At 37.6% G+C, this 105,206-nt stretch overlaps 13 protein-coding genes and 1 pseudogene across 19 annotated transcripts; 8 read left to right on the top strand and 6 right to left on the bottom strand.

Moving 5' to 3' along the window:
• Window positions 1–6,299: 6,299 nt before the first annotated feature.
• On the top strand, window positions 6,300–6,737 carry LOC148927483 (uncharacterized). Its single transcript, XM_089056611.1, has 2 exons — window positions 6,300–6,456; window positions 6,541–6,737. The coding sequence occupies exons 1-2, from the start codon at window positions 6,300–6,302 to the stop codon at window positions 6,735–6,737; spliced, it is 354 nt and encodes a 117-aa protein (XP_088912737.1).
• A 20,993-nt stretch (window positions 6,738–27,730) lies between these two features.
• Window positions 27,731–31,320, top strand: LOC125193962 (protein FAR1-RELATED SEQUENCE 5-like). Of its 2 annotated transcripts, none has more exons than XM_048091933.2 (2): window positions 27,731–27,890; window positions 28,539–31,320. In XM_048091933.2, exon 2 carries the CDS (start codon window positions 28,564–28,566, stop codon window positions 31,177–31,179), a length of 2,616 nt encoding a protein of 871 aa, XP_047947890.1. In that variant the 5' UTR covers window positions 27,731–27,890; window positions 28,539–28,563; the 3' UTR covers window positions 31,180–31,320. The 2 variants fall into 2 exon arrangements, with proteins under 2 accessions (XP_047947890.1, XP_088912481.1); XM_089056355.1 differs by having other exon boundaries at window positions 27,732–27,960.
• A 50-nt stretch (window positions 31,321–31,370) lies between these two features.
• Window positions 31,371–34,525, bottom strand: LOC125193963 (uncharacterized). Its single transcript, XM_048091934.2, is given in 10 exon segments — window positions 31,371–31,789; window positions 31,872–31,982; window positions 32,079–32,138; window positions 32,248–32,350; window positions 32,559–32,630; window positions 32,717–32,739; window positions 32,742–32,783; window positions 32,858–33,226; window positions 33,309–33,947; window positions 34,299–34,525. Coding segments are annotated over 10 exon segments (1,716 nt in total). The 5' UTR covers window positions 34,368–34,525; the 3' UTR covers window positions 31,371–31,561.
• A 1,336-nt stretch (window positions 34,526–35,861) lies between these two features.
• EMB1688 (Minichromosome maintenance (MCM2/3/5) family protein) lies at window positions 35,862–38,083 on the bottom strand. The gene is made up of 5 exons (XM_048091913.2): window positions 37,341–38,083; window positions 36,901–37,122; window positions 36,600–36,794; window positions 36,315–36,508; window positions 35,862–36,227 (listed from the first exon to the last, which is right to left on the bottom strand). The coding sequence occupies exons 1-5, from the start codon at window positions 37,968–37,970 to the stop codon at window positions 36,041–36,043; spliced, it is 1,428 nt and encodes a 475-aa protein (XP_047947870.1). The 5' UTR covers window positions 37,971–38,083; the 3' UTR covers window positions 35,862–36,040.
• A 3,581-nt stretch (window positions 38,084–41,664) lies between these two features.
• Window positions 41,665–44,587, bottom strand: LOC125193952 (serine/threonine protein phosphatase 2A 59 kDa regulatory subunit B' eta isoform-like). 2 transcript variants are annotated; one of them, XM_048091911.2, is made up of 3 exons: window positions 44,354–44,587; window positions 42,612–44,020; window positions 41,665–42,320 (listed from the first exon to the last, which is right to left on the bottom strand). In XM_048091911.2, the coding sequence occupies exons 2-3, from the start codon at window positions 43,794–43,796 to the stop codon at window positions 42,012–42,014; spliced, it is 1,494 nt and encodes a 497-aa protein (XP_047947868.1). In that variant the 5' UTR covers window positions 43,797–44,020; window positions 44,354–44,587; the 3' UTR covers window positions 41,665–42,011. The 2 variants fall into 2 exon arrangements, with proteins under 2 accessions (XP_047947868.1, XP_047947869.1); XM_048091912.2 differs by having other exon boundaries at window positions 42,612–43,988.
• Window positions 44,588–46,420: 1,833 nt separating this feature from the next.
• Window positions 46,421–50,166, bottom strand: LOC125194612 (serine/threonine protein phosphatase 2A 57 kDa regulatory subunit B' theta isoform-like). Of its 2 annotated transcripts, none has more exons than XM_048092862.2 (3): window positions 49,877–50,166; window positions 48,210–49,643; window positions 46,421–47,187 (listed from the first exon to the last, which is right to left on the bottom strand). In XM_048092862.2, exons 2-3 carry the CDS (start codon window positions 49,413–49,415, stop codon window positions 46,831–46,833), a joined length of 1,563 nt encoding a protein of 520 aa, XP_047948819.1. In that variant the 5' UTR covers window positions 49,416–49,643; window positions 49,877–50,166; the 3' UTR covers window positions 46,421–46,830. The 2 variants fall into 2 exon arrangements, with proteins under 2 accessions (XP_047948819.1, XP_047948818.1); XM_048092861.2 differs by having other exon boundaries at window positions 48,210–49,530.
• Window positions 50,167–52,975: 2,809 nt separating this feature from the next.
• On the bottom strand, window positions 52,976–59,149 carry AUG6 (HAUS augmin-like complex subunit). The gene is made up of 13 exons (XM_048094856.2): window positions 58,822–59,149; window positions 58,646–58,702; window positions 58,467–58,561; window positions 57,830–57,980; window positions 57,193–57,318; window positions 56,928–57,084; window positions 56,257–56,317; window positions 55,917–56,178; window positions 55,542–55,667; window positions 55,206–55,361; window positions 54,860–55,109; window positions 54,303–54,779; window positions 52,976–53,691 (listed from the first exon to the last, which is right to left on the bottom strand). Exons 1-13 carry the CDS (start codon window positions 59,035–59,037, stop codon window positions 53,651–53,653), a joined length of 2,175 nt encoding a protein of 724 aa, XP_047950813.1. The 5' UTR covers window positions 59,038–59,149; the 3' UTR covers window positions 52,976–53,650.
• Window positions 59,150–64,297: 5,148 nt separating this feature from the next.
• Window positions 64,298–66,500, top strand: PUX1 (plant UBX domain-containing protein 1). Its single transcript, XM_048090480.2, has 7 exons — window positions 64,298–64,451; window positions 64,996–65,092; window positions 65,188–65,256; window positions 65,386–65,453; window positions 65,545–65,677; window positions 65,765–65,869; window positions 66,036–66,500. Exons 1-7 carry the CDS (start codon window positions 64,377–64,379, stop codon window positions 66,236–66,238), a joined length of 750 nt encoding a protein of 249 aa, XP_047946437.1. The 5' UTR covers window positions 64,298–64,376; the 3' UTR covers window positions 66,239–66,500.
• Window positions 66,501–67,238: 738 nt separating this feature from the next.
• Window positions 67,239–70,612, top strand: LOC125195985 (glucose-6-phosphate 1-dehydrogenase, cytoplasmic isoform). 3 transcript variants are annotated; one of them, XM_048094303.2, is made up of 16 exons: window positions 67,344–67,361; window positions 67,456–67,579; window positions 67,682–67,877; window positions 68,083–68,168; window positions 68,308–68,362; window positions 68,449–68,635; window positions 68,747–68,904; window positions 68,983–69,051; window positions 69,125–69,183; window positions 69,269–69,305; window positions 69,382–69,453; window positions 69,525–69,672; window positions 69,744–69,839; window positions 69,927–70,113; window positions 70,216–70,261; window positions 70,339–70,612. In XM_048094303.2, the coding sequence occupies exons 3-16, from the start codon at window positions 67,701–67,703 to the stop codon at window positions 70,504–70,506; spliced, it is 1,545 nt and encodes a 514-aa protein (XP_047950260.1). In that variant the 5' UTR covers window positions 67,344–67,361; window positions 67,456–67,579; window positions 67,682–67,700; the 3' UTR covers window positions 70,507–70,612. The 3 variants fall into 3 exon arrangements, with proteins under 3 accessions (XP_047950261.1, XP_047950260.1, XP_088913184.1); XM_048094304.2 differs by lacking the exon at window positions 67,456–67,579 and having other exon boundaries at window positions 67,239–67,361; XM_089057058.1 differs by lacking the exon at window positions 67,344–67,361 and having other exon boundaries at window positions 67,378–67,579; window positions 67,677–67,877.
• A 47-nt stretch (window positions 70,613–70,659) lies between these two features.
• On the bottom strand, window positions 70,660–73,451 carry LOC125192446 (F-box protein At3g27290-like). 2 transcript variants are annotated; one of them, XM_048090017.2, is made up of 3 exons: window positions 73,330–73,451; window positions 72,161–73,049; window positions 70,660–71,586 (listed from the first exon to the last, which is right to left on the bottom strand). In XM_048090017.2, exons 2-3 carry the CDS (start codon window positions 73,034–73,036, stop codon window positions 71,035–71,037), a joined length of 1,428 nt encoding a protein of 475 aa, XP_047945974.1. In that variant the 5' UTR covers window positions 73,037–73,049; window positions 73,330–73,451; the 3' UTR covers window positions 70,660–71,034. The 2 variants fall into 2 exon arrangements, with proteins under 2 accessions (XP_047945974.1, XP_047945976.1); XM_048090019.2 differs by having other exon boundaries at window positions 72,161–73,045; window positions 73,330–73,441.
• A 2,345-nt stretch (window positions 73,452–75,796) lies between these two features.
• LOC125194853 (uncharacterized) lies at window positions 75,797–76,171 on the top strand. The gene has a single exon (XM_048093070.1). The coding sequence runs from the start codon at window positions 75,797–75,799 to the stop codon at window positions 76,169–76,171; it is 375 nt and encodes a 124-aa protein (XP_047949027.1).
• Window positions 76,172–76,506: 335 nt separating this feature from the next.
• On the top strand, window positions 76,507–78,774 carry LOC125191848 (glyceraldehyde-3-phosphate dehydrogenase, cytosolic). The gene is made up of 11 exons (XM_048089268.2): window positions 76,507–76,650; window positions 76,766–76,866; window positions 77,077–77,192; window positions 77,280–77,379; window positions 77,449–77,595; window positions 77,669–77,729; window positions 77,794–77,891; window positions 77,984–78,126; window positions 78,201–78,284; window positions 78,366–78,455; window positions 78,540–78,774. The coding sequence occupies exons 1-11, from the start codon at window positions 76,623–76,625 to the stop codon at window positions 78,583–78,585; spliced, it is 1,014 nt and encodes a 337-aa protein (XP_047945225.1). The 5' UTR covers window positions 76,507–76,622; the 3' UTR covers window positions 78,586–78,774.
• Window positions 78,775–90,474: 11,700 nt separating this feature from the next.
• On the top strand, window positions 90,475–93,263 carry LOC125196705 (uncharacterized). Its single transcript, XM_048095316.2, has 2 exons — window positions 90,475–91,302; window positions 91,893–93,263. Exons 1-2 carry the CDS (start codon window positions 90,604–90,606, stop codon window positions 93,084–93,086), a joined length of 1,893 nt encoding a protein of 630 aa, XP_047951273.1. The 5' UTR covers window positions 90,475–90,603; the 3' UTR covers window positions 93,087–93,263.
• A 1,361-nt stretch (window positions 93,264–94,624) lies between these two features.
• On the top strand, window positions 94,625–96,466 carry LOC148927482 (uncharacterized; annotated as a pseudogene).
• Window positions 96,467–105,206: the final 8,740 nt, after the last annotated feature.

The raw sequence follows: 105,206 nt of genomic DNA, 5'->3' as shown, positions 1-105,206 counted from the left end.
AGGAGGTGGGCAAGTGGAATCCTCCTTCAAGAGGGGATTCGCTCTGGTAAATTGGTTGTGATCTCTCTCTTGTTTTTCTTTTCTGTTTAGTGTCAAACATAGGCTTGGGCTTTTGTTTCTAGCAGACAGTCTTTGGCAAAGACTTAGGACTTTCTGTGCTTTCTTTTCTGTGTTTCTTCCGCTGGTTCCTGTTCTCTGTGATCTTGTGATCTCATTTTACTTGACCACCAAGCACTTTGTGCTGCCCAAGTGACCCCCTGCGCTCTCCAGTAGTGAGTGATTACGAGCTGGGATAGCCTTGGCCAGCTTTGCTCATGACAGTCAAGGATTTGAGGTCATATCTGTTGTGTGAAAGCTGTGTGTCTGGTCTTGTGTTGCTTGTGCATGTCTCTGTGTTCTCAGGTGTGTAAGGCTTTGTGTTTCTGTCTTGCTTCCTGTGTTCTTGCAAAAATTCTTGCTAAAATGGCTCAGCCTGTTGGTTTGGTTCCTTATAATGGTAAAAATGATTTTGCTATTTGGAAACAGAAAATGAAATATGTTTTGATTCAGCAAAAAGTTTTCAAAGTTGTTGATAGTACTTTACCTGAGGATACTGCTCAGGACAAAAAAGATTAAATGAATGAGTTGGCTAGGGCTACTATTGTGTTAAATCTGTATGATTTTGTGATTAGGAAAGTTGATCATGAGGAATCTGCTGCTGAAATGTGGAAATTGCTTGATACTCTGTATACTGAAACCTCTATGTCTTCAAGAATGTACTTGCTTGAAAAGTTGTTTAAATTTAAGCTTGATCTTGCAAAAGATATTGATGACAATGTGGATAGGTTTCAGAAGCTTGTTCAGGACATTAAGAGATCAAGTGATAAAACTATAGATGAATACACTAGCATAGCCCTCATGAATGTCATATCTGATTCCTATAGTGATGTTAAGGCTGCCATAAAGTATGGTAGGGATTCTGCTCCTCCTTATCATTAGTTCCCTGAAATCTAAAGAACTTGAACTTAAGGAGAGAGCTGCTGATAAGAATACTTATAACAAGGTGTTAATTGTCAGAGGAAGATCTAAATCTAGAGGGGGCAATGAGCCCAGTAGTGGTTCTGGTAATACCTCTAACTCTAGGAAAAAGTTTAGGTCTATGTCTAGAAGTAAGGATCCTAAAACCTATAGGAAGTGTTTCAACTATGGAGATATTGGGCATTATAAGAAAGATTGCACTAAGCCTAAGAAGAATAAGTTTCCCAACAATAATACCCAGGTTGAAACCCTTGTTAATGTTGCTACTTATGATAATGTGAATGATTCTGTGTTCATGGTGCATGATCTGCAATTTGTGAATGTTTCTCCTGCCTACCCTTTTACATCTAATGATTGGCTATGCGATTTTGGATGTACTTATCATGTGAGTCCTTTCAGGGAAGTTTTTTCTGAGCTGAAACCTGTAACTAAAACTTTTGTGTCAATGGCTGATGACAAGAAGTGTGAAATTCTTGGGATTGGCACTGTGTGTTTGAAGTTTGAAAATGGTTATGTGCTCAACTTGAAGGATGTGAGATATGTTCCTGATCTTTGCTATATTTGATGTCCTGTACTGCTCTTGAAAATGAGGGTATGGGGGGGGAAGTGGGGGGAAGGCTGTATGAAAATTTGTAAAGGATCTATGTGTCTGTTCAAGGCTAAAAAGAAGTGTGGTTTATATGTCTGTACTGCTGTGCCTCTTACATGTGAAAAAGTTGTTGCCAATGTTGTTAAATCTGATAGAACTATATTGTGGCATAATAGGCTAGGTCACATGAGTGCTAAAGGCCTGAGTATTCTGTAAAAACATGCCATCCTATCTGATAATGATGTTCATAGTGAGCTGCCTTTCTGTGATCCATGTGTGCTAGGTAAACAACATAGGGCCTCCTTTCCTTCTACTCCTGCACCTGCAAATGTGAGTACATGTATTCTGGAATATTTGCGTATGGATGTTTGGGGTCATGATTCTGTGTCTTCTCACTCTAGATGTGTTTATTTCTTGTCTGTGATTGATGATTTTTCAAGAAAAGTATAGTGTTTTCTCATGAGACATAAGTCTGAGGTGTTTGAAAAATTGAAAACTTGGAAAATTTTGATTGAAACTCAGACTGGCAAGAAAATTAAGGCTATTAGAACAGATAATGGTCTGGAGTTTTGTAATAATCAAATGGATGACTTGTGTGATGGTTTTGGAATCAAAAGACAGAACTGTGCCTTATACCCCTCAGCAAAATGGGGTTGCTGAGAGAATGAACAGGACTTTGCTTGATAAAGTGAGATGCATGTTTTCTAAGTCTAGTTTATCAAAAAAGTTTTGGGGTGAGACTTTATTAACTGCTACTTATTTGGTGAATAGGTCTCCTTCTATGTCTTTGGTTGGTTAGTGTCCTGAATATGTGTTTTATGGAAAGCCTCTTAACTTTTCTCATCTAAGGATTTTTGGCTGTACTGCTTTTGTGCATACTAAGTCTGATAAACTTGAGCCTAGATCTAGAAAATGTATTTTTCTAGGTTATCCTGAGGGTGTCAAAGGTTATAGAGTCTGGCTAAGGGATGAATCTGGGTTCAAGGTCATAATAAGTAGGGATGTAGTCTTCAATGAAGATGAATTCACCTGCTTAAAATTGACAAGTAGCCCAAATCCTATAGATGTGGACACTGAACCCCTCAATGAGGTGGAGTCCTCAAATACACTCACTGGTGTGGAGCATCATAGTGATGCTTCAAGTGAGGTGAAACAGCCTTTCTGGAATACTTATCCAGTCTTTACACCTAATGAGACACCTAATGAAGGAAATCCAAATGTGATCCATGATATGCCTGCCCAAAATGTTGATGACAATGTGCCTAACATGCATGAGAGTCCTGTTAGAAATGTTCCACCTGTTCCTGCCCAGAATGTGATACATATCCCTAGTGGCATTCAAAATGCTATTGATGATACTAACTTGAAGGATTATGTGTTATCTAGAGATAGAACTAGAAGGGTCAATGTAAAAAGACCTTCTAAGTTTGATGGCTTTGTTGGTTTAGTTGCTCTTATAAATTTGGCTTTCAATGTGTATGAATCTGATGGGGATGAGCCCCAAACTTATAAGTAGGCTACTAAATCTAAATTCTGGAGTTAGTGGCATAAAGCCATGTTGGAGGAGATGCATTCTCTAAAAATTAATCTTACTTGGATTCTTGTACCTTTGTCTCTTGGTGCATCTGTGGTTGACTGCAGGTGGCTTTACAAACTGAAAAATGAGGTGGAGGGCCTTAGGTACAAGGCCAGATTAGTGGCAAAGGGTTTTACTCAACAAGAGGGGGTAGATACACAAAATTTTTTGCCCCTGTTGTTAAATTCACTACTCTCGGGATGATGCTTTCTTTGTGTGCTCATTATGATTGGGAATTAAAGTAAATGGATGTTAAAACTGTCTTCTTGCATGGTGATCTTAATAAGCCAATTTATATGAAACAGCCTGAGGGCTTTGTTGATACCAAGTTTTCCAATCATGTTTGCTTGTTAAAAAAGGCCTTGTATGGTTTAAAACAATCTCCTAGGCAGTGGAATATCAGGTTTAATACATGTATACATAAGTTAGGCTTTATTAAAAGTACCTTTGATGATTGCTTATATGTTAAGAACCTTGATACTTTGCATGTGTTCTTGCTGTTATACGTTGATGACATGCTTATCATGGGTCCTTGTTTGAAAACCATTAAGGGTGTACAAGCTGCTTTGAGTGAGAATTTTGACATGAAGGATCTTGGTGATGCTCAGAAAATCTTAGGGATTAATATCTATAGAGATAGGAAAATATCTACCATTTTGTTGCATCAAGAGCCTTATGTATACAAAATTTTGAAAAAATTTAACATGTTTGATGCTAAACATGCGTCTGTGTCTTTAGCTGCTCATTTTATGTTGAGTAAAGATCTGTGTCCTAAGTCTCAGACTGAAGTTGATGCTATGAAGAGAATTCCCTATGCTAATGCTATTGGTTCTGTGATGTATTTGATTATGAGTACTAGGCCAGATATTACCTATGCTGTTTCATGCCTGAGCAGGTACATGTCTAATCCAGGTCCTGTGCATTTAGAAGCTTTGAAATGGCTTCTGAGATATTTGAAGAACACAACCAAGTATGGGTTGTGCTACTCCAAGTGTGATGAGGGTGTTATCCTCACTGGTTATGTAGACTCCAATTATGCTAATGACAGGGATAAGAGGAAGTCAACCACTTCCTATGTGTTTACTATGTGCAAGTCATGCATTAGTTGGAAGTCTCAATTGCAGCATATAGTGGTTCTGTCCACTACTGAGTCAGAATACATTGCTATTACTGAAGCAATGAAAGAAGTTGTGTGGTTAAAGGGGGTACTCTTTGAACTTAAGTTTGTGAAGGATTCTCCTACTATTTTTTCTGATTCTTAGTCTGCAATTCAATTATGTAAAAATCTTGTTTTCCATGATAGGACAAAGCATATAGATGTAAGGTTTCATTACATTAGGGATATTGTAAAAAAGGGTGAAATTTTTCTTCAAAAAGTGCATACAGATAAAACCCAGTTGACATGAGAACTAAGCCCTTACCCTTAGAAAAACTTCTTATCTGCATTAAATACTTGCATTTTGATCTAGGATAGGTTGCATGTCCCGAGGAAAAGACCTCGGCCTCCTTATCTGCTGTGGTAAGGGTGATAGGTGGCTAGAGGCATAAAGTCCTTGTAGACTAATGGGTGTCAGCCCCTCTGGTGTCTAAAGGCAACCTGGTGGTTCCCAAAATGCTTGTGGACTTAGTCCTTTGGTGCTGAGGAAACTGCCTTGTAGGCTGTGATGAAAATACCTTAGCTTATAACATTTGATTGGTTTCCCAGAATAATGTACAAGGTGGAGTATGTTAGATATTGGTGTGGACTATTATTTGGGCTGCCTTTTATTTGAGCCCAGAAATAATTAATTGGGCTCCCTCTCCTGGATCATGCTTCCACCAGATGCTGCCATGTGCTCCCTCTCCTGGATCATGCTTCTCCACCGTTGGATGTAGGGTTGTGTTTGTTATGTGAGAGCCAACTCCTTTGAGTCTCATTCACTCTCTAATCTCTCTCTCTCTCTCTACACTTGATTCAGTGTATTCTCTCTCTCTCTTCTCTCTTCTTCTCCGATGAGTTTCCGGCCATCTCTTGGTGATCTCTCACGATTCTTTGAGTGGTAGATCTTTTGTGAGTGCTGGAATAAGGCAATCTCTTTGATTTCTTGGGTGCTGGAGAAGAACTAGGGTTTGTGAGACGTGAAGGTTCTGTTCTGAGGTTTTGTTCGGTGGAACTAGATCTGGTGTGAGGGGAACTTGTGGTGAAGGCATCGGTGGTGTGAGGGTGAACTCTAACCGGTCCGGTTGTGCTCCCTTGGATCTTGTTCTAGTAGAATAGATCGGTGTGGTTGTGGCGGGTTCTGAGCCATATTTTGTGATCTATTCTGTTTTTTTTTAAATTAACTACTATATGAAGGAGGATATTATATATAAACTCCTAAGAAAGGAGGAAATTACAACTGAGGTTAAGAGGGCTCGAACTCGGCACCTCATAAATTGATGTCTAAGCTTCTTGCCTCCTTAGATGTGTGTATTTTAATGCGGATATTAGTCGGCCCAAAGGAAGATTAATATTTGGCACGAGATACACACATACCTTTGGTGATAAATACGTGACAATTATTCAGTTTTCGTGTAAGTAGTGTTATGCCCAAAGGTGGACACTATTTGACATGATTTTATTGTCAGTGTTTGATCACTATAAGGAGGTTGCCACTTGCAAGTTCACATTACTGTCAAAAGACTTGATGTGGATGTTGTGCTCGGAACCTCGTAATGTTTTACTAATGTTCAAAGTAGATTAGTCGAAGCAAGACGTTGCAAAAGTAACCTCTATTGTCTAGACTTCTTTATTGCGAATATTAGGACGGTGATGTGTGTGTGCATTTTAATGCGGATATTAGTCGGCCCAAAGGAAGATTATTATTTGGCACAAGATACATACATACCTGTGGTGATAAATGGGTGACAATTATCCAGTTTTTGTGTAAGTAATTGTGATGCCCAAAGGTGGACATTACTTGACATGATCTTATTGTCAGTGTTTGATCACTACAAAGAGGTTGTCACTTACAAGTTCATATTATTGTCCAAAGACTTGATATGAATGTTGTGTCGGTACCTCGAGATGTTACCTTCTTATTTGAATTTTATTTGTGAGCATGGGAATATTTCGGTTTTGTTCTCTGTTCAGTTATGATGTCTGCTCCTGCAGTTTCTTCCGACATGAACAATGTATCAATGTTGAATGGGTCAAATTTTAAGGATTGCGAAGATTATATTTTGATTGCTCTAGGTTGTATGGATCTAGATTACGCGCTAAGGATTGAGCAAGCTACTTCTCCTACAGACGATAGTACTTCTAATCAAAGGACTAACTACGAGAAGTAGAAATACTCGAATCGTGTAAGTCTACTGATCATTGGGTTTAACATCCCAGAAGCCTTTCGAGGCACTGCATCTGAGTATATCACTAAGGCCAGTGAATACCTTGCCAAAATTAAGGAACGTTTTGTGAAAAACGATAAGGTTGAGACAAGCGTGCTTGATCTCAATAAAGTATATAAGGGCAAGAGCAACATAAGGGAGCACATTATGAAAATGTCTCACGTTGCTTCACTTAAGCTTGAATTCTAAAGACTATTTTGTGCATTTGGTATTGCACATCTAGTCAGTATCTCAAGAAATAAAGTAAAGGGCATTAAGAAAAAATGTATTGAGAATGTTGTTATGGATAAGGGTTCATCACAAAGGTAACAACATAAGGACAATGATAATTGTTTCTTTTGTGGTAGATATGGATATAAAAAGGAGAATTGTGACAAATATCATGCATGGCGTACAAAGAAAGTTACAATTCTTGTTTGGTCCATTTTGAAGTTAATTTGGATTTAGTCCCTAATGATATTTAGTGGGTAGATTCTGGTGCTACTGCTCACATAAGGTTATCAGTGCAAGGCTGTCTAAGCTGCCGAAAGTCAATTGATGTTGAAAGATACATCTATGTGTTAGAGTTTGTATACTAGAAGTCATCTTTCGAGTGATTGAATACTGTTAAAACTCTTATTTTATTTTCCAAAGAAATAAACAGATTATTTTTGTCATAATGTTGTTATGTTTTACATTTAATGGATGTTTATTACATGTTTAAATGTATAAGTAACTTAACAAAATCTAAGCCTTTGTTTTAGTAGACCGGTTGTGAGCGTCGTTCACTTAACACGGTCAGTTTTGAACAAAGAAAAAGAAGAATTTCACAACCTAGATAGGCTTAGACTACCTATCGTGAAAGGTTGCAATGTCAGTCCGATTATTTCTAAGCCTTACTGAAATAAGATGACGTTGGTGTGGTATAGCACTGAAATGGATCTAACAGCGAGACATGTCTTTATGCTATCTACTGAAAGACGAGGTCTCGTAAATTATTGTTTCTTAATCAATGTACGTTAGCATTGAGCATACGGTATTGATTATGCACTACTTTGACTTACCAAATGGTGTGGGTTTTTCGCAACCCAATAAGCCTGGTATATTGGGTAGTGGTGATTAATATCTAGCGGTGCTAGGATTGCTATTATGTTGAATCATGCGTGAGGTGAGTCTCGTTTGATAACATCCTCAAGAGGAGCTTGAAATAAGGTTTTATTATTCGGAACCTAGCTAGTTGGAGTTTGATTACTCTATGAATCGAGGCAATCACGCGACGACGTGAACACGAGCATGGGCTCGTCCACGCCGCCGGCGAGAACGCAGTTCTCGGATTCTCCAGTGCACACGGCGTTCGACGGTGGTGCCCGTTGACGGAAGCCGCTGCTTGTCCGAGAGCAGCGGCGATTCTATCGGCCCAAACCCTAAACCTAACCTAAACCCTAACCATAGTCGAACCCTAGCCGATCGTCGTTGAACCGAGAGCTGCAACGCCGCTCGCGGCGGCAGCTGGTTCTGGCGAGCACGAACGGGGAAGAAAGGAGTTCGCCAGAGAAACGCGGCCCTCGCCGCGCGCTGGCCAACGTCGACGGAAGGAGATCTTTGCGCTAAAACGCCGGAGAGGGAGAAGGAAGCAGTCGCGCCGTCGCGCGGGCTGCCGGAGAGAGCTGGACAGTGAACTCACCGTTCCGGCGAGAATCTCCCGGTGGATTTTCGTCGTTCGTCGTGCGTGCCAACCTCGTACGATGAGATAACGATGAAATATTTTTCTTAATGATTATTTGATTCCTAAATTAAAAGATATCATTAAAATATTATTATTTAATGAAAATAAAATATTTTGGGAAGATTTCCCTAGATTTTAGGAATATTTAGATTATTGACCATATCTATGGATATTTTTTATTCCTAGATGATATGGACAAGAATAATTTAATAGTTTCCTAATTATATTATATATCTAAAATCCTAATAAGGATAGATATGTAGGATTTCATTAAATAACAAAATATTTATCTCTTCCCAATCTTAATAAGAAATTAATTTAAGTTTATTTATTCATGTCAGTCCAAGATATAAATAATTAATTATTTTAGATAAATATTATAGAAGACATGAATATGGATTAAACTTTAGTAATTAAAATAATATCCTTTAATAAGATGTTTAAAAGATTATAAATGATTTAATTATCCAGTCAATTAAATGCCAACAAAATTTAATTAAGCCTTTAATCTGCACTAAGGCTAAGGATAATTAATGAAACACCATAACTCAAATATCTAAGCGATAATTACGAACTAAGTTTGTATATGGTCTCCATCAATTGGTCCACAACTTATGAAGCTAATTTCTTAATCTTATCGTCACCCATGTTGTGGAGACAATAATCCTAAAAAATAGCGAGTTCGTATAGGTGGACTTCTCATATGTAAATAGTATGGACTAGAAAGTAGTTTCCAATATTATCGTCACCCATGCTGTGGGGACAATAATCCTAAGAAATTACGAGTTTCAGAAGTCCAAACAGAATTTACGAGATAGCTTGATCTTGTTATCAGCTCATGAACATTGTTACGGGAGTGTGTTGTAGAAACAAGATTCTGTAATGCTAAATTTGATGGTCGTACTTAGGCAACATTTGGCGGCCATGCCGTGCTGCGGTCTATGGACTATTCGTCGGTGTTGTGACCAGTAAAAATGTTAAAATTTTAATGCGTATTGACCTCTGCTTGAGGGTACAAAATTTTAATTTTACAGTTGTGAGAAATTTGAAAAATTTTATGGTTAATCTTATCAATTTCATCACATAAGTTTATGACAAATAGTAAATATTTTGTTATGCAGTGCAAACTAAATCGTCAACATGTCACTCAATCCTCTTTCTGCAATTCTTAAAGAAAACAAACTCGAGGGCCAAAATTACATAGAATGGAAACAAAATTTGGACATCGTTCTCACGGCTGATGAGTACAAGTTCGTGCTCACTACTCCACGGCCTCTAGTGCCGGCGGCTAATGCCGCGCAGGCATTGCGAGATGCGCATAAATGGTGGCATAAGGTGAATAAGATGGCTAAGTGTTATATGTTGGCCTCCATGTCAACAGTGCTTAGACATCAGCATGCCGCCATGGCGACTGCCGCCGAGATTATGCAAAATCTCAAGAATCTCTTTGGTACTCAGAATCGAACGGCTAAGTCTCAAGCCTTTCGGAGTATCATGTGCAAGACTATGAAGGAAGGTTCATCTGTGAGGGACCATGTCCTCGAGATGATTAGCCACCTCAATCAAATTGAGGTTTTGGGAGGCGTCATTGATGCCGAGTCCCAAGTTACTATCATCCTTCAGAGTCTGCCCCCTAGCTTTCAGCAGTTCAAGCTCAACTTTGAGATGAACAAAAGAAACTATACCTTGGCTGAGTTGTTGATTGAACTTCAGTCGGCAGAGGATCTCATGAACCAAGCTAAGGTTGCGATGGTTAGCTCGTCACATCGTTCCTCTTGCCCTAGGCCTGGCGCAGGAAAGAAGAAAGTGGCGAACCAGGTCGTAGCTAAGGAAGCTAAGGGAAAGAAAAGGAGGATGTTGGGAAAGAAGCAAACTGGAAAGTGTTTCAAGTGTGGTGAGAAGGGGCATTGGAAGCCAGACTGCCCCTAAAAGGGTAAGGCTACAGGTATGCACCAAGCTCTAGTTGTCGAGTCATGTTTGGCTTCGACTTCATCTCATACTTGGGTTATAGACACTGGAGCGACTGATCATATTTGTTTTGATCCTGACTTAATGCAGGTGACAAGACGGCTATATGATGGAGAGATCGAAGTCCAGCTGGGCGACGCTACTAAAGTTGCGGCCGTAGCAGTGGGAGACGTTTATTTGCGTTTTAGTAGTGATAGAAATGGTTAGAAGAATGAGGGTCTCATATTTATATATTAGTTTTATAATAGAATTTGAGTGCAAAGAGTTAGTGGAAAGTGGGGTCCATGTACAAAAATGGAAAAAAAATAAGCAAAGTGGACAACTTTTCACGGATGGACCGAAATGACAAACTGGACAACATTTCACGGACGGAGAGAGTATTGGTTAAAAGCAATACAAAAAAAGTGACATCGGAAATTTATAACAAAATTTCACGATTTCGAGTTTGATCCAAAATAAATATACAATTTTTAGTTAGAATTTTTTTCTTGAATTTGAAGATATTTAATTTAAAATTTAATATTTTCTTAAATTATTACGGAATGATTAGCATAATTTATTTTAAGTTAATTCATATTTATAAATTTATTTTCAATGGAGAATGTTGGAAAAGTTTGATTATGTATATACAGTTTATGTAAGTTTATTGTTATCCAAATAAAGATAAATGTACATAAACTGTATATGTACATAATATCCTTAAATTTTAAATTTAATTGAATTATTATTAATATTTTTGTTATTAGTTAATAGTAGTAATACAAAAGAAGTGACACAGGAAATTCATAACAAATTTTCACATGATTTTGAATTTAATCTAAAATAAATATTTTCCCTTCATTCCGCAGTAGTAAAGTCATTTCTTTTTGTCACGGATATTAAGAAAGAGATATTAAAGTATATTATATGAAGAGATAATAAAGTAGTAAAGAGAGAAACGTAGAGAGAATATTAATAAAGTAAGAGAATGAATTGAGGAGGAGAGGGAAAAGATGTTGCTTTTTGTTAAAAAACGAAACGACTTTACTATGGTGCAGTCCCGTTTGCCCTTAAGGGGAAGGCTAACACTTGGCTGCTGAGGCTCCCACCAGACTCGATCAACACATGGAAAGATTTCAAGCTGGAATTCTTGGATTATTTCTTCCCGTCCAACAAAACAAATGCCCTGAAGGAGATTCATGAATGCAAGCAGGATTACAATCAGTCCCTGAGTCAATACTGGTCTCGATTTAAGGGGCTGCTCGACGCTTGTCCCAACCATAGGATGATGGAGGCTGAGACCTTTTACTTGTTCTATGAAGGAGCTAATCCCGAGTCGAAGGACTTAATGAATTCCTCAAGCGGGGGGAATTTTACAAAAAACAAGGCAAGTGAAGCACGGGAGATTTTGGGAAGGCTGATCGACGCAAAGAAGGCCTATGATCACCCGCGTATCATGAGGAGAGGTTCAGCAAACGCAATTAAGGAACAAGAAGGAGAAGGAGTTGGGGACATGATAGATCGGTTGGAAAAGACACTTCTTAGTGCGATTGAGAAAAAGAATTCCCCGACCTCGCAAGAGAAAGAGAAGTCGCCCGGTCCAGAGGAAAATCAACTCCAGCTCTATTATGGTCCACCACCCGATGGAGAGTTCCAAGCCCAAGCAAATGCAGTGGGGAATTGGAATCAAAGTAATCAGAATACAAGCTGGAATCAGTGGAAGATTAAGGAGGCACCATGGAGAGACAACCCTTGTTTTAGATGAGGAGACGGAAACCAACAGCTCCAGCTACAGCACCCAGGTTCAGCAGAGAACCAGCAGAACTGGTCTAACCGTTGGTCAGGGAAAAACCAGGAAGGATCGAATAATTGGAGTTATCGCAACCAAGGGGACCAGTCCAATTGGAACAACAAGAACCAGAGTAATCAAGGGAGCTCTTATGTGCAGCCACATCAGAGGAACGCCACCGGAAACAATCAAAATTTCCAGCATGCACACCAAGGAAATCAAGGGTCAGGGAACCAGTTCAGCAACAATCAAGGAGGTCAGGGTAATTATCGCCCAAGTCAGTGGAGCGGGCCGAGCCACAATCAGGGGTCAAGTTCAAATCAGTCGAACTACAAACCTCCAAGGAATCTGGATGAGATAGTACATGACCTAGTCAGCTCTCAACAACACATGCAGAACAATATGCAGGCAAACAATGATGTAGTGCACAAAATCCAAGATACTCAACAGGAGCATAAGTCTTGCATGGATATGTTGGCCAAACAGATGTCACAATTGGCCACTTCGTTCAATGAAATGAGGGGACACGAAGGCAGGATACCAGCTTCAGTAAAACCACCTGACCGAGCAAATATTAGTCAGATAACTTTGAGGTCAGGACGGGGCTACGAAGGTCCGGTGATGAGAAAAGATGAGAATACACCTCTATTGACGAGCAAGGAAGGAGAAACCCCTGACCTAGAGGATACTGAGGTAAGTAATGTCAGAGTAGAAAAAGGTCTTCAGAAAGGGGATCTGGAGAAACCACTACCTCAGATGGCCGATCCATTTTTCTTAGACCCGGAGCCTGAAGTGAAGATTGAGGAAAGAAGGAAAGAAGTCGGTGAGTCATCCGTCTCAGGTCTGGCAGGGACATTGAAGCGTACGAAGCCATTTCCTCATCGAGGGGAAGCCAAAAAGAAGAAGGACGACACCGAAGACTTCATGGAGATTTTCGGCAAACTGGAGACCAACCTGCCTTTCCTACAAGCTTTGAAGCTGCCTACATTCAGTAAATTCATCAAGGAATTCATAGCAGGAAAGACCAAGCCCGGCGGGAAAATAGTAATTGGTGAAAATGTGTCATTTGTGATACAGAAGAGGAGGATGCCATCAAAATGCACGGACCCAGGTATGTTCACCTTGCTTATTTCTCTGGGTGATATTAAAATTGAGCATGCTATGTGTGATCTAGAAGCTTCAATAAATGTGTTACCACTTTCGATATATAAGAAGTTGATAGGAGTAAGTCTGCTGGATACCAAAGTGGTAATTCAGTTAGCCGATAGAACATGCATTTCACCCGAAGGTGTGTTAGAAAACGTGATAGTGAAAGTGCATGATTTCCTGTACCCATCTGATTTTCATGTGATAAAAATGAGTGATAATGAATCTGCTGAGTCTAGCGGGGTGCTATTAGGGAGACCATTCTTACGCACCGCTAAGACTATAATAGATGTGTTTGATGGAACAATATGTCTGGATTATCATGGGGAAAAATATACATTTAACATCGATGAAGCTATGAAGAAACCCTTGGATGTTGAGAATTTGCATTCTGTCGATGTCATTAACCCCCTGGTCCAGGAATATCTTGTGACTGAATTAATGCAGGAACAGTTTAACAACTCGGAGCTGAGCCAGTCTGTTGATAAGGAGATGGCAAGATGGTGTGAAACTCTTTTGACTCGGAACATGACAGATGAACAGATCAATGAAGCGATCATGGAATTCTGCCACCAACCACTGTCATTTGAGTCTACGGGGTCTGTTCAGGTGAAGGGTCCGGACGAGGGAACCAATTTAGATGAGATAGCAACAAAGAGTCTGGAGAAAAACCCCCTGCCCCAGGAAGCCATCACACCAAAGAAGGAGTTAAAGAAACTATCCGAGACACTGAAGTATGTCTACCTTGGGGAAGATGAAACATTCCCAGTGATAATCAACAACCACTTGACAACGGAACAGGAGAATGATCTATTGGAAGTAATCCGGAGGAACAAGAAGGCCATAGGGTGGACGCTCTCCGACCTGGTGGAAATCAGCCCTGATCTTTGCATGCATCACAGCGCAAGCTGAACCCAAATATGAGGGAAGAAGTTCTGAAGGAAGTATTGAAGTTGCTATCCTTAGGGATCATTTACTCCATTACAGACAGCGAATGGGTCAGCCCAGTTCATATGGTACCAAAGAAATCAGGAATACAAGTTGTGGAGAATGATAAGAATGAATTAGTGCCTATTAGATTGGTAACTGGATGGAGGATGTGCATTGATCACAGGAAGCTTAATGAAGCCACTAAGAAGGATCATTTTCCCTTGCCATTCATTGATCAGATGTTGGAGAGGTTGGCTAGAAAGCAATATTTTTGCTTCCTAGTGATTCACTTGGATTTTACATGATTTTAGAGGGTAGTTTTACTTGTTTTTGATCATATATTGTGTACTTTGAGACATGGTTATAGTTACTTCTCTATTATGTTGGTATTTTGACCATTTTGTGAAGAATGTGTAGAAAAATGTACAAAATATGTGGATGTGCAGCTGGTCAATGTTAGAGACAGCTTATCTGGAGATTTTTGAAGTCCGATTCGCATGTAATGCATACCATTCTCTTTGTCTTCGAAAGATCTTCGCGTGGATATCTTAAACGTCTCAATCGGAGTTCGGTAGAAGAAGTTACGGCTATTTTACCAAGACTGCGCAGAGCAGTGACATAGCTGGCGACCCGCCAGGTTCGCATGCAAACGAACCTGGCGACCCGCCAGCAAAAGACGAGAAAAATGCCGTAAGCAGCTGGCGACTCGCCAGCTTCAATGCACACCCAACCTGGCGACCCACCAGCTTCGTTCGACAGTTTATTTTGGGCCCAAAGTCAACCCTAGGTATATATATGCCTAGGAAACGCCTCCAAACATAACTTACACGCCACCTACCCCAAAAATACCACTTTTTCACCTAGGAAGAAGAGAAGACCGAGCAGAGGACGAGTATTCATCGCAAGATTGAAGACGAGACCTACAATCCGCCCAATCCAATTCTAGGAGTTTCTACTTTTAGTTTTATTCTTGTTCAAACAATGTTCTTGAATATTTCTTTGACTTTTGTGTTGAACATGAGTAGCTAAACCCTTCGTAGAGTTCTACGGGGGAGATACAATGATTCTTATGTTTAATTGATTTCCTTTTCCTATGCCTTGGCTCATGTGGTTATTTTGACTCCTATTGTGCTTATACATTTATTGGATTGATCACCTTATAAATGCATGTGGATTTTACTACAATACCTGGGAAGTGAGTAGTTTAATTTGAAAGAAGAGAAGTTGACGTCTTTGCTAATATAATCGACAGATTTGAGCCTTTGAATGAAGCTAAGTATCTTAGGAGCTTTTAGGAGTTGTTACCTTAGTTCTAGGAAGGACACTTCGGTTCTAGGTAGCAACCTACAAATTATATGCTTTGAGAAAATATATGGTTTTACCTTAGTGATAGCTTAATAACCCTTGAGACCCTTTGTTGGCATAGTTAGGAAGTTACTTGAGCATAGAATAGTTGTTATCGATCCCGTAGGATTCTACCATTCTCATCCTTGATCTACATCCGTTTTGTTATTTGCTTTTAGTTCTCTAGTTGTTTTTAATTATTTTTACCTTGCTTTTAAATAGATTTAGAAAAACCAAAATTCCGATTTATCTAGATAGTAGTTGAGGTTGAGGTTGGTTCGTGGAAATTAGGTTGACACTCATTGTCTCTGTGGATACGATACTTTTTGCTTACTATTTGCTACATTAGCCCCGTACACTTGCGGGTATACTTGTGTTAAAAATAAGTTGAGTCACCTAGACGGATACAGTGGATAATTCCAGATATATGTGGATCCAGAAGATCAGGAGAAGACAACTTTTACCTGCCCGTTTGGTACTTATGCATATAGAACGATGCCATTTGGACTATGCAATGCACCGGGAACATTCCAGCGCTGTATGATGAGCATCTTCTCAGACCTGTTGGAGGTATGCATTGAAATTTTTATGGATGATTTCACGGTGTATGGAAATTCCTTCGATGCATGCTTGACAAATTTGGATCTGGTGTTGAGAAGGTGTCAGGAGAAGAATTTGGTTCTAAACTTCGAGAAATGTCATTTTATGGTACCAGAAGGAATAGTCCTCGGTCATGTAGTCTCTGAGAGGGGGATTCAAGTGGATAAAGAAAAGGTGGATGTAATATCGAAACTACCCTACCCCACGAATCAGAAGGTAGTTAGAGGGTTCCTGGGTCACGCGGGTTTCTATAGGCGGTTCATCAGGGATTTTGCAAAAATTGCCCAACCACTAACGCACCTCTTACACAATGATGTGGAACTTGATTTTGATGAAGGATGCAAAAATGAATTCCAAATGCTGAAGGATAGACTTGTTTTCGCCCTGATAATCCGCGCACCGGACTGGAACTACCCCTTCGAAGTAATGTGCGATGCCAGTGATTTTGCAATAGGAGCAGTCCTAGGTCAAAGGATTGATGGGAAAGCTATGTCATATTTTATGCCTCGAAGAACTATGATACCACAGAGAAAGAGATGCTGGCAGTGGTGTACTCATTCGAGAAATTTCGACCGTATTTGCTAGGGTCGAAATTGATAGTCTACACTGATCACGCTGCGATTAAGTATCTCCTGGCCAAGAGAGAATCTAAGCCAAGGTTGATTAGGTTGGTGTTGTTGCTGCAAGAATTTGATTGGGAGGTAAAAGACAAGAAAAGGACGGAGAACAAAGTTGCAGATCATCTGAGCCAAATTTTCCAAGGGGATATGGATGAAGCTATATCGGATGCCTTCCCTGAGGAACATCTTTATTATGTATGGAAGTCTGCTAGGTCTATTGACTGGGAAGCAGTGTTCACAGCAACAGGTCTAGGAACATCAGACAGGGGGAAGCGTCCGATGAATGCAGAGCCATGGTTCGCTGACCTGGCCAATTACTTAGTCACTGGAGAACTACCAGGGTCCCACGAAATTTCCCGGGCCCAGAGAATGAAGCTGAAGAGTGAAGCCAAATACTACTTCTGGGATGATCCTTACCTCTGGAAGATGTGCTCAGATCAGGTTATCCGACGATGCATCCCGGAGTGGGAACAGAAGGATGTCCTAAACCACTGTTATGCCTTAGCCTGTGGAGGACATTTTGGGCCTAGGAAAACTGCCAGAAAGGTTTTGGACAGTGGATTTTATTGGCCGACTCTGAACAAGGACTCTTTCGAGTTTTGTCAAGTCTGTGAAAGGTGTCAACTGGCCGGGGGAATTTCTAGAAGAGATGAGATGCCACAGAATCCGATAATAGTTTGTGAGATTTTCGATGTTTGGGGCATGGACTTCATGGGCCTTTCCCATCTTCATATGGGAACACATACATTTTGGCTGCGATGGATTACATCTCCAAATGGATAGAAGCAAAGGCTACACCCACCTGCGAGTCAAAGGAGGTAGCTAAATTTCTGCGGGCCAATATTTTCAATAGGCATGGGGTGCCCAGAGCCATCATCTCGGATCAAGGTACGCATTTTTGTAACCGCACAATAGAAGCGTTGATGAGAAAGTATGGTGTACATCATTGGTTATCCACACCCTATCATCCCCAATCGAATGGTCAAGCAGAGATTTCGAACAGAGAAATCAAAAACATCTTGGAAAAGACGGTGAACACCACAAGGAAAGATTGGAGTAAGCACCTCGACGATGTTCTCTGGGCATATAAGATTGCTTACAAAACACCAATCGGGATGTCACCGTATAGATTGGTGTTCGGAAAGATGTGCCATTTACCTGTGGAAGTGGAGCATAGGGCTTACTGGGCTGTGAAAGAGATGAATATGAAGGCGTCAGCCTGTAAAGAGGAACGGAAGCTGCAACTACAAGAACTGGAGGAGCTAAGGTTGGAAGCATTTGACTCGGCCATCTGGTATAAAGAAAGAACAAAGCTCTGGCATGATAAGAATCTCCGAGTCAAGGAACTTCGCATAGGGCAGAAAGTACTCATTTTTCAATCCTGGCTGAAGCTAATGCCTGGTAAGTTGAAATCCAAGTGGATAGGGCCATACACGATCATTGGCCTTTGAGCAAATGCAGCTGTAGAGATTCAAGGAAGCGCCCCATCCTTTCCTGGTAAATGGGCACAAAGTGAAGGTATACAGAGACAATACAGATATGCATGTGGTGGAAGAAACGCCACTACATGCATCTGCTATTGTTTCTTAGGATGGTCAGGCAAGTGGATATCCTTAATGAATTCCTAGGTCAGGTAGAGTGGGAAATGAAATTTATTTTTGCACTGACCTAGGAAATCTTGAGGATACTCATTTGCTATGTAAATAGTTCAGTTGCTTTCTAAAAAACAAGAAAACCCAAAACAAATTAAAAATTTTAATTTCTAAAAAATATTTTCGAAGCACCAAAATCCTTGGGGAAATTGTATTGTCACTCGAGATCTCTGACCCAGGAATTTGGTGTTTCATTTCCTTTATTTTTGAATTGCTAGGGGGAGGAAGAGCCTTGCAGATAGGAGAAAAGGCGGTTGCCTTTTGAAATTTGAATTCCTCTTTTCGAGGAACGTACGGTTGCTTGCATCATATGGCAACTGTTCGCCTGTCACTCTGAAAAAGGCTAATGATATTTGATTCTCAATCAGAATCAATCGCCCATTCTCTCTCTACTCTTAGAATTCTCTCTCTAAATAATTTTCCCCAATCGCTTTCAAACCCTAACCAAACCTACCCCAGAATTTGTGCAGTTGCAGGTAGCTATGAAGAAATTACAAGGCACCACCGTGAAGAAGGGAGACCCAGCCACCAGACCACCTTCCGGCGAGTCATCCGGACAACCGCCGTTACAACCGACTTTTTCGGCGCTCGATATTCGTTCAGAGTGGAACCCGACTTCTGTGCAAGGTTCCTCTACCGTCAAGAGTCCCGATGAGGAGGCATTTTTGAAGGAACTAGAAGAGAAGTTTGGAAGTAAAGAGGAGGCTGAAAAACTGTTCTCCCGTTTCTCGATGTTTCGTCAGCCGCCGCCGGCAATTCCTGAGGAATCAAAGGCGCAACCACCAAGTTCAAACCCAGGGGTTTCCAAAACCCTAGATCAGACGCATGCAATTGGGCCGAACCCAAACAGCGGACTCGAGGAGGAAAGCGTCAGCGGATTTACCGATGAAATTGACAGGATGGTGGTGGATGACTCGGCGGAGGGAATCGCGAGGGAAGGTAATGCTTCTGCCATACAATTAGTGGAGGGGGAAACCCCGGTGGTTGAATATGTGAGGTGGGAAACCCCTGTTTATGAGAATGTGGAGGGGGAAACCCCGAATGTGTATGTGGAGGGGGGAACCCCGTTTGATCTTGAGGGGGCAACCCCGACTTTGCTCGTTGAGGGGGAAACCCCAATTGTGTCTGAGGGAGAAATCCCTAACAAATCTGAGGAGGAGACTCCGGTTAAATCTACGGGGGAAACCCCAGTTACGTGTGCTGATGGAGAAATCCCTAAGAAATCTAGAGGGGACGAGGTCCCCGTTGATGTTGAAGGACAGAGGCCCGAAGAGGAAGCGCCGATGGAGGTAGTGGATCTAGAGGAGGAACCAGAGGACGCACCCACTGATCCGCGGGCGTCAAGGAGGATGGTCCGGCGAAGCTTGCTGGACGAAGTGGATGAGGATGACCAGACAAAGGGATCAGGATTCCTGGCCCCGGGAGCGACAAGCATGCAGGAGGGAGAGACTCCTGACTCTGAAGAAGAGGTAGACGATGTGGAAGAGCGTCGAGTGGCCAAAGAACGCAAAAGAAATGGAAAGACAACTGTCGTCCCTCGGCCCAGGAAATCTCAGAGACTCATCTCCGTCGGGAAAGCTCCCCGCCCACTCCCCAAGACCTCTGGACCTGTTAATGAGAGTAGCGAGACCGAGGAAGAGATCGAGGAAGAAGAAGAGGTCCCAAACTTCGAGCGAGAAGAAGTATAGATCACGAAGAAGCTCTTAGGAGCTATATCTAAGTTCAATGACTCGAAGAGGACACAGACGTACAAGGATCGAAGCGCAGTTGGGAAACTGGCCAAGTCAGGGAAGAGATACGATAGGGACTCGCTGAGGGAAATAGAGTCTGATGAAGAATTCCTTGGCCACATCAAGGGAATAGGTTTTGAGTGGCTCCTGAACCATAGTGAACAGGAGGTGCCAGTGGAAGCATTCCGGGAATTTTTCTCTACTTTCAGGTTCAAGGCGACTACCGATCCGGATGCGAACTCCATCTCCTTCCGTCTTTTCACCGTCGAGCATACCATGAGTGTAAGGGAGTGGTCTTTGACGATGGGGCTATTTAGCAATGTCGAGGATGATGAGGGCATTTGGGACGACAGAGTATACGGTCCACCAAAGGATACACCTGGATTCTCACCACAAACTGCTTGGGAGTACTTAACACACGCCAAGAGCGGAATTTTCAAGACCAGCATATCAAAAGGGATCCACGTCACCGACCATCTCCTCCGTTTCGCCCAGGAATTCATCGGGTACAATCTGATGGGCACGGCCAGCTCCAGCATCACCACCACCGAGCTATACTTCACTTGGTGCATGTCTAAACGCATCAGGGTTCACCTTGGATATTGGTTAGCCCAGGCATGCCACCAAATGACTGCCAACCCCTCTCGCCACATGTACACCTGCCACCTTCTAGGCGCTTACACAGAGCGCAACTTCGTCCTGAAGTATGGGAAGGCAGAGCCGAGTGTTACAATGTGTGAGCCCCGGAGCTGTTCAGCATGGAGTACTTCTTCAACAAAGGGCTCTTGCACATGGAGGGGACAGAGTTGTGCTTCTACAACATAGGTGCCAACGTGGACAAGGTGAAGCGTGAACCGGAGCTGGTGGAAGATGTGGTGAACGCGGACGTGGCAGAGCTGCGGAAGAAAATGGCTGTGGTGAGAGGAAATATTGGTGAAGTCAAGGAGGTGCTGCAAGAGATCAAGGGGAGTTTGAACACCCTGGCTGGACGCTCATCTGCCCAGAATGAGAGAATGACCGAGGCGGTCAAGCTAATGCAGAGAATGACAGTATGGTTGGGAGAGATTTTTCCCGAACTCAAAGAGAAGCGGCAACCCGGCCCCGGCAGTTCCTCCCAGCAGCAGCTTCCACCACCCCCCAAGCCTTCGGTAGCCCCGCATGTGTCTTCGGCCTTGACGTCTGTCCCTGTGAAGAAACCCATGTCTAGACCCCCCGTGATTACTGAAGAGGAAGCGCCGGCATCTCCCGCAAAGAAGAAAGTGAAAGTGAACCTCCCAAACGTTCCACCAAAGTCTAGCTCCCAAGGGAGCCGGACTCAGAATTGAATTTCCCACCCCCCCCCCCCTCCCCCATTGACCAAGTAAACTTTACATTTCAGTCATTTCATTTTAGTTTTTGTTTTTGTTTTTGTTTATCCATGTTATTTGTGCTGAGCATGTTTAGCTGTTTTTAGTGTGTTCTCCCACTTAGCCCAATCTTTGGTCCAAGTGTGAGAAGTTTGAGTATATATTCAGCATGTTTGTTTTCTGTTTTATGTCTTTGTTTTTCTCTCCCACTTAGCCCGGTTCTCGGTCTAAGTGTGAGAAGTTTTATGTATTTTATTTTGATTGTGTGCACCAACTCCCTCATTTCCCCCCTTCACCAGGACAGCTTGGGAACACGCTGGAGTGAAGTGGGAGAGGGTGGGAGAGTTAGTGCAGTATGTGCTCAGCATGTTTAGGAGTTTTTAGGTCTAGGTGTTTTAGTTTTTAGGATCTATGTGTTATAGCATGAACTGGTGATAATAATAAGGCAAGATTCCCTTAGTAAAAGTAATTGAGATTAGGATGCATGCAACTTTGAGACCTCTTTCTTTGAGAAACTGAAATCGGTTTGGAGGAGGCAAGAACGATAGAAGGTGCCTTAGCTGACCTAGTTGTGAAGCCCCACTACATAAGTGAGTTAAAAAACCCTTAACATTGAGTGCTAACATGATAAAAGGGGCTGCCACCTGATACTTAGGGAGAAGAATTTAGTAAGGAGGAAAATACGGAAGAAAAAGAAAAAAATCTCAAATCTGGAGGTATAAGCTGGACAAAGTCCAGAGGAGGAAAAATAAAAAATATATAATGATCTGAAGGTATAAGCTGGACGAAGTCCAGGAAAAGAGGAGGTATAAGCTGGACGAAGTCCAGGGAAAAAAAAAAAAGAAAAAGAGAAAAGAATCAGGAAATGAGGATAGAAGGAGAGATTCTCATAACCTGAAGCATCAGTGGCAGGAATTTACTAAGAGTGGTCGATCCTAACATCCCTGGTGAGGAATGAGTGATCGAGCGACTCCAACAATTAGTAGGCTATAGGCCATCTGGACAAGCTGACAAATCGACTAGGTGGACAAAGGGAAGGGGAGGATTTGGAGTGTGTAGACCATTTGATTGACCTTGAGCTTGTGGGGACGACTGCTTAAAAATTTGAACTAGTTCATGCCTATGTGTTTTATTTTCCTTAAGTGTTAGTGTCTTTGTTTCTTTTTCTTTCGTGTTAGTGTCTAAGTCTAGGAGTTTACTTTGGTCAGGGAATAACCATGCATCGAAATTCGCCTTATTTCTCTTTTTTCTTATCTTTATACTTGAGGACAAGTATGGTTTAAGTGTGAGCAGTTTGATAAGGCTAATTTCATGCATTGGTTATAAGGTTAAATTCTGCAGTTTCCCAGGTCTAACAAACCTTTTTGAGCCAGGTGTGTAGAAAAAATGCCAGCCCAGGAGGATTACAGAGATCGCCTGGTGAAGGAAGCTGGCAAGAAAAAAATTGAGCAGGAGGATGAAGAGCCACTAGACTGAGGAGCATCGATTGGAGGACAAAATAGGAATCACAAGAACAGTCTAGAAGCTCTATCCGCTATAAAAAGGAGCACACAATCTACATGAGGGATATACTTGATCATCACTTTTTTCCAGCTCCTAGCTTAGTTTTTCTACCTTTTTTTCTACACACTCACTTGGGAGAAAGTTCAGGGGGGGTTTCGTTTCATCGGAAGTTTGGGTGCAACACCATCTCTACGGAGGCGAAGAGACAATTGTCTTTAATTTTTTGTCTACTTTTGGTACTCGCCGAGTCCTCGCCGTTCGAGGCTCGGCTTTGGTGTTGTTTCTATCGTCGGATATCTCGTATTTTGCAATGGATATTTCTGTTTATGTTTTGTTTTTCTTATTGTGTTGTTTTGGGTTTGATTTGCTGATCTTTGTTGGTTGATCTGAGTTTGAAGCTGTTTTATAAGAAATCTGTTGTTGAGCGGTTAAATCTACGTAGATCAGTGAGGATCGGAGATGGTAATGGTGTTTGGTTGTTGTTGATGGCTTGGATCCGGAGTAGATTAAGCGTCCCGTGGTTGGATCTGCTTGTTTGAGTTTCATTTAGTTGTTTAAATTCTGCATTCTCGTTTACCTCGTCTAGTAGCCGTAGATCTACCTTAGTTTTAACTGTTCTTCGATTTTGTTGCTTTTAATTCCGTCTGCTTTGCTTCGACTTTCGTTCTTGCTCTGTTTTAACTGGTTGTTTCATGATAAATGTTGGAGAAGATGATGTCGCTGTTAGTTAGTCCTTTAGTTAGTTATTTTGCAGTTTTTCAATCGTACTCTACCTTTTCAGAAAATGATCCCCACATTCAGTTGTTTTCACAGGTCTAGGTTAATTTAGGAAACTGTTCGTTTGATCTAGCAATTTGTCTCCATTTACCTTAATATGCATGTTTCTAAATTTCTGTCTAGATCTAGCTGTTAGAGTAGCATATTTCAATTACCAAGTCTAGGAATTAAAGCTCAACCCTAAAATTGTGTGGCAGCAGCCAACAAAAATAGCCCCCAAGTCTTTGAACATGTTTACTTGCGCATTCGTCTCTGTGGATTTGATCCCTACTTCCACGTACTAGTTTTCCTAGGTAAAGTGGGTTGAGGGTTTTTTGAAGAGGGAGTTAAGGAAGTGATTGTGTGTCCGACGACAAGTAGCTCAAGGTTCTCTGAGTTCCTAGACCCAGTGTCTAGGAGATTTCCTGGACCGAGGGTTTTCTTCATTATTTTTAAGAACACGCTTTCGCTAACCGTCATTAGCTTCTAAACACAACAAAAAGTTACAGCTCTTCACTATCCATTTTTCTAGTAAATAATTTATTGCATGATTCTCAAAATTAATTCAATAGCTAGTAACTAATTCAATTATATTGCTTCTTACATTATAATTTTGTACTAATATTTGTTTGTATTCTTATTTATATAAAATATCGTTATTTCAAAATCATAAAATAATGATTTTTGTAATTTAAAAATAAACAATAATTCTCCAGCCTTATAAATATGTATATATATTGCATACCCTTACATGATATTATTAACTTTAACTATAAAGTTATGCTCTTTATTTAAAAAAATATATTCTCTAATTGCTAAGACATTACTTAAATGATGACATTGTCAAAGTATATGCCTTTAATTTATATTGCTACTTCTCAAATTATTATATTTTATTTAATCTTTCTTGTAGTTTCGTACTATTCATGTCAGAATTGTTTCTGGGATCGTTAAAACTAAAAATATGCAACAACTGTTAATATTAATTTAGACCCCCAGTGTCAAAATCATACGTCCTCCACTCATTATGAGAGAGTTGAATTCTAAACTGCTGGAGTGTTAATCTGCCGCTGCAATCTTCTAAGTAGGTAGTAATACATTTTAACTAATGCATATCACTTAGAATAATATAATATTTGAATTAGTTTCTTAGTCTCATTCGGAAATGTTAGTATGTTCCATCAAATTCATTCATAATCCATGATCACGATTTTATACAACACAATGACGAATTCATTTTAATTGATGGGACACAAATTCAGAAGTCGAACTATGTCCACTAAAAATTGTCTAATTTTATTACACAGAGATTAAGTGGTGCATTCTTCTCTCTTTAGTTTATTTCTATTCCTTTTTTTTCTTGGTTGGAGTGGCTTGACCAGAAACACATGAATATTTACTAATGTTCACTTATGTTTCTTTGCAGTGATTTAGATATGCATCGTCGTTGTGGTCATCACACTATCACCGATGAGTCTCTCAAATGAGATCAACCGAATAAAACATCCATAAAAATGTCGATGTCATGGAAGATGATGACCATTCTAAACTAGGAACTGGGTGTCCAAGCACACTCTCAAAAGAGAGGTTAGGGGATATTTATAGCAAGCTTTCAAGTTTCTAGAGTTGTCTTTATTTATTTTCATATTTATTTTACTAGAATTTTCTATTGTTTTATATTGTTTATCTTTATTTTATTTTATATCTTCTACTAGAAGATAGTCATGGGATTATATCATGCTTTCCAACATGGTAAAAACGTCCACCATGCACATATCTATCTAGAAATAGATATTTTATTATATTTTTAGAAATATTTCCGTGTATTATTTTTTATTTCTTATTATATAATCCATCATATATAATATTTCTAGTTACCAATATTTAGTACTATTACAATAAATTATTTTTTTAAAACCACATTTGGTATAGTTTATTCGATCGATTTTCCTACACATTCTTCTAAAATCAATTCCATTATTCTAATTCTCATATTAGACATTTCTTAGTTCCTTAATTTCATATAAAAAATTTTATTGAATCATTAATTAATTATATTCTTGATTAATAAGGATTTCACTCCAAACCGGCGAATTTCATGTTCGAAAATGATATTCAACTAGGCCATGTTTTGGAATGTTACAAAAGTAATGAGAATAAACTTATTAAGTAATGAGATTTTAATATAGAGTAGAGAATATAAGAAAAGATAAATATATTTAATTTTACCAAAACGAAAAAAATAATCTAATTGTAATTTCCGTCTTAAAAAAATAGACTAATTTTACCATTTTTTGTCATTTTAGACCAAATTTAAATATATAAAGTATTTAATAAATAATAATCATACACATCATTTATAATATGGATCATACGATCCACTAACACTTCTTTCACTATTTTTTTCCCTATTTCTTTTTTTTTTCGTCTCTGAAATGTAATTAAAATATGTAATATTATAAATAGAGTAGTGATAAAATGCAAATTTATATATTGTACGAACTCAAAACTCATCAACACAGCTTCAACACAGTTTCAATACAATATCAACACAGTGTAAAATTTCAAGATTTTAATGTCAACACAATATCAATACAGCATCAATCATTGACTACCGTTGAAATGCTGTTGATATTTTCCTATTGATATTTTTTTGTGATCTGTTGACATTTTTCAATAGTCCAAATCATAATTTTAAATTTGATATTTAGAATTTTAATTTGATCACGTCCCATTATAAATATGTATATTATTTTCAGAATGATAATAATGAACACGACTCAGTCTATAAATGAATATGACCTGAGGAAATTACCTTTCCCACGAATAATTACTATTCAACTATTTACAAAATATTGTACGCGTATATCTACTTTATATGCACGCATATAATAATACATTGGTCTACTTATTGACTTTCTCATTTGGCCTTGCTCCCCAAGCTAATATTTCTTGGCCTATATAAAGCCACACAACTAAGAAAGGTCTCATCCACTCTTCATCTCAACTCACATTTAGCCAACAACAATGAAGAAACAGGGTCGCCAAAATGGCATGGCCAAGACCTATCCCGTCATATCCGCTATGTGGAACACGCAACCTAGACTGCGGGCTTCCCATGGCCCCACTCCGCCCCCAAGGCTGATCAAGTCACTGAAGCTCAGATCAAGCCCGCCAATCGCTCAAAGTTTATAGGCAAGTCTGGTCATCCAACGTGCCATGAATGTTATATGTGCCCGTCTTCCAAGTCCAAAGACAAGAAGACTAAGGAGGCGCAAAGGCTTAAGTCTTCGGTCGACATGGTTCCAGATTATAGATTGACTACTTAGAGAGTGGTGGATACTAAGTCTAGTATGAAATTGTCAGGATTTTCGACCATTGATGTTTTGGATTATTTGGATAGGATCGATCGTGTGGATTATTATTATGAAGGTGGTGACGAAGATGAAAAAACACAATGTTAGAATTATCTTCTATCAAATTGGAAGTTAGTGCTGCTAATGCTAAATGGGATGAAGATTGGTAGTACTTGATTTGAAGTAATTTGATTTAGTCAAATGATCTGTACTCCCTCCGTCCCACTTAAAATGCAACATTTGAGAATCGGCACGGGATTTTATGCAGTGTTGTTTTGTGAGTTAATGAGGAGAGAGTAAAGTAAGAGAGATGAAAAAGTAGAGATAGAGTTGTTTCCATTTAAGGAAATGTTTCATTTTTAATGGGACAACCAAAAAAGGAAAATGTTGCATTTTAAATGGGACAGAGGGAGTATTTTCTAACAACTTCAAGTTCCAAAATTCCAAACGATCCAACTTGTTTTTGATTCTGTGTCTTTTCATTAGGTAAGTTAGGCAAATAATTATCAACTTGACTTTAATTAAAACAAAAATAAAAATAAGTGATGTGAAGAAAAACATATGATCCGAATCACTAGTTTGATATCTAAATAAAATTATGTCCCATTAACGGCAAATTACAAGGACATTAACCAAAAATTTTGAATATCGATTTATTTCTCCGGTTTTCTGCAATGTTAAGTTAAAAGCATAAATCGCTTTATCAAAGCCGTATATCGACATTAAAGTCGCTAAGCATAAAACAAAGCTTTGTTTCCCACTTGCTAAGATTGGAGTGAAAGTTACAGCAGAGGCGCCGCTCCTCTCTCTCTCTTAATCTCTATCCACCGCACTACTCTCTGAGTTCCGTCTCACTTCAACGGCGGAGCGGATCCGACGTCGTTTGGAGCGTCTTCATTTTACTGCTTCTTCAATCAGGTTTCCTCTGGCTGCATATTTCTATATCAAATTGAACATGAATGGAAGCAAAATCAATCTCTAATTTCAGGTTTCATATATATACACGTATATTTATGATGGACTTGATATAGAATAGAAGAGCCGATTTTTTTTCATTACTATTTGTTCGACCTAAAGCAAGCAGTTAAAAATTTCCCAGTAGGTTTTGGTTTGGGGATTTTGCATAATTAGCCTAGTGTGCAATACAAACTTCATGGAATTTAAATTTAAGCTTAATTTTTGGATTTGTGAAGTTCATGCAATGTAATTAGGGCTCGTTGATCCTTGGAGGCATGAAACGGGATAGATATACCTCTGGAGGCAAACATGGTATTTTGTTTGTATAAAATGCAGAACTATGGAAATTAATCTTTAGTTATATCAATGCAGCTTGTTCTTAAACAGATAAGATTCAATAATTCAGTAAGAACTTTACTGATTGTTTCAGCTATAGATATCAAGGAATTTGATATTATTCCAACTTAGTGAAATTTGGTTAGCCATTATTGGTGGTTTTGTTTTGATGCATTAGTTTGCACATTGAGGAGGAAAACTGAGATTCTAATCTCTATCTTTCTTAGCCCGTATAGATCGATGCGTTTGAAATTTATGAATTCGTTTTTTCAGGATTCTGCGTTGTAAATGAAGGCCCATGGACTCTGGCCTTGGTGTTGGGGTGAGGGATAGTTCTGCGGATGCGGTCATAGGGGAATGTGATCCTACTGCACTAGTGGATGCTAGTGTGAATCAGATACGTGAAGTTTCAAGCTTCTCGTATGATGCTGAGGGGGTCTTTGTTGGTGAAGATGTGTCGTTGAGTCGGGAAGCTTCTTCTACTGAGAAAGATGGTATGGATGTGGATAGTGAGAGCACATATAGCTGCCTCAATTCTTCGTCATCAGAGGAAAAAGGTTTTGATAGCAATGGTAAACATGAGTTCGCGAGCCAAAATGGTTGTTTAAACAATGATACCAATCACGAGTGTCAGAGTCCTACGATATGCATCAGTGGCAATAATGGGAGAGATATTGAGGGTGAGCAAGATAACCGTAGTTCTGGTGTTTCCTCCGACAATCAGCTGGGAATGGATACTGATGATAAACGAGTTTTTATAGCTGAAACCCCTTCTAATGCCTCATCTGGATCCATTCAAGATGTAAGAGATGAAGCTGACGAGTACATAGTGCCGGAACTTGGGGTGGAGTTTGTAACTGAGGAGCATGCGCACAAGTGTTACAATAGATATGCTCTGATTGAAGGTTTCAGCATCCGAAAAGATTTTGTTAATAAAAGTAAGGTTACTGGCTTGGTCGTATCAAGGAGGTATACATGCCACAGACAAGGCTATGGATCCAGTAAGCGTGATATGAACACAAAACCCCGGAAAGAAACAAGAACTGGTTGTCTAGCTCACATGACCATTACACGTCAAACAAATGGCAAATATCGTGTCATCCATTTTGAGACAAGGCACAATCATGAGTTTGTGACACCATTCACAGCCCATTTGCTACCATCTCAGAAGCGGATATCCTTTGTTGAGGCTGTTGAGGCCGAATCAGCTGCTGCTCCAGTGCCAGATGGAGTTCCAAAGCTGGGTATGGGTTTTGAATCGGAGGATCATGCTTATGAATTCTACAATGCATATGCTGGGAGACTAGGTTTCAGTATTCGAAAGGATTATGTGAACAGGAGTAAAGTAGATGGAGCTGTGGCATCTAGAAGATATACTTGTTTCAGAGAAGGTTATAGGCAGAACGACAAAAGAGGTTTAAAAGTGAAGAGACCTCGAAAGGAAACCAGAGTTGGGTGCATGGCACAATTAGTCATTTCTCGTCAGGCTGATGGTAGATACCGTGTTACCCACTTTGAAGAACGCCACAATCATGAGCTTGTACCTGCCTGTAAAGTTCGCATGCTGCGATCACAGAGGAGGTCTATGACAAATCAAATTGTGGAAGCATCTGCATCTGGAGCTTCTGATATGCTGCCAAAGTCAGTTGCTGAGATGTTACTAACAGGAGTAGGAGGTCAGGATGATCCCATTTTTGATCCCATAGATCATGAGATGAATCTTACATCCAAACGTGCGTGGAACATGACGCATGAAGAAGCTGAAAGTTTCCACCAGTATTTCCAGAGCAAGAATCTGAAGGATCCATCTTTTGTTTATGCTGTACAACTTGATGTTGAAGAGGAAATGACCAATTTCTTCTGGGCCGACGAGAAGATGCTGGTGGACTATGGGGATTTTGGTGATGTAGTTTGCTTTGATACAACATACCGTCTCAACAAAGATTGGCGGCCTTTAGTCCTGTTTCTTGGAATAAATAATCATAAGCAGATACTGGTCTTCGGTGCTGGATTTCTTTATGATGACACAGCTCAGTCTTTCAAGTGGCTACTGAGAACTTTCATAAAAACAATGTCCGGAAAAATCCCAAAGACTGTTCTCTCTGATAAAGATGCTGTTTTATCGCAAGTAATCAGCTCTGAACTGCCTAAAACTCAACACGGGTTATGCACATGGCAAATATATCAAAATGCACTCAAACATCTCAACCAAGTAGTTGCCAGCTCAGATTCTTTTTCCAGCGATCTATGTGGTTGCTTTCTCCACTCGGATGAGGAAGACTTTGTTAACTCCTGGAAAGTCATGCTGGATGCTTACAGTCTATGGGAAAACGAGTGGTTGCATGGCGTATTTGAAGAGAGAGTGAAGTGGGCTTTGCCATACAGCAAGCATATATTTTCAGCTGACATAGAAACTACTCTCCTCTCTGAGTGCTCTATCGCTAGCCTGAAAAAGTACGTGAAGCACGAATCGCATATTCTCCAGTTTGTCAAGCATTTTGGAAGGGTGGTAAACGACTGGCGCTACAAAGAATTGGAAGCTAACTATGACATGGGCCAGCACATGCCAAGACTGATGGGAGACGTCATAATGCTGAAGCAGGTAAGGGAAATATACACGCCCATCATTTTAAAAGCATTTCACCAAGAATACGAAAACTCTCTCAACATCTTGATCAACCAATGCATGGATGCAATGTCCTCAGTCGAGTATAAAGTCAGTACATATGGTGAGGTTCGTCAGTACACTGTTTTATACAGCTTAGAAGATGATTTAGTTGCTTGCAATTGTATGAAGTTCGAGTCTGGAGGAATTTTGTGTAGCCATGCACTGAAAGTGCTAGACTATAGGAATATAAAGATAGTCCCTAGCCGATATATATTGAAGCGTTGGACCAGAGATGCAAGGGCATGAAATTGATTTCTAGCTTGTATTTTGGCATGGAAATGTATCTATCATGTAACAACCCTATACAGTTGTATATTCGCTGATTGTACAGTTGTGGAAATTAATTAAGGTTTTATAAAGTGGTCAATTGGCTGCTAATTTAGATAATTTTTGTTGCCACTTGTACTTCTGCAGTATCTATTTGATATCGATTTAAATTTGAAACAGAAAAAAGTCCTTTTATACCAAACTGAGACAGATAATAATTCATCTTTTTGGGGTTGAATTCTAATCTCAGATCACACACAAACACAGTTTTATATATATGTAAAGATTACATCTCCCACATTAAACAATGACAAATTGAATTTGATCATGAAAAAGAATTTATGCACAGCATATCCACTGATCACTGCTGGATATTTGGAGAAGCATTTTCATGTGCCATTCTTTCAGGTAGTGAAGTACTGAGAAATTTGCTTTGGTTGATAACTTTCTTTCTTGATAAATTCTTGGAAACACTGCTCTTGGCTATGATTCTCGGTGGTGGAGGAGGAGGCGGCATTGAGATGGTGCCGTGCTTCTTGTTTGAGACACTTCTTCCTAGTACTGCTGTCTGTGGTTGCACTGCTGGAGGCTACACAACGTTAAAAAGCGTCTGTTAGAAGATGCATACGACTAAATCTGGAAAAACACAAGACTACAAACCATTTTTGTACCTTTTTCGTCTGATAATTTGGAGGTTCTCTTTCCTTGTAGAAGTCGGGCAAGGGACGAGCTTTGAAGCAAAGGCTACAGCTTAGTTTTCTAAACTCATTTCCTGCTTTCTCCTACAAAAAAGAACCAATCCCTTTGCCCACTTAGCACAGGAACAACTGATGCTACAATCATAAGAAAGGACATGAATTTGGCTTCGACTACTCAACCTTTAATGTCTTTTGCTGCGTCTTCTGCACCTCCGTTGCATTGAATTTCTCCTCAAGTTTCTGAATTTTTCAAAAAAAATTGGTTTTAGGAAGAGACTAAACTACAAATCCAGTAAAAAGACAGGAAGTCAAATGCAAGAATAAGACAACTTATGCATCAGTTTCTTGCCTGTTTTCTCTTTGCAGCTCTTTCTTCAGTTCTCAGCATGAATGGAGTGGATACAGGTGGTGACTGTAGTTTGTTCCTGTAGGCCGACAACGACTTCGTGCAGCTGATACACAGGTAACATCATTTTATCAGATCACATCGAACCAAGTATTGCTATTAAACCAAGTTACAACCATTGTTTCACATTCTTGAATTGATCATAAAGATTTAAGGTTTAATTATCATGCTCATACATGAGTAACGTCGAAATTTCCATATAATTCGCTCCCAATCAATATAAAAGCAGCAGCAATAGGATAATACGGACTTACACAGCAGACAAGATGTGCCATTTAGGACCAGTTGTTTTTCTCCCTGAGGCTGAGGGATCTGGTGTTTTCTTCCTGTGAATTTTACATACAGGGAAAATTTATCGTCGTTGAACAGCATTAGATGGATGAAATATTTGTAAACAAGTTGAATTAGTTACCTTCTATTCTCCGTTTGAGGGGTGGGGCTACTGCAGGATATGAAGACACCCTACTCTTAGTAGATGCCTGCAATGAAAAAACAGGATTAGTTTCTTAAAAAATAAGCACGAAACGATCAGATTGAGTTCCACAAGAATCACCGGAGCAGGTGTCTTGAAAGGAGTCGGGCATTCTCCAGTCGTTCTAGTGGAACTGTGTGCAAGGCCCAAGCTTTCAGTCCCCTTGTTCTTGAAAACCGGCTCTTTTTCAGCCTCCCGGAAAGAGCCCAAGCTTAGCAAGGCACGCAACGACTTTGGAGACGATCGTCTCCCATCCAATGCGTCCACATTGGGCTTCCTCGTGCTGCGATTGGCATTGCTCTCTCTATTGAGTTGTGGAGTCATGGCCTTTGCAGGCGTGGACGGGATTCTTCGCGGCTTGTGATGAGCAGACGTCTTCATTGAAGGAAGGCCTGTTCTTCTCTTGCTAATCATCCCTGATGACACTTCCTCACTATCAACATTTTTGTTCTGCAAAAACAACAAAAAAATCAGAACACAAACATTGCAATTAAACAAAAATAGAGATAGCAATTAGTAGTTAGCAAACCACCTTTAGCAATGGCTTCTCTATCTGTGAAGAAGTCTCACTACTCTCTGAAGCAGCAGAAACTGCAGCACAATTTTCAAGATTACTTCTTCTAACTGAAGGCTGCTTTGACACTTGATTTCTTCTCACCACACCACTCTCTCTCCATCCATTGCTGATTCTCACTCCATCTCCCTTCACATCAGGAGTCTTCACATTCCCACTTCCCCAATCGGCTAAATCCGGTGGAGGGTTCAAGGAAACTCCTCCATTGCTTATTCTCACTCCTCCATCATCTCCCTTCACATCAAGAGTCTTGACATTCACACTTCCCCAATTGGCTAAATCCGGTGGAGGGTTCAAGGAAACCCCTCCCTCCTCATGATCACCACCATCATCCTTCAAACCAACACTCTCATTTTGAGTTGAAGCAGCATTTTCTTGCTCAAGAAGAGCTGCAGCAGCAGCCCTTTGAGCTGCAATCCTCTTGTAATGAGCCTCGAAGAAGGCCTTCTTTTGCGCGACAGAGCCCGGCTTCGCGTAGCTCTCGGCCTCCTCCACGTATTTCTTGTGAGGGAATGTGGACCATCTCTCCCATGACAGGGAATCTGCTGTGAACCTCCCAAATGAAATGGATTCACCTAAAGCATGCATGTGATTCCCCTGCAAAGCAAACATTTTATTCAATTTCCCATTTCAAACACACCAAATATCAACTCATTCACAACCACAGACATGAAAATTGAAAAACGAGAATCTTGATTCACCACTGCAACTGCAAAGCAAACATTTTTTTCAATTTCCCAATTCATAAAAAACAAATATCAACTCATTCACAACCGCAAAATTGACAAATGAGAATCTTGATTCACCACTGCAACTGTGCAAAGCATACATTTTTTCAACTTCTCCAATTCAAATAAAGCAAATATCAAGTCATGAAAAATGAGATTCCTGATACACTAACCCACAAAGAAAAAGAAAAAAAGATTTGATTTTGAAATGTATGGTTACCTGTTTGGATTCATTTGGTACAGCAGAAGCATAAGAGAAACCATGCAAGAGACAAGAAGAATCTCCCATTGTTTTTTAAGAAGAAGTGAACAGCTTCAAACCAAAAATGGAAAGAAAGAAGGGCGTAAGGAAAATAATAATGTTATAATTATCATTATTTTAGTGGAATGGAATGTTAGTTTTTGAGGTGTGAGGTATGAAGGTTTTGTTTAATGGCGTGTGCAAAGTGAGCGATTTGAATTTCAAAAGAGAGAAAAAGCAGACGTTGGGACGCAAAAAGGTGGGCCCATGCGTATAAAAGAGTACAACTAACATTTAAATTCTCTCACCTCTTTGTTTATGGATAAACTTTCCACTTTATACATAACGTTCGATTTCACTTTTCAAATCCGAAATAATGTACCCATTCAATTTATTAAGTAACGTTGAAATATTAAGCTTATGGACTTTACTTGTAAAGTGTTGGTGAGATTTAAATATAAGACATTTAATTTGATTAAGCATTATTGACTTGACTTGATAATTGTGTCATTTTAGGATGGTTTATCATTTATGATTATAGGTAAGTGTAAAATTGAATTATACTCCCTCCCCTCTGTTCCTAAAAAATAGACGTCATTTCACATTTGAGACGTCGTGGGTTTTAATACACAATTGATAAAATAAGAGAGATAGAAAGAAAAAAGTGATTGAAGTATTATTAGTGGAAAATGATACTCACTTTAATAGAGAGAAAAAAAAAAATTTAAATAGTATTGGTATAATTTTAAGATACCCAAAAATGTAAATATGGTCTATTTTTAAAGGATAGTATTTTTTAATTTAAAATTAGCTTTCTTGAGCAGCGCACAGTGGACACATTTGGAATTGCAACATTTGGTCAAATGAGAAATGACGGCATGTTTTTATAAGACAACGTCATTAGTATATAAGATTCTTACCGATTAATAATCAAATTGTAAAGGATACTCATTACAGCAACCAAATTTTAAAACTCAAATTTAATCACGGTATCTCATCATACTTATAAAAGAGAAAAGATAGGGTTTGACTAAATGTCAAAATTGTTCATTTCTTCTTCTTAGAATATCAAAGTAGTGCAAGTGGGCATTTCTTAACGTAAGGTGCATGTCGATTTTGTCTGAAAGTGAAGTAAAAACTGATTAAGGCTGTGTTGGTTCAAACTTGGGTCAAAAATGTGATGCTTTTGCTTGTGAAAAAGGGTATTAATCCGTTGGAAAAATTGGTGAGGAAGAGTTGTTTGTTGAAGTGAAGTATTTAACGATGTAAAGCTTCGATCTACCTCTAGTTGCTACATCGCTACACCCACACAACAACTATCACATTTAATAACTGTTACTTTTATTCCAACAATTAGATTGTCGTCATATGCATTTCAAAAATCCCAAAACCATCTGTTAAAATGAATAGCAACGAATCAGTATTTATCGAGATACACGTGACGACAATCTCGTATAGAAGATGAAACACCATCTAGTGATTCAGGATGTCCGAAGATAAAGGAACAAGACCAAACTACTAAAGATAGAAGAAGCAAGAAACTAGCAATAAACAAGATTTTATAAATCATCTTTCTCATTCGATTTACCAGTAAAAAGGGTGTTCTTTTTCGAGATACAAAACGACAGAGTTTCACTATGAACACAACCATTCTCAGATTAGTTGAGCCACCTTATGTCTATTTACAACGTTTTGCTATTCTGTAATATACCAATGGAGGCTCATTGATTTTCTTCCTTCATTGCCCTCAGAATAGGATTTTCACTATCAAGAGTTTCATCGTCATCATCTTCATCATCCAACTCGTCTAGTATGGACTGGTTTACCGTCTTGCGTGATTGCCTCCTGTGCTTCTTGGGTTCCAATCTCGGTTCAGCTTGCTTCACACCCAGTTCTCCAACCTTGACCCTAAACCAAATGTCATCAAGAGCCGTTTATAGGAAGCAATGCAAGCAAGTATGCACATATAGCTTTCATAATCTAAAATGAACATACCTCACACCACCCTCTCTTTTAGTTCCAAAAGTCCTGAGCTGAAACTCCTCTCTAATTTTAATCTCATCGAGCAGTTGAAGATAGTACGGAAATCTTTCCCAGTCTCCTTTGACTAGACACCCAGGCTCACCTATATGCAAGCAATCACTGAAAGAACACTTCCCAGGCCCATCCTGTTCCAGCATTTTCCGAATCTGGGAAATGAATCACTCAATCTTTTAGCTCAGTTTCCCAATATAGCATCTAAAAATCAAGCAAATCTAGAAAACGCATCACTAACAGAACCTCCGGGAAATATTGTGCGAGGGACTGCTTTGTTACTTTCATCAAACTAGGCTGGTTAAAGCCGGGGGTATCCGCAAGATATCCTCCTCCAGATAATGGAAGGAGCGACACATTTCGAGTAGTGTGTTTTCCTCTCCCACTCCTTGTCGACACTTCTCCAACACGCTGCTCTTCAAACCACTTGCTTCCTAGAGTCTGAACAATTCATTATTTGAAGGAGGATTCAGAAATCATCAAACACGGGCAACATGTATGTAATAGCCAAACCTACTCTAGAAACAACAACGAAAGGCAAACGTACATGTTCAAACAAATTTTCATCTTCAACAGCCCCAACAACACTTCTGTTGCCCCTTAAAGCATTGATCAAACTCGATTTACCAACACCGCTGGGACCGACAATCACAGAGGTCTGCTCTCTCAAAATAAATTGTAGCGTATCAAGGCCTCGTTTGGTATCAACACTGCAGAAAACTGGTTCATAGCCCCACTGATGAAGCCGAGACTTCCATTCCTTCAGAGCCTTCAAAAGTCAATTAATTATAAGCACAAGTCAATAACACAACCATATATCTATATAGACAGCAATAGGTACAAAAATGACATTTGATTGTGAAACGAGACTTCTAAAGCAAGACCTAATCAATCAAAAAAGCCTAAATTAAGCCCTAAAACGAAACAACTCCATGCCAAATATTAAATGACAGTTAACTAAGAAGAAAATAAGTTGCAATTTGATACCCCTTCGTCAGCGAGCTCTACTTTGTTCAGAGCAAGAGTGAGCGGAATTCCAGTGGATTCAGCCTCCACAAGGAACCTAGTAAGAGTAAACGGCTCGACGGTGGGCTGCTCAATCGAGAAAAGCACCAGCAAATGATCGACATTCGCCACAGGAGGATCCAAAATCTCGCTCTTACGCTCATACACATTCTCAATCCGGCCTCCTTTATCCACCCAATCAATCGCCCCTACCAGAACCCTATCCCCCACCAAAACGCGCCTCTTAATCTTCTTCAGCACATCCTTCACCACGCACAGCAGCTCCATCCCCAAATCTCCCCAATCTTCCGACTGCGACGCCGAATTGACAACGACGCGCATGAAATTAGCCTGCGAGGAAACAACCGTGCCGATTGCCTGATTGTCCGTGAGCGGCGGCTTGTCGTCGGGGGAGAGGAGCGGCGCCAGAGAGGAGAATTGCTTTTTGAAGGTGTCTCGAGCTCTGAGCACATTTTTATTAGGTTGATGTTGCTTCTGCTGCTGCTGCCTTCTCGCATTGATAGGGTTTTGAACGGCGGAGATGAAACGGTGCTGGCGGATGAGGAACGGCGGCAACTTCTGGCGGAGAGCTGAAATTGAAGCGATTGTCATGAAGAAAACACAGAAATTTCCAAGGAGTGAAGAAAGCGGTTATGGAGTGGAGAATTCAGCTTCTGGAATTTTCCGATTCATCACTCAGTACAAAACTAGAAATTAAATTATCCATTAATTTCATCGACTACTCATGCCACTTTTATTATTTATTTTTTTATTTCACTTTATACATTATAATTGAAATATAGAACTAGCTTAAATTTATTTAATTAAAATTCAAAGAAAATCCAGAATAATTAAACTAGAAACCAACTTCTTTTCGAGTCAGAAATAATTTTGAAATTTAAAATATTTTTCTCCATTTGTTTATTTAAAAAATAAAATATTTGAGAAAAGAAGTTCGTTCACGTACCCGCAAGTAATAAACAGTTTCTAAATGCTCAGACTCACCAGCTATATATGCATGTCTAAGACCAAATATCTCAAATTTGAGTCCACTGTCTCTACCCAGATAAAAAAATATAGTACAGATTATAAAAAATTAAAACTGGACTAAGAACATAATGTCTCTTTCTCTTGTGTTATGAGTCGAAGTCGAGAAATAAGTAACATTTGCATAAGTGTGCGTGCGTTGGTTCGATGTTAGCATCGTCCCTTCTCGTGATCCTTGGAATTGATTGTCCATTAACCAAATTAGAAATAATGTAATTTGCCTAAAATTATAGTAAGAGTTTTGCTAAATTCAGGTTTTGCATACCAACTTTAAAAAAAAAAAAAAAATTACCAAACATTGATTTGTTTTGATTTTACAATCAATCACGATTCTAACATTAACACATATCATCGTACGTTAACCAAAACGAAGTCACATTGTAGGCGACAAACAATTTCGTATTATATTAGGAGTATAATTCATTTGTTGAATTAGAGTTTATATTAAGAAAAATGAGAGTGTATGGAGAAAATGAAAAATGATATTGAAGAGAGAGAGTACAACATACTTATAAATTACGGAGTATTTAATTTCGTTAATACAGGGTTTCTGTAACGCCCCACTTTTTCGAATCCTAATTTTCGAGACATAAAATTTTTGCATTAAATGCTTTTAATGCTATGGAATATGTGGATTAATTGATGAGTGATTTAATTGCATGATTCTTTGTGACCTAATTGCGATTTGGAGCTGAGATTGATTGAATAGTCAAATATGTTGAGTATATGACGTGGCAGTTGAATAGTCAAAGATGTAGAGAACATGACGTGACCGTTGAAAGGGTCAATGTGTTGAGAATATGAGGTGGAAGTAAAGATGGTTGATTTTGTTAAATGATTGTATGAATATTTTGATGCGGGGTAAAATATATATTGTGGTGAATTATTTCCTAAGGGATGAGTGAGACTAAATAGGATATTCATAAATATCATATACCCTATAATTGGAATTTTTGACCCCCATGGTTTATTGGAGAGAAATCCTATTTTTCTTAGATTTAATTAATTGTTTGGGATAATTATCCAAATTAAATTAAAAGTCCAATTATTTCTTATTTTCTCCATGAGAAAATCGACCCCTATGTTTATTCCAAGGAGATTTTCGAAAATCTCCTATTTAGGGGAGAAGGAATTATTTTATTATATTATTTGATCCCTTATTTATTCTCTCACCTGAATAAATTCAAATATCCTAGCATATCTTACCATATCTAGGAAGATCTTGTCATATCCTATTTTAATTAGGAATTTAATTAAATTCCTTGTAGAAGGAGCCAAAATTCACGCCTACTCCTTATTTATTTGGGAGGATTTATTATTTTTATTCTGCTCCGTGATATTTTATTCTACTCTGTGAAATATCCAAATTTAATCATATGCTAATTAAATAGCATAAAATTCGAATCCCTCCTTATTTCTCTCAAAAGTCACGCCAACTCCCTCCCCCATATCTTCCCAAATCTTTAATTTATTTAATTAAAGATATTTTATCTTGCACTCTATAAATACATGAGAAACCCTAAACCTAAAACCATAAATCACGCCTCCCACTCTTGAAAATCACGCCTCCCACTTCCTCCACTCTTTCTTCAACTTGTTTTCTATTTTATTCAAGATCTCTTCATTCTTTACAAAGAAATGAAGTTGAAACTCAAGAATTGTTGAAGAATCAAGGCTATTACTTTGTTCTACCGTTCATTCTATCAAGAAAAGGTATTTTTATATCAATCTTTTCTCATCTAACCGATTAATCGGTGTTCTTGAACCCTCATGCATATAGATCGCGTGAAAAGGGAAAATCAATTGATGAATGGGATGCATATATGTGTGTGTGTGTGGATCGTGTGTGTGTGTGCGTGCGTGCCTCGGTGTGCGTTCGTGTGTGTTGTGTGTGTGCGTGTGATATGTGTTGTAAAACACTCATGCGTGACATATTTTGATGATAGATCTGGAGTTGTAGTGCGAATAAAGAGTGATATGATAATCATGTCTTGATTTTTGAATAGTGATATTAAAACGAATTAATGGGAAAAGAGAAACGTTGGGAACATGCATGATTTTTGAATCAATGATTGAGACTGATTTGTGATACACATAATTTAAAGGTGATAACTCGCGCTCTCAGCGTGATACCAAGGGGAAGAGAATACTTGCGACCTAAGCCATCGAGGTGGGCTTTTCTTTTAAAATAAGGACATCGTCCTAAATCTGTATTGATGAGAATGAGATTTGTGTTATCATGCTGTGATTTGTTTTGTCGTGTCTATCCCTTGTGGCTATGCCACTATTGATTTAATCGAATTCGGATCCTTGTAGAGCCGCAAACTCTACTTGGGTTAGTGTACACCAATGTTAGACCGTGTGCCAGCGTACGGGTTGGCCGGTCTAGTGACCTGGATTGCGGCCGCATTCCTTACCATGTAGAATGAGGATATGGTAAACGTCGATGTGAAAAATGGTTGCGCGACCGTGATTTTGATAAAGGACATATTTTGGTGCTTCGGGCATTTCTAAAGATAAAACCCCGATGGACACTTGAAATGGCATGATAACTATTATTTTGATAAAACTGTTTTCGGCATAAGTCCACTGAGTATGTTTATAGTACTCAGCCATGCATGTGTTTTCCCTATGTGCAGGTTGAGCGGCGATGAGCGGTTGGCGGTGTTGAGCAAGTAATTTAATAATATGATCATTTTGAAACTCCGAGTGTAGTCGTGTCTTCATACATAGCTTCACCCTTCTCTTGGATGCTTCCGCTGAAACATGAAACTACTATCGTTTGTTTAAGATTGAACTATTTCATTTTTGTTGGAGTATTGAGACATGATACGGTTTGGATTATCTTAAGACCTTGCCGTTTTGAATATTAATTGCGATAGCCCTTTCTTATTGAATTTCATTGCTAAGCCGTTATTCTTATCGTTTTAGTTGTTCATTAAATACTTTGGTAAAATCCCTTTAAATGAAACCCTAGCCTACGATTTTTGTTGCATTTAAGTCTGCCTAGGTAACGATCGTTGTATTTATTATACCCTAGAAGAGCGGGTCGTTACAGTTTCACTGCTTATAATTTGATTTCATTTTGGTTGACATGCCACACAAGGAAGTCATAAAGTCATGCTTTCAGTTTCAGAACTCGATTGATTGCAAAATCAAAATAAATCATTAGTTTAGTAATTTATAGAGAAATTTAAAAGTTGGCATGCAAAACTAGTAGTACTCCATTTAACAAAAGTTAAAGGAACTAACTCGAAAATACCCTTGAAAATAGAGTATAATTTATCGTGTAGGTATACATTCATTAGACCTTACAATCAAACATACACATATACCACATGAAATCAAACTCGGTATTAACCAAGCCAACCAAAATGGACTGCAAATACAACTTTTCATTTAGTTTCACTTCATTCTATAAGCTACACAATTTGAGAGAAAAAAAAAGGTGGATTTGTAAATAAATTACCTCCATCTCCAAGGAAATTGGAAGGTGTGTTGAAGAATTTGACACTTCCTTGAGCTGTGTATATACACTCCATAGTGGAATAAATACTCATCCATTTTCCGAAGCTAGAACCAAAAAATGTGTTTGGTGGGGCTCATTCAGTGCTCGTCGTTGGTGGTTGCGATATCCTCCAAGCGCTTCCAAGTTGCTTCACGTCTGCTCTTGGTTTCTTCTTGCCCTGCTTCATCTTCTTGGTACTTGAGGAGACACTCCTCAAAGAGCTCCGGATCCACATCAGAGAAGATTTTCCGTACATTGAGGGTCAGGCTCTGCACGGCTTGATTCCAGTGGCTCCTTGCATTGTTCTCCAATGCCGGGAAGATGATTGGCAGTATGACTGTGCGGTTTTGTTTGATCAGATTCTCGATGTGGCTGTTGTTCCATAGAAAGAGAGCCCTCTCTGCAACCTGCAGATACAAGAATCGGATAGAAGGTGATTTTGTGTGCAGGGGAGGTGGGAGATGAGGATGATGGCAATGCAGACTAGCAGCGATGGGAAATCGCCACAAATCAACATCACGTCGTATAATTTTATTCATAACTGTTTATTATTGTTCCTCTAATTCATAAGAGCCATCAGAACCTACATTAGTTCATTTTAAAATCAAGAAAATGTTCACAGCAATGGACAAAGACAAGAAATCGCCACAAATCAACATCATGTCGTATAATTTTGCAAGAACGTGGTATGTACCGACCTGAAAGTGGGAGCTGCTCAAGCAACGGCCAATCTGGCGGAAGAGTGGGACCATACAGCACTGGAACTCGGGGGGCTGGGTCACTTCCAACACTTCCTCAAGCTCGCCCAAGAACATTCCCTCCTTAGAACTACTCGTAATAGGCCAGTATTTGAGTAAGCCCCTTATAACTGTATCAGCGAGTTTGCAGTCCTTCTCCACAAACTGTGTGACACAATAGGATAGCTGTTGATGGTATGTGGATACGCACTTTGGTTTGTGGAGCGGAACCAGAGCACGAACAAGGAAGAGCTTATGTTCTTCCTTGAGTGGCAATGCAAATCCATTTATGATGCTCCCTAAGATCTCTAACAGCTCAGCAATCCCGTAGTGCTTCTCTGTCTCAAAAATGAAACGGTAGAATATATTGTTGATTGCTTTTCTGATGAACGGCCGATGCACCATGAACTTCCCGTATATCCGGTGTAGGACAGTCTTTAAGTAGTCTCTCTCTCTAGTATCCTCTGAGTCGAAGAGGTCTAATAACCTTAACACGAAGGAGTGATTAACGTAGCGTTTTGCCAACTTGGCATCTGTCTCCGGTGAAGCTACAAACCTGAGGAGAAATTCATACACAATTTGCAAATGCGGCCATGCTGGATCCATCAAGGGCTCGTCTTCTTCCAAATCAAAGCCATCTACAGATTTGTTCTCACGAGACTGAGTTGAGAGTGTCCGGAATAAATTCACAGACACCATCTTTACTATATCGTGCATAGCTGTCTCATTGAACTTCCCATGTGCTGAGGTTACATAATCCACTAGCTCGACTAATGTCTGTCGTTTGATGTCTTTCTCCTTTAAACTCTTCGAGGGATCAGTGAAGTCAAACACTACACAACACAAACTCAATTTTCTGATAAACAAGGTTTGCTTCTCAGAGTTTGGAATGTCTCTAAAACTAGGAAGAGCCTCATACGGTGCACTTCCAATAACCCCGTTTTCCTTCACATTTGATGGATCATATTCAAGAAGATTGTTCAGAACTGGATTCAACCCGGCTGCAGCATTCGAATTGCCTGACCTAGAACCTGCAACTACATTGCTTTTCAAATTCGTTGACGAGAGTGTCGTGGCCCCTCCATCGTGACCTTCTCCTAACTTCCCTTGCTTGTGAGGGATCCTATTGAGTATATTCTTGATCATCACTTGGAGCCACAGATCAAAGTCTTGTTCAAACAAATCCAACCAACCACTCTTAAAGAATCACCAGCCACAAATGCAGAGGTAAAGGATCTAAACTTAACGCGACATACTGATCATCAACCCAATTTCACACTGACTTTCCCTTCCCCTCTTCACCATCAAATGCCAAAAATGGCCTAATGGATTCAATTTCTGCTGCCAAAGCCACAGCCTCATGAATTCTCCTATGTTAACATAAAACGACAGAGAAAGCACAAATAAACAAAGAAATTCAGATAGAATCAACTCCACAAAACAGCTGCAGAAGCTAGATTGAACAAGAATGAGAATTAACCAGCTCTCTCAAGCTCTAAAATGAAACCTAACATAAATAAATTAAATTCCACCTCTAAAAAAGCAACATAGATCTTATCACAATTTCGTCAATGCTCAAATTCCCAGGTGCAGAAATCGAGTTCAAATCATAACACAACTGAGCATAAAACGATATTCACTTCGAAGAGCTCTAATCACACCACAAACACACATAATTTTAAAAATACAAGATTTGAACTGACCTCAAAGTTCGTTTTCTCCCAAGATTCAAACTTTTTTAGCTGGATCAGGAGGTGTGAAGATCTGAGCGCGATCTAGGAAACCCAAGTTGCAATTTTGTCGAGTATTGCGAAATTCAAATAGCATCACTTTAAGTATATGAGTTGAAAAAAAGCTGAAATTTTTGGGAATGAAAATGAATGGCGCAATGGGAAAGAGAATTTATTTGATTTCAAATAATGAAATAGAGATTTACTCTTATTTGTGACTTAGTACCAATTTTGTGTTTAATTAATTAAAATATAAAATGAATTTCTTTAAACTATGGAGTACTAAAAACATATTTGTTTTTTATATTTTGCAGAAAAATTGGAAAAATGGATATGAAAATTATGAAAGGTTGATTAGGTGCTACTTTCACTATAGAAAAGATGTTAAGTGCATCACATGATGCGATAATTGATAAAAGTAGTTGAAAACTCACATGAAACTAGAGTGTGACTGTTTGTATATTTGTGTATTAATATTGGTTATAATCAAATAGAAAAGGCTAATTGGTTATCACTTATGATTGATATTTTGTCACATATACATATTACTTGATCTTCAATTGTAAGCAAGGGAAGGTCGTTAGAATGGGCCATATTGATGCTATGTCTTGCAAATGATACAATCTATTGCTACTTCTTTAATTGCAGATAAAATGAGAGAAGGAGAATAGTGAAATTTGATCTTTTTTTTAATCAAAAACACTCGGTATTAAGCAGACCTCCAATCCGCAAATAAGATCAAAATAAATCGTTCTGAAACATGACTCAAGTCCAAAAGTGACTTGGATCCAAAGATAGAACAAGAAACAATAAACTAGAGGTCTCACAGGTCGGGTACAACCACACTATCAAAAACTAAAACTAGGATGACCAAGTGATATAGCTAAAACCAAAATATCAAATGCTAAAGTAATAACAAGATCAATCCACATCTCTACGTCGGAAGCGAAAGTTAGGATATCCAAGCTAGTCCATCCTAACAAGCGCCTTTAGATACCGAGGCGTAGAGACTAAATCATAGAAGGAAAAGGCAGGGATCTGGACCCCCTCCCTGCAAGAAAGTCAGCAGCATGATTTTCCTCTATGTAGATTTGTGAGAATAGGACCTGCCGGGTGTGAGACTTATGAATAATATAGTGAGAGAATGCTTTAAGAAAGGAGGATGTAGATAGCTAAAGACCTAGTAAGTTATTTGAATATTACTTCAAGTGATCCAACTTTATATAGTTTCATAGAATATCTTTTACGATCAAACCAAAAAAATTAATTTTCACAATCAACTACTACCGCTCTCTTCGTCCCACAAGAATATTCACTATTTCCTTTTTAGTCCATCCCATAAAAATATGCACTTTTCAATTTTGAAAACTCATTTCTTAAAGTGAGACTCATTCCCTACTAACAATACTTTTAGGCCATATTTGGTTGACGGGAAAGTAAAGTTGGAAAGGAAAATGATTCCTGAGAAAATGAATCCCAGGAATATGAATCCTTATAACTTTAAAATGTAAGGAATTTAAAATGTAAGGAATCCGATTACTTTTTCAAACAGAATCCTGACAATCAAACATGGCATTATTACTTTTTCTCCCTTCCTCCCTCTTACTTTACCAATTTTGTATTAAAATATGTGCTGAACTCAAAGTTCATATTCTTTAGAGACGGAGGAAGTTCATATTCTTTAGAGACGGAGGGAGTATTAACTAAAAGTGAAAAAAATGCTTATAAAGCCTAATTGCACATAATCAACCATTATCAGGAATTATGTAATTAAAGTAAGATACAAGAAATTGAAATTGAAGAAAAGGTTGATAGGTTAAACTGAAATACTAATAGTGGTACACACAGTTTAATTAACTAAAATGAAATAAATGCAAAAATGATTACAAAGCCTAACTGCCCAGAATTAACCCTCATCAATTACAAAAAATGCAAGAAATTGCATAAAAAATCAATAACGCCAAACTAAAACCAAAGAGTAGGATACCAAAAGTCAAATAGAATGTATATATAATAATTTGAAGAAGTCCTTAGTAAAAATTGAAAAATAGTAAGCCACTCACTCTATTGCAGAAAAAGGAAATCCTAAAACTCTTTCAACTGTTAATAACTTTTACAATGAATGGTTCACATCAACATAGAAATACAAGTCTTGATTGATCTCAACAACATTTCTAAGAGCAAGAGATGAGAAAACCTTTGATCACTGGGGCTAAAGCATCTATAACCCCACCTGCAGTTGGCTTGCAATCCATTTTATGTATGTACAGTCCCTCTGATCTCGTATCGGAACGACGAGGTCATAGATCGTCGATCAGATTGTGCTTCTTCAAAATGTTAAGCAATCAATAAATTATGCAGAGTTTCATTTCAGGTTTCCACCTTCAAGCACATGATGCATCTGTCACAACGAAACATATGCAAGCAAAAAAAGGATGTGGTGGAGTTACTTAGCCGGATAGAGGCAGTGTGGCCTTGCGAGGGACGACCACTGCTTCGCTGCTTGCACCCTTAGAGATTGCAATCTCCTCGAGGCGTCTCCAGGTTGCTTCGCGTTTCACCTTGTCTTCTTCATCCCGCCCTTCGTCTTCTTGGAATTTCAGCAAGCACTCCTCAAATAGCTCGGGGTCCACATCAGAGAAAATTTTTCTGACATTTAGCGTCAAGCTGTGCACGGCCTGATTCCAGTGGTTTCGTGCATTCTTCTCCAATGCAGGGAAGATGATTGGAAGTATAACTCTGCGGTTTTGCTTGATCAGGTTCTCGATATGATCATTGTTCCATAAAAAGAGAGCCCTTTCTGCAACCTACACAAGCAGGGAGGATAAGCGGATAGCACAAACAAAATCGGGGAAAAATAATACTGACATCACAAGAGAATAGATATCATATAGGATGAAGAAAATGATTTTTTTTTTAATAATTGTGATCATATCAATCTAGAAACCACTGTTTCTATTAGATATGACCAGACTGAATCTTCATCTGCAAAGTTAGAAACGGCTCCTTCGGCAGAGGTATTGGACAAGAAGGTGTAGTTTGTTAATACTATCTGCTAAGATCAACGTCTATGCAAGTACAGAGTTAAGATAATCTAGATGGTGTGTTGTAGGCAGCCATCAAGAATCAAGAATGACAGAAAAATCGGGTTCTTCTAATTTGCCTCATTGTAAATTGATTTAATTTTCCAATCCTTTTGTTGTTTGCCAAGGACCGCATTTGCCGTCCAAAATAATTCAATAACTGCATACTTTGACCACAGCCACCACACACACACACACACACAGATAGCAAAGACAACATCTTATTCAGTTATTTGGCAATCTCAAACTTGCGGTATCATCGCTTTTTTATTACAAAAAAAACAATAGACAACATATCACATAAAGTATGTGTGGAAACAGTGATAAAAATGTAGACTAAGGGAAAACTTAAACAAAGGATTGGCTGATTTTATAATATCAGTAATTTTAACCAATCGATTCATGACTCATAAGCTACGTGAATATATCATTTTATAAAATGATAGCCTCATTATACAAACATACTGTAACTAAGCTCCAAAGGCTCCATCTGTCGGTATTCAAGGTGTGAAATGAAACCAAAGTAATGAAGACAGTGGCACAATAAAACAAGGAAAATATGAGCATCAAACACAAACCAAATTTTTTGAGTTTAAGATTGTTTAATGTTAAAAAAACGAGGGCAAGATGCAAATATGTAAACAAAAGGATACTGTTTCGATGGAGTATGGAGCAAGAAATAACAAGAGGGTTTCTCACAAATTCACAAATGACAAGAATCATAAGCAACTTTAAATGTAACCAACCTGAAAATGAGAGCTGCTCATGCAACGACCAATTTGGCGGAATAAAGGAACCATACAGCGCTGAAACTCTGGGGCCTGAGTTGCTTCCAGCACTTCCTCGAGCTCACCCAAAAACATGACCTCCTTTGAACTGTTTGTTATTGGCCAATATTTAAGCAAGCCTCGGATAACAGTATCTGCGAGCTTACAGTCCTTCTCTACAAATTGTGTGATGGAATAAGTTAGCTGTTGATGATACATAGGTATGCACTTTGGCTTGTGAAGTGGAATGAGTGCTCGGACAAGAAAAAGTTTGTGCTCTTCTTTCAACGGCAGCGCAAATCCATTTATAATACTTCCCAAAATTTCTAACAGCTCTGCAATCCCATTATGCTTCTCTGTTTCAAAGATAAAACGGTAGAATATATTGTTTATGGTTTTTCTAATGAACGGACGATGCACCATGAACTTTCCATATATGCGGTGCAGCACTGTCTTTAAGTACTCCCTTTCTCTCGGATCTTCCGAATCAAACAGATCCAATAACCTTAGAATAAAAGCGTGGTCAATGTAGCGCTTTGCCAGCTTCGCATCAGTCTCTGGGGAAGTCACAAACCTGAGGAGAAACTCATACACGATTTGTAGATGGGGCCACGCAGGATCCATTAGGGGCTCCTCTTCTTCTACGTCAAGACCTTCCAGGACTTTGTTTTCACGAGGCTGAGTAGAGAGGGTGCGGAACAAATTCGTAGACACCACTCGCACGATCTCTTGCAAGACCACATCACTGAATTTCCCATTTGCTGAAGAGACATAGTCGACAAGCTCCACCAAAGTCTGCCGTTTGATGTCCTTCTCTTTCAAATGCTTCGTGGGGTCAGTGAAGTCGAATACTACACAACACATGCTCAGTTTCCTGATAAACAAGTTCTGCTTCTCCGCACTCGAGACGTCTCTAAAACTAGGTAAAGCCTCATATGGCACGGGCGGACTACTCCCATTTGCTTTGCTATGTAATGGGTCGTGCAGTTTGTTCCCATGATTCACACCAGAATTCTGATTAGAATTATTCCCCGCTGAATTCACATTGCCTGACCGAGCACTTGAAACAGAATTGCTTCTAGAAGCAGTCGCAGAATTTGAAGAGAGAGTCGAAGACCCTCCATCGCGACTCTCTGCCGACTTTCCCTGTTTCTTTGGAAGCTTGTTAAGGAAATTTTTAATCATCACTTCACTTAATGCCACCAAAAACAACCTTCTTCAAGCAAACTCAACAGCAGCCAACAATCAACTGCTAGGATGCAGATGGCACACCCTCCTACTTATGATGCAGTGAACTCAACTGATCATATATCGAAAACAACCGCGGTTAGCTCAGAATCTAGTCCCTTCTACACTTGCAATCCTCTCTCCCACAAAGAGTACTACATATACAAGTTAATGTACAAACACTATCTGCAGCAAAAATTAGGGCAACTACTAAAACATTAGCAATTGGGGAAAAACTGAAACAATACATCCACGCCAAAATTTCATCAACCAATAAAACTTAATAAAACTCCCAATTGCGGAAACAAGTCAAAATTAGGAGTAAACTAAAATAACTACATAAAATCAAGATAGCAATCACAGAAATCCAAATTGCACAATCTAAAAGGAAGAGAAAGTAAGAGAAGCAAGATTCTGACCTCAAATTCAACTCCATGTCAGTTGTAGATCAGCAAACAATAAGATCCGGGCACGATCTAGACAAACCCAGCTACGATTCCTTTATAGGGAATCACAATGGCAAAAGGTATCAAAAGAATCAGTGCGTGTAAGTGCAGAGAAAAGTTTCATGAAAAAGGAGGGATTGAGAGAGCAAGAATTGTGGGTCATTGGAGCATATATAGCTGGTTGATTTTGATGGAAAAACAGGCTAAAAGATCGAGTCTATGAGAGTAGGGAGCACTGATTGAAACCTGAAAATTGGGCCCAACAGTGTAGAGAGAGAAAGGCTTAAGCTGAATTATTGTTTTTTTATTTTATTTTATTTTATTTTCTCAACTCATCTTGGCCTTGATGATTTTTATCGTTTTTTTAGTTCTCTGTCATAAGCAAAAACTATCTTTGGTTTAATTTTGTCATTAATTACTGGTTGAATTTGAAATTCATTTAAATCCAGATTCCAACTTCATAATGGATGATAAATGCTAGTAGTAATTAAATAGGACAATATGTTCCTCTATTGTTATAGTACATGGAGTATTTATTTACACCAAACCCATGTCTTTCTTTCATGCACTAACAAGTACTCCCTTCATCCCCGATTAATTATCACTCCTTTTCATTTCGATTCGTCCCTCAATAATTGTCTCACTTTATTTTTACTGGTTATATTCTCATCGACATATTCAATCTAAATATTACTCTAATTTTCCTAAATTTCATAACTCATATACAAACAACTTCAACATCTTTGTTAAGATAGCGTGACTATGTGAGGTTGAAACTTTTTTCCTTTTTAGGAAATAATTAAGTTTAAACATATAATGTCTTCTTTATAGGGATATAGTAATATGCTGACTAATTTTTTAAGTGCTAATATACATCCAATTTCATTCTGCCACGTGGCATAAAACATACAATATTGTAAACACTAAAATACAATATATATTTGTAAAAGTGATAGATGGAATTCGGCAAATTGCATTTTAATTATATGCAAATTGCATTTTTTATCGTTGAATTTTGCATTTTATATATAGACTGTTTAATTTACATTTTATATATAGCCAGATTGAATTTATATATAGTTTATTTTGCATTTTAGACAAATTATGTTCAAATGCAAAACATGCCTATAAATAAAATGCAATCTGCGGAAATGCATATACAGCTTATAAATGTATATTGCATTTTAGTGTTTATAATATTGCATTTTTCATGCCACGTGGCAGCACTAGATTGGATGTACGTTAGCACTCTAATTAAGGATGCGTCTTTCTTTATAAATGTATTGAACCTCGAATCCTTTCTTTTGTAATTTTCAAGTGTCATTTTCATTAGTTTTTAATGCTTTAACATGTTTTTTGAATGAATTAAACGTTCTGTTATAGGAGTATTATAATTGAATAAATTAAACTGCATTTCATAAATGTATATCATTCGTTACTTTAATTTGAAATTGGATTAGATATCTTCTTGTTGTCTCTATAACAACATGTGAAGCGCGGTTGAAACAACCTATATAATACACTTTTCGCTTTACAAGAATATGAATGTGCACTCTTTCCTTTTTATTTTATCCCACAAGTATTTTCTAAATTTGAAAACCTTTTTTTTTAATGAGTTGAAACTCATTCTTCACTAACAATACTTTAATTACTTTTTCTTTCTATTTTTTCTTACTTTACTAATTGTACATTAAAAATCGTGTATTCGTGTCCAACCAAAAATACATATTCTTGTAGAACAAAGAGAGTACTTATAGCTAACAATGGCCCATGGCAAGAAATAAAGGTTTTTTTATTTTTTTCTGTTAACCAACTAGTCTATTTATTTTATCAATTAGTAGATTAATTGATTGGCTAATTCGATGTGTTTATGGACTAATGGTTTTAGGGCAAATTCCTTAGTCATTTAACTGAAAAATGGTTTAGTACTAACTGAGCCAACCGATTAACCACCCATAAGTCGATTGTGATAATTATATCATTGTTACTATAAGTGTAAATGATAAACTTTAAATATATCACCGTAGAATAATATTTTCATATCAAGGTACCTAGTTTGCTTGATGAATATTTTAAGTGATAGTACTATATAAACCGAAATTTATTGGCATCAGAGATGGTTGTTGACATGGTCTTTAGATTAAAAGATTTGAAGCATATATTTTCAATAGGGTAAAGAGTTGATTTTGTCCCACCTTTTGTCAAAATTTATTGGCATCGAAGACGGTTATCAACATGGTTTTTAGATTAAAAGATTTAGAGCATATACTTTCAATAGGATAAAGGATTGATTTTGTCATGTCGTTTAAAGTGTTTACTCGAACATGTCTCATTGTTTAGATACCCATTGTATCATCCCATAAAAAAATCCGATAACCATATTTCTAATGTGTCAACTGGATGTATAAATTATCTATATATGCATGTACTTAAAATTAAATAAGTAAAAGCCAAAAAAATACTTTTAACGTCAGTGCAATCTTAGAAAGACGGTCGCCAGAATTTTTTTGCAGAATATTTTATTCCAAACCAAACGATAATTATGTGAAACATTTTTGAATAAACCCATTTAATCATCATTTTCCTTGTAAGTAAACTCAATTTATTGATATTTGAAGTTGTCTTTATCATTCATTAAAATAAACTCAATTGCTTGATATTTGAAGTTGTCTCTATCATGAGAACCATTAACGGGATGAGAGATGATTAAACTTGGGAATGTAGCTAAGATGGATTAATTTGACAATATGAGACATGTGAGTGCTGACAAAGTCACTACTCTTTAAGAAAAACTTATCTTGTACTTATCAATCAAAAGTAGCAAGTTGGAACATTTTTGCATTTCAAGCTAAGCTAAAAAAACACAACTTTGTGATTTGGTATAAGTGAAATAAATAGCTTTAATAATTAATAGTAACTGATAACCACCCTTAACCAACCCATCACACTTGACCGAATCACAAGATTGAAAAACCTATCATAAAATTAAAATTATTAAGAAAGCATACCGATTCCAAACAAAATCCAATAATTTGAATCACAAATTACATTGACCAATTCTTACAAAATAGATAAGTATAATCTACTAACTAGATTTATCTAATTCAAAGTCATCAATCAAGCTACAACAAGACAATCCCATTAACTGGTCACCACAATAATACAGTCCAGAATTCAAAGAATTTAACAAGAGCACATGGGAAACAAATCTGATTCACAAGCCATGATAACAAATGGAATTGGAATGGAACAAAATATAGAAATAAATGATAATCTACAACCACCAATCAATGCATTAGTGTAATGTACGATTAGGACAGGACATACATCTACACTTATACAAGTGTGACATATATCTACACTTTACAAGTGTGCGGCCAACGAGAAGGGTTGTCGCATATTTTAGGTCGCTGTGAAGCAAAATGTCAGTTACCTCAAGACAAAAAACAATAGTGAGGCTTCTTTATAAACCAGCATTAATCTTTTCCAAGACCACATTTCTGCCTCTAAGACACGAGTAATGTTGCCATACATAGTTACACTCCAGTATGCTTCTAGCCAAATCAGCAATCCTCGTCAAACTGAGAAAATGTCACGTACATATATGCAAAACAAAGAAGGGAGTAGACAGATCATACAAGTACCACTAAGGATAGAAACTCCGGCTGAAATACGAAAGCAAATGCATTTGGCTAAAGAAATATATCTCTTGAAGAGATGCAGCAAGTTTTCTACACTTATTTACTGTCAGTGATCCATCAAGGCTGCTTCAGTATCAGATAAGGGAGCTGCAACAACAAGACAAGATTTTTTCATCAAATAATGGTGAAAAAAGTGAAGCATCCATTTATGGAAGAGGACAATAAGTGTTGCTTATCTAACATGGACACAAACACAGAAGATTTTAGACAGTGATCCATCAACACGGAAATGAAGCATTCATCTGAGGCACAAGACATGGAAATTGATGGAAAAGGGCAGTAAGTGTTCCTTATCTAATATGCACACAGACTCGGAAGATTTTAAACAGTAATCCATCAACATTCATGTTCTCTTACAGTGAGAGAACAGAAATAAAAGGCACTAAAACAATAGGTAACAAGAAACCAAAACACGCGTGCATACTTCTAACATTTGCTGTCTCTTAAATCTAGGGTCATAAATCAGATCACGAGTTAGAAGCAACCAGAGGGGATGACAGCAAAAGTGACTTCTAAAGAAGCTCAACATACTTGAGCATGTACAATCATACTATCATAATTTAGTACATTACTGTTTAATGATTTCACACTTAACAGAATGGAAAGCATGTCAACAACCACGAACATCCAAGAGTATCAGTACCATCTGGAAATTAGAAAATTAACAAGCCTTGTGTGCACTATGAATTATGACTTACCAAGCAAATCCTCATATGAATCTGCCAAAAATGCAGTATCCATTAGCAAAGGAGGAGAAAAAACTTGATCCTCAGCCTCATCAACATCATAGAATGACCTATGTGCATCAGAAACCGACGAGTTTGACCCAGCAGCGGAGAGGAAACTGTTCACCCCATCAAATTCATCAAGGGAATCTATATCATTCAGTATGTCTGTAACTCCACTGTACCTTCTCCCAACATTGTTGTCCTTAACATGGGTCTGAAGCAAGGAGGAATCTGCTTGAGATGTGAAAAGTTGTCTACTCTTAAGAGAATTAATTTTGTTATCCTGAACATGACGAGACAATCCAGTCCCAGAAAGCGGAACAAAGTAGTGCTCAGAACCATCATTAGAACGACTGTCTTGTGAAGATTCCGAGTTGCTTCTTTTAGACAAAAGAGCAGCTTCTCGTACAGACCTCTTCAAATATTGTAGAGAAAGAATATCCTCATCTACAGAAACATTTGTATCAGAAAAAGGTTAGGCAGACTAACAAATTGATATCACCAAGGACAGGAAACAAATCACGAACCATGTGTTGGATTATCCATGTGACTGTTTGATGGGGGATTTTCTACAAACTTTTTGTCTATTATGGCTTCTGCTGGTATGACTTGAGCCATATTATGTCGTTTTTGCATGTTTACACCTTTTCCAGAAGAACAAGGTGTCGAACTAAATAGTGGAGGCAGCTTCAGAGTAGGGGGGCTAGCAGATACGTTTTCAATCTGAATGGATGACAATCTAGAGGTTATTTCAGCCACATCATCAACACTACTTTCCTGCGCATACACAAATTCATTGAAAGCAGTTAGACACATCATGAACCCCAGGAATTTCCTCAGACACAAAAGGGGAAGAGTATATATATAAGTTACCAACGTCCTCCCACTGCTCTGTGTCTGGATGGGCGAGTTTAATCTAAAATTCATGACAGGAGGGGGATTAGATGATATGCTATTCACTTCCTCAGTAAGTTCGGAAATTGAGTTTTGTATGGTTGGAGCTACATCCTTTAGTTGATTAATGAGCACCTGCATTCACAGAATTTTATAATATATCATGCACTCTAGCTAAGCCAATAAAATCAATTTACAGGACACAGCCATATGCTGTAAGTAAAGAGGATAAAGTACCAAGAATCATAACAAACCTTGGACCCCTGCATCATTGCAGGTGCAACCATATTGAGTGTGTCAATAACATTTGATTACCTGTATGCTGTCCAGATGCTGCCTGTGTTCAGCCAGTGTCGCAGCCAATGACTCAGCATGACTGCTGGTATCACCATCATGCCCACTTTGGAGGAGCTGCGGGCCTTCTCCATCATTGGCTTTTGACTGCAATAAAATAACATAAATAGTTCACTACATTAGAGAATTAAACTGCAAGCATGCTGCCCAATGTTAACGTTAAGAACAAGAATATAGACATAGTGAAATTCATTAGATCAGCAATTGAAGCATAGGAGGTACAGGAAAATATCTAGAGCAATCAGAGAGTGCACCTCATGATACACCAAGGCACCTAAAGCAGAAAAGGAAAGGGAAAAAACAAGCAGGTTCTGCAATCTGCATAAAAGAGCATACCAGTTGGAGGGACTGTTTATGAATCCGCTGCAAGGCATGCGTCCAACGTCGTAAAACTTCAGCAATATCAACTGTTGGCTGCCCTCTAGTATTTCTATCATCAAGTCGAGAATACTTTTCTTCATTTTTGCTCTCCGTAGTTACATCTGTTCGTGAACTCTCAGTTTCCTCATTACCTAGTTGTTGAGAAGTCATACTAGAAGATGATACTAACGAACTTTGATCCATCGCTGCCAACAAGGCCGAACCAGAGATGCGATACCTGTGAGAGAATGCCCAGCATAAGTCCATTATAAAGCTAATGCCAACCAGTAGGACCCATAGTCATCTCAAATATTACCTATGCTCTCGATGAGCAATAAGATCCTCAATTGGGCCTGAAGCAAGGACCTCATGTTGACCTGTACAAATAGGAAATATGGGACCATTCAACATTGCATGAGATTGATTAATCTACTCTTGTAGTTCGTACACTGTAACAGGAAAAAGAAAATGCAGGCATTTTACAAAGATTTCACTATACACTAAGGACATGTTATCGACACACAAAATCTGAGGTGGGATTTAAGAGTGAAAATCTCATTGTAGTTCATCGAAAGGCAAAATAAAGTATGCCAACTCAATATGATAGAACGTTCTCGCAGTATACAAAAAAAAATGGTTGTTTCATTTTATTTATGAGATTTTAGAATGAAAATCTCATTGTAGTTCATCGAAAGGCAAAATAAAGTATGCCAACTCAATATGATAAAACGTTCTCACAGTATACAAAAAAAAATGGTTGTTTCATTTTATTTATGAGATTTTAGAGTCATTGTAGTTCATCGAAAGGCAAAATAAAGTATGCCAACTCAATATGATAAAACGCTCTCATAGTATACAAAACAAAATGGAGTACAAATAAGTTAAGAAAAATAAGAGAACCACGTAGGGGATTCCAAGCTGCAACTTAGAATAAACAAGTTAAGAAAATTAAGAGAACCACTTAGGAGTACAAGTTGTACAACTTACTCTTGCGAGATAACAAAGATTCCCACATGCGTGTAGCTTTTTGGACTATATGAGAATTCTGACTTGAGCTAGATACAAGCTGATCCCAGGATTCACCTTCGAGTTTTACTTTGTTTCTCAAATCATGAAGTTTTTCAAGCTCTTGCTGTAAGTATGCCTACATAAGCAACCATAAAGGAGTTAAAACGAAGTCTTCCTTCCATAAACAATGTTGCATAATTCACCTTATTCTCAAATAGTCAAATACACCATTAGGATATCTTACCTCTTCAGCACATAGACCACGGAACTCAGCTGTCATTTCATGAGCCAGATCAGACCACATTGCTTGCCTTTGCACTGCAGTCTCTGCATTTTTCAGAAATCTTCTTCTTTCAAGAGCTATCCTCGCCTGCATAGAATTTTTTTAAGGATATTTTAGCATAGAAATCAGAGAACTCCTTACTGTTATCAAACTAAGGTAGACATTAAACATTAAACTATCCTTCAAGAAGCAGGTGTGGAGATATACTGCATATGGTCAATAAAGGTATTACTAACTTGAAAACCAATATCACCACAATCATATCCTGATTTTATAATGTTGATAAAGAAACTAAAAGGTTAACGGGCAAAAATAACATAACAAATAAAATTGAAGTAAACTGAATCAAAGCAGTTCGCCAGTTCCTTTGTTCAAACATAGAGGACAACAATAAAAAAATAACACGCTATTCTTCTCCTATAAAACAAACTAATATGGTTCTATAAATAACGAACAAAATTCTGATATATAACAACCACATTTCCAATAAAAGTAGCCAAGATACCCTTCAACCCAGAGCATGGAGAGAGCATCTACAAGGTGATAATATATCCTGCTAATCCTTGTTCTAGGGTGAACTAAATCAAAAATGACTTACCTTGGTAACAGGAAGCAGTGTAGCTGCATGTGAGAAAGCTACATCAGTTAATGGGGCAGGCTGTGGATTTGATGCAACATCAGCTGCAAATGTTCGCCTATGGACCTCTCTCAGAGCATGCAGTGAAAGCTGCCATAAGAGTTCGACGAATCTGTAACAAGAACATGAACATCTTATTGCAATAGCACTCTAGGAGTTTTGAAGAAATTGACAGGTCCAATTTATGGAAAAGGGCCATACATGTAGTCTTGAAACATACTGTAACAGAGTAAAAACTCAAGCCAAACTTCCTCTAACAAGGTGGAAGTTATTCTTTCCAAAATTTCAAATCAGGATCAATCCTTCCCATTTCTTGGATAGCGAAGTTTAAAACAACTTACACAAGGAAAGATTTGTGGTAGTTTGCTTCAATCCAAGTCAAACCGCTTTGTCCATAATCATCTCCCAACTTTATTACTAAGATACTTGACCATACTTCTATTTTACTCTAACTATCTACATATATTGATTTGGGTGGATCAAACTAGCTAAATTTCCAGATTCTGGGTGATAGAACAAAATCACATCAAGGTCAAAGCTACCAACCAATCCAAACTATTATTAAGATGCCAAACTAAACGGTAACAGCTGAACCAACCTTGGTCCGCAGCAGGTTGCAAGCGATGAAACCCTTGAATTACTCCTGGGCAATGCACCTTGCGATTCCAGCTCACTTATAATCCCTTGCACGACCTGAATTTCACTCCATGTCACAGTCACAAAATATATACTATAAAATTACAAATACAGTAACCCAAAAATTCAGCAATCATTTACCTTCCGAAAATCCCTAGACTGAGCCGAATCAAAAATCGGCCACACCTTATCAAAATCCTGCATCAAAATCATCCAAACACTATCACACAGAACTCGAAACCCCCGATAACGACACGTGGAGCTTCCACACTCAACAAAAAAACTGGATACAGAGAGAAATTAGAAAAAGAATTTGCCTTGGCGGATTGGAGCGGGCCACGGAGAGACGACAGGATGAAGTAGAGCAGCTGCTCGCCCAATTTAGGGTTAGAATGGCGGAACAAGCCAACACGAGGCGTGCCGTTGTTGGAGCCGACTCCGATTACGTTCGGATCCAGGCCGAGCAACAAGCAATTGGTGTACATTGCGCTCTCCAACTCGATTTCTCTCTCCTTCTCTCTGTCCATCGTCATTCGATGGGCGCCGATACCCTCAGTGTGTGTGATTTTTCCGGGGGGTTTTGTGCTTTTCCGATTAGATTTCGTTTCTGGTTTTGATTTTTATGGGTTTCTCTCTCTAGTTGAATTTTTTTGAAAAAAGATGATCCCCATCAAATTTCACAAAGGTCCTTATTTATGCCATAATTCATTTCCACGCTATGCCTGAATTAATTAATTATTTATTTGTTTCAAATTAAAATGTGCCTGCTTATTGTGAATAATCATAATTTGATGTTATTATTGCTCTATATATTTTCATTATAAAACAAATTTCCACGTTGTTATATGGAGTTAGAGCATCAGTTCTTACCATTTATGCACTCAAATACATTTTAATGTAAACTCAAATTAAGTAATATTTTTAATCCAACCATTTACGCTAAATTTAAATTTGAAAAAATATTCTATACTCAGTACCTTTTTTATTCACAAGTTCTGAAAGTGTAATTTCGATTTGTTTTACTGAATCTAAAATCGGATTGATTTTAGAGAACCTTTTTAGCTAATTGTTTATTTCATTTTAAATTATTATTGGATATGGTTTTAGTGTTTTTACATTCAGAGTAGTACATAGTTCTTAAAAAGTTAACTACATAGTAGATCAATCTTACTACTTTTTGGCTAATTATTAAGTTTTCTTTTATTTTCAAAATATTTCAATTGGGCAGACATGTAACTAAGATTAAAAGTTTCCAATAATACATTTATTAATGCTAATATGACATGACATACAGAAAAAATATAATTACTCTTAGTGATAGTATTATTTTACTATAGTACTATTTTTAATTTTTATATGAACGTTCAGACTTTATTTGATTTTTTTACTCCATACCATATCTCAATAATATGAACTATTCTCTGCGTTTCAACAATAAGAGTTATATTTTGTCATTTTGTTATATCTTGCAATAAGAGTCATGTTTTACTTTGACCACAAATAATAAGTAGGCTTCACATTCCAACAACTTATTTCACTCATATTTAGTTATAAACTAATACGTATATAAGTGGACTCATATTCACTAACTTATTCAACTCATTTTTCTTTACTTTTATTAAAACTCGTGTTATAACTAAATATGACTCTTATTCCGGAACCAATGGAGTATTTACTTATTAGTCCGTTCCTAAAAAGTATAAACTTTCTAATTTTAGAATACCCTACACAGCATTTTATTTACAAATTATACCATTTTACCATTATACTACATTACTTACATTACTCTTTATTCTTCTTTTTTATTTTATCAACTACTCTCTCTGTTCCTCAAAGTTTGTCTCAGTTTGACCCGTCGCGAATTTTAAGAAATTGTTTGACTTTATATTAAATGAAGTTGTGTAATGGAATATGGGTCCCAAATTGAGGGGATTGAGAGTGTATTTAATGTCTATTTTTGGTAAGATTCTAAGTATGACAAATTTCATGAGACGGACGAAAATAGTAAAATGAGATAAAATGTATCGAACTCCTTTGCAGAGATGAAGGGGGTAATAAATACTCCCTCTGTCCCATTAGAAATGAAACGTTTGCTTTTTCATACATGTTTTGAAAAAATAATAATAAATAGTTAAAGTGGAGAAAAAATAAAGTAAAAAAGAGAATAATATAAAGGGAACTCTCCTCTACATTATTCTCTCTCTTACTTTATTTTTTCACCACTTTAGTTATTTATTATAATTTTTTCAAAACAAGTGCGCAAAAGTAAACGTTGCATTTTTAATAGGACGGATGGAGTATTAGCGTTTAAATTTCATTTTCTCAATTGTTACAAATTGACATTTGTTGGAACTCTACCAAAGTTTATAGTACTCACGACGACTACTACTACTAACATCATATAGCGATATGCGCGTATGTAATAAATTATTTGTTGTGATGAATTCAAATGCAGATAAGAAATTCAAAGGGACCTATGTGATATATTGTAAAAGTTGCTATAGAAATGAGAGGTGGGTGGGACCCCAGCCAAGGATGACGGAATCACGTTATTTGAAATAAGGGGGAGGGACCCTAACGTGCGCCGGTGCACTCATTTGCCGGCCAACCCCCGCCACTATTGCTGTCGTCATGCGGTGGTTACAAAGCTTTTGCTTTCTGTATTTACTTATTTACGTTTTTATGTTTGGAGGAATGTATATCAACATTTTTCATCGATATTTCAAACTACAACGGTTATACAAATTGAAATTGAGACTAAATTATTGTTGATTGTGAGAAATTTGTAATGGTTTGTTGATTATTCCCCATTGTTATCTGTTAATGTCGTGGCATCGCTATTTGTACTACTACTACTAGATTTGTACAAAACGAACTTCTCAAATCTATTTATATGTTTTCAATGTTAATAACGTGTTACGGTTTTAGATTTGAGAAAAAAAAAGTCTCCGTTAATTTATTACTAATAATTTAAAATTGACTAAGTTAAAAATATTTACCTATGACTTATTCTGAACAAAATTACTATATTTTATGATTGAAGTTGTTTTGTATTTGGTTCATAAGATTGATCCTAAAAAAATAGTCTTATGATAATCAACCATAGCCCCTCCTTTAATTAAAATAATACAACAACTTAAATTCAGATGGTAATCATATCATAATAAGTCATTGCAATCGAACAACACCACATAGTATTAACCACTTTAGCATTAGATGAATCATTCACACGACAAACTTTTTTGTTTGTTTGTATACACAACTTTGTTATAGTTTTCACCGAATAATCGTTCTAGTTTGTCTCCGTCGTATTTATATGAATTTCACTTATATTTTGCTTATGAATTCATAAGTTTGATTGCCTGATATTTACTAATTTTAGCTATAAAGCTACTCAACCCAAAATTGTCAGTTTCATAATGGGTCAACGTGGATAAGAACATGAACCAAATAATATTTTACTAAAACAAATTGATTATGTGCATGTTCGTACTACGTGTTCTCATCATATAAAAAAATTGTCAGTTCTAAGAGCATCGGTAATGGGGAGAGGGTGTTGTACTACTAGTTCCATTGCGGTGTGAGGCACCCCTACCCCCCAACTGGAGGGGTGACAGTCGGGGCACCCGGGGAAAGTTGTGACACTGGGTGGAGGTAAGGGTAGGGGTGGTTCGAAAATAATTTTATTTTAATCTAAATATTTTTAAAACTCTATAAATACAATCACATTTTCACTATCATTACATATTCTAACGAAAAATGAATTCGAATGATGACAAGTTGCCTCTTGATCCAAATGAACAACAATAAATGGATGATATTGTCCATTCAAAATGGTTAGGATCCAACGAGGCGCAGTAGCTGGAGCATAAAGCCTGATAGTCTTTTTCAGTAATTGATGGTGAATACCAACGACTAGAAAATCAACAATATGTAACTGTGGGTGCACGAAAAGGGAAAAGACAAGAAGGTGGCTACCGGATATAGCCCAAAGAAATACACCTGGTGGCCCTACCCCGCATTTTTATCTACGTACATATCAGAAGGCTCAATCCTAACAACAACCAAACGATAAATAGTGTGAATATAAAAGATAGTTCAGTATTCTTATAAAACAACAAAAATAAAATTACACAAAGCTTAAAAATAAATATTATAATAAAAAGGATAAAAAAGTTTCATCCAACAAAAAGATAGGACGAAATATAGAATTAATAGGAGACATAGAAATGAGAGAAATAGTGTGTGAATAAATGACCTCTTGAAGACGAAGGACATCCACCAAAAAGATGATAGCAACACTTGAGCACATTTATCCAATCAGTCATTTACATCAAGCTCTACCATCGGCTACACCACACTAGAGGCATATATTTTACCAAATGACTAACCCCGGGCTAAGCTATAAAGCAATCATAGCATGACTATGAAATTCTAAAACATTTGTATCACCCAATACGAAGAGATACTCTCAAAACTAAACTCTTATAATCAAAATTACATCTCATTATCCAATATAACCCAACAACCCTATTTATAGATGAAGAAGATGAAATAGGAAAGTTCTCGCGAAAATAATTCAAAATCCTACCTCTAGGAACAATCTGGCGACTCGGTGCATTAATTCCAATGACTCACTTGGTTTGCAAGGTGTGTGATTTCGGTGACCCTGATACTCCTTTGATGTTCGTCTGCATTCAAGCGACTCATTGGGTTGGTTCTGCCCGTGATAATCTTTACTCGAACTCTGTTTTCATCTTGTTCCCATCCTGTTCTCATCCTATCTTCGTTCATTGACCTTATTTCGATCTTTCTCTCCTATAAACAGTTTTGGGCCTGATGTTGACTATTTGTACACATCAATAAATATGTTTTGGGATAAGGTTGTCACAAAATATAAAATGGATGATGATTAAAGGAAATAAAAAGATCATAAAATTTATTGAAGAAGAGGTACGAAGTTGTAGAAATTGTAATTTCACGTAGAAATTGAGGAGAATAATGACGTGATATAAGATAGTAAGTATAAGAAGATATATGATTCTAACTTTTTTCTGATGTGATAAAATATGATAAGTTGTACTATGATTCTTATTTTTTTTATTGATCTATTGCACTAAAAATTATATTTAAAACAATTAAATTACTTAAATGTATTTATCATATCAACAAATACACATATTTATGAGCCAATGATAAGAGTGAACAAAATCCTCTAAAGTTTGAATATCCAATTCGATCTAAATTGAAATTTAAAATTTAATTCTTTTAAAAAAAATTAATTCAGTCCAATTTAAACTTTTGAAAAAATTTCATTTTTCAATTCAAATAGTAGTATATTCAAAACCCAAAAAAAAATTGAATGTTAAATTTAATTTTAATATATGTAGTATATTTTATAATAAGTACGTTGATTAAAAATAAATATAGATAAATTTTTTATTTAAATATAAAGTTAATCAATATTGGAAGATTTATCAATATTTTTTAATTTTTTGTTATTTTATATATTTTCATGTTATTTCAATTTGAATCGATATTTGTAGTGTGAATTTTAGTTTTTGGAGATATTTTTGAATAATTAGATCCAGTTCGATTATAATTTTAACAAATTTTGAGTTCAATTGAACCCAAAATCGAATGATGACCCATAAATAGTCGGTATGAGTGCTATAAACTTGTTTCCTTAATTATGGTATGGCAGTTTAATAATGTTTCCATATCTAATCGCATAACCAAACCCAATATGGAAACCGCTTGACCCGACCCGATTCGAAGAAAGCAAAACCCATTTCCCAACTCATTATAAATACCTATTTGGGGCTAGATTAACAGCTCAACGGAATCGGAGAAGGTGTTGCTTTATACGGTGATGATTGAATCTTCACCATCTTGGAAGCGTAGAAGGTTCATTGCTGTTTCTCCTATGGAATCAGAATTGGCTAAGGTAATTTTTTCAACCTTTTCTTTTTTGCCTGGGATTTGTTGTGCTTTGCTTCGTGTGGCTGATTTGTTGCTTGAATCTACTGGTCTTGATGGATGATCTTCAATTCTTGTTGAAAATTATGAGTTGCATTTGTAAGTAGTGCTAATTTTGGGGGAATTGGGAATTTATCAATTTCGGTGGGGAATGTTGAGGAAGTTGTTATATGCTGAGTTCAGAAGTTGATTTATCGAGAAAATTTGATGTGATGTTCTTCTTTTTTCGTTCATCTTTGATTCGTTGACATATTGAAGCTTTCCCTCCTTTATTGAAGCACCGCGTGTGAGAAAATTGCGTTATAACTATACTCCATATTTTACTCAAGAACCCTAGCTTTTGGGATGTGGCGGCCTGAAAATTTTGTTTGAATTAGGCCACTTCTTTGATTTTATCTCGACACTATAGGTGAACTAGCTATGCTTCTTTAAAAAATTGAATTATCTAGTTCATGTTTCTTGGATTAAAATCAATTCTCTGGAGATTTAGTAAATTTTCCTTGTGCATCCAGGGGAAGCTTGCTGCTGCTAGAGAAAAGTATGGACGAGATATCCGAGTGTTTGAAACATCTCTGGCTTCTGCAACCCCTTCAACTGTTTCTGATACGGGTAAACCGAGATATCTAGTTACTGATATGCTAATCAACTCATGATGTTTCTATTGATGGTATGCTCATTGTTTTATCATTTACTAACTTGTGCAGAAGAGGCAGATGACTTTTACGAGTTCACGGCAGAGGATTACTTCCGGGTTTTGTCTTCTAAAAAAGAAGGTACTTCAGAGTTCTTTCCAATTTCTGATTAGTTTTTCCTAGAATAGACATTTAATATGATAGATGATTGAATTGTTGATCCGTGAATCTAGGAATGGTAAAAATTTTACATCATCAAACTGTGTGCAGATAAACACTTGAAGACAAGAAAGATCCGGGAAGCAGAGGAGGCTGCTAGAAGATCAAGGATACCAAAGGTGTTACTCTGAAATCTTTTGTCAATTGCCTCCTGTTTTTTGTAATATACTATTATTGATCATATATCATTGCTTGTCTTGAACTTATCAGCAAGCAGTGATCAGAGTGCGTTTCCCTGACAATTTTACACTAGAGGCCACGTTTCATTCATCCGAGACAATTCAAACCTTATTTGATCTCCTGACCAAAGTGATTGCTCGCCCTGATTTACCGTTCTATCTATGTGAGGACACTATACTGCTGTGTATTTCTTTCTCAAGAGACACCCTTTTTTTATTAGTGTTAAGCTCACAATGTGGTTGCATTGCAGACACCACGCCTCCAAAGAAGCAAATTAAGGATTTTTCCCAGGACTTCTACTCTGCTGGCTTCGTACCTGGTGCAATCGTGTACTTTGCATATGGGGTGCCCAAAGGTAATATACTTTCTGCTTATTCAGGTCTTTCCAAAACTTTGTTATCAAAGATAGTCCTCTGATAATCTGCGTGAACTTGTTCCCTCATTAAACAAAATCGCCATTACTTGTCTTAGCTGGCTGCATTTGGATATCTTCTTAGCTTGTCCGTTTTGAGTTTGTTCAGGTGATGATGGTGCATACACGGGTCCCTCCCTTCAAGAAGAGGTTGTGTCGTTGAAAGGTCTGGAATTTGTAGCACAAGAGGCGGCTCCTGAGCCAACACCTGTGGAAGCGGCTGCAACGAGTCCCTCTGTCGTTCCCGAGCAGACAGAACAAAAGCGGAGTGAGAAGAAGCAGGTGGGCAAGCCGAAGTGGTTGAAAATGTGAGCCGTTTAGTGACCCTGTGAATATTTTATAAAAATTCAAATCTACTGGTGTATGATGGGATTTTGCTCTGAAAATGTAATGTTTGGTTAAAGATCTTGTCTATGATTGAGATTTGAATATAATTATTGGAAGTTGGACAAGGCATTCTTGATAGCGCTTGTGGTGCTCGAATTTTGTATTTTACTCTTATCATATAGTAGTATGTTGTAAAGCAAAAGTGTACGGATTTGTTTTGTTATTAGTAGTATTACTTTTTAATTAATCAGTTTAATTATGCTAAAAATAAATGTGATCTGAAGCATGTGGCGTAATTTCATTAATAAGAAAACATAAAATCTAAATATATTTTGATTGAGGTCTGCAAAAATGCATATATTACTACTCCATTCATTCACCAATAAACTTCTCATTTTGCCATTTTTGTCCGTCCATCAATAAACTTCTTATTTGCTTTTTTAGTGTTACTTTTGGTAATGGATCCCACATATTCTACTAACTTTATTTCACTCATATTTCATTATAAAATTAACACTCCCTCTGTCAAATTAAAAATCAAACGTTTTCTTTTTTAGATTGTCCTATTAAAAATAAATATTTCCTAAAATGAAATAACATCGTCTCTCTTACTTTATTATCTTCTCATTAACTCATAAAATAACACTACATAAAATCTCGTAATGAAAAACCATGTTTCATTTCTAATGAAATAAAAGAAGTGTATAAAAATAGGACTCACATATGACTAACTTTTTTCAATCCACATTCTGCTTTATTTTTAAAACTCAGTGCCAATTCAAATATGCTCTTGTATTGGACGGTGGGAGTATTAAAAAAAAGGGTAAACAACAATAATAAAGTAGTAGTAGTACCAAAATTGTTGACAAACTAAAGAGTTGCACCTATGCCTAAAACATGCAGATTATAAAGTCGTGTTTGGTGTGGCTAGTGGCCTCGACGGCGGCTGATTAATGCAGCCATCACCAGTCAACAATCACAACAAACTCTTTTAATGAAACACAAACACCAATTTTAAAGAAATGTAATAAGATTCACTTCACCAACCTATAACTTTCATTTTCCTCAGTTAAACAAATCGTATCCAACATCAAACTTAAAGAAAAAGGTGACATTTTTCTTGCTCTCTCTTTTACTTCACTTGTCCTAAATCTTGTGCTCACTTTTCATTTTCTGATTGTTGCTTATGAATTTGGATTTAGATAAGCCAAGAGAGTGTTTTGTACTTGGTGAAGTCATGAAATGCATTTATCTTGGAGTTGGTTGATCATAATTCTCATCATCTTTAATTTATTGTTTTTTTTGGATCATCAAACAATTGGTTTGGTTAGTTTCTGAATCATAATCACATAGCTTATGTTGAAGCTGGTTTTGTTTATAGTAGAAAGGAAGAGATTACATTTTATTTTTATAATTTATCAAGTTTAGGTCTTTGTGAATTGGGAGAATGGCAGCACAAGGTGAATGGCATTGTGAAAAGAGGGCCTTCTCCAAAATTGAATCTTTTGCAAGAGACAATGAAAATATGACTGAAACTGGATGCCTGTCGATTATCGTTCTTGGTGCTTCTGGTGATCTTGCTAAGAAGAAGACATTTCCCGCTCTTTTCAATCTTTACCAGCAGGTTTTTTTTTATCTCATTCTTGATTTATGATCAATTGAGTGCTGTCTGTTGCTCTTTAGGAAGAAAATATCATGTGTTTTTATCTCATTCTTGATATTAGTCCTACAATTTGTGTTGTTTGCTGTCTTTTTATGCTGAAATTGTTCTTCTTGATCAATGCAACTTTCTATCATACTCCAAACATAGATATACTTCTGTTTTTCAGGGATTTTTGCAATTGAATGATGTTCACATTTTTGGCTATTCAAGAACTAAACTTCATGATGATGAACTGAGAGAGAGAATTCAAGGGTAGATTTCCTTATCCCTTAGTTATAGTACATAGTTCTTATTTGGAGATGCGTTTCTGTTTCTGCTCCTGCTTCGATGATTTTGTATCTGTGAAGATAAATTCGTTTCCGTACCTATTCGATCCATCACCCTGTTGTAGGTATCTACCTGTTGAGAACAAAGTCAGCAGCAATGTCTCCGACTTTCTACAGCTGGTACGGGAATCGTTGGTTGCCTATAACCGCAAAAGACACAATACATTGCTTATCTGATCAAGCTAATTACCTCTGGTGTAATGTAGATCAAATACGTGAGTGGCGCCTATGATTCCCGGGAAGGGTTTCAAGAACTAGACAAGGCGATATCTGAGCACGAAACATCAAAGAAGAGTCGAGAAGGATCAAGTAGGAGGCTTTTCTACCTTGCTCTCCCTCCATCAGTGTATCCACAAGTCTGCAAAATGATCAAGACCTTCTGCACGAACAAATGTACGCTCTTTCCTTTGAAATATGCAGATGGCCTCAGCTCGGCCGAGCATCAGAGAGCATAAATGACATCAAGACTTTACACAGTTGTTTTCTTGATCTTTTTTTTTGCAGCTGGTCTTAATGGATGGACACGTGTAGTACTTGAGAAGCCGTTTGGCAAGGATTTGGCTTCGGCTGAGGATATGAGTGCCCAGATAGGGGAATTGTTCGATGAGCCACAGATTTATCGTATTGATCATTATTTGGGAAAGGAATTGGTGCAAAACTTGGTAAAACCTTTTTAATATTTCAATCTGGCATATATACTGCTACTTTTACTTCTATTTCTTGATCTAGAAACTCTGCAGTTGGTGCTTCGTTTTGCAAATCGCTTTTTCCTACCTCTTTGGAACCGAGACAACATTTCCAACGTGCAGGTAAAGTTCCCGAGTTGAAACTAGATGTAATGATTTAGAATTTACACCTTAACTTGCATCATCATCACAACAGATTGTGTTTAGAGAGGACTTCGGAACTGAAGGCCGCGGAGGGTATTTTGATCAATACGGGTATGATCTATGCGTATGATATACCCTCTTGGCTACTCTCCCACTTCTTCGACTTGAAATTAAGCTAAGCTTACACATTTTGCAGGATTATCAGAGACATTATCCAAAATCATCTATTGCAAGTGAGATTTTGTTAATGAAGAGTGTAAGCTTGTTTAACCAAGTGTTCAGCCTTAACACATTCTTGAATTGTTGCAGATTTTTTGCCTTGTTGCTATGGAGAAGCCGGTTTCCACGAAGCCCGAGCATATTCGTGATGAGAAAGTGAAGGTAGATTCAAGATCTCCACTCTTTAAGTTCTCATCTTGATCGAGCAATGCTGCATTTGGTTGGAACTGCAGGTTCTTCAATCAGTTAATCCAATCAGAGACGAAGACGTCGTGCTAGGTCAGTGTAGAGGCTATAAGGACGACCCAACGGTTCCCGATGACTCAGTCACCCCGACTTTTGCAACAGTGGTTCTACACATACACAATGAAAGATGGGAAGGTAGACATATAACGTTGCATCTGAGACATCTACACTTGTTGAATCTTGATGCTGATTATCGACTACTTTAGGTGTGCCGTTTATACTCAAGGCTGGAAAAGCTTTGAACTCGAGGAAGGCAGAGATTCGGGTTCAGTTCAAGGACGTGCCAGGCGACATATTCAAGTGTATGCAGCAGTGAAATCCATCATCTCAAGTGAGTCTTCTTGTTCCTTATTTGGATAGAGAGTTGATGAAATGGCCAATCTTTGTAGGTTCAAAACAAGGAAGAAACGAGTTTGTGATCCGTCTTCAGCCCTCGGAGGCCATGTACATGAAGCTAACAGTGAAGCAGCCTGGCTTGGAGATGACTGCTACTCAGAGTGAGCTCGACTTGTCCTACAGGCAACGGTACCAAGGGGTTGTCATTCCTGAGGCGTACGAACGCCTCATTCTTGATACGTATGTCTAGATACACGCTGAATGCTTCCGTTGATCGCGTTTTGAATCAATTTAGGGTTCTTGGTTGCAAGTAATGAGATTGGTTAATTCTGTTATTGACAGAATAAAAGGTGATCAACAGCATTTTGTGCGCAGAGATGAGTTGAAGGTTACATTTTAATCACATGTTTTCTTATGAAAGCAAAATCCTACATCCAAATGCTGATGATTTGTATAAATGTTCAGGCTGCTTGGGAGATTTTCACGCCTCTTCTTCACCGGATAGACGAGGGTGATTTGCAGCCACTAGAATACGAACCGGGCAGCCGGGGCCCGGCTGAGGCGGACAAGCTACTAGAGAAGGCCGGTTACGTGCAAACACACGGCTACATATGGATTCCTCCAACCTTGTGATGGAATACATCCAAACAGTACTTGATGTATTTTCATTCAAATTATTCAGATTTTACCCAAAGTTGATAATATTATAATAATTATGTGACAAGTTTCAGTTCGTGAATTTTACCCTCTTTGGATGAATGAAAGCTAAAATTTTAACGAACAAAGTTTAACTAAAAATTGAGTAATTTCATATCATACTTAATTGGGAGAAGAGTAGTAGTTAGATAGGAGCAAAAACTAGAAAAATTGCTTGAAATGAAGCAAACATGATTTGAAATCTAAAGCTCATTAAAAGTATTCTATTCATAGTGATAGAGACATTCCCTATTCACACAAGATTGAATTTTCACCGCTCTCTTTGCTTCCCTTCTTGGCGTGACCCACCATTTCTGAGCGGTCCGAAGGCGCTCTCTCCTAGAGCCTCCCATCTATTTTCTTGCCACGCAGAAGACCAGTGCAAGAATTTCTTCAATTGCTAGGCCGCTGCTGTCTTCTTCACTAGCTTTGTCGTGTCTCAATGGTTGAAGCTAAGACGGGTGCTTAGCTATAGACAAAAAAGTGGTAGCTCGCCCTCCGCTCAACGTATGCCTGCCCCGCTGAGAGGGTGATCCCGTCCTCGAACAAGAGCTCCTCCAAACAGTCGAAACAGAGGAAGTCGCAGTAGAATGTCTCTTCATATGCTTTGTTATCCAAGCAACACCCACAACGTACGCAACGAGCAATGCAGTAGATACATGCTCTGCACGTCCTGGTGGAGTCTATCTTTGCTTGACAATTATCATTCGGGCAGTCGAAGACGTGTTTGACTTGCTGGCATATCGGACATATCTCAATGTCAATCGCACGCTCATCATCTAGTGACAAATACATCTCTCCCGGTGCGGCTGCTGCACCATAGAATCTTGGTTTGTAGTCCCCGGCCTCCTCGTATGCCCCCAAAAGAAGTTTGTATTCATTCAAGTGCTCACTTGTTATACCATTAGGATCGCCAATCCTTAGATGCTTGATGCCGGGCATTGCAACAGAGTTGAACACCTTAATCATGTTCAACACTTCTTTACCATTGATTTTAATCGATCCAGCCACGCTTAACTGCACATACTCCAACACAAATAGGTAAACGTGCTTGCAAATGCCATTAGATATCTACTATAGAAATAGAAAAGCTCCACAACAAAACACACTAATAGAAGATCATCTCATTCACCAATTACAAATATATTTATATGTATACGTGCCACTCTCGAATGTCATTAGATATCTATAACGCTATAAAAGTTGTGCAACGAAACATACTAATAGAAGATATAATCTCATTGACCAAGCATTAATAAATATTTATATGTAAACATGCCACTCTCAAATGCCATTAGATATGTACATATCTATATGTAAATGTGCAACTCTGGAATGCCATTACTTATCTATGAAATCTCTGCAACGAAACACACTAATGAAGAGATCATCTCATTCACCAAACTCAGTCTACTAAGGGGTCGTTTGGTAGGGAAGATAGATTTGGCAAAACAATATAAAACACGCATTTTAAGGAGTTATCTAGCATAACAAAATAACCCTAAAAGTAAAATTCATGTTTTAATACACAATTAAGCTATGGTTATGAGATGCACAAAGGCCTAGGCAAAAGAGAAACATCTTGACATACCTTAGTCAATTCCAGATTTCTGTTAAGCACCTGCTTGAGGCCATCATTACTTATATTAATGCACGCGATGAGACTCAAGCTGCAAAGTTTACCTTGAGCCCTGTTTGTCAACCGCAGAAGATCCTCATTGGTTAGCTCAAAGCTCAATGGACAGTCAATGTGGATGCTTGTCCAAAGAAAAGGATCCTTTAGGACAGCATCACGCAACGATCTGCAAACCCTTTCAATGGAAAGGAGATCCTTAATACCAAAATCAAGATACTGTAGAACAAAGATTATCACATCCACACCACCATCACTTTCACTCTTGACATGCTCAGTCCCATATTTTTCACAACCAAAGCACATCAAATCATCCTTGTCACCCCCCGACATAGTACTACACTCACCATACGACCCGTCCTCCATATACATCACCGGACCAATATCATTCTCCCTACACTCCCCCTCATACTCCATTGAGCCAGACCATCCAAAATTCAATTCTGAACAAAAATTGCTAGAACCATTATCACTACCTCCACCCTCCTCGAAACCATTATCACTATCCCTACCCTCCTCGAAACCACTGGTTTTATGTCCAAAATCCTCCATCAGAGCAGAGATGGCTGCAAAAGTGGCATCTAAATCCATGCCAAAAGGATCTGTGGGCAAATCTGGATTGAAATCCATAAAAAGTGGATCTTCAGACATGCCCATATCGAATTCCATCCCAAAAGGATCATTTGGCAATTTATCAACATCTTTACAACCCTTTTCAGAATCATCAAAATCTACCAAAGACCTAAACTTTTCTTCATCATGCCTTTCCTCTACCAAGAATCCATCATCAAAATCCAAGAAGGCAAACATAATCCCTTCTTCATTCAAATCCATAGCTCCTCTCTAGCTATATTCAACAGGAAAACCCAGATTATCAAACAAATAATAAAATCACAACCCCCAACAAATAAAATTACAACCCAACTTCATCACACTCACTCTAACACTAACACCCCCAAATAATCAAAAATCATAACGACAAAAAAACGAGAAGGGCCTGATAAAGATCACACCTTTTTCTCCTAAATTAATTTCTAATGCAAAAATCAAACCTAATCCAGCAAACATAAACAGCAATGCCAAATAATAGAAGCATTCATATTCATAATCATAAACAAAAGGCGCACCTAATTAAAAATGTATTCTTCAATATTTGAATTAGAATTTTGAGTTGTGAGGGAAAGGAGCAACAGAAGCTAACTATAAGAAGGGGGTGGAAGATCCGGAATTTTAGAGAGGGAGACGCGTGGTGGGAATGTGTTTGATTTGTTACCGTTTACTATTTCTGTTTTTACAGAGTCATTTACTAAGTTAAGAAAATTAATTTGATAATGTTTTTATTTTCAAATTTCACCTTCAAATTACTCCTTGTTTCTATGATCATACTACTATTAGGCAATGAACCAAATTATTTGCTCTTTCTTACACTCAAGGTTTACGCAAATATTAGTTTGTTAGAATTATAATATGTGTATATATTCCAATAATAATATACGTGCATACATATTTTCCAGAATATTTCAAATATTCCTGCTTAGTAGTAATACTTTTAAATTCCTCTTATTTTTAGTTAATTTGGGGTGATTAGTTTAAGTATTTTTATTTAAAAGACGAGGATATAATGATTCATTAATTAAGTTAATTAAGATGTGGTTAGCTACACATTAAATTCTATAGTTTTCTCAAGCTCTAAAAAGTTTGAAATATACTTTTGATACTATATATTTGATTCACCTATAAATGACAATAATGTATGATATATTATATTTATGTCTTTAGTATGATATGTATCGTTTTGCATCTGAAGTTAAAATTTATTTATTATTTGAATTTAATAATTTTATATGGGTTTGAACATCTCATCCGTACTTGAGTGTGTAAATACTACTACTACTATTATGTATAGTCACCATCTTGATTGATTGCATTTTGGTTTTAATTGTGATAAGTGAGGTTTACCTCTTCCATAATTCCATGTACTAGTAATTTTTGACCGGTAGTTTTTCAATTGCCAATTTGTGGACCACTAATTTGGGAATTTGTGATTATTAATTTCTGTTGTTTTAAATTTTTAATAATATGTTATGCTTAATTCTATTCTAGTTCACCACAACCCAACATATAAAGAGAAAAATTATCAATTATGAATTTTTTTTTTCGCACACCCATTCAAATTTAAGGCCCAAATTCTTGAGACCATCATATTAAAAATAATTTATGCTTTCAATATTCTTATTGCTGACAATAAATTTTTTATCATCGAGTAAAATTGATGGCTCTTATTTTATAAAAAAAATTCTTGGACTCCAAAAGCGAGAGTCCTTCAAATAATAAAGTTGAGCAACATGACACTGCGTAAAATTAACAACTTTTTAAGGAATATTTTTCGAGTACAAGATAAAAATTTTAATATCCTTTGTTTTTATAAAATTAAATTCGAAACGAAAAAGGTGATAAAAATAAACTAGATATATGCAAAGAGTAGTTTGATTAAAAGTGAAGCAATTTCATGCAAAATTTGTTGTGTGATTAAACCTAAGATAGAAATTGTTCCTTGCCCAAAAATTTGTGCAACATAGTGGTACTACATAATTTGCTTGGATTGTATTCCAAGGAATGTTGAGCTAGCTTGTAAAAAAAGAAGAGAATGCACAATAGAATTATAGGTGCAAGCAAGTATCTCGACTCCAAATTATTGGCAACATTTATATCGAATTATAACAATCGGACCAATGATACGATTGTGTTAAATTAATTAAATTGTGTGATTATTGCCTTTATTCAACAATTACAATATCCATCTTAGATTGAGAATAACAAAATTATTATGCAAGACTATGATATATGTCCTATTAGTCTATCTACACACGAGAAGATTAGATTGTACTTACAACTGCAAGGCTATTACGAATATCAAATTCGTAAACACACAATAAATTTTTATGGTGAGATCGAGTTAAAATTAGAAGACATATAAATATGATATTCAAAATTATATATGTTACATATGGACGTATTCAATGTCAAAATAATTTTAAACCGAAGTAGAGACCAAATCTCAATTATCCATTTTTTAAAATTTAGTGGATAAAATAAATCAAGCAAATGATATACTTCATTTTATACAAAATTCATTATTTGATCATTTTACTTCATTGCAAAATGACTAAACTAAAATGATCTTAAAATAACCATGTGTTGTCTAATTATGAACTTTATTTTAGTTCAACTGTTATGTATTAAGAATTAGTTTTGCCTATATCACAACCCGATTCCTTAGAGAGGAAAATGACGTGAAATTAAGAGCTTATGTTTTCGAAAAACTTGAATTGTCTCAAATGTTGGTGACGACAAAGAAATAATTGGATGTTTTTGATGTCATAATGAATCATCGTAATTATAATTTAAACAATGTAGCACTAAATTATGATGGTTGACCACTTGCTCCCCAAGCTAATAATAATTTAAACAATTAAAGTATTATAATATGGCTGACCACTTGCTCACCAAGCTAATAATTCAACTTTGTTCATATATAAGCTATACAAATCTTGCAAACATGGATCAATTCAGCTCACAATCAGCATAACAAAAATGAAGAGAGAGGATTACCAACATGGCATGGTCAAGACCTATCCCGTTATATGGAACTCAAGGCCAAGGCTGCGAGATCCCGATAAGCTAAGCACGGCCGGCCTATTTGCTAAAGTTCCAACCAAGCCCACCAACCACTCCAAGTTCACCGGCAAGTGTGGCCGGTCCATGTGTCGTGAATGCCACTCGAACCCAGCTTGCAAGTCCAAAGACAAGGCTAAGGGAGCACAAAAACTTCGATCTTCGTCCAACAACACGAGATCATTGTCAGGGTTTTCAACTACGACCATTTTAGACTATATAGATGGTGATTATGATTGTGCCAATCACCTCTATGAAGGTGGTGATGAAGAATATATAAATTTCACATATTGATGGCATTTATGGAGAGGGAAGTGGAGACATTATGCTAGATTGTTACTTGGTTTGAAGATTTTTTTTCACCCTCAAATGTATTTCGTTACAATTTCCTTGTGTAGTATTGTTGCCAAAAAAAATAAAGATCATTGATATCAAACATCATTTATAATTTTATACCATGACTTGGTGAAACAATCCCACATGTACAAAACTATATTCTAAATAATTTGAAGTGATAAATATTAGTACTACCTTAATTTTTAAAAGCTTAAGCTATTTGAGGAAAATGTGTAGAACTCACAAAGCCGCGAAAAATGGTTATCCAAGTAAATAGTTACACGTGTTTAACGGTTAGACCTCCAATTTGAAATGCACATTTCTTCTGCTACTATAAATGCACACACTACTCAAAAATAATCTCTACTTCACAATCTTCCATTAATTGTTTACACTATTTTTCTTCGTCATGGCAAAGATCAAGATCGGAATCAACGGTAATTGTTTCCTGCATTTCGTTGTATGGATTTATTATGATCTAGAAACTTCCGGTTTGGCAATGAATATTGATGATTCTATTGCTTAATTATCGATTTAATTGATTGTGCGTAGGATTCGGAAGGATTGGGCGTTTGGTCGCCAGAGTTGCCCTACTCAGTGATGATGTCGAGCTTGTCGCTGTTAATGATCCATTCATCACCACCGATTACATGGTATTTACTCTCCAATTTTCGAATTATATGTTTTTTTTTTCATGTTATTCGATTTGGATATTACAATTTTGGAGTTTCCATGGATCAATTTGACGGTATGAGGATGTTTCAAACAAAAAATTGAAACTATGTATGTTCATAAATGTGAAAAATAACAATTGATTGCTATAAATTTGTTAATCTCAACTGAGAATTTGGTGTCTGTGACAGACCTATATGTTCAAATACGACAGTGTTCATGGTCCATGGAAGAAGCATGAGCTGAAGGTTAAGGATTCCACTACCTTGCTCTTTGGTGATAGGCCGGTGACTGTATTTGGCATGAGGTATTAATTTATCTCCCTCGTCCGCATCGTTGCTAGCTCGTCTAGTTACATACAGTTCAGTTGATGGTGTTGAATCTCTATGAATAGGAACCCCGAGGAAATCCCATGGGGCCAGGCCGGAGCTGATTATGTGGTCGAGTCCACTGGAGTTTTCACTGACACAAACAAGGCATCAGCCCACCTCAAGGTTTGTACATACTAGTGTCATTTTTATTCGCTCGTTCGTGTTGTTAGTGTTGGTTTGGTGATGATTTAGGGAGGTGCGAAAAAGGTTATAATTTCTGCCCCGAGCGCGGATGCGCCCATGTTTGTTGTTGGTGTCAATGAGAAGGATTATAAGAACGACATCAATATTGTTTCGAATGCTAGTTGCACTACTAATTGTCTAGCCCCATTGGCCAAGGTTTGTTCTTCTCTATTAGTGTTTCTTTTCAAGGAAGCGACACGCAATTTACTGATATGCTGTTGTATTATAGGTCATTAATGACAAGTTTGGTATTGTTGAGGGGCTGATGACCACTGTGCACTCCATCACTGGTATGTCTAATTATCTCATCATACATGGAACATATTGATTGATTGATTGATGCTGGTGTTGCAGCTACACAGAAGACTGTTGATGGTCCTTCGATGAAAGACTGGAGAGGTGGACGAGCTGCTTCGTTTAACATCATTCCCAGTAGCACTGGAGCTGCTAAGGTAGGTCGGGATAACATGTTTTGTTTAAGTAAATGCATTGGATTGGAGATGATTGTGACCTTTTTGTAAATGGATGTATAATTAATTCACAGGCTGTTGGGAAAGTGCTTCCTGCACTAAATGGAAAGCTTACTGGAATGGCTTTCCGTGTTCCAACCGTTGATGTCTCAGTCGTTGATCTGACTGCTAGGCTTGAAAAGGCAGCCTCATATGATGAGATCAAGGCTGCTATCAAGTACTACAATATATCACTATTCTTCCTCTCTTTCTCAACTCTCTACTTTGCTATTTCTCAACCATTTTATGCAGGCAAGAATCAGAGGGTAAAATGAAGGGGATCCTCGGGTACACAGAAGACGATGTGGTCTCAACCGACTTCATTGGTGACAGCAGGTCACACTTCTCTTCACAAACAACTGCACACGATCATGTTGGTTTATTGTATTACTCATGCATTTGCTTCGTGTTCAACAGGTCTAGCATCTTCGATGCCAAGGCTGGAATCGCACTGAATGGGAACTTCGTTAAGGTTGTGTCTTGGTACGACAATGAATGGGGATACAGGTTAAAACCTTAAACTCATGAATCTCGATTTTCTTGTATGGCTTAATAATCACAAGTGGAGACTAACGTTGGTTTGATCTGCAGCAACCGTGTCGTGGACTTGATCCGACACATGTCGTCTGTGGCTTGAGCTGTTGAGGGCTTGCAATTTCCTCATCATGATAATATCAGTTTCAAATTTTAGTTAGACAGTCGGGAATAATTTAGATGTTGAACTGTTGAAGAACTCTTCTCTTTGATTAGTTTAGATTTCATTGTGATCATTGTTGGAATTGGTGTTGCAAAATTTTGTTGCAGTGAAGGAATCATTTTTCCTACTGATCGATATTTGATTAATGATTATACATGAGATAATTTTATGCATTTATACAAATTAACTATAAACGATATAAATATTATGAAATTTAAGTAACCAATTTGATCAATTTTGATACGAATTAAATTTAAGTAACCAATTTGAGTACAAGCATTATAGTTTAGTGATCATTTATGAAATTAACATATTTGGTCATAGTTCAATTCTCTCATCACTGAAACTATTTTTTTCCTATCATTGTGTGGGCTATAAATGTTATTTCCACCACCCAAGCCCAATGTTTCTTAGGGTGTGTTTGGGAACATGGAATTGGAGTTATGGAATTAGAATTGGAGGTTCCAATTCCAATTTCATTGTTTGGTATCACAAAAACGTATAGAATTGGAATTGAATTATAATTCCAAAATTTTTAATTCTATGATTTGAATTCTATATCAAAAGGTAGAAAATTGGAACCGTAAATAGTCATAAAAATGAACTATGACCAAATATGTTATTATAGTATTTAGTATTTGGGCAGAGATTTTTTAGTAAGATAATTTTCGTCGTTTTTTAGTTGGTCATGAATTTTGACTTGAATTTGTAAATGAACTATAAGTAATGCTATAATTCGTGTATTCAAACTAAATTATGAACAAGGCATAAATTAGCAGTCATAGTTTGAGCTATGACAATTATCATAATCATAATGGCTGTTGTTTGCAGTGTAATATTTGGCATATTTGAATAAAATTTGATAATAAATGATGAAAATAGAAGAGAAGATTTGTGATTGGGATTATGATGATGATGATGATGATGATAGGGCATGATTACGGTGGTCTCTACCACTTACAATTGTTTCTCACCATCCGGGCCGACCCGAATGCGGTGGGGTCCCGTATAAAGATTGCCATCTTTTTGTACATAATGGATTGATAAATTAATGTTTAATTTCAAATTTTCAACCCTTTTTTGCAAGATTTTTTAATAAATTCGACACTTTTTGCTGTCTTTTTCGCTGTATCCATCTATTTTTCCTAACACCTCCTTTTACATTTCTACACTTATCGTACAATTCTCACATGATTTTGTTAGTGGGCCAATTTCCATATTAGTAATTAGGAATTTAGTATCTTTGATATACATAATTATATGTTTTATTCAAACGTTGCATGATTTAATTGTTATTTTTAATTTCTGCAATTGCGCATTTGGCATGTTTTGCTTTCATCCCATGTGAGAGGGCAAAGCAAATGGTGTGTCCACAGTCGAGGTAAAGAGACGTGATGATAAAAAGTACCGTATATCGATATATAGATAATTCTACTTTGTTCATTAAGAGCATCTCCAATGGTAGGCTAGCGACCGGCTAGCCGATTGACGTAGCTAGCCGGTCGGCTAGCCGAACCATTGGAGCAGGCTAGCCGAATTTCGGCGTAAAAACCGGCCAAGGCTAGCCGATTGCGTGTGGCTGGCCGATGCGCTGGCCGCCATTGTGGCGGCCCGATCGTCCAGCGATCGGCCAGCGACGATTTTTAATTTTTTTTATTAAAACCTATATAAACGCGATTTTAGTTTCATTTTCATTTGCACCGCTTGTTTTAACGAGTTTTCTCTCTCTCTAACTTTCTGTACAAGAGCATCATCGAGCGATGAGTAACGCGGGTGGTAGCAGAGGTGGTAGTGGTGGGGATGCTGAGGAGTACGAACGGAGGATGAACGAGGCTATGAATGCCTACATGAACCGCGAGATGGAGCGGTACATGCGTAGGGTGGAACAGCAGGCGAAACCACGTCATCCACGGGTTATCCACCGCCGAGCAGTGATTGATCGGGATCACGCCGCTGCACATCAGCGGCTGTACGACGACTACTTTTCGGAGAACCCGCGGTTTCCCGCACACATGTTCCGGCGGCGTTTTAGAATGCGCAGGGAGTTGTTTATGCGTATCGTTGGCGCATTAGAGCGTCGATATCTGTGTTTCCGCTTCAGGCACGATGCGGTTGGCAGACTCGGCCACACCCCTATTCAAAAGTGCACGGCGGCAATCAGGCAGTTGGCCTACGGAGGCGCGGCAGACATGTGGGATGAGTACCTCCACATCGGTGAGTCGACAGCCCTGGAATGTCTAAAGTATTTGTGTGAGGGCGTGATGAACGTTTTCGGTGAGCAGTACCTTCGAAGCCCTACTCCCGAAGATTGTCAGAATTTGATGCAGATGCACGGGGAGAAGCATGGGTTCCCCGGGATGTTAGGCAGCATAGACTGTATGCATTGGGAGTGGAAGAACTGTCCGACTGCCTGGAAGGGGGCCTGCACGACCGGCTACAAGTCAAAGAATCCCACGATGATCCTCGAGGCCGTAGCTGATTACCGGCTGTGGATCTGGCACGCGTATTTTGGGGTAGCCGGGTCGAACAACGACCTCAACGTCCTGAACTCGTCTCCCCTCTTCAACGAGAAGTGCCAGGGCGTCGGTCCGGCCGTCTCGTTTGTGGCCAACGGCAACCGGCATGATATGAGCTAATACTTGGCGGATGGGATATACCCTAGGTGGCCTGTCTTTGTGAAGACGATCAGGCACGCAAGTGATGAAAGGAAGGCCTACTTTGCGGAACGACAGGAGTCGGCGCGCAAGGACGTGGAGCGCGCATTTGGTGTGCTCCAGTCTCGATGGGCGGCAATTAAGGGTCCAACGCGTTTGTGGGATGTCACATGCGTATCCCAAATAATGTACGTCTGCATTATCCTGCACAACATGATCGTCAAAGACGAAGACGTACAACTGACTAGTTGGGCCAATGACGATGATGCCGGTCCAAGCCACGGAACGGCCACCCTTAGCGTACGACGTGGGGTACCTCTCGATGAAGCCGGCCGCCTCAAGGAATTTGCCGACATGCGCCAAGTGGATGCTCATATTCAACTCCAAAAGGATATAATTGAAGAGTTGTGGGCACGTAGGACTGCACGGCGATAGTTTTTCTTCTTTATTATGTACCTTTTTAAATGTAATTTTTTTTTATCTATGTACCTTTTTTAATTAATTAATGAATTTTCCCGTATATGTCTCATAAATTTAATTCCGTAATTTAATCGTAATTTTAATTTCGTAAATGTAGTATATTTTGAATTATTTTTTTTGCGGCTGGCCTATGGTTGGCCTAAATCTGATGTGACAGGTGGATTTTTAGTGCTGCTGACGTGGCAGGGAGAGAGAATGGCTGGCCTATGGCTGGCCTAATAGCATTGGAGATGCTCTAATAAGATATTGACAATACGAATTTTAACATAAAATTATAAATATGTGATTATTAATCTTGTTATTTGACATTACCATTTTTAAGACAAACTTGAAAATAGCATCCACAATGCCGGTTAGCCGATTCACGTCGCTAGCCGAACCATTGCAGTCGGCCAGCGGCGAATCGGCCAGAAAATCGGCGTGGGCTAGCCGATTCAGGGGCGCTGGCCGATGCGCTGGCCGCCATTGTGGCTTGCCGATCGGCCAGCGCCTATTTTCGTTTTTTTTACAATATTTTTTAAACCCATATATACGCGATTTTAGTTTCATTTTCATTTGCACCACTTGTTTTAACGAGTTTTCTCTCTCCCTAACTTTCTGTACAAGAGCATCATCGAGCGATGGACAACAACAACGAGTCCAGTTCGGCATAGATCTAGAATATTTTTGTGAAAAACTTGAATAAAATTCAAGATTCATAATATTCTTTCATCGATCTAGAACATCATATCATAGATCCAAAATTAAAATCAAGAAAAACATAGATCCAACACATATTGCATTATTTTCGAAAATCCCAAGTTTTAACACTATAATTTTCGAAAAATTCAATTAATCAAATACATAATCAGAGCCTAAAAATTGGTTCTGATACCATTTATTGGGACTACCGCAGCGGAAGACACGGAAACCAAACAGGTCCTAGAACGGATCTATTTAGGTGATTATGCATTCGACTCCAATTTCATGCAATATTCATAGATCTATAGATATAACATCAAATAAACACATAATCATGCAATTTGATGTAGATTCGATTGTTACCTCATTTTGATCCATCATAGGATCGAAGTTGCTAGCTGCACCACCCGGAGATCCTTGGTTTATCGACCGTGAATCTTCCAACCTATTCCCTAGTCCTTGATCATCCATCCGTGTGGGCGGATCTTGAATAATGAATAATAGTCTTGAAGAGATCTAGAGAAACCCAATCACAAACTCGATATTGTCTTGATCTAATCCTATGAATTATGATAGAACAAGAACAAAAACAAAACCCTAATTCTCCCACGTGCCAAGGCACGAAAACCGAGGCAATGAGAGAGAGAGAGAGCCGGCGACGGCTTCTAGGGTTTAGGGAGGAGTGTTGTGAATGAATGGTGTGCTAGGGTTTCCACATCTCATCACTATTTATAATGGACTTGTTGGGCTAGGTTGGGGATCCATGGAATGACTTAAGTGTTGGGCTCACCCATTAGATAAATTACTAATTAAATCAAATGACCCATGATTTAATATATTATCAATGGAATATTATTTTGTTCCACTAAAGAATAATATTGCACTCCCACTTAAATCACCAAATTACAAATAACTTGGGTCCATTTTATTTTATAATATTTCCCGCGTTTAAGATTATCTTGATCCGTCAATTTAATTCTTTTGTCTGCTATGTGACTAGAATTAAATTAATTCTCCAAAGAGTTTTTCTAGTTTGAAACTTTATTTATTATTCGTGGAATAAATTTCAACTGCGCAGTTTTCTGAATAATAAATTCCTCTTTCAAACACCTCTTGGGGATCACCCCTTAGGGATTTAATCATACCACACTGGGCACGCGAATTCTATGAAATAATATTCCAATACCTTCATGTTATTCAATTACTACCACCCAAGATATCATGAATTTGAGTTACGTACAAACTCTCACATATTGATAAGTCAAAGTGGCGTTTGATTGAATAAACAATATTGATATTAATATCATAGACTAGAAAATACTAAACTTTCTTGAAATATATTCTTTCAGTAGATAGCAATAAAGAATACATTTCGGATTAGATCCTTTCAGTGCTTTACCACACCGGTGTTACTAATCTCATCTTAGGTAAGAGAGAATTATCACAAACACCGCAACCGTTCCAATAGGTAGCCAAAGCCTATCTAGGTTGTGAATGCGTTTTTCTTCTTACTAGATCTGGCCAAGTCCCCTACTGGAAAACTCATGAGGAGATTCATCGAATTTCCCTACTTGACCTTCTTAGTAAGAAGTCTTAGACTTGTTTATCATATTTCAATAATAAACCATTATATTATATTATTTATTCTCATAAATAGGTAAACAAGTGGACGTGGCGTTTCTCGTATACATGCACAAGCTGACTGTATAAAGGCATGTACGCTCGAAGCATCTTTTAGTATACAAACCCCAACACAGGGAGCTGTTTATGCATATCGTTGACGCTTTGGAGCGTCAATATAAGTGCTTCCGCTTCAGGCACGATGCGGTTGGCAGATCCGGCCACACCCCTATTCAAAAGTGCAATGCGGCAATTAGGCAGTTGGCATACGGAGGCGCGGCAGACATGTGGGACGAGTACCTCCACATCGGTGAGACGTCTGCCCTGAAGTGTCTGAAGCATTTCTGTGAGGGCGTCGTTGAAATATTCAAGGACCAGTATCTTCGAAGCCCTACCCTGACAGACTGTCAGGATATGATGCAGATGCACGGGGAGAAGCATGGGTTTTCGGGGATGTTAGGCAACATAGATTGTATGCATTGGGAGTGGAAGAACTGTCCCGCTGCCTGGAAGGGGTTCTACACCACCGGCTACAAGGGAAAGAATCCCACGATGATCCTCGAGGCCGTAGCTGATTATCGGCTGTGGATTTGGCATGCGTATTTTGGGGTAGTCGGGTCGAACAACGACCTGAACCCGTCGCCCCTTTTCAACGAGCAGTAACAGGGCGTCGGTCTGGCCATCAGTTTTGTCGCCAACGGCAACTGGCATGATATGGGCTACTACTTGGCAGACGAGATATACCCTAGGTGGCCCGTCTTTGTGAAGACGATCAGATGCGCAAATGAGGACAGGAAGGCCTACTTTGCGGAACGGCAGGAGTCGGCGCGCAAGGACGTGGAGCGCGCATTTGGTGTGCTCCAGGCTCGATGGGCGGCAATTAGGGGTCCAACGCGTTTGTGGCATTTCGACTGCATTGCTTCTATAATGTACGCCTGTATTATCATGCACAACATGATAGTCGAAGATGAAGGTGTAAACTGACTAATTGGGCCAATGACGATGAAGCCGGTCCAAGCCACGGCGTGGCCACCCCCAACGTACGAAGGGGGGGTACCTCACGATGAAGCCGACCGCCTCCAGGCGCATGCCGACATGCGCCAAGTGGATGCGCATATACAACTCCAAAAGGATTTAATTGAAGAGTTGTGGGCGCGGAGGACTGCACGGCGATAGTTTTTTTGGTTTTATGTATTTTTTTTATTATGGTATTTTTTTTAATTAATGTATTTTTTTTTAATGAAATTAATGAATATTTCCGTGTATGTGTCGTATGTTTAATTCCACATTTTGTGTTTAATTCCGTAAATTTATTAGTTGTTTATTAATAGTGTTGATGATGTGGCTAGCCTGTAGCCTATTACTTGTTCTGATGATGTGACAGGAGGAATTTTAGTGTCGGATGATATGACAGGAGATAAATTAGATCTTGACCAAACATAACATACAACGAAATCCAAACATTTGGTATACCATAAATTAGATAAATTATAATCTGACTGACTCAGTAATTAAATAGCTCAACCAACTCAAAATGAATTAACCCATATCCGGTGGACTGGCTGATAATATTCGTAGGTACAAGTATAGGGGCTTTGGTCGTATGGATATACAAAGAATCACATGCATTATTGTGGAAGTGAATCACCCATGTCTTCTACTGACACTTTATATCAGCAACTTTAAAAGTTAAAGCTGTTTGTCACATGCCCTTTTTTTCCTACAATTTTTTTTAAAAAAATAATACTAGTACTAACCATAAATATTTAGGTATGTAGTAGACTATTTTGGCGCCAACGATGAACCCTAGGCATGCAATGTCGTTGTGGGAGAATCAAGATTTATAGCTCAGAAAATTCAAATATTTTTGTTTTGAATAGAACTATATTTTTATCTATTAACATATACTACCACTCAATAAAAAAAATGGATACCAGTAAATACAATAAGTAATACGATTAAAAAATATTTATCGGTACATATAAGTATTTGTTACGGTATATAAAAAATGGATGCCAGCAAATCTATATCATATAATCCAGGGAAATAGGATTAGTTAAATGTAGATGGAAATGTAAAGTTATTTTTTCAATTTTGTCTCTTGAGATATTTGACAATAAATAAATTTCAATAAAACTTAATAATATAGTAGTCATCAATAAGAGTAGTAAATGAACAATAACGAAAAGCGATTAAATGAGTACGAAATATATAAAGATATTGGTAATCATAAATTCATAATACAAAGAGAAAACAAATCGGACTTATATACACAAAAACATTTATTTTAATCAATTCGCAGAAACCAACTTTGTTTAGACGGTAAAAACTTTAAAATAGAAATACTAATGTCCAAAAATTCTGAAAATTTATTTCTATGTAAAATAGAAATAGTGCAACACCGAAGAATTAGGATCATATGTGTTAGCACCTCAAGGATCTAAATAATAGTACCTCCATCCACAAATAATAAATAAAATTATAAATCTTTTAGAATTTTAATATGCAATTAGTAACAAAAAGAGTGAGAGAAAAAATGTTAGAAATAATATTAGTAAATTGTGGATCCACGTTACTAGTAGTATTAGTAGTATTTAAAACTTTTTATTTTTATAAGTAATCTAATGTTAATGTATTGCCCAAAATAATAAAACTATTTTATTTTTTATGGGCTAAGATTTTCTTGCCATTTTTCAATTTGAATGATTTATAATATGAAATAATAAAAAAAACATTTCCAATATATGTGGTGGTTGTTGTGAAGGACAGATCAAGGATGTTGAGTCACAGTCTCACTTTACAATTCTCGAGAATCACTATATCATTAAATCAATTAAAAATATGAAATTGCTAAAATCCAAGACTAATTCGCATGCTCCCAAATTTTGCTCTTCTTCCAAAACATGTAGGCTTTTTCTTTTGACGAGGTGATCAGGTAAACGATGTGCTTCACTATTTGTTTTATATTGGGTAACTGATTTTAAAGTCGCTAACTTTTATAAATTTTGATTATTCCTATGAATTTTAAAAAGTTCGTATAATGTCACGAACTTTATTATCGGTTGTCATTTTTCCATGTTAGGTTTTTTGGTCTGATTCAAACAGTTCGTTTCCTATTAAGACAATATCCAAATTCTTTTATCTTACTATCGTTATCTTTTTCTTTGAAATAGCTTCGCGTGGGTACCTTGTACGGCTAAATCGGAACTCGGATGAAGAAGTTATGGCCATTATGATAGTACAAGGTCGCACAAAGGTCACAGCCTTCATCAAAATTAAAAGAATATTTTTAATAATAGTTAGGGTTTTTAATTAAGGAATAAAAAACAGAATTAAAATTTAAATTTGATCAAAATCGAATTTAAATCCGTTGACTATTAGTTTTTAACGAAAATGTTAACAAGAGGACCAAAATGATCAAATTCTATATATTCAAGATTATAAAATCCAAAAAATAATGTTTAGGACCAAAACGTAAAATGATCATATGTTCAGGACAAGACATGTACTCTAATTTCTAATTAGTTGCAAAGTTTCTCTACTGTATGGGCGTATGGCGCAGAAGCATCTAGACTTATTCACTATTAATTTCTTTCAATCCTCTATATCTAATTATATGGACATATTTAATTATATACTACTACTATTATACTTTTGCAGGAGAGTAAAAATGTAAAGTGATGGCTTTTTACTCCTGTTGATATGATCATACGAATGTTAATTTATTAATATTCATTGTCTCTTAAAACAACACTCATGCCGGCATGTGTGTACTTCTTTATTTTGTTATAACTTTACTAGAACTGTAATAATTTCTAGTTTACATATGTTTCTTCAACTGTTCAAATATTTTATTTTTACTATTAATTCCAATTTCCAAATATTGAAGTTACGTAAAAATTGGTACACTACTTTTAAAATAACAATACTATTACTACCTAGCCTTTCGTTTATAATGATGATTTTGAAGAAAAACAATTCTGAATATATTATCTCATTATAATTTATAAAGTCAAGATCATAAAGTCAAGAAAAGGCACAACAATTATTTGCAAGCTACATACAATATCACGATGGATGCACAGATAAGTGAAGCGAATGTGATTATGTTTTTCACTATCAATTCATTATTTGTTAATATGTTAATTACGGATAGGTTTGTGTTAAAAACTTAAAATGACAATAATAATATACAGTAATATTGTAAACGCTATACAACAATATTATAAACGCTACACATCAATCTATAGATTGTTGTATAGTGTGTTGGATATTATTGGCAGAGAAAAATTGTTGTATACAATGTTGCATATTGCTGGCGGTGTTTTTTAACCTTTTTTTTTATGCTACATGGCAGCTTATTATTCGTCCACGTGTACAAATGATTGACTAGGGATGGTAGTATGGTGTTATTTTAAGAGTTGGTGTCACTCTAACACTCCCCTTACTCCATATGTTTTTCTTTATTTTTTAATTTTATCAATTTTGCATTAAAACATGTATAGTTCATTACTACTACTATGATATATTTTTATAGATGGAGATAGTATTTTCTTTTTTAAATTTGTAAAAATAAATGTGAGAATGAAAGTTATTAGGAGTAAAAGATTGCGAGAATTTAAAGAAACAATTCAAAAATATCAGGAAATCCTTATCAATACTATCTGCAATGTATATATATAATCTACAGTAATAATACTATGTAAATATATGTTTAAGGAAATTAAATAGGAGTAATTCATGACATAAGATATTAGAAATTCTTTACTTAGATTTAATTAAATTATACTATATTGATAATATTAGATGAGTCGGTCACATATTTGGACAAGCTACCGGCCAATTATTATTGATTAGGTCCAAAGTTAATGAAATTCGTCAAAATTCGATAATATTTTATAATTAATGAAATTCGTCAAAATTCGATAAGTTCAACTATATTTATTATTGATTAGGTCCAAAGTTAATCTACTGTAAGCATCTAGAAAGGTGAGTTTTTATTTAATTTTCTTCCATTCCTAATTATATAGGCATAGTCGCATAGACATTATAGATAACTCAAAAAAATTTAGGATCTTATTAATTATTGATATTTTCGACCTCACAGTGAATTGGTTCATGATGTGATGAATTTTTAATTGTAATTCATATGGTAGGGAAGCCAGATTTCCATTTTCTGAAATTTCTTACTATTTTTTATACTTACTTTTGCAGGTGAGAAAAATGATGGCTTTCTAATCCTGTTTATATGAATGTGAGTTTATTAATCATTATCTCATATAAACAATACTCATGCCGGCATGTGTTTCTTCTTTATTTTTTATTCTAACTTTACTACTCCTCATTGTAATAATTCTTGCACTACATATGTTTCTTCAACTATTCAAATATTTTATTTGTACTAATCCAAAATCTCAACTTTTTCTCACCATCATTTTCCCTGCTCCCTATTTCTTTACCCCTCTCTTTTGCAATTTTGCAATGGCCGTGATTAAATTCTCTTGTCAAATTAAAATTTGCAGAATGAAATTAATTCTTAAATAATTACTTCTTCAACTGTTCAAATATTTTATTTGTACTATTCCAACTCTTCTCACCAACCTTTTTTCTTCCCCCTGCACCCTATTTCTTTACCCCTCTCTTTTTGCGATGGACGTATCTTGTCAAAGTATAAAATTTGCAGAATGAAAATTCTCAAATAAGTAATTAAATTGAGGCGATTATAATATCATACGGAATAGTGTTAAGTTGATATTTATATTTAATGGTTATAACTTATAAAAAAAATTCATATATTTTTAATGTGAAATAATGATTTATTTTGTTAGTTGATAATGGTGATTGATGAATGTCCTACACAATCACAAACCTTTTCCTTTCAATTAGAATAATTTCATACAACTAATTTTTTACCACCCCATATATTTGTTGAATTTTATAATCTTTATCCTTACTAAATTATAGTCATTCATATTACAACTTTTAATTATCAAAATTTGATTATATGCAGTTATGATAAAGCTATAATAATATATTACACAATTTTGATTTTATTACTAATAATAACGCATAATCTTAATTTTATATTACAACTATTCGATATATTTAGATATTCATCGTGTTATTTATTTAAATATAAAATGTACCAAAATGTAATTTTTTATAGTTGTAAAAAATGTAAAAATATCTCACACGTACAAAATGTAAAAGTCAAAGACTTTTCATAAATATTTTTGTAATAACAATATTATTTGTGTAATTAACATAAAAATTGGAAATGTTTATTGTGAAAGCACCTTTCTAATTTTATAATACTAGGTGAAAAAGTGGCGGGCCCCATCGAGTCTCCCACATTATTCTGTTATTGCAGTGAGATACGAGCCAACCACCTTTATCAATCTCACTCCCATCTTTAATCTAACAAATTCGATCTTCCCTTTTGGTTTAATCCACAAACAATTCACAACCCTCTTCCTCAAATCACAAAAAGTTTCGATCTTTACGCCTCATTCCCCATTTCCGGATGACTCCGGCGACATACTTCCCTCTCCGGTGGGAGAGCACCGGTGACCAGTGGTGGTACGCCTCCCCGATCGACTGGGCCGCCGCCAACGGCTACTACGACCTGGTCCGCGAGCTCCTCCGCCTCGACGGCAACCACCTCATAAAGCTGACGTCCCTCCGCCGCATACGCCGGCTGGAGACGGTGTGGGACGACGACGAGCAGTTCCACCACGTCGCCGCCTGCCGCTCCGCCGTGGCCCGGCGGCTGCTGGCGGAGTGCCAGCTCAAGAACGGGAAGAACTCCCTCATCGGCGGCGGCTACGGCGGCTGGCTCCTCTACACCGCCGCCTCCGCCGGCGACGCCGCATTTGTGAGGGAGCTGCTCGAGAGGGACCCGCTTCTTGTCTTCGGCGAGGGGGAGTACGGCGTCACGGATATTCTCTACGCCGCCGCCCGGAGCAAGAGCGAGGAGGTTTTTAGGGTGGTGCTGGATTTCGCCGCCGCGCCGAGGTTCGCCGGCGGGGAGGAGCAGGCCGGGGAGATTCCGGCGGCGTATAAGTTGGAGATTATGAATAGGGCTATCCACGCGGCGGCGAGAGGCGGCAATCTCCGGCTGTTGAAGGAGCTGCTCCGGGATTGCTCGGACGATGCGTTGGCGTATCGGGACGTTGGGGGAGCTACCGTCCTGCACGCCGCCGCCGCCAGAGGCCAGGTTCAGGTAAACCCCCTTCTTCGGTTGCCATGAGGTTGGCTACGACTAATTATTACCTGATTATTATATTGAATTGTGAAATTCAATTTCACGAACCAAACCAAACACGCTACATTTCATTCCCGGATATAATCTTGCAAAGTGAACAATCACGTTAAATACTAATCTTATTTCTTGTTCAGAGTTTTTTCTGAAATTTAGCCCGTGACATTATATCTCGAGCTCTTAATACCAAGATTAGATTGTAATTTCATAACTAACCACGATATCAAATTAATCTTAAACAAATATCTTATGACTTAACATATTATTTTGTCTATAAACTGAAAGCTAGTAGTATTTTTTATCATTTAGGATAGTCTCATTTGAATTTATTTAGGCTAAACTTTGGAAAATACTTTTACTACTTTGCGACTTACAACTTTATTTTATTGATAATGGATTCCAAAATGCATAGTTAGAATAGCTAAACTAGATAGTAGTACTATGATAGGGACAAGAATCCAAAATGCATATGGTTGATTTTGTTATTTAGAATTCAATGAAGCAAGATTGATGATAAAATCTGTTGTTGATGATGCATCAATCTTGCTCAGGTTGTGACAGATCTTGCTTCGTCTCCCGGCCTAATCGACGCCACGGACAACCAAGGTAACATGGCCTTGCACGTGGCAGCTCAACGCGGCCATCTAGCCGTCGTTGAAGCCCTAATCCTAGCCTCTCCTTCCTCCATCTCCGCCACCAACAACACCGGAGAGACATTCCTCCACGCTGTCGTCTCTGGCTTCCAAAGCCCCGGTTTCCACAGACTAGACCGCCAGCTCGAGCTCATGAAGCACCTCCTCTCCGGGAACCTCTTCCCCGTGGAAGACATCATAAATGCCAAGAACAGCCAAGGCAGAACCCCTCTCCATTTAGCCATCTTAGCCAACACTCACTCCAATCTCGTCGAGCTCCTCATGACCGTCAAGTCCATCGATCTCAACATACGTGACCAGGATGGCGCCACGCCCCTCGATATCCTGAGGCAGAGGCCCCTGTCTGCCTCCTCCGAGCTGCTCACCCGACACCTCATATCCGCGGGAGGGATCTTCACCTCCCAAGACTACTCGGCTAGGCGCGTGATTGCCTCCCACATCAAGAGGCAGAGCATGGGGAGCAGCCCGGGGACGTCTTTCCGGATAAGTGATGTAGAGATCTTCTTGTACACCGGCTTGGAGAATGCCTCGGATGGCAGCCGCAGCGTTGGCCTCAGCTCGTGCTCCCCCGAGGTGGTGGTGGTGGAGGCGCGTAGTAGCAAGGCCTCTGCAGCGCAGCGCCTCAAACGCCTCCTGCATTGGCCTAAACGGGCGAAGAAGCCAGTGCAGGAGGAGGGGGTTCCTCTGCCTCTGAGGCAGAGGTTCTCGAAGGCGCCTTCTTCAACGAGCAATAAACGGACGCTGTCTGTCCGGAGCAGCCAGCCGAGCCCTACGGCTAAGAAAAGGTTGGCCTCGGGAGTCATGCACGGGGTGATGCAGTCAATCCCGAGGGGGGCTCATAGGTCGCGTTCGAGTTCCTTCTCGAAGATTTCGTTTTCGTCGCAGGGGTCATTGGAGGCTCCGCCTCCTCTGGTTGAGCATGAGGCCCCAAAGGCCTCGTGCTCGAATGAGGAAGGGGCGAGGAGGCATGGAGTGGTGAATAGGAGGTTGGTGATGAATCAGTATTTATGCTTTGGCGGCCCGAGCCAGGGTGGGGTCGAGGCGCCTGAGACGTACGAGGTGTACGAGAGGTCGGTACTCGCGGCGGCGTGATCAGAGAGAGGGTATTGTCAAGAGGTAGAGAAGGTGGTGGTGATTAACTAGTTTTGTACAGATGGTTTAGGTGGAGGGAAATGGAATTTTATTTGAGTGTTTTATCTTTGTATTTTAATGAAATACTACTATGTTAAAAACCTGGATCATCTCAAATTCATAGGGCATTTAATATTTTGATGTTGTTCATGCTCTTTTCAAATTCATAGGGTATTTTGATTTTGGACCTTGATATTCTCAATAATAATAGTAATAAAAAAGTTTGGCCCAATTCACACAACTGAGCCCAGAGAAATATTATAAATATCAACTGATATGTGGCCTATAATATTTGGGCTAATCTATTCAAATTGGGTTACAATTCGACATAAAGCCTATACAATAAATTAAGATGATAGTTTACTGCTTAATCTATTAACAGAATATTGAGATACTTAATCTAAATAAACATTGTTTTAACGTTGACATAGCACACTTTTCTTGTAAAATCAGATCATTAATACTCCTACTTAATAATCGCCACACAAACTTTAAAGTAGGCAAACCAAATTTTGAAGATGGGTCGGTAAGTGTATTTTATCGAAAGAAAATTAACTAGTTTTTTCCTATTTAAATAAAAATTTGATTATATGTGTACAATGATTAGTTTTCTTTTAGTCGTCTGCTGTTAGTCACACTTTTGGAATTACATGAAATTGGTGTTGTAGTTGTAGTAATGGATGAAGTGATAACGCAAGAAATTAACAAGTCCAATACCAAATTCCACAATCATTATTACGACATTTCCGTGTAATTTTTTAGTGATGAATGCTTATAAAATAAAAATCTGACAATGACGGGTGGTATTTTTGTAATAATATACCTATATATAAGGGTTTCGGAGATACGTATAATCAATTGATACCTATCTTAAATTGATAACTAATTAACAATTATATCCACAAGCTACATTAAGGATGTCAAACGTCATAATATAGTCGTTAGCAATCAATTTAAGATGTTAGTATATTTGGATTTATATAATTTTCTTGATGACCACAACATCACAACTACGTTGGACAATTTGACTTGGTTAAAACTTCAAGATAACACATGTCACAATTTAGAAAAAAAAATAGGCACTCAAATAAAAAAGTTCATGCGGGTCGAAATTTCCATATCCATCAATTTCTTCAGCCACTCTTTTCCAATTTAAATACGAGTGGTTTGTGTAATAGTCCAATCATATGGATCCATATTAGAGAGTGTTAGAAGATATCACGAGAATCACGAGAATATTGGGATTGATCCCAAATTGATCTTCTTCCAAAGATAGAATGCAATCCCTGTAAAATAGGCAGAGATTAGTTTTTCCTTATGTAAATATTTCTAGACCTATAAATAGGTGAACCCTTGTAACAATTATCATTGAAGTAAAATACACAATTCCGATCCCTAGTTTATTTCTTCATGGTATCAGAGCAGGAGATTTTAGGGCTCAGAAAAATTTCATCCTAGCCCAATCATACCAAAACTCGGCCAAGAGGCTGAAACCAAAACCAAAAATTCATCTCTACACACAAAATGTCAGACACCGATGAGGAGAAACCAGCAACCGAACCCTCAAGATTGAGGTCAAGCAAGGACGTTACCGTAGCGTTCAAACTAAACGGGAAGAACTACCCGCTATGGTCGTGACTTATGAAAGTTGCGATAGGAGGAAGGAGATGATACTCTCACATAGTTGATGAACCGCCAGAACCAGAAAGCAGGGGATACCGGGATTGGGAGGAAACTGATCTCGTAGTTTTCTCGTGGATAATCGACAATATCGAACACGATATAATTGCCGATTTTGCTCACCACCAGACGTCAAAAGCTCTATGGGACAACCTTCGAATCACATTCGAAAGCAAGGCAGATTCGTTCCACATCTATGACCTGGAGGACAAAATAATAGCAATCAGACAGGGAAACTTGGATCTTGAAACATATTACCGTCGGATCCATGGATTATGGATCAACGTCGATAGGAGCCAGAAGCAGTCGGTGACATGCTGCGATAAAGGGATAAAACAGTTCAGGGATTTCACAAGTGAGAAGAGATTAATCAAATTCCTCACCGGATTAAACCCGAAGTACGCCGCAATCAGGCGGGACATTCTCAAGATGGAGCCGTACCCCTCAGTAGAAGAGGCATACGCGGTGGTGAAGAAGGAGGCGACTCGATGCAAGATCATGTCACCGGCATCTTCAACACCCACCGGAGATACCACTGGCATAGGGAGTGCCGATACATCATCGGGGGAGATCGGGTATGGATTTGGAGCCCAGAGAGACAGATCAACCAATAGGAACGGACCACCGCGTCATCCACCCGCCGGAGCCGCCACTCACCAAGCCGGAGGAAAGCCGGACAAGAGCAAACTATGGTGCTCACACTGCGGCAAGAACAAGCACACGAAGGAGAGCTGTTTTCTCCGGGTGGGCTACCCGGAGTGGTGGGACGAACGGCAAAAATCCCGATTCCAAGCGAAGTTCGCGGCGGTCGGAATCACAGAGCAACAAAGTCAGGGCTCAATTGCACACCGAGATGGTGGAATCGGAGGGGGAAATCAACCACACAACCCTCTAAATCAGGAAACAGGTGCTGGGAGTGGTGGCGGCGGCAGAATCGGCGGCGTCGGGAATTTCGTGGAGAAAGCCGATGGGACTGGATCGCAAAAATGGGGCGGCGGCGGATATGAAGGAGGTAAAGGGTTTGATAATTTATCAAACCCTAACACAAACTCTATATTCTGTTTAAACCCCAATATTCAGCCAGATTTGCATTCTATACCCCATGCTATGTTAAGTTATAAGAAACACCACCCAAGTACTTTAAATTGCAGATTGACCCCAGCTGTTGACCAAATTTTGACCCAAAATCGTTTTGCACCTTTATTAAATATTTCCGCTGCATTTAGTGTGCAAAAGACTGATAATGTTGAAAAAAGGGGATGGATTTTTTACTGTGGAGCCACTGACACTATGACTCCAGAACGATCTGATTTCATTGATTTTGGGAAAATTACTAAAACCTATATCCGAACTGCGAATGGGGAATTAATTACTGTGGAAGGAACCGGAACCATAGAAATTTCTCCGGATCTTCGATTGTCGCACTGTTTATTTGTTCCTAGTCTGTCTCAAAGATTGATGTCTGTAAGTCATGTAACAAGGGAGTTGAACTGTACACTACTAATGTACCCAAGTTTTTGCATCTTACAGGATATTCGGACGAGGAGGATCGTTGGGCGTGGCACTGAGAACCAAGGACTCTACTATGTGGACGGGGTAGCTCACCATGGGAGTGCAATGCTGGCTCGCGGATCCACAAAAGAAGAGGCTTGGCTGTGGCACAGAAGACTAGGACATCCTTCCCATGTTTATTTTAAACTTTTGTTTCCCGATTTTTTGTTGCCTAAAGATTTTTCGTGTGAGACATGTGTTTTGGCGAAAAGCCACAGACAATCGTTCAAACCTTCCAATTCCCGTATGCAATCTATGTTTGATTTAATTCATGCTGATGTGTGGGGTCCTGCACCTATTATTGGGGGGAATGGTTTTAGGTATTTTGTGACATTTATTGATGATTGCACACGAATGACTTGGATATATTTTTTGAAACATAAATCTGAGGTGGTAGAAAAATTTATCCTGTTTTTCCAAATGGTCCAAACCCAATTTCACACCACCATCAAAATCCTTCGGTCAGACAATGGGAGAGAATTTGTTAATAATAGCATGTCAGAATTTTTTAAGGGGAAAGGCCTAATACATCAAACATCATGTGCCTATACACCCGAACAAAATGGGGTAGCCGAAAGAAAAAACCGAACCATCCTAGAAGTAACCCGTGCCCTCATGATCGATTCTAAAGTCCCTACCTTTTTGTGGCCCGAAGCAATAGCCTCTGCTGTTTACCTCATCAACAGACTTCCTACCAAAATCCTACACATGAAAACACCCCTTGACATTCTTTCTAAACAAGCCAACATCCCAGAATCCCTGAGCATATCACTGAAAGTTTTTGGGTGTACTGTTTATGTTCACATTCCCAAACACGAGAGAACCAAACTTTCCCCGTGTGCAACCAAGTGTGTCTTCGTAGGATATGGGGTGAATCAAAAAGGTTACCGATGCTTCGACCCGACTACCAAGAAAATTATCACCACCATACACTGCAATTTTTTGGAAACAGAATTCTTTTACCCACACCACCTTGACAGTCAGGGGGAGAGAGAACTAGAACCTAAAAATAATTGTGGGGACTGTCTAAGTTGGTTTGTGTCACCTCCAAGCCTTTCGATTGAGGAGCCAATAGAGACTGTTCCGGTCACTCCCGCCGAGCAAGCCCCGTCAGAGTCAACTCATCCGCGACCTAGCGTTCCGCCTCAACCAATATCCGAGGTATGTCCAGAACCCGAAGAAAGTACTACTGATGATACTACGGTTAATACTAACAGTGCAGAAGTTGAGGAGAACACAGTAGATGGGGATACAGGTCGATATATGCTTCCATATCGGATCAATCGAGGAGTTCCTCCAAATCGGTACTCACCTGGCAAAGTAGGGGTGAAAAGCAGGTATGGAGTGGCGAATTTTGCACAGGCAAATCTGACAAAGATGGCCCGAGCATTTGAGGCAGCATTATACGAGGAAGATGAGATACCACAAACTGCCGAAGAAGCAATGAAAATCAAGCATTGGAGAGAGGCGATGTTCACAGAGATGAAAGCCCTAATGAGAAACAATACCTGGGTGAAAGGAAAGTTACCTGAAGGTGTAAAGGCAGTAGGATGCAGATGGGTGTTTACCATCAAACGGAGACCTGACGGATCCATTGAGCGGTATAAAGCTCGACTCGTGGCTAAAGGATATACACAGACGTACGGAGTTGATTATGCTGAGACATTCCCCCCAGTTGCAAAGATTAATACCGTGAGAGTTCTGTTCTCAATTGCAGCAAACAAGGACTGGCCCCTCCACCAGTTTGACGTAACGAACGCCTTCCTACATGGGGAGCTACCGAAACCTGTGTACATGGTTCCTCCACCGGGATTTACTGATGATTTTCAACCCGGTGAGGTGTGCAAGCTTGGAAGGACATTGTATGGGCTAAAGCAGTCGCCCAGGGCGTGGTTTGGCCGATTCACTGAAGTAATGATGAAGTATGGGTACAAGCAGAGCAACTCAGATCACACATTGTTTCTCAAGAAGAAAGACGGAAAGATTACATGCCTGATCATTTATGTAGATGATATGATTATCACTGGGGATGACGAAGAGGAAATTGGTGAACTTCGGCAAAACTTGTTCAAGGAGTTTGAAATGAAGGATCTAGGTCCTCTCAAATATTTTTTGGGAATTGAAGTCTTAAGGTCGCAAAAGGGAATCTTCATCAGTCAAAAAAAGTATGTACTTGATTTACTTGCAGAAGTTGGAATGATAGACTGTAAACCCGCAGACACTCCTATGGTACAGAACCATGGATTGCAGATACGTGAAGGGGCGAAGTTGACGGATAGGGGGAGATATCAGCGGTTAGTAGGAAAACTTATCTATCTTTCCCACACTCGACCCGATATAGCATATGCTGTAGGAATAGTCAGCCAGTTCATGCATTCACCACAAGAAGATCATTGGGAGACAGTATTGAGAATTGTCCGATATTTAAAAGGAACAGTTGGACATGGGGTGTATTTTGAGAAACATGGCCACTTGGAAGTGCATGGGTTCACAGATGCAGATTGGGCCGGTAATCCAAATGATAGAAAATCAACGGCCGGATACTTCACTTTTGTTGGAGGAAATCTTGTCACTTGGAGGAGCAAGAAACAAAAAGTAGTAGCGCTCTCAAGTGCCGAAGCAGAGTTTAGAGGGATCAAGAGTGGTCTCACGGAGATATTGTGGCTAAAAAGACTCATGACAGAGCTTGAACTACAGTCAACGCAACCTTGCAGACTGTTTTGCGATAATAAAGCTGCAATTAGCATTTCAGAAAATCCGGTGCAACATGACAGAACCAAGCATGTGGAGGTAGATCGACACTTCATAAAGGAAAATCTGGAGGCAAAGACAGTCGAGTTTCCATATGTCAAGTCAGAGGATATATATTGACTAAGGCGGTTAACTCAAAGGTGTTCAGAGAAGTATTGGTCAAGTTGAGTATTGGTAATCCCACTACTTAACTTGAGGGGGAGTGTTAGAAGATATCACGAGAATCACGAGAATATTGGGATTGATCCCAAATTGATCTTCTTCCAAAGATAGAATGCAATCCCTGTAAAATAGGCAGAGATTAGTTTTTCCTTATGTAAATATTTCTAGACCTATAAATAGGTGAACCCTTGTAACAATTATCATTGAAGTAAAATACACAATTCTGATCCCTAGTTTATTTCTTCAGAGAGAATAACCAAATTTAAATAATTCATTTTGCAATACTGTGTGCTTGTTTATTTATAATAAAAGGTTACCTGAAAACGAGGACACCCATATATATTTAGAAATTTCATTGGATAACAGAATTGAATAAATTGCGCATGCGGTTTTTTTTTTTTTTCAATTCTTTATCTTCGGAAATATAATTAATTATATTTAGCACCAATAGACTGAAATACCGATGAATTTTCAAGTTGTGAATAATTTATTTTGTTTTATCGAAATTAAGTCATGAGACATGTGGGTGCACAACGTGAAATCGTATGTAGCCTGTACCCATACCTTTTTATCAAGTTGACTTACTAAAAAACAGGATAATAATTTAGCCTATTTTTGTAATTTAGTCCCTTGCATATTCGAGACTACGACAAATTAATGGAAAAAATTACTCTCTCCGTAAGTAATTTATTTTTTATGTGATTCAAAATGCTTAAGCAAAAAGATCACAAAAAAAAAACTTAGTAAGAGTATCTTTTTAGGGAAAAAAAAATTAAGACACAATTACTAATGTTTGAATTTTTTTTAAAATAATCATAATTTAGAATGTAAAAGAAAGCGTCACTAAGTTGAGGGTAAATTAATCTTTTATTTTTGGGACGCTTTTATTTGTGTTTTTAGTTGAGACACCAACAATAAAAACATTTTATGCCGTTTTGTACTATAATTAGACACAGAAATGTACTTAATAGCATTAAAAAAAATATCTTTACCCTTTCTTGTTTTTTTTATTGTAGTGAATGACGAACTAGTAAAACAAAAACAACTAAAAATAACCTTATCCAAAACTACTAGAGAAATACGAAATTAAAACAAACAACGGTATATAACAAGACGTCTGAAGGCTACCGGAAGGCTGAAGGAGTATAAAGCCATAGTTTATTATGAATAATGAATGTTTATTGTTAATGAACACTTTTTCTTTCTTTATTATAAGTTCTCATTTGGTACTTATAAAGTGTTTGTTTAAATTAGATGTCTTTTATTGCATAAGATATCAATGTTATATTTTATTACAAGTATTTAGGTACCTGCTAAACAACATTATTGTAAAAAATAGTTTTTTTTTTAATAATTTAATCAATAATTTGACAGATGAATAAAATCATGGTTAGCCTATTAATATAGTTACGCTTTGCATTAGATATCTTATGAGGAAATAAAAGTCCAGGAATCCGAATGTATTGTCATATACTTCCTCGTTCCTTAAAAATTTGTCATTTATTTTCATTTTTGTACGTCCCTAAAAATTAACTCATTTACACTCACATTTTATTATAAAACTATAATATTTCACAAATATAGTACCCACACACTACTAACTTTTTCAAATTATATTTCTTAAAACTTATGTCAAGTCAAATGATGATAAATTATTATGACGGAGATACTCCTATTATGTAGCAAACACACCTCTAGTGGTATTATTAAATTATAGTCCGATCATTCATTCAATCGTGATTTTTTAGCTCGAACTTTGAAATATAGATTAAATATAAATAGTATTTTCTTTATCACTCACTTAAAGATTAGATAAGCAATCAAGAAACTTACCTATCGCCAGATAATATATAGTAGTACTACTATTTGACAGCCCATATATAAAGTGAGCTACTATAAGATAAACTGTAAACAACTAAATTAGTGTAAATTGAGGAAAAGTCAAACTGAGATCAAGGGAATATGGAGTGTCGTGGTTTAATGGATATCGACAAATTTATTCCAAAAATAATTCAATTGGGACATTTGTATTATTGATTATGCACATATTGACTAAAGACTTTGATAGTCTACCATTTACAATTGCTTATGAAATTTCCACCTTAATTTCGTACTTGTACTCTTTGAAAGCTACCTGCATGAGATGTTTGAAATTGAAGTTTACTTTAAAATGAATAAACAAATAGCAAAAAATAAATTTGTATGTTTAGACTTTAAGAGTTATAATTAATCTAAGGTTAGGTTAGAACATAACAATCTAAATTGTTTGATAGAAAAAATAATAGTATATAATATAATCAGAATGCGCATTTAAATCATAAAACTCTATGACTATGGAGTTATCTGCGCTAACAAACACATCAGAATAGTTTTAGTGGGTTTTCGTCATCGTCGCAAAAAAGTTTGAAAGAAAACAAACCCTTCAAAAGAAATGAGAACTGAATATACTTTTGAGAAAATACTTTTAATTAATTAAAATTGAGGAAATACTTTTAATTAATTTATTATTAAAATAAAATCTCTGTCACGCCATTCTCTCAAGCTCCGACTAAGTGGACTTCACGTTAAATAAATAATTTTCTAATTAGATTACCGAATAAATTTGATCACCATGTTTGAAAATTCGATTGATAAATTGTTCCCCACACTCAATAAAGTGATCAAGTGAAACGAGTGTGAACGAAAGGCTCCATTTACTTTGACCATATATTTTAAAGTTTTGATTTTTTGTGCGAAAAAATGATACTCTTGGAAACGTGTGAATATACAAAAGAACGTTGATTTTAAGTTAGAGATCGAAAATAAATACAGAGTCAACGATTGTCATCTCTCAAATTTTGATAGTGGATGATTCTTTGATTTTATTTTTTTTGGCTTTTTCGTGGGCTGGATAAATTCCAAATTACGCACCAAAATTATGCACAAAACCATGGTTAGACCGGCCATCCACGTGGCATGCTAATTTGAATATTTTTGTGTCATTAATTTGATGCTGTATAATATATTGATATTATGATGTATATGTGCGTTATTTCTTGTGAAATTTTGTGGAACATTTAGAAACTTAATTGTATCATGGGTGGAATTCGTAGGTGAGTATGACATGATAATATTTAGTATTATCAAATAATTTAATAATATATGAAGCATTGCTTTAGAATTACCTAATGGGCATGTCAAAATTACGAGTTATGCATAATATATAACATTAAAAATTTAGACTTTATCGATAAGATTTATTTTCGGTAGAGTTGGTAATATCGATCTTTACTGAAGCATGTCGCACGTCATTGCAAACATAATTGGTAAATCCGCTTCTAATATATGCATGAATGTTTGCAACTTTCACTGTGACGACCATATTTTGCTACGGATAGTAATGCCTAGGAAAATCGTTTCTAAGGTAGTAACATGGATAGAAAGAGGAAGAAAAGCATAAATCGAACAATCATTTTATTACAAAAGACTGAAGAATTCACATGGTCATGCGGACCCAAATAGTATGAATTTAACAATAGATACTTTTATTCTCATCTGAGTTTTTGAAAATAAGTCTTACATAAAAAACTACTCAAAAAGGCACGCCATGAAAAAAAGTTTAAATTAACAGTCCATCTTTAGAAATTTATGCTTAGGTTTACTTCTATCCATGTAATTATGTCCTACTCGTAGGAGTTGTATGTAGGAATTACTACTATCCAAATGGATGAAATATATGTTTATGCAGTGACGGATCCAGAAATTTAGAAAAGCCGGGGCTGAAAATTTACAATAGTGCGGCCTAATATTTCGCGGGAGAGACCAACCTTTATCCAGACATATCCAAAATTATCGATTTATATGTTCGAAATAAATATTACTCTCTCTGTCCCACAAGAATATACACTCTTTTCTTTTTAGCCTGTCGCATAAGAATATGTATTTTTCAATTTGGAAATTATTTTCTTCTGATGAGGTGAGACCATTTTTCCCTAACAATAGTTTAATTACTTTTTCTTTTTACTTATCTTATTTAACCAATTATGCATTAAAACTCGTGTCCACCCAAAAGTGCATATTCTTGTTGGACGGTGGGAGTATTATATTTTTATATTAAAAAATATTATAAAGATAATGTAAAATAAATTATTAAAATACTAGTTTATATATAAACATAATACTAATAAATTATAAATACAAAAAATAAATATAGTACTAACATATTATTACATATATACAGCAAGAGTTAAATAGTAAATAAAGTCTAAATATATTTAATTTACCAAATCTTCTTAAAAAATACTAATAAAGATTAAAATATACTCCTATGTAGTAAAACTTTTATATATCATGTCACTATAAATCTATGATGAATTAGTTTTAATATATACGGAGTCAAAAAATTGAATACTCCATAAAGTAAAATACTAGTAGTAATAAATTTAAGACAAAATGAATTATTTTGACGGGAATCCCAAGCGGATATGACATTGTGCCTTCTGTATTCCTCCTAATTCTCTCTCTCTCTCTTCCCCCAGCCCCATATCTCTCTGTATTCTATTCTCCACCGCTTCTGCTTTGAAAACTCTATATAAAAACGGCGGATGACACCGGCAACTGGAGCGGGGGCTTGTCCTTAGCTGGTTCTGTCAGTGTGTTTATGCATATTAAGTTAGATCTTCAATGCCACTTGATTTATACTAAGTAATAATGTGACTTGTGACTATGGTAAATACTAAGTAATAATTGGTCGCTTGAGTAGTACAATTTTATTTTCTTAATGTGCAAACTATTGCATGTGAACAAGATTTGCAAGGTATCATGACAAGTGAAAACAATATATAGTTGTGAGTTTATCAACTAAAAAATAAAAATATAAACGTGTAACGGCCGAAATAAGTTAAGTTGACTACTATTGCTGCCAAATTTCCTGAAGCAACTGGAATTTGTTAATATTATTTGTCGATATTTTTTAAAGTTTAAAGACACCAAGATATAGCTGTTTTCCGACGTTTGTTAAGTTTAATCACACCAAGGTTTAGATGGTTTCTTCAACCAAGGTATATACTAGTAATATATTAATATTCATTATATTTTAGAGTTGTTATGAAATTATAAAATGATGAACTTTGATCTTTGGGTGATATTTTAGTTAGAACTTAATAAACAGTATGACAAATCATAATTTTCCAATTAGCTTAAGGTGATGTATATTCAATAAGCAAACTTGAAAATAAGTGAAGTGCTTTTTAATGATGAAAAATCAACTTAAATCCTCTTAAATTATCCCAAATGCTACATAATAGTACTATATTTAAAATATTTTAAAATTTGAAATTCAAATTATCTAACGTGTCCTATAGAAATATGTCATATTTTCTTTTTAATCTGTCCCACGTCCATATCCATTTATGACAATATTCTTCTCCTTCTCTTTTACTTTATCATTTATTTACTACACAATTTGAACTACTTTTTCATTTTTTCTTTTATTTTATTAATTATGCATTAAAACTCGTGTTAATCCTAAATGACCTATTTTTATTGGACGAAAGAAATATAATTTTAGAATAACCTATTACGAGTGATTTAATTAATTGATATGCAATGTCGATTGACTGTTAACTAGTACTTCCATGGAAAATGCCTTTCCCAATTCCACACGTACGTCATAAAACAGTTAATTACTCTAATATAAAATAGTTTTACCCGATGTCAATTTGTGTGAAAACATGGGATTGTACATACGTCGTATTCAAGATAGAAATAGAATTGGAAATAAAATAAATTAGCCCTTTAACTTTTATATTTAATTGACTTTTATCAATCAAAGTACTAAGAATTTCGAGAGTAAAAGAAATGTTCTACTTCTTCTAACTTGAGACTTCTTACTTATCTACATATTTAATATTATGTTTTATTTTATTTATAATACAAATAATAATAATAATAATAATA

This window comes from Salvia hispanica, chromosome 4 (assembly GCF_029641045.1).
Source record: "Salvia hispanica isolate PSC_SH4W2 chromosome 4, Shi_PSC_v1, whole genome shotgun sequence".
Lineage (NCBI taxonomy): Eukaryota > Viridiplantae > Streptophyta > Magnoliopsida > Lamiales > Lamiaceae > Salvia > Salvia hispanica.
Note: the sequence above shows the minus strand (reverse complement) of the source record. Positions and strands in the feature narration are given on the sequence as shown.

Bases quoted from the DNA above. Each gene is read 5' to 3' on its own strand.
- LOC148927483 (XM_089056611.1), top strand. From the start codon at position 6,300: ATGTCTGCTCCTGCAGTTTCTTCCGACATGAACAATGTATCAATGTTG. The intron at 6,457-6,540 runs GTACTTCTAATC...TTAACATCCCAG, and splicing joins TACTTCTCCTACAGACGATA to AAGCCTTTCGAGGCACTGCA.
- LOC125193962 (XM_048091933.2), top strand. From the start codon at position 28,564: ATGGACTCTGGCCTTGGTGTTGGGGTGAGGGATAGTTCTGCGGATGCG.
- EMB1688 (XM_048091913.2), bottom strand. From the start codon at position 37,970: ATGACAATCGCTTCAATTTCAGCTCTCCGCCAGAAGTTGCCGCCGTTC. The intron at 36,795-36,900 runs GTACGTTTGCCT...TGAATTGTTCAG, and splicing joins ATGAAAATTTGTTTGAACAT to ACTCTAGGAAGCAAGTGGTT. The intron at 36,228-36,314 runs GTATGTTCATTT...CATTTGGTTTAG, and splicing joins AAAAGAGAGGGTGGTGTGAG to GGTCAAGGTTGGAGAACTGG.
- LOC125193952 (XM_048091911.2), bottom strand. From the start codon at position 43,796: ATGATCAAGAATATACTCAATAGGATCCCTCACAAGCAAGGGAAGTTA. The intron at 42,321-42,611 runs GTCGGTACATAC...TTGTATCTGCAG, and splicing joins TGAGCAGCTCCCACTTTCAG to GTTGCAGAGAGGGCTCTCTT.
- LOC125194612 (XM_048092862.2), bottom strand. From the start codon at position 49,415: ATGATTAAAAATTTCCTTAACAAGCTTCCAAAGAAACAGGGAAAGTCG. The intron at 47,188-48,209 runs GTTGGTTACATT...CTGCTTGTGTAG, and splicing joins TGAGCAGCTCTCATTTTCAG to GTTGCAGAAAGGGCTCTCTT.
- AUG6 (XM_048094856.2), bottom strand. From the start codon at position 59,037: ATGACGATGGACAGAGAGAAGGAGAGAGAAATCGAGTTGGAGAGCGCA. The intron at 58,562-58,645 runs GTAAATGATTGC...AGTGAAATTCAG, and splicing joins AGTCTAGGGATTTTCGGAAG to GTCGTGCAAGGGATTATAAG. The intron at 55,668-55,916 runs GTATGCTCTTTT...ATTTTATTGCAG, and splicing joins ATAAACAGTCCCTCCAACTG to TCAAAAGCCAATGATGGAGA.
- PUX1 (XM_048090480.2), top strand. From the start codon at position 64,377: ATGATTGAATCTTCACCATCTTGGAAGCGTAGAAGGTTCATTGCTGTT. The intron at 65,454-65,544 runs GTGTTACTCTGA...TGAACTTATCAG, and splicing joins GAAGATCAAGGATACCAAAG to CAAGCAGTGATCAGAGTGCG. The intron at 65,678-65,764 runs GTGAGGACACTA...GTTGCATTGCAG, and splicing joins TGATTTACCGTTCTATCTAT to ACACCACGCCTCCAAAGAAG.
- LOC125195985 (XM_048094304.2), top strand. From the start codon at position 67,701: ATGGCAGCACAAGGTGAATGGCATTGTGAAAAGAGGGCCTTCTCCAAA. The intron at 67,878-68,082 runs GTTTTTTTTTAT...TCTGTTTTTCAG, and splicing joins TTTTCAATCTTTACCAGCAG to GGATTTTTGCAATTGAATGA. The intron at 69,052-69,124 runs GTAAAGTTCCCG...TCATCACAACAG, and splicing joins ACAACATTTCCAACGTGCAG to ATTGTGTTTAGAGAGGACTT.
- LOC125192446 (XM_048090017.2), bottom strand. From the start codon at position 73,036: ATGGATTTGAATGAAGAAGGGATTATGTTTGCCTTCTTGGATTTTGAT. The intron at 71,587-72,160 runs GTATGTCAAGAT...GAGTATGTGCAG, and splicing joins GAAATCTGGAATTGACTAAG to TTAAGCGTGGCTGGATCGAT.
- LOC125194853 (XM_048093070.1), top strand. From the start codon at position 75,797: ATGAAGAGAGAGGATTACCAACATGGCATGGTCAAGACCTATCCCGTT.
- LOC125191848 (XM_048089268.2), top strand. From the start codon at position 76,623: ATGGCAAAGATCAAGATCGGAATCAACG. The intron at 76,651-76,765 runs GTAATTGTTTCC...GATTGTGCGTAG, and splicing joins GATCAAGATCGGAATCAACG to GATTCGGAAGGATTGGGCGT. The intron at 77,596-77,668 runs GTTTGTTCTTCT...GTTGTATTATAG, and splicing joins GTCTAGCCCCATTGGCCAAG to GTCATTAATGACAAGTTTGG.
- LOC125196705 (XM_048095316.2), top strand. From the start codon at position 90,604: ATGACTCCGGCGACATACTTCCCTCTCCGGTGGGAGAGCACCGGTGAC. The intron at 91,303-91,892 runs GTAAACCCCCTT...AATCTTGCTCAG, and splicing joins CCGCCAGAGGCCAGGTTCAG to GTTGTGACAGATCTTGCTTC.